General features: G+C 35.4%; 15 protein-coding genes, 2 non-coding genes and 1 pseudogene across 30 annotated transcripts; 8 read left to right on the top strand and 10 right to left on the bottom strand.

Moving 5' to 3' along the window:
- Positions 1 to 1036: 1036 nt before the first annotated feature.
- On the top strand, positions 1037 to 5808 carry LOC122279997 (beta-fructofuranosidase, insoluble isoenzyme 1-like). The gene is made up of 7 exons (XM_043090934.1): positions 1037 to 1391; positions 3319 to 3327; positions 3555 to 4408; positions 4521 to 4679; positions 4793 to 5031; positions 5161 to 5251; positions 5367 to 5808. The coding sequence occupies exons 1-7, from the start codon at positions 1208 to 1210 to the stop codon at positions 5544 to 5546; spliced, it is 1716 nt and encodes a 571-aa protein (XP_042946868.1). The 5' UTR covers positions 1037 to 1207; the 3' UTR covers positions 5547 to 5808.
- Positions 5809 to 14977: 9169 nt separating this feature from the next.
- Positions 14978 to 17930, top strand: LOC122278066 (1-aminocyclopropane-1-carboxylate oxidase homolog 4-like). Its single transcript, XM_043088148.1, has 2 exons — positions 14978 to 15906; positions 17386 to 17930. Exons 1-2 carry the CDS (start codon positions 15067 to 15069, stop codon positions 17644 to 17646), a joined length of 1101 nt encoding a protein of 366 aa, XP_042944082.1. The 5' UTR covers positions 14978 to 15066; the 3' UTR covers positions 17647 to 17930.
- A 4141-nt stretch (positions 17931 to 22071) lies between these two features.
- Positions 22072 to 22826, bottom strand: LOC122278042 (ubiquitin-like; the record flags this gene model as incomplete). Its single annotated transcript, XM_043088109.1, has 3 exons — positions 22072 to 22458; positions 22534 to 22620; positions 22721 to 22826. Coding segments are annotated over 3 exons (240 nt in total), but the record flags the coding sequence as incomplete, so codon positions are not given.
- Positions 22827 to 23527: 701 nt separating this feature from the next.
- Positions 23528 to 23607, bottom strand: TRNAL-UAG. The gene has a single exon. It is a non-coding gene; the product is annotated as a tRNA-Leu (tRNA).
- Positions 23608 to 24908: 1301 nt separating this feature from the next.
- LOC122280097 (protein ORANGE-LIKE, chloroplastic-like) lies at positions 24909 to 28200 on the bottom strand. 2 transcript variants are annotated; one of them, XM_043091065.1, is made up of 8 exons: positions 27862 to 28200; positions 27389 to 27506; positions 27086 to 27205; positions 26603 to 26689; positions 26262 to 26338; positions 25992 to 26119; positions 25610 to 25746; positions 24909 to 25182 (listed from the first exon to the last, which is right to left on the bottom strand). In XM_043091065.1, exons 1-8 carry the CDS (start codon positions 28062 to 28064, stop codon positions 25105 to 25107), a joined length of 948 nt encoding a protein of 315 aa, XP_042946999.1. In that variant the 5' UTR covers positions 28065 to 28200; the 3' UTR covers positions 24909 to 25104. The 2 variants fall into 2 exon arrangements, with proteins under 2 accessions (XP_042946999.1, XP_042947000.1); XM_043091066.1 differs by lacking the exon at positions 27862 to 28200 and adding an exon at positions 27607 to 27817.
- Positions 28201 to 34272: 6072 nt separating this feature from the next.
- On the bottom strand, positions 34273 to 41757 carry LOC122278803. 2 transcript variants are annotated; one of them, XM_043089005.1, is made up of 11 exons: positions 40972 to 41757; positions 40773 to 40894; positions 39673 to 39976; positions 38931 to 39353; positions 38654 to 38810; positions 38319 to 38560; positions 36857 to 37794; positions 36438 to 36778; positions 35852 to 36112; positions 35554 to 35759; positions 34273 to 35175 (listed from the first exon to the last, which is right to left on the bottom strand). In XM_043089005.1, the coding sequence occupies exons 3-11, from the start codon at positions 39934 to 39936 to the stop codon at positions 34471 to 34473; spliced, it is 3537 nt and encodes a 1178-aa protein (XP_042944939.1). In that variant the 5' UTR covers positions 39937 to 39976; positions 40773 to 40894; positions 40972 to 41757; the 3' UTR covers positions 34273 to 34470. The 2 variants fall into 2 exon arrangements, with proteins under 2 accessions (XP_042944939.1, XP_042944940.1); XM_043089006.1 differs by lacking the exons at positions 40773 to 40894; positions 40972 to 41757 and having other exon boundaries at positions 39673 to 40760.
- Positions 41758 to 57565: 15808 nt separating this feature from the next.
- Positions 57566 to 58485, top strand: LOC122278139. Its single transcript, XM_043088240.1, has one exon. The coding sequence runs from the start codon at positions 57682 to 57684 to the stop codon at positions 58336 to 58338; it is 657 nt and encodes a 218-aa protein (XP_042944174.1). The 5' UTR covers positions 57566 to 57681; the 3' UTR covers positions 58339 to 58485.
- A 3734-nt stretch (positions 58486 to 62219) lies between these two features.
- Positions 62220 to 62312, bottom strand: LOC122280252. Its single transcript, XR_006229834.1, has one exon. It is a non-coding gene; the product is annotated as a small nucleolar RNA Z266 (small nucleolar RNA).
- Positions 62313 to 74990: 12678 nt separating this feature from the next.
- Positions 74991 to 77468, bottom strand: LOC122278741 (NAC domain-containing protein 90-like). The gene is made up of 3 exons (XM_043088929.1): positions 77121 to 77468; positions 76091 to 76392; positions 74991 to 75632 (listed from the first exon to the last, which is right to left on the bottom strand). Exons 1-3 carry the CDS (start codon positions 77284 to 77286, stop codon positions 75288 to 75290), a joined length of 813 nt encoding a protein of 270 aa, XP_042944863.1. The 5' UTR covers positions 77287 to 77468; the 3' UTR covers positions 74991 to 75287.
- Positions 77469 to 85158: 7690 nt separating this feature from the next.
- LOC122279648 (vacuolar protein sorting-associated protein 55 homolog) lies at positions 85159 to 90087 on the bottom strand. Of its 2 annotated transcripts, XM_043090401.1 has the most exons (6): positions 89890 to 90087; positions 89549 to 89643; positions 89410 to 89461; positions 86007 to 86046; positions 85755 to 85839; positions 85159 to 85592 (listed from the first exon to the last, which is right to left on the bottom strand). In XM_043090401.1, the coding sequence occupies exons 3-6, from the start codon at positions 89440 to 89442 to the stop codon at positions 85409 to 85411; spliced, it is 342 nt and encodes a 113-aa protein (XP_042946335.1). In that variant the 5' UTR covers positions 89443 to 89461; positions 89549 to 89643; positions 89890 to 90087; the 3' UTR covers positions 85159 to 85408. The 2 variants fall into 2 exon arrangements, with proteins under 2 accessions (XP_042946335.1, XP_042946334.1); XM_043090400.1 differs by lacking the exon at positions 89549 to 89643 and having other exon boundaries at positions 89890 to 90083.
- Positions 90088 to 91615: 1528 nt separating this feature from the next.
- LOC122279067 (probable UDP-N-acetylglucosamine--peptide N-acetylglucosaminyltransferase SPINDLY) lies at positions 91616 to 105408 on the top strand. Of its 6 annotated transcripts, none has more exons than XR_006229441.1 (19): positions 91616 to 91857; positions 92381 to 92818; positions 94230 to 94391; positions 94493 to 94668; positions 94964 to 95039; positions 96039 to 96167; positions 96398 to 96517; positions 96651 to 96719; positions 96804 to 96885; positions 97981 to 98075; positions 98392 to 98456; positions 99886 to 100084; positions 100747 to 100941; positions 101442 to 101536; positions 101644 to 101779; positions 101898 to 102115; positions 102828 to 103095; positions 103176 to 103437; positions 104017 to 104148. XR_006229441.1 is itself a non-coding variant. In XM_043089386.1 (19 exons), exons 2-19 carry the CDS (start codon positions 92408 to 92410, stop codon positions 105096 to 105098), a joined length of 2796 nt encoding a protein of 931 aa, XP_042945320.1. In that variant the 5' UTR covers positions 91616 to 91857; positions 92381 to 92407; the 3' UTR covers positions 105099 to 105408. The 6 variants fall into 6 exon arrangements, 2 of the variants coding, with proteins under 2 accessions (XP_042945320.1, XP_042945321.1); XM_043089386.1 differs by lacking the exons at positions 102828 to 103095; positions 103176 to 103437 and adding exons at positions 104579 to 104995; positions 105076 to 105408 and having other exon boundaries at positions 104017 to 104144; XR_006229440.1 differs by having other exon boundaries at positions 102828 to 103437.
- A 1437-nt stretch (positions 105409 to 106845) lies between these two features.
- Positions 106846 to 107999, top strand: LOC122279944 (casparian strip membrane protein 1-like). Its single transcript, XM_043090860.1, has 3 exons — positions 106846 to 107234; positions 107357 to 107480; positions 107605 to 107999. The coding sequence occupies exons 1-3, from the start codon at positions 106972 to 106974 to the stop codon at positions 107818 to 107820; spliced, it is 603 nt and encodes a 200-aa protein (XP_042946794.1). The 5' UTR covers positions 106846 to 106971; the 3' UTR covers positions 107821 to 107999.
- A 1492-nt stretch (positions 108000 to 109491) lies between these two features.
- On the top strand, positions 109492 to 113896 carry LOC122279906 (mRNA-decapping enzyme-like protein). The gene is made up of 8 exons (XM_043090809.1): positions 109492 to 109765; positions 110018 to 110058; positions 110196 to 110245; positions 110850 to 110994; positions 111405 to 111461; positions 111818 to 111932; positions 112658 to 113143; positions 113507 to 113896. Exons 1-8 carry the CDS (start codon positions 109607 to 109609, stop codon positions 113561 to 113563), a joined length of 1110 nt encoding a protein of 369 aa, XP_042946743.1. The 5' UTR covers positions 109492 to 109606; the 3' UTR covers positions 113564 to 113896.
- Positions 113897 to 114851: 955 nt separating this feature from the next.
- Positions 114852 to 116082, bottom strand: LOC122278183 (probable F-box protein At2g36090). Its single transcript, XM_043088296.1, has one exon. The coding sequence runs from the start codon at positions 116080 to 116082 to the stop codon at positions 115033 to 115035; it is 1050 nt and encodes a 349-aa protein (XP_042944230.1). The 3' UTR covers positions 114852 to 115032.
- A 211-nt stretch (positions 116083 to 116293) lies between these two features.
- LOC122278182 lies at positions 116294 to 120149 on the top strand. Of its 2 annotated transcripts, XM_043088295.1 has the most exons (3): positions 116294 to 116634; positions 118829 to 119268; positions 119357 to 120149. In XM_043088295.1, exons 2-3 carry the CDS (start codon positions 118831 to 118833, stop codon positions 120041 to 120043), a joined length of 1125 nt encoding a protein of 374 aa, XP_042944229.1. In that variant the 5' UTR covers positions 116294 to 116634; positions 118829 to 118830; the 3' UTR covers positions 120044 to 120149. The 2 variants fall into 2 exon arrangements, with proteins under 2 accessions (XP_042944229.1, XP_042944228.1); XM_043088294.1 differs by having other exon boundaries at positions 116294 to 119268.
- A 49-nt stretch (positions 120150 to 120198) lies between these two features.
- LOC122278181 lies at positions 120199 to 121859 on the bottom strand. The gene has a single exon (XM_043088293.1). The coding sequence runs from the start codon at positions 121627 to 121629 to the stop codon at positions 120367 to 120369; it is 1263 nt and encodes a 420-aa protein (XP_042944227.1). The 5' UTR covers positions 121630 to 121859; the 3' UTR covers positions 120199 to 120366.
- Positions 121860 to 125996: 4137 nt separating this feature from the next.
- Positions 125997 to 138042, top strand: LOC122278937. Of its 5 annotated transcripts, none has more exons than XM_043089158.1 (18): positions 126005 to 126300; positions 127330 to 127813; positions 128407 to 128498; positions 129182 to 129337; positions 129432 to 129825; positions 130611 to 130729; positions 130826 to 130898; positions 130981 to 131201; positions 131289 to 131333; positions 131614 to 131710; positions 132801 to 132992; positions 133554 to 133657; positions 133817 to 133907; positions 134481 to 134630; positions 136259 to 136384; positions 136725 to 136895; positions 137444 to 137503; positions 137599 to 138042. In XM_043089158.1, the coding sequence occupies exons 2-18, from the start codon at positions 127541 to 127543 to the stop codon at positions 137710 to 137712; spliced, it is 2478 nt and encodes an 825-aa protein (XP_042945092.1). In that variant the 5' UTR covers positions 126005 to 126300; positions 127330 to 127540; the 3' UTR covers positions 137713 to 138042. The 5 variants fall into 5 exon arrangements, 4 of the variants coding, with proteins under 4 accessions (XP_042945093.1, XP_042945094.1, XP_042945092.1 ...); XM_043089156.1 differs by having other exon boundaries at positions 126005 to 126216; XR_006229389.1 differs by lacking the exons at positions 136725 to 136895; positions 137444 to 137503; positions 137599 to 138042 and adding an exon at positions 134841 to 134982 and having other exon boundaries at positions 125997 to 126216; positions 134481 to 134747; positions 136259 to 136329.
- Positions 138043 to 138475: 433 nt separating this feature from the next.
- On the bottom strand, positions 138476 to 140459 carry LOC122278938 (annotated as a pseudogene).
- Positions 140460 to 140791: the final 332 nt, after the last annotated feature.

Consider the following 140791-nt stretch of genomic DNA (forward strand, 5'->3'; position numbering starts at 1 on the left):
TTAATATTATATTAAAATTAAAAAAAATAAATTATTTATTATATTTTATATGAAAATTTTAAAAAATTATAATAATAAATTGAGATAAAATTTTTGATTTTATGTAACGAATCCGGCCCTCATTGTATCATTAATCATTCTCCTCATGGTTGGTTGAAGCGGAATATATAATATAATAAGATGCTCGTTCCTAAGATCTTGGGTTAATTCAAATGTGAAGAATTATGTGTCATTCGTCTAGTATCGATCTTCATATGGTACTTCATGCAGATCAAGAGTCGGACTGCAGTGTAGGATGATGATCTGAGCAGCAAAACCAATACTTTTCATTGATAATTAATTGTACATGCACGGGGAATTAAACTCCATGGCTGATGATGGCTACCCCCACCGACCAAAAAAAAAAAAAAAAAAGAAAAAAAGAAAAAGAAAATCCGATATAACTGGTGGTTGGAGAAATATTGGGGATAAAATCTTATCCAGACAATGGTTGGGAGTAAAATCTTTATCCGAACTGTAAATCTACTATCAATCCCTAAAAACGGGGTGGCCTGCAGGTTACTGAATCGATTAGGATATTTATGAAAATAGCCTCCATTAATATCCCACAATAACCCAAAAAAAGAAAAACACTTATTAAAAGGAAAACGCAATTCAGTCTAAAATAGAGAGAAAAAGAAAACTGAAAACCATTAATTAATTAATGAAAGTAGCATTCTCCTCATTTAAGACTCCATAATTACTTGTATATCTGGAATTTTCCTTTATATATTTATTTTTTGAAATCTGTAATTGTTTTGTTTTGTTGGTAGTATCAAAATGAAATATTTTGGTTGCATTTGTTATTATAATTCCTATTATTAATAGTAATGGATAAACCTCGGTGGCCGCCAGCCTTTTAATTTTTAGGGTATGCTAGAAACCAGATCAACACCCCAGAAAAGAAGGAGAGAAGTTAAGGAACTGCCTCCTGGTTAATTTTAATGTTTATCCTTTGTAATTCTAATTATTTTTTTAGACGATTCTCTCTCTCTCTCTCTCTCTCTCTCTCTCTCTCTCTCTGTGAGAGGTGTTTGTGTATTCATATGCTCACTTCCACTATATATATGCACCCTGCATCTCTATTCTCTCGTACAAATTATATTCTATCCCAAGGCTTCTCAAATTATAAGCTTTCCTTTGTGCTTCTTCTTTTTGGCGTTTGTTAATGGACGCCTCAAAGTTTCTTTCGTGTTTTTTATTAGTTTGCTTTCTTTGTATGGTTTGCAACAATGGTTTTGTCAAAGCGTCCCACAAGGTTCACCCAGAGTTGCAGTCTATGAATGCCGTTGAGGTTAAACAACTTCATAGAACTGGGTTCCATTTTCAGCCTCCTAAGCATTGGATCAACGGTATGTTTTTTCCCAGTAGTACCCTAGAAAGAAACTACTACGCACGCACGCACAAACTTCTCTATTTTTTATTTACTTCTTCAATTCCTTTCCTGATCTGCATGTTGCGATATTGCCTAAACTTCTTGCTGTTCCTTTCTTTCTCACGGTTTTTTCCCCATGCATGCATTTGGATTATCGTAACTTCACAAATTAATAAGCTTTTGAATTTGCTCATGAATTGAATTTCAGTGATTTTTTCAAATTAAGTTAGCTTATGGGATGGCGAGATTTTCGTATTTGATCTCTATCTGCATAAACGTACGTTTGAATTTTCCGGACTCTTTATTAGGGACAGCGTATATATAGAAGATATACCCTGCATCACATATATCGAATATCTCTTGATGTAAATGTATATCATGTTCTTAAATATGATACCAAGGTTATGCAGAAATTTTTACGATATTTTTAATTTTAATAAGATATATATTGAAATACTTTTATATTTAACATAAATTATTTTAAAATTTAATAAAAACTATGCGATCGATCGACATGATGATCAGCCTATATAATATATGTAGGGGTGACTCAGTTTTTATAAATTAATATTAGTTTTGCAAAGAAAATGCATAATTGTCATACATTATTCTAGCTCTTTAATTTCTCCATTTTTTTAAAGAAATATATATATATATATATATATATATATATATATATATATATAATCAAAATTAATATATAGCTAGCGTGAGTGGTAGTACCTAAACATATTTCCATTTCTTGCAAAATAATTCATTGTTGAGTCAATTTAATTACTATATTTCATTGTATATAAAAATATTAATTTTTCATGCGTCTTAGCAACGTCCATCGATCTCAAATATTGTTTACAGATTATCAGACGGCTCTTTTAAATTAGAATGAAACATATTCGAGATTATGCTGTATTTTAACAAAGCTACATTCGTGTATCAAAAAAATTAACTATGCTGTATTTGGTCGTTTTGTGGTATGTTTTTTTGTTTTAATTTAGTGTTGGTTTTATTATAGGGAAAATTATATATGCTTGCATGGTTGCCCTCCAAATGTGCCCTTAATTAGTACATTTTGTTTTTTTAAATGTTTACAAAAATTACCATTAAGTGAATTTGTGTGTGTGGTTTTAATATTTTAAAAAAGAGTAATAATACATATAGTAGTAGAGTGTGCAAGCGTCTTGTAGTTGTTTTGAAAAAGAGGTTAATTTTTTTATCTAGATCTCCTATTTATTCATTTTTTTAAAAATGATTGTTTAGCACTTGCGCACTCACGACTACAATCATTTTTCTTTATACTAAAAAACACTTTTGAAGAGCACAATTAGAGGATCAGATGAACCTAGCATGATCACCAAGCTTCACTGTATTTCTCAACGTCTTGGGTCGTGCATGCGGGGATATAGTTCAAGTCTTTAATCAAAATCAAACCCACCTAAAGGGAGGTGGGAAACCCATATGGTATTGTTGGTGCTTTGTGGGGTTTGGTCGAAAGGCATCCCTTATGCTGAAAACACGTTTATAGCCTACTGGGGAAATATTGGTACAACATCTTCACATGCTAATAATGGTTATGCTGCTGTGAAGTAATTGCTGATACACACAAATTAAAAAATAAAAATAAAAGAATTGATAGGCCATTCGTTATCTGATTAAAGGAAAATTATTATTATTTTAAGATCATGGAAGTGCTGATCAATGACAAACACAAACCAATGCTTACTTAAATGGGTTTGGTTCCAAATGTGCATTAAAGGAAAATTACTAATTAATGTGCATTACCTTCTAATTTTGTATTGTTTACTTTAGCATTGAAAGCTACATTTACCTTTCACTTACTGGCCTAATTTGCTATTTTTTCTTTCACTCATGGTGTTGAAATCGGCAAAACAACAAACCAACAACAGATCCAAATGGTGAGTCCTTGGAACCCTAAACTGCTTACTTGTGGTCTCGGATGAAAAAATAAAATATTAGATTCTATAAAATTAAATTAAAAAATTGATGTGATTTAATAAAAAGTTTATATAAAATTATTTTGATTAATAACTTAAAATTAAATTAATTATAAATTTATTTTTATATAATTCATTCGTACTTGGTGAATCTGAACAAAAATTCTCTTTTGAATAAATGCAAACAGGGCCCATGTACTACAAAGGAATCTACCATCTTTTCTACCAGTACAACCCAAAAGGTGCAGTGTGGGGCAACATTGTGTGGGCCCATTCAGTATCAAAGGATATGATCAACTGGGAACCCTTAGATCCAGCCATCTACCCCACCAAGCCGTTCGATATAAATGGGTGTTGGTCTGGGTCTGCCACAATTCTCCCAGGAGAGAAGCCCATTATTCTCTACACTGGAATTGACCCTCAGAGCCGTCAGGTCCAAAATCAAGCTGTTCCAGCAGACTACTCCGACCCATATCTCCGTGAATGGGTAAAGCCCGATAACAACCCCATTATTGTTCCCGTTGAGGGAATGAATGCGAGCGCTTTCCGTGACCCAACGACAGCATGGTGGAGCAATGGCCATTGGAAGCTTGTCGTAGGCAGCAAGAGGAAGCATAGAGGGATGGCATATTTGTATAGGAGTAGGGACTTTGTGCATTGGGTTAAGGCTCAGCACCCTCTGCATTCATCAGCCAATACGGGCATGTGGGAATGCCCGGATTTTTATCCGGTCTCCTCGTCTGGGAAAAGTGGGTTGGAAACATCAGTTCTAGGGCAGAACGTAAAGCATGTGTTGAAGGTGAGTCTTGATCTTACCAGGTACGAGTACTATACACTTGGAACATACGATCATCGATCTGATAGGTATGTACCTGATAACACATCTGCCGATGGATGGAGTGGTCTAAGATATGACTACGGAAACTTTTATGCCTCAAAGACCTTCTTTGATGCCGGGAAGAACCGAAGGATTTTGTGGGGTTGGGCTAATGAATCGGATACGCCTAAAAACGATACTGCTAAAGGGTGGGCTGGAATTCAGGTAACAACAATAATAATGCTGGGTTCTATCAATATATATATGTTACTGCTTATCTCCCAATTGCTGATAAATAGTACTAGAAAATGTGATATTTCAACTGGACTTGTTTCAGCTTATTCCGAGGACGGTGTGGCTTGACACTTCTGGGAAGCAATTGTTACAATGGCCTATTGCAGAATTGGAAACTCTTAGAGGGGATAAAGTTCAGATAAGCAATCAACAGATCAAACAGGGAGATCACTTTGAGATCAAAGGAATTACTGCTGCTCAGGTTTGCTTATTACGGAAGATACAATTTTTTTTATTTTTTTTTACATGGTGAATGATATATATTAAAATATTTCCGACTAACGGATTTGTTTTTAAAATAATTTACCAACACAGGCCGATGTTGATGTAACCTTCCGGCTGTCAAGCTTGGATACGGCCGAACAATTTGATCCTAGCTGGGTTGACGCACAAGCACTATGTGGCCAAAAGGGCTCAACAGTTCAAGGCGGGATTGGTCCATTTGGGTTGTTGACACTAGCTTCAGAAAATCTAGAAGAATATACTCCTGTCTTCTTTAGAGTTTTCAAAGCTACAGAGGGGCATGTAGTTCTCATGTGCTCTGATGCAAGAAGGTTTGTCATGATTAATTAGTTTAATAATTACCTAATTTTCTAGATTGATATAAGTTTCTATACTGTTTTCCCCTGATCTCGTCACCCTTTTGACTTGGTTTTGATTTGCCTTGTCATATATATATGCAGCTCCTCTTTGAGACGTGAGGTATATAAACCATCATTTGCAGGATTCGTAAACGTGGATTTAGCAGACGGGAAGCTCTCTCTTAGGAGTTTGGTGAGCTCCCTAAACACGCATGACACGCGCACACACGCATGTATATTATAATATGTATCGTATATATCCCCCCTCTCTCTCTAAATGTCTAAATTGTTGATGTTTTATTGCACAGATTGATCATTCCGTCGTGGAAAGTTTTGGAGCAGGAGGGAAAACGTGCATCACATCAAGGGTTTATCCCACACTGGCAGTCTTCCAAGACGCTCACTTGTACGCATTTAACAACGGGTTGGAGACTGTCACAGTAGAGAATCTAAATGCATGGAGCATGAAAAGCGCTCAAATAGGCTAAAGGGAGAGAATGATAAAGAGGTGACAAAGAATAGTGTGAGCGGGTTAGAAGCGCATGGGAAAAGAATAAATATTCAATTATCAGGTCCTTGATTAGGTTTTAGGTGGGTTATATATAGATCCATGCCAATTTTGTGGATCATGTCGTTAGTTTTATGTAGCGACAATGCAATTGGTGTGTAATTTGCTGAGAAACTACTCTTGAACGACTGGGTGCATGATGCAGATCATTAGATCGGTATATATCATATTTGGTTCTCCAATTTCTTTTTGGCTCTGGTCAAATTTTATCAATTTCAGGCCCTCCTCTCCCGACCGATATATGAAAATGAGTCTTTTATTTATAAATTGATTAGGTATGAAAAAACCGACACTACCGGTATTATTTCGGTTAAAATTGAAACTTAACCGACATGTTTTTTAGAGGATGATGCCGACAAAAACCGGCCGAATAAGAGGTACAAAATTAGCCGGCGTAGTTTCGATAGATTACGATTGGTTCATCAGTGTTCCCATCGAATTTCCCTTTAGAATCCCATCGAAACATTTCACAACAACATCATCTACTTTCCCAAACACCAGAAAAATCATTACAAAAATGAGAAAAATTAAAATTGAAATCATACCCAAGAGCGAGAGGGACAACAATAGGGCTGAATCGCTAACCCAAAGTGTCAAAACATCGTAGTTTCGTATATAAAACCAAACATCATCGTTTCATATTAAGGTTTTTTCATCAAAAAACAAAATTATAAAATGATGCCGTTTAATTCACTTAAGTGAAACGAACGTTGGTTTACATAATATATATATATATATATACAAGATCTTGGGCCATACATGAACATATACTATAAAAAAATAAAAAAAAAATAAATAGATTTTTGTGACTAATTTATTATAATAAAAAAATTATTCACAATTAAAATTAATTATAAGTAATCTTTTTGTTATAATAAATTAATTTTAAAAATCTATTTTTCTTATAGTGATATGGGTACTATTCCAAGCTTAATTTTCTTCTTATAAGGTCTTTGTAGCTTGCAAACAGTCCCCTTCGAATGCAATCTTTGATAATCTCAGATCCAATGTTAGTTGGACAGCACAAGTGCTCCATATGAATGCGCTGGAAGGGGTCCAGGAAACATCTTTTCTTACCTACGTGATAGATAGAAAGAAGGGTAGAGGTGGCATTATAATATAGAAAATAATAGAATTATTACTTCACTACAATCTATTTATTACTTTTTTAATATTTAATTTTTTTTTAATTTTTATTTTATTTAATAATTAAAGAAGCGAGTATAAATAAAATTATGTACTAATTTATATATTAATATTAATTTTTTTATATTTAAATTTTAAATTAATATTATTTTTAATAAAATTTATTTTTTAACTAATCATATTAAATTAATATACATGTTAATACATACTTACGTTTACAATTAAATTTTTTCTATATTATAAACTCCAGTTAATGTGGTGTGGAATATGAGATATGTCAGTGTCAGGTTGTTGATCCCAATACTGTTTTAATTAAAATGTGTATGGTAGGGATCATTGGATTTCTCCCGTCCACACTGCCCCCTGGCCGTCTTCCCATCAGACATCAATCAATGGAACAGGTGGCGCTATCAAATGGAGACTTTAAATGTGGAAAGTCTAAATATGGTGGGCCTATTAGTTGAAATTGGGAATTACATTGCACCCACCTCTTTCGCTCTCATCTATCGTCTTCTTATGTATGTGTTTATAATATTTGATAATTATCATCGGTGCCAAATAATATCATTTGACTGATGTGTTTTTATTAAATTCGATCACCTTACAATCTTGATTAATTTTATAAGATTCTTTCTTTCGATTATTTTTCATCAAATAGAATTAATTAATGGATTCTCTTTTTATAAGTTATTCGTTTCGATCAATAACCATGTATTATCTTTGCAATCCACCAAAGATAATCTCTACATTAAATAAAGTTATCAAAAGATCTCCCGACAAAATATAAAGCATGAAACTAATCCTGCCGCCAACCTTATCTTCAGAAGAAAAAGTTAAAGAGGTGCATTATTTTTCAGTTTTTTAAAATAATGCATGTTGACGTTCTATTATCTCTTCTATTTTTTTTTTAAAAAATTATTTATTTATAAAAAGATTTAAAAATAATAGAACGTCAACATGCATTATTTTAAAAAACTTAAGCTCTCACAACCACTGTTTACTCCTAATCATCTCGATAATCTTTTGTTAAAATCACAAACAACTTCACCACTACATCTAAATCTTAATCATTCTTCGGATCTTATTAAAAAAAAATGATACACATAATTTTTTTCAAAATGTTTTTTTATGTAATTCTATTTTAAATAAGATATGATTTTATAAAATAACCAATAAAAATAGCATCGCTTTCTATAAAAATACTTTCAATTTAAAATAATATATAAAGAATTATAAAAAAATTTATACTTGCATCATTGCTCATAAAAATAATCCCTAACTGTACTTGCTTAGCCTAAAAAATCATGTCAGTCTTCTACCTCAAATATCTTAAAATAAAGATCAGCCTTATTTGAGAGAATAAAATATAATTTACATCTTTTAGAAAATGAGAAAAGAAAATTAGGAGAACCTAACTAACTATATATAAATATACAAGGAGGAGGAATTGCATATAAAGTTCTAATACTGTTCAATACTAACCCCGGTAGTGGGTCTTCAAATCATTATTGTATTTCTATAGATCATCACAATAATATATAAGGATGAAGGTTGTAACAGCCCGCTAGAAATTCAATTGTGAAATTTCTATTAACTTTAGGAATCTCGTGAAAAATCCATAAGTTTTTACGAATCCATTAATCGTATAGGTTTTTGTCTAACTACATAGTTAGTGTTATTATTTACTATGGTATCAGAAGTGTATTTTTGATTATTGGAGATAGTTAGAAGTGTCAAAATGTATTATGGTTTGTGCCATTAGACTCGGAGGGTTATTTAAAGTCTTATGGCGCAATAACATTTTTTCATATTTTCGGACAAAACGTCTGTTCAAAACTGTAGATATTATTGGATAAAAAGAAATATCTTGAGGTAATTTTCGTGAATATTATTGGGTAAAAATATTTTGAGTTGATTTTTATAGATATTATTAGATAAAAATATCTTAAGTTGATTTTTGTAGATATTATTGGATAGAATATTATGAGATAATCTTTTATAGATATTTTGGGTAGGAGAAAATCACACTTAACTCTCAACTCCAGCCTTATCACCTCCCTTATCTCGTCCATAAATGTGTCCAGCCAGCACCCATGAACTTATCTTCAATTACTCCTTCTAATAAAAGATTATCAAACACTCTCTCTCGGACAGATTTTAGGAGATCTTTTGCATGCCCATTTCGAAGCTGTTGTAAGTGTTTTATCATAAAGTCTCCTTCATATAAGTTGTTCCCTTTTGAGTCTAGTTTACATGGATATCTTATTTGCCCCATTTGAAGATCATTTGGTTAGTCAAATATTATGTAAACTATAGAAAGGTCATTCTGGGAGATAAACTGGAGAATATGTTATAGTTTGGAGTTTTTGACCAAGCTAATGGATAGATATTGGTCCGAAATTTTTATGGAGTATTGTTAACATGTATATGTGACTATTGGTTGAGGATTTTTGCATGATTAAAGGTTTTGATGAAAGATGTTCTTAGATTTAGAAACTTAGAAACTGGAAGAGGAAAAACAGTTTCTGTTTTGAGAAAGTTTAACTCTTTGGTGGTCTAAACCTATTCTAATGACTTTGATAATTTTATTGGAGGATCCTAAACATCTTATATACATGTTATATTATTATTTGGAAGATATTTGATATTAGTTTCAAAGATATGAAATTTTATGCAAAGAGATATTCAAATAAGTCAAAGTGTGGATATTCTTGGCTAAATTTATGTTTTGGTTAATTTCTAACCATATGATCTTGAATTAGAAGCTTATATATGTTTTAGGACATCTTTTTAAACCATGTGATGGTTTGGTTTGAAGATCATATATTTATAAGTCATAGATCAAGAGATTTATCAAAACTAGTTGAGGGAAAAGTTTATATTTTTGGACTAAGTGTAAAACCAAAAACTCCAAATGTTATTTTGTGATTTTGGTGACTTTAGTTTGATGATTTAAAGCATGGTTGATGTTAGGATGATATTATGAATATGTTAGAAGTAAGATTTGATTTTTTTGAAATTCTTGGAGATGTTTTGATTTAAGGTCAAAACTTGTGATTCAAGTGCTTGGATCTTTTTACAAAAGAGTTTGGTGTTGATTATTAGCTTTTTCTAAATGGATGTTTTAAGTATGGTTTTGAACTTAGGATTGGAAGATGTTTGTTGCAAAATTTTGGTTTAAGCATGAGTTTTGAAGTTGGAAGGAATTGCAACAAAAATAAAGGGAAATGGCCTATGGATGTTTCGACCATAGTGTGTTCTTCATAGTTGTGTTTTGTTTTAAATTTTTCTGAGTTGATATTTAAGTTTAGGACAAGATTTACATGAGGAATGTAAATTTTGGAAACTTTTGGAGTTAGTATGCAAAATCCTTAAGTTATGCGTAAAACGGTCATTTTCCCACGTGTAGAGAGTAAAATAAAAATTTTACTCTTTAAGTTAGTATTTTCCATATTTTAAATTATTAGTGATTTAGTTCTAACTTTTAGAATCACTAATTACAGTTCCTCGTGATCGCACTTGAAGTTTTATAAGAAACGCGGAGATCGAGGTAAGTTAGCTTTTAACTTACTAGCAGTCTACTATGTATGTGTGCTAAGTAAAAGAATTACAGTGTATGTATGTATGTTATCATATATGTCATGCCATGCCAAGTTATCATGTAATTGTCTATTATACAGAATTTATTCTGTCATCAATTTTTATCTGTTACACAATATATTCTGTCATGTATTACTATACATTACAAATATGTCATGCTAAATATGTTGTTTGTTATATGTTATGCCATGTTACGAAATGTTACTATATCAAGTTGGTTATGTATTTCAAATTATGTTCAAGTCACGTTATGTTACGTCAGGGCTTCAGTCCTTTCATATTCCAGTCACGTTTCATCTTGAGTATATTCAGTTTATGTAGAATACATGGGGCCACAACAACTGTGGAGTATGTATTTAACTGCATAGTGATGTATAGAATACATGGGGCCACAACAACTGTGGAGTATGTATTTACACATAGAATACATGGGGCCACAACAACTGTGGAGTATGTATTTTTAATAATAAGTCAAGTTTGTGTAGAATACATGGGGCCACAACAACTGTGGAGTATGTATTTACACGTAGAATACATGGGGCCACAACAACTGTGGAGTATGTATTTTTCATGTTAATTCAAGTTTCAGAGCAAGTTCATGCTAAGTCAAGTTTCAGATCAAGTTCATGTCAAGTCAAGTTCAGTTCATGATTCAATTTAAGCTATGTCAATTATGCTATGTTGTACGCTAAGTTATGCTTTAATTACTTATAAATTTGATTATGCATTTATGCTTTTACTGTCATACATGCATCATTAGTCTGTATGGAAGTTTTTTGTTAACTTGCTGAGATTTGTAATCAAATCTCACTGTGGTAGTCCCAACTACCATTCCCCCCGAATGGTAGATCTTGTTACAGGACCTGAAGGAGGATCAGGAGCTGACCAACTAGACACAGTCGACTGAACGACGGTGCGTCGTTAATGTTAATATAGTAGTTAAATTACTACTTGTACGATGAAGTTGCATCTCCAGTACTTTTGGATCATAACTATTTTGGAATAGTGCTGTGATCTTAGTTATTCAATGGATCTTTATGTATGAAGTATGTTTTAAGTATTGGGATATTTTCAGTTTGGTGCATAGTATTGCTAAAGAAAAAAAAAAATTATCCGCTGCGAATATTGCATAATGTTAGATGCATGTTAGGATTATTGCATCTTATATGTCATGAACGGGGGCAGGTAACCTTGTGTTGCATGTCTCGACGCTTCAAATGTCCGTCCGATCCCAAACGGAATTTGGGGGCGTCACAAAGGTGAAAAACGTTCAAGGCTTTAATGCACATGATACGGGTTAAACACACATACACACAGCTCTCCTTTCCATTTCATCGTCGCCCCTTTGACCGCCCGGTACGCCGCCGTCCAGAGGCTGTGTTATACACCACCCTCACCATTCTCTTCCCCTCCTAGTAGAGATCATCCCCACCAATTTTCAGAGCCATCGGACCAGCCGTTAGCCGCCACGAGCCCCTGGAAGTCACGGCACCTGCCTGTTTTTTCTCCCCTGTCGCCAGTTGCTTTCGCAGCCCAGAACCGCCGCCGTCCGGAGGCTGTGTTATACACCACCCCCACCATTCTCTTCCCCTCCTACCATAGATCATCCCCACCAATTTTCAGAGCCATCGGACCAGCCGTTAGCCGCCACGAGCCCCTGGAAGTCACGGCACCTGCCTGTTTTTTCTCCTTTCCATTTCATCGTCGCCCCTTTGACCGCCCGGTACGCCGCCGTCCGGAGGCTGTGTTATACACCACCCCCACCATTCTCTTCCCCTCCTACCAAAGATCATCCCCACCAATTTTCAGAGCCATCGGACCAGCCGTTAGCCGCCACGAGCCCCTGGAAGTCACGGCACCTGCCTGTTTTTTCTCCCCTGTCGCCGGTTGCTTTCGCAGCCCAGAACCGCCGCTGTCCGGAGGCTGTGTTATACACCACCCCCACCATTCTCTTCCCATCCTACCAGAGATCATCTCCACCAATTTTCAAAGCCATCGGACCAGCCGTTAGCCGCCACGAGCCCCTGGAAGTCAAGACACCTGCCTGTTTTTTCTCCCCTGTCGCCGGTTGCTTTCGCAGCCCAGAACCGCCGCCGTCCAGAGGCTATGTTATACACCACCCCCACCATTCTCTTCCCCTCCTACCAGAGATCATCCCCACCAATTTTTAGAGCCATCGGACCAGCCGTTAGCCGCCACGAGCCCCTGGAAGTCACGGCACCTGCCTGTTTTTTCTCCCCTGTCGCCGGTTGCTTTCGCAGCCCAGAACCGCCGCTCTCCGGCGGCGTGGTCTACACCACCCACCCAGTTTTCTTCCCCTCTCACCGGTGAAGATCCCCACCAAGTTTCACCTCCATCCGAGCCACCGTTAGCCACCACGAGCTCCTCCAAGCCATACGGTTTTTCATCGATTTCGGCGCCGTCGCACCACCTCCGGCCACCATCTCTTCACAGCTTCTTCCCCTATCTCTTGCCGACCAAAACCGGTGGGGTGGAGTGGATCTTGAAGCTTTGACAGAGAGCTGGGTTCGTGAGCTTCAGAGAGAGAGAGAGAGAGATATGAGAGAAGAGAGAGACAAAGAGAAGAAGAATCGAGAAAAATAGAAAAGTAGGAAGAAAAATATAAAGCAGCCAACCTTCTGACACAGTTACTAAAGACCAAAAAATCTTTATATAAACGGACACAAAGGAAGAAAATAAAAGGTTAAAAAAGTAACTATGCAATAAAAATGGAAGGAAAAAATGGAACGCAACAATTCACTGCTCATTCCTGTAGAAGCGCGATAGACGCTTATTATTATAGATAGATATATATATTATATCCATTGTTCTGGAATTGAATCGGCTGATGTCGATTTTATCAAATTTATACTATCGGTCGACCAGTTTTCTATTAGTTTGGCCGATTTAAGACTTTAGCGGTTGGTTCTTATCAGCAACAGTTCATCTTGTCGATTTCTGTACAACTCTAAAATTGATACAAAAAGATAAATCTTTTGAATTTTGCTATACATAAGTAGGTATCTTAGCATACCATTTATAATAAAACTAATTATAATTTTAATAAAATTACCACACCAATTATATTTTAACATAATTAATGTAAAAACTTTCTATATATCATTATCCCCACACACTATATTTTTTTAAAATTAATTAAAATTTTCTATTCATTATTTATATACCAAATCTTTAATAAAAGAAAAAAATTAAAAAATATAACGCGAGTACGTAAAGATGACTAATCGAATTTTTCGTTTTGGTTACTTCAAAAGGGTCGAATTACAGTTTACACTTTCTTTTTAGGGAAAGCAAACTTTCTATTTAGGGAAATGCTTGAGCGTTCCGAAACATTTTTTCCATACTGTTTTTAATTTTTTCACTTTAATAATTAAGAAAATATTTTTAAATATTAAAAAATATTCAAAAAGTACATAAAAACAAAAGAAAAAAAAAACAAAAAAAAGATGTTTGTCGGGAACCTGATTTGAGTATGACTCGATGGCTAGTCACTCTTTTTTTTAGGAGTGCTAGCCACACCATACGGTGCGGAGTAGTCCCCTCTCCGCACCCCGCCTAGCATGGTGTCAGGGGTGGGACTTTCTCATCCGTCCCCTGCCCTGCTAAGCGGGGTGCGGAGCGGATACCTACTCCGCTTCATTTTCACTTTAATTATGAACTATATTTAATTATATTTAAAAATTATTTCTAGATCTAAAAGTGATAAAAAATATATTTTTAGATCTAAATTGTAAATTTAAATTTTGTAAATATGACTATAATTTAAAAATTATGTAGTTTTTAAATTTGCTAGTACATATTTTATGTAAGTTGTACTGTAGTAATTTTAAACTATATAATTTTTAAATTTACTAATGTATAATTTGTAAATAAGTCTAGTAAATTGTAATATATATTTATATATATATATAATTTGTAAAATATAAAGATATATTTATATTTATATATAAACATATATTTATGTTTTATGTATATATAATATATATATGTAGGGGGCGGGCCAGGGGAAATGCGGGGTAGGGTTGGCCCTTCCCGCCGCCCGGCCCCGCTAGGGGAACTAGATGCGGAACGGGAGCCCTCTCCTCTGCCTATGCGGGATGGTATTGCCCGCCCCACCATGTGAGATCAGGATAAACGGAAATAAAGTAGCGGGATGCAGGGCCATGTTGCCCACCCTACTTCTTTTTAAGAGAAGTGATGCACTGATGGCCGCCCAAAACATAAAATTAATGGGACAAATATCAAGTACTTATCCCCTAAAAAGGTTAGAAACAAGAATGGTAATAGTCTGCCGCCAGCTTTGACTTCTGCCGCCAGCTTTGACTTAAGGAAAATGATAAATTTACTTTTTATTAACATCTTGTGTATAATTATGTAATAAAATAATATTATTTTAAATTTTATTTTAATTTTTTTATTATTATTGGATGTGTTTAAATATAATAAAAAAATATTATTATATTTAAAATTATTTAAAAATTATGAATGGGTTGTTGGCCCATCATTAGCTTGTCTTAATAGTTCATAAGTCTCTCAATAAATATATATAATTATTATTATTATTATTTTCCTGAATATTTTGTCTCTCTACAAATAGTGTATCCCGGCCCAAACCAAAGCCGAGTGCCAATTAAGTTACACAAACCTAAATTTCTCATTTCTGAAACCCAACTATGGCAACCATGGCTACTGCAACCTCCAGCTACAACCGTATGAAGGAAGTGAAGGAATTTGATGAGTCCAAGATTGGGGTGAAGGGCCTTTCCGATTCAGGCATCACTTCCATTCCTCGGTTCTTCATACAACCTCCCGAAACCCTCTACGACCTCAAATCTTCCTCCACGTTGACCAACATCCCCATCATCGACCTTGCCGACGTGAGCTCCAGCGCTCTCCGACCGAAAATCGTCGAACAAGTCAAAGACGCCGCCAGAACCTGGGGTTTCTTCCAGGTGATCAACCATGGAGTGCCTGTGTCGGTGCTGGAGGAGACCATCAACGCCATAAAAGCGTTCCACGACCAACCCCACGAGGTCAAGGCCAAGTTCTACAAACGAGAAGAAGGCCAGGGGGTGATGTACGCGAGCAACAACGACTTGTACAGGGCCAAGGCAGCTGCCTGGCACGATTCGTTGCAAGCGTGGATGGGGGTGAGGAAGGCTAAGGTGGAGGATATACCAGAGATCTGTAGAAAGGAGGTAGTAGCATGGGATAAGAGTGCAACTGAGGTGGCGGAGACTGTGATGGAGTTACTGTCTGAAGGGTTGGGGTTGGAGGCTGGGAAGTTCAAGGAGTTGACGTTTTCAGATCAGAGGGCCTTTGTGGGACATTGTTATCCGTACTGCCCACAGCCGGAGCTGACGGTGGGGATAACGCCGCATTCGGATCCGGGGGTGGTGACGGTTCTGTCGCAGAACCATGTGCCTGGGTTGCAAGTGAAGCATGGTGAGGAGTGGGTGGACGTCAAGCCTGTGCCTGGAGGTTTGATTGTTAACGTTGGAGACTTTCTTCAGGTATACAGTAATAACTCCCACGTTCCTTCTTCTTCTTTTTCCAAATTCAATTCACATCATGATATTTTGAATATGAGAGACACTCGAGGAGAGAGAGGCCCTAGGAGGGAGAGAGCTTGATGATAGAGAGACCGAGGACGTGGCGGACCTACTTATGTCTAAGGGGGCCATGGCGCCCCCCCCCCCCCAAAAAAGTTTTTAAAAAATATATATATATATATATATATATATATATATATTTTTATAGGTAAAAGTTTTTAAAATATTTCAAGTATACTTTATATTTTATTTATAACTTTATAAATATAGCAAATAACCCCTCCAAAAAAATTTATCCCCATAAGTTCTTTAAAATGTTATAAAATCTCAATATATTTAGAAATATCTTTTTTCAATTTTTTTCTTATAGTTTTGAAATTTTATATAATTTCTATGTCTTATTTATTTTTAAGGATGTGATCTCACTAAAATTAAATTAAAATTAAGTTTAAGAAAAATAATAAAGTTATTATTATGGATTTTCAAGTTTTTTTGTTATACAATATTAAACTTCTTAATATGAAATTTAAAGTAAAAATATAAGAAAAATTATTTAATGTTGATAAATTACATGAAAAATTATTGAGAGATTTTATTATCTAGAATTTATAGAGTAAAAAAAAATAAATTATTTAATGTCTTAATTATAACATTATATGCTTAATATGATACGAAAATATCTAGATTTTGCACGAAACTTAATAAACTATCTTATAAACTAAAATTGAAGATGACCTTTTAAAAGATCATTTTAATTTTTGTGAAAAAAATAAATTTTAAATATTTTATTATAAAAATAATAATGAATTAATAGTATTTCATGAAATATTATCGTCAGAAATTGAAATATATATTAAATTGTATTTTTTATAATTTTATTTCTACGTATATGTTATAAATTATTGAAATCTAATTTTATATATAGTTATATATTATTATTTTTTAGTTTTTTTTTATTTTATATAAATGTCACACAGTAAAATTGACCCCTCCTCGTAAAAGTTCCAGTTCCACCACTGCCGAGGAGTGAGAGAGAGAGCTGATGAGTGAGAGAACTTTATGAGAGAGAGAGCTAATGAGAGAGAGGGAGGGAGATGAGGCATCTGACATTTAAATGAAATAAAAAATAAAATGTGTGTAGAGTGCAACGGAACAATTGCAGATGCCTAGCAAATCTTTCGTCAATATTGACCTCTTCACACTCATAAAAATATTATTAAAAAATAAATTATTTTTTAATAATAAATCTTTTCTTTTATAATTTTTTAAACACTGTAACTTGTATTCTTAAAACTTGGATTTAAATTATGTAATAATCATCTTCTCTCTCTTTTATTTATTAAATGGAAAATCACGTCAGTCGATCTAGCACTTTCTATATATATATATATGGACTAGAATTAATTCGATTTTGTGTTTTTTTTTTTTTTTTTTCCCAAGATAATCTCTAATGGAGAGTACCAAAGTGTACAGCATAGAGTGCTGGCTAATTCGTGTAAGGAAGCAAGAATCTCAATCGTCATTTTCTACAACCTGAATAAATGGAAGGGAGATGGCTATTATGGACCTCTACCGGAGCTGCTCTCACCGGAAAAGCCAGCTATATATCGGAACTTCACGATGCAGGAATTCCACGACAACTTTTATAGCAAGGCCATTGATAACAAGTCTCTGATACAGAAACTTGAAATTCAGAACTAGCATCGACTCCATCTGTACGTACGTACGTACTCTGCCATCATAAAAGTTGCTTTGTGTAGAATAATAGGGATTCTAAATAAAGGAATTATTAGTATATATCGTGTTTAATATTCTGTTGAACTTTAGCATTCTTAATGGTGCTACTCATGATGTACAATATAGCCGTTAATTTCGTAATTGTGTATACGATCGGAATTTAGAGTGGGTTCTTCGAAAGGCCCTGCCTTGTAGAGGTAACCGACATAAAAAAAAATTAAAAAATAAAAAATATAGTGGTTTCCTAATTGTGAGCTGTTTGTGTTCAAGCTTGGCGGTGGCGTTTTTTATTGACAAACAGAATTTCTTATGGCCGCTTAAAAAAAAGTTGCTTGGGCGACCCGGAAAACCTGATGGACATTCTAGTCAAAAGGTGATGGCTTTATCTTCTAGAATTGTTACCATTTTTATGCAAGTTTAGTTGAGAAGTTTACAGAATCATCCTATATTCCAATGGTTTTGCTGTACCTTTCTCTCTCTGTTTGGGTGCAAGCTAGCTTAAAAATCACATCAAGACTAGAACGCATATATATATATATATATATATATATATATATCTGGTAAAGACAATTGGGGAAAGATCATCACGATCATGTAATAAACAACATACTGCATGGATATCTTGGTTGGGATATCACAATCAGATGCGTTGGACATGATAGTCGTCCAGACTCCATAGTTTACTTCTTTGGCCTCAACTGCAAGAAATACAGTGTGTTACAATCCAGTTGACAACAATAGTTTTAACACGTCAAAGATTAAAATCCTAACCTGATTGCTATGACCACGCTTGGGTGCAGCCGAGCATAACTTCTGCCGTATTAAAAAATAAAAAAGATAATGCTTAGTTTAGGAAAATCATATAGCAATCCAAATGGTAAAAATATGGATAAATCAAACAAATGCTCTGTACAAACGTCACAACCGATACAAAACATAATAAGATCTAATTGATCTTCCTCAAACAGAGATTACAATTATTTTGTGGATTATTATTTTTATTTTTTTATTTTTATAGATAATCAAGAAATTTTATTTAAAACACAAATACACAGTTTGTATACATGAGAACATGAGAATAACCTTATTAGAGTTTACAACCAAAATAAGAAGACCATAGACATTATTTAGCTCATTCCAAACAATAACCCATGCCCATAAGAACAAAGTTTTAAAAAAGGAAGTTTTAAGAGCATTGGCATTAGATTAGCTAAATGTCTTTTCATCTTTAAAATATGAAGAATATCATCACATTTGCTCCACATTGAATTAGTTAAGCTGTTTTCATCCCAAATATGAGTTACAATAAATCTATTCTTCTTTTCAAATATGAAGTGTTCTGTAGTAAGTCTAAATCTATTTTTTATTATATTTTTGCCCCCATCCCACGGCTCTTTTTTTTCCTCTCTCCCGCATTCTCCTTTCGCACATAGGCCTTCTTTGCTGCAATGTCTTTACCCTACAGTTACTTGTTTCTTGAGCTTTTGCTTTGAGATTGGAAATCCTGCTAGAGCATGGCTCATTCCCTCTTTCTCTCTGTGTATTTTTTCATCTGGGTTCATTTTTTCTTTCCTCTTTTGCTCTTGATTTAATCACTCATCTCTTCCGCTGATGCCCTAAACTAGAGATTCATCCTTAACACTGGATAAGGTGTTGTGTTTTCTTTCTTTGATCGAAGTGGTTTGTGGTTTGACTTATGTTCATTTTCCTCATATCTACTGTTGTCCACTCCTTTTATTCCTATAACTGGGTGTTCCCTTGCACAGCCGACTACTTGTGTGAAAAACTTGTGTCTTGATAATACAAGGATGGGGGGTGGTGTGTGTCCTTTTCCATGGAAATACACATATAAAGGTTAAACGCACTCCGTATGTTTGATAAAAATCTCAACACACGTTGAATAAAATATTAACAATTCTCAGTATGAATTAAAAGACAAACAATATTATAGATTATTATATGTTATTTTGTTATATTTTGAGATTATTATATTATAGATATTAGGTTTTTATGGATTGTACATATGAGATTTTATTATCTATGTACATATGAGATTATGATATTATAGATTGTTGGATTGTGAAAATGAAAATAAATATGATTATTGTAGGCTATAGGAAAATAAAATAAAAAATTAATTAAAAAATAAAAATTAATTAAAGAAATATAAATAATAATATTTTATTATAAAAAATTCTATACATCATACTATTATCCCACTTGCATCCTACTAAATAAGATGTAGCACATTTACCACCATTTAATAATCATTTATTGTATGGTTCTTTATCATCAAACGGTAATAAATGCGTCACATCATATATAGTAAGATACAAGTGAGATTATAATATTGTGTATATTATTATTCTTTTATTATTATAGAGAATGTAATAGTTAATCCAATGTAGATTTTAAGTGTTAAGTGATTAACTAAAAGTTAAAAAATTACATATACTTAAAATTTTAAATATTGGGATTGTCAATCCAATGCCAATACTCTAAGCTCATCCATTGTTCTCTCATGATTTTCAAAACTTCTATCATTTCTCCTGTCATATGCACTAACACATGCATATAGGAACCATTTTCAAATCACTGCCACTTGTGAGTTGTCTCAAAGGCCTCTCCAACTTGCAAGAAAATCTACCAGTCTAAGAGGCATGACCCATAACAATCCAGTTCTCGCGAATAAATCATCCCACATGGTTCTGGCCATCTCGTAACGTAAAAACAAATGATCTACTTATTCACCATTTTTCTTACACACAACACCAGTTATACACTATTACCCGATGTTTCTTTAACCATGGTGAAGATCTTGCCTAGAGATGCTATCCATATGAAAAAAGCTATTTTCGAAGGAGAAGTCCAATTGACAACCTTAAAATGGAAATTAGTATTGGGACTAGGATGCCCTCCTTAGCACTTGAAAGGAGAAGCTAGGGGTGGGATCTGACTCCATCAGAGTTGGAAAACCCACCTCCGACTTCCAACCTCCGAGAATTAGAAGTAAAATCAGACTCCGACTCCAACTTTGATGGGAGGTTGGAGTTGCCGATCCAAGCTCTAATTGGAGTTGGAGTTGGTCCAAGGCCCAATCTCTATTTGGGGCCTTGGGCTCCCCATTTTCAAAAAAAATTTTGAAAAAAAGAAAAGACTAAAAACCACCAACAACCTAGCTAGTGGGCTTCTCATTTCCAAAAAATACTGTAAAATTTTTTTAAAAAAAAACATAAATACAATGAGTAAATTACATATATTTCAAAACCAAAAAGAAAAAAATTGCACAATCACAAACACAATGTAAATAAAAAATGCTCGAAACTACCAAACAATCACCTCAATCACAACCAAACAACCTCCACAATCACAAGTTCACAACCTGTCAACCACAACGATTACAATCACAATCACCACCAAACAACCACCCATCCACCACAATCACAGCCAAACCCTAACCAACTTCACCAAACTCGGACATCAATAGGCCAACAATAAAGTTAGCAATTCACAGCATTAGATTTTCCCACTTTTGAAGATAAATTCTTGTTCAAAGTGAAAGTGGCTTCAGACAAGATCAAGTAAACATCAAGAGAACTAAAACAAGATACTATTTTTTCATAATAAAACAGTAAGAGAAAAAATGTTCCAGTTATAAGTAAATCATAACAAAGTTAAACCAATACATCATATCTATTTTGGTTCTATTGGCTAGCATCCACAAAGATATACCATAAACATCTCCAGCACCATACAGCTATTCCCCTTCCTCAAACTGAATTAACTTTTTTTCCAGCTCAAGAAAGCGCGAGCATCACGAAGTATCATCTCTGTGGTATATTTTCAAGTAGTACTTTTTTTTGATAAGTTATTTTCAAGTAATACCTATGCCAAAGGCCCAAAACATTATGTACCACCCCTGAAAATCAACTGAAGTTATGAGTCCAGCTGACAAAGTTGAAGAATGGAAATCAATATTGGGAGCAAGAATAACCACTTTTACATTTAAACCGCAGAAGAGGCTAAGTTATTGTCCCGTCTAAAAAGAATAAAAAAGAAAAAAAAAAAATCATGTCTCAACACACAAAACCCATCACAGATGCCACCACCCAACATCTAATCCCCTATGCTTCAAGACCAGACATGGAGGTCTAAGTAACACACCTATATTGGAGAGAAAAATTCTATTCAATATTTCCATACAACATACACCACATTTTATTTTATTTATTTTTCTTACCAAATGTATGGTATATGGATGATGAGTAGAAGAATTTAATTAGTTTAAAAAGAATAAAACCAATTTTTTTAAAAATAAAATAAAAAATATATAGTATGTAGTAAGGTGAGATGATGAGTAGCAAACTCATCCTTTTAAAGACCTACAAGTAGAATCCTGCAATCAAATCAATGCTACATGAGCAGTGTTTGCAAAGTACAAGAGTAAATCATTCTTTGATTTAAAATTTCCGCTACATTGAGGAATTAACACCATACATCCAAGCAAAATACAACTGTTTGGATTGCTATTCCCATATTTCGCCATCAACCTTGCCAGAATGGTACAAGAGAACCGGCAAAGGAATTAAAATATCTACAAGTATGGAAGTATGGAAAATTCAACTTGAGGGCAAACGATAATACAACCACAAAAGCAGAACGTATTTTTTTACTTGCGGCAAATCATCTTGTCTTGATTGTATTCGCGGGCCAAAGCCAACAAGGAAGGCTATATGATCCCACCACGAAGTCTCAATACAAGATACAGCGTCGACTCTGAACAGCACCAACAAACAATCAAAGGAAAAAAAAATATCAAGTTCCAAACATCTTAGAAATACGGAGAGATACCTTTCTGAATGTTATAGTCAGCTAGGGTACGGCCATATTCCAGCTGCTTTCCCGCGACTATCAAACGCTGCTGATCCGGAGGAATTCCTGTGAAGTCAAACAGACACACCCACAAGCTACCATCACAACTGGACCTCTGGTAAGCTCAAGGAATATAAAGGGGGTGTAATGTAAATGATAAAAGTACCTTCCTTGTCTTGGATCTTAGCCTTAACATTATCAATTGTGTCGCTGCTTTCGACCTCGAGGGTGATGGTCTTCCCAGTTAAGGTTTTCACGAATGCATCTTTATCTTAGACGGAGGTGGAAACTAGAATGGAGGAAGTAGGAACGGCAAATCCTTTTTTTTATAGACTCTGTTTCTAGGGTTTCTTGATTCATCCCAACCCATGAGCGACGGCTACGAATTCGATTTTCTCAGTTGTTGATAAGATCCGACCTGACTCAAGCATCTTGGGCCAGGGGAGGGGGCCGGGCCTTTTGTGGGCTTATATAGCAAGATGAATTGGGCCTAGAGCTCCCAGACACAAGGCTTGAAACATGGAAGGTTACCGCACTTTTCCATCTTCGCTAAAGGGAAAGGCCCATGTAAACTTAACACACATAATTGAACCTCTTCCAAGTGTATAATTTAATTTTCTCCTTTCCCCCAACTGCCGTGCGGAAAACGACAACTCCGATGACAACCATAATTTTAAGATTATAACTAATTTCCTAATTTTTTTTAATACGTATTTGCCATGCCATAATATACGCTCATGATGTTCCGAATAGCATTACTTATCACTGCCTTGTCCCAACATCAACCATTTTTCTTTTCTTTTTAAATGATTCTAATTATTCAATAGCCAAAGTGTAGGCATAACCTTTTTTAAAATTCTTGTATTAAAAGAAATCAACTACTGGGTCTAATATAGATGCAAAAGCTATCCGAGGTTTCTGAGAAAAACGTGAGGCACACCAAGCGAACGAAAGAAAAATATCATACTTTCCTTGACAGCTGTGGGATTTGAACCCACGCCCTTTCGGACCAGAGCCTAAATCTGGCGCCTTAGACCACTCGGCCAAACTGTCTATTATGTCAACAGATTAGTCAAATTTATTTATAACATAATATTACTTATTCCTTATATGTGATTACGTACGCCCCCGTAAAAACTACCTCTCAGAGTTGCCCTGCAGACCTTGACACAAGGTTAAATTCTAGATTTCTGAAGTCGTGAATATTCATGATTATACACACATTTCCTTTTCCTTTTATCTTCTGAAATAGTACTGAGTTGCATCTGTAGAGTAAAAATATTCTAAATAGAAGCCTGTTTATATTTTTTACACCACACACAGGTTGAATTTTATCACATCACGGCTCGTTTCAAACAAAAAACACAACCACATTTTGATAAAGTCAAAGACTCGTAAGCAAATGAGTAATGTTACGCATTATTATAATTCTAATTATTTCATGATATGGTATTAAATTATTTGAGATTATTTACTATATTTTACTTATGAACTTATAAGTTAATGTTACATTATAGGATACTAAGAATCTGAGAGGGTAATAACAATTAGGATGATGAATAGATATTTTTTAAGTAAATAACCCATCCCCCACGTAGCGCTCACACTAAGAAGCTTCACCCAGCTTCGACTTGGGGACAATAACAAAAGCAAACGAGGAGGAGAAAGAGAAAGCCTTAACGTTGGTGGAGTTCTTGAATTGAAATGGAGAGGTATAGAAGGCATGACCCATTAATCGATGAACTTGAACTTAAATGAAAGAACTTCTAACACTGAAAGATTATTAAAAAAAAAAAAAAAAACAGTGAAAGATTATTAGATTTTAGAAAGCAAATTAAGCACATGAATATGCAAACAGTTAATTCAAGATATCGATTTTGTAGTTAAACGTTTGCATCACTCAATACAGGATCAAGACAAACCGGCTCACGAACTCTGGACTCACAAATCACAACTAGAGGAAACATTTTTATGTTGGTGAGCTGAACAAGACGACGGACTTCTCGCCACTTGTTCTTCTGTATTCCCTGTTTAACCTCCCAGAGGAGTTTTGCATTTTGCGTTTGCGTTTAACATAATGATAAGTGAAGTGAGAAGAAATACTGGCAATCCGTACTCGTGTTTTACTCTTCCATGCGTCTCTACTTAGGTGTGTGATGTAAGACGGTTGTATGGCAAAGCCGCAAAACTCCTTTTTATAAGATCATTTTTACAAGTTTACACACGAACACACCCTCAACGTCATATGAAAATTCTCACGCGTCCATAGAATATTTTATTTTATTTTTTCACTCCTTTATTCAGTTGTGTTCATATCTGTCCATCAAACAGTGTCAAACCGAAGTCGGCATAACTTCCGAAGCAAAATGCTGTTTAGCTAAGGACTGATCACTCTGGCAAATTGGCAATGGCATGCCAATTTGCATCGTTTATACTCATACAAGAAAGAGAATATTGGAGTAGGAAAATATGTTGCCTTTTTTTGCTGTCAACTTTATTTTGTGTTTTCAGGGTTACATTTGGGGGGAGGGGGAAGGCCTGCAATCCTCTTCAGTCAAATGGATCTATTCGTGGGTCATGCTCACTGGCCATCAACATTCCAGTGCACAGGCATGTCGGGCACATCACCTACATATGGAAGATAATACAGAGAGAGATTAATAGTAGGACTGCAACATATCAAGTGGAGTTTTTTTTTTTTTTAAAATGAGAGAACAACCCCACGGCAGAGCCCTTAGGACTCAGACATGGAATCTAAACCTCTGGGGAGACTATCATAGCAACCTACCGCCATGGCCTCCCACTTAAATCGCAATTTGATCCCAAGGAGAATTGAACCTGTGACATGAGGTACATGCATACAAGTTCGTCCTTACCACTTGGGATACCGACGGGTGGGTACATATCAAGTGAACAGTTTGCAAGTAGAGAAAGTCGACACGCATGCCAAAACTAGCAGCAAACACTAAGGGCATGTAGATCAAGCATTAAGTTAATTTAAAAATTCCAAATTATTTTCCCCAATAACTTATCTTTGATAGGAATATATGCATACCTTTCCTGCACCGGAGCAGTTTGGACACCTCTCAGTTGTGGGAACCTGCAAAGGGCTATCAGATACAGAGGATACTGATAGGGGATTAATGCTTAAGCATACACCGCTGGAAGAACATCGCGCACATGCCAAATAACCTGGCAGCAGTATGACAGAAAATATGTTACATTGTTAAAGCAAATAAGTAAAAATAATGATGAGAACTTTTCTTTTTCTCCCCAATCCCTCACTTTTCCACACCAAAAAGGAAGACTGATAAACTCAAATCAATGCAAGACAATGCAAGAAAGAACCACAAACTAAGCTTACGAACACAAGCGGGAAATTTGATCTTCTATCTACCTTGAAAAAAAAAAAAGTACTCGGTTTAAATGTTACATACCAGTTCCATGGCAGTATTTGCACCTTTTCTTCTCTTGCTGCTCTACATTGTTAGCTTCAAGCAACATCAAAGCTGAAATGACACCAACAGCCCCACCTGAAAAAGATGCCACAATGGGATCTACCTGGCTGATTTGAGAAATTAAAAAAAAAAAAAAAAAAGTGTGATTCAGAACACTAATTCGGAATGTGTTGTTTAACAATGCCAAAAAGTTTTGGTTGCTTCAAAATTTAGGTCATAATTATGGAGAAAAGCAACTCCTGTAAATACCTTAATTGCAAAGGCAGATGCATGTTGCGTATGAAATCTTCATATGAGGTGCCACCCAAACCTAATTTTAGCTCCAGCTGCCATGGAAACAGTTTTCAACATTTAACACGATCATGGTTAAACACTGAAATAACTTTAAAATAGTTGTGATAGGAAAATATTAATCCCCAATTTTCACAAAGCATAAACAAATATATATAACCACCATCAGCTGGATGAAATGCTTAATGAAATGCTTACAACCCAATTTATTAGGGTTTTCAAAGGATGTGGAGCTGAACATTAGGGCTCCATAAAACCCAAACAAACATGCACACAGAAGGAAAAGAAGAAAAACTTACTGTGGGTGCAATAAGGCCCCCGAATATGATTATCCCAGATATAAATGATAAGCTAGTCAAGTACAGCTGCTTCAATGTCTTTGGTGTCTATTTCAAAAGACAAATGCACAACGTAAGCCTAAAATTAGAAATATAAATGATCTAATAATACAGGCCACACAGGAGAATAAAAATTCAAAAAGACTTAAAACAAATAGAGCAGGGGATACCTGTTCCAACGCAGGCTTAGAGTATTCTAACCATATTTTCTATCAACGTTTTTATTAGCAATTTCCTCTCCGTATAGGGCATGATGGATTGCACTATCCAATAATAGTATCTTTTAGGCCTTTCTTTTTACAGCCGAGGTGTCTATTGCAGTGACCCTACCATATCCTTCGTTAATTTCCCTACGTGCATATGCTTCTATGGTCTGGTAACTAAAAACGAATCAGCTTTATTAGGTGAATGACGCAATCTTTGCAAAATCATTTTCAAACTCACCACATGAGGCAGAAAAGGAATAGAAGAAGGAATGTCAGGCATCTCATTTGCTTCTTCCTCGTCGTTCTCATTGATGACTTTCACTCCCTTGATGCGCTCTTGTACCCTTAATCTCCTTACCTATACAAGTTCAATTTCAGAAAGTTCATAAAGCAATAAGAAAAGAAACACTAATTAACCACTGAACGTGAAATGTGCAGAAAAAATCCCAAGGAATTAGGCTCTAGCAGAAAGCTTGGCTCGTGTGAGTGTGGTTCATTATTTACAGTCCGGACCGAAGCAAAGAATTTTAACAAACTTCACCTCTTCCATGAGAAGAAATATCTTATTGCGTCTACTCCTTATGTTATTTTGGATTTCCAGCAGCTGCATCTGTACAAAATCCTGAACGGTTTCCGGTCCTTCTATGATGCAGAAGTTGCTAAAATTTGAAAAGAAAAAACAAAATATACCTCATAAGATTCATAAAATCTCATGTAAAAGAAAGTAAGTATATGCTCTCATACATAATCGATGCAGACCTAAAGCAAAATCCATACAGAAAGTACTTATAGAGGCGGACAATTCTTCTTTCATGCAGAGTCAATAGGAAAACTGAACTGATACGTGTCACTCGATCCAATTAGCTGGATTTATCGTGTTGTTTTTCTTAATAGAAGCTCTCACGCATTTATTCCCAAAAACTGACATTTTCCGCACATTTTCTCGGCAACCAATCCAAAATGGCTTAAAGAAAAATTTAAAAATACAATTACACTTAAATCAAACAAGGAAACCTAGGGATGTTTTCTCCGGAGGCGTCTTTTGAAGATGAAGAAGAAGAACAGGCGATTCGAGGCCGTGAGAAGGTGCCTTTGAATGAAACCAGACGTGTCGCATTTCCGATGGAAGAGGCAGAGAAAATTGGGGTTTTGGAGGAATCAAACTTTGGCCGAGAGGATGTTGAAACAAGACGAGAGTGGAAAGAGAAAGTAGCCATCGTTGCTATCCCTCGCTCATACGAAAATTGCAGAGAGAGAGAGAGAGAGCAGAGTTCTGTTGGCAAGTGGTCGATGGGTTAGTGGGAATCCACAAACAAAGACACTAGGGATGTTGTCTCCGGAGGCGTCCTAATCCGACGATAAATATGACTTCACAACCATTTTTTATTACAAAAATTTTCATATGCGGCAGGTATCAACCTAGTTTTGTCGATTTATTAAAAGAAGATTAATTCTATACATCAGCCATTATTTATGATGTACATCATATATTTATAAATTTTTATAAAATGTAAAGATATTTTTTATAGAATATATAAATATTTTTTATAAAATATGTGGTGTGCAGGGATAAATAGTAGCTGTTCTTAATATTTTCTCTTAAAAATATAATTTTATTTAAAAGATTATTAATATAATTTAATTTAAAAAATAAATTTTAAAATTTAAAATATATTAAAATGTAATATAATTTAATATATAAAAAGGAAGGTGAGCTGTTTTTTTACCTTTAAGATTATTTTAAATTTATGATCATTTAAGATTATTTTAAATTTATGATCATTTATTTTGAACAGTAGAAAGGGAATGATCTTTGAAGAAACTGAATAATTTTTTGTACAACAAAGGGTAATTTAAGTTAAGTTAAATTAAATTAGAAACAAAGATAATAAAAACACTATATTTGGGATTTTCTAATTAAGCTTGATTTAGATATAACAATCTTTAAATTTATTTCAATTCATCTCATCTAATCATTATAACTTTTAAAAAAATATACAAGAATATGGGATAATGAAGATCCAAATGACTGATTTGAAAAAATACACCCATAACTTTTCAAAGGAAAATAATAAAAACACAAAATTTTACAAACATTTACATACTCATGAACGGTAATTTCATAAGTATGTGAGTCAACACAAAATATTGAAGTATGTAAATAATAGTTGCTTATAAATAGTTAGTTTGTAAATAGTTTTTTTTTTTTTTTAAACAAGTCAAAACATTCATTCATATCAAAGAGTCCTTACAAATAGAGTTTTTATTAAGCCAAATGGCTTGACTTACAAAAGGACATGAATCTCACCACATAACAATGTCTTCAACTTCCCTTGCATATCTTGCCAATTGATGGGCAGCACCATTACCCAATCGATGGACATGCTCAAGTCTTATTTCTTCAAAACCATGCATAAGCCTTCGAATATCTTGTAAAATGAAATCAAATTCCGTTAGACACTCAGAATCTTCATTCAAATAGTTGACAAGAATCAAAGAATCAGATTCTAATATGATTTTAGGTACCCCCCATTGAGCACACAGTTGTAGGCCTCTCAACAAAGCAATGGTTTCAATAAATTCAGCTGAAGAAACCTCCATTTCTACCTTACTAGTAGCTACCACAACATCCTCATTATGATCTCTCAAAATAACCCCAACCCCAGCAGAAAAAGAGTCACTAAATGTAGCACCATCAACATTTAATTTCAGACAACCTATTGGAGGGTGAAGCCAATACACAACAGGATTGATCCTTTTATCAAACCTAGGAAAAACATGCACCTTAGTATACTCTTGTTTTAATGACAAGGTATTATTAACAACAGTATTAATATTCAGAAATGCATCCTCATAAATAAACTTGTTTCTCCTATTCCACAGTCCCCAAGCAACTACCCAAAAAGTAGCTAACACATCATAAGAACCTCTATCACGAGCCAAGTTTGCCAAATCCCAAAAAGAGAGATCAGAAACAATCTCACCTAATTCAGGACAATAATCCATCCACACTTGTCTCACATCATTGCAATAAAATAAGGCATGAGCAGCATCTTCAACACAACTAGAACAGATAGCACAAATATCATTCTCAAGCACATGTTTAAGTTTTAAATTCTGGAAAGTTGGTAGTTTTTCATGGCACGCCCTCCATGCAAAGATCTTAATTTTTTGAGGGAGTTTCAGATGCCACAAACATTTCCAAAAAGCTGAAGCCATGCTCTCCCTTAAGTGCTGCCCCATATCATTTGAGATACCCTGCTGTAACATTCGGTAAGCACTTCTAATTGAATAAATTCCATTTTTCTCATGCACCAAAAACAAAGAATCTTCAGCATGAACAGAAATATTAAGCTGCAGAATTTTCTGAACCACATTTGGATTGAATAGAGCTCTTAAAGCTTGTATATTCCACCATCCCGTACTGATATCAATCAAAGAATGAACTTTTAAATCTTTATCAAACTCAGAATTATTGAGGGGCAAATTATAATTAGGAATCCATGGGTCTTTAAAGACATTAACAGATTTACCTTTTCCCACTCTCCACCTACACCCTCTCTTCAAATCTTTTATAGCTACCAAAATACCCTTCCACACATATGATGAATTACATCTGAGCTTGACTTCAAACAAACTTGTATTGGAGAAATATTTGGCTTTAAAAACACGATGCACGAGGGAGCCCTCATTCCTTAAGAGTCGCCAACCTTATTTAGCTAAAAGAGCTAGATTAAAAAGATGTAGATCTTTAAAACCCATCCCTCCTCTAAATTTAGAGTTACTGAGCTTCTCCCAACTTACCCAGTGAATTTTATTTCCTTGTCCCTGATTTCTCCACCAAAACTTTGCCATCATCATCTCTAATTCTTTACAAAGAGACTTTGGGAGCAAAAAACAGCTCATAGCATACGTAGGGATAGACATTGCTACTGCCTTAATGAGTACCTCCCTACCCACTTGTGATAATAATTTACTTTTCCACAACTGTAATTTCTACCAAACTCTACTTTTGATACTAGAGAAGACTTGTTTTTTTGATCTCCCAACTAAAGGTGGTAGTCCCAAATATTTTTCATATTGCTGTGTATGACTCCCTCCCCAAAGTTGCATAATATCAGCTTTTAATTCATCACAAACATTCTTACTAAAAACCATAGAAGTCTTTTCTTTGTTAATACACTACCCCGAAACTCTCTCATATTTGTTTAATAAGATCTGAATCTTTTCATTAGTGGCAACATCAGCTTGACAAAAAATAAGACTATCATCCGCAAATAGCAAGCGATTCACTCTAGGTGCACCTCTACAAATCTGAACCCCCTTAACACCTTCTCTACCAGCAGAATTTTTTAACAAAGAGATTAGGCCTTCAATACATAAGAGGAACAGATAAGGAGATAAAGGATCTCTTTGTCTAATCCCCCTACTTGGAATCATAAGGACTTTGGGGCTGCCATTAACTAATACTGAAAATGAAACTGTTTTCACACACTTCATAATCAAACTTATAAAGTTACGAGCAAAACCAAGGGATTCCATAATTTTTTTTAAAAATGTCCACTCCACCCTATCATATGCTTTACTCATATCCAGTTTAAGAGACATAAAGCCTTTATTTCCATATCTCTTCATTCTCAAGAAATGCACAATCTCATAAGCAAGGAGCACATTATCAGAAATTTGTCTACCCGGAACAAAGGCACATTGAGTATCAAAAATAATATCCGGTAAGATCTTCTTAAGTCTATTTGCAATGACTTTAGACAGAATTTTATAGAGCACATTACAAAAACTAATGGGTTTGAAATCTGCCACTTTTGAAGCTGATGCCTTTTTAGGAATAAGAGTAAGGAAAGTATGATTCAAATCACTAGGAAAATCCCCGGAATTCAGAGCTAACAACAAAGCATCAGTAACAGATTTACCAATCACATGCCAATACTTCTAGAAAAAAATAGGAGACATACCATTGGGTCCGGGTGCTTCTGAGGGGTGCATTTGTTTGAGAGCATCCTCCACTTCCTTGGCCACAAAGGGTTTTAAGAGCTCTACATTCATATCAGTTGTGACCTTCCTATCAATACTCGATAAAACCTCCGTCATCTCCACTTGGTCCACTGCTGAAAAAAGATTCTAAAAATAATCAGTGATTAAAGCATCCATCTGAACCCCATTCTTCCAGTTTCCAGAGTCATCCTTCAGCTGAACAATGGTATTCTTCCTTCTTCGAGCCGAAGCCTTTGAATGAAAATACTTAGAGTTACAATCCCCCTCCCTAAGCCACTGAACACGAGACCTCTGGTTCCACATTAACTCATCCATTTCCAGCCACTTCTGAACTTCATCACGGGCCTTATTAATCTCAGCCAGGAATAAACAATTAGGATTAGTAGCTTGTAGATTCAGAAGCTTCATCTTGGCCTTGGCTAACTCTTGTTGAACATGCCCAAAAGATGACTTATTCCAAACTCCCAAATCCTCTGCACATGTAGAAATACAGCTCATAATACGGCTCAAAGAAACAGAACCCTCAACACGCCTCTACACATTTTCAATAATAGAGGAGCATGCTGTCTCTCCCACCCACATGGCTTCAAAACGAAACAATTTCTTCCCCATTCTCTGAATTAAAGCACTATCAGTATCTAACCACAAAGGAGAGCAGTCAGAATGTGTCGCTACACCATGATAAACTCTAAGATTTGGATATAGATCACACCATAAAGTATTAGCAAGAAATCTATCCAATCTCTTTATAATTAAACCAGCCCCCTCTCTCTGATTGCTCCAAGTAAAGCGAGTCCCAACAAACCCCAAGTCTCTTAACTCACATACTTCCAACACCTTCCTAAACTCACTTAGTTGAGTATTACTCCGTAAACTTCCTTCATTTTTCTCAGAATTGTCAAGGATTTCATTGAAATTCCCAAACACTAACCAAGGTATATTAACCCCACGGCCCAAAGTTTTTAAAACCCTCCACACTTCCATTCTAATAGTCCTATCCGGATGGCCATAAATCCTTGTTATCAAACACTTTTCCCCATTACAATCAATAACAATTGCATGAATATGATGATGAGTATAATTAATTATAGCTAAATTCAACTCATCCCTCCAAAACAGAGCCAGCCCACTGCTCCTCCCCACACAATCCACACCAAAACAATTACTGAAACCCAACTTGAATTTACACAACTCCACTTGTCTAGCATGCATTTTCGTTTCTTGCAAAAAAACAAAATCAGGAACTTCCTTCGTAATTAAATCATGAAGCGTACGAACACTCCGTGGGTTCCCAAGCCCATGGAGATTTCAACTTAAGCCTTTCATTGTGACCGGAGGGGCTGGTCAACAGCCACCACCGATAAAATAGGTTTCGGATCCACAACATTAGATTCACAAGAAATTTTACCTTTCTTTGTAACAGCTTCCAACGGCAAAGGGCCTTTTCGTTTCCTGCCGAGAGAAGCCTCGGTTTGAACTCCATCAGCACACCCAGAAACTGCCGACCTGCCTCTCCCATGCTACCGCTTGAGATTCGCAGCCCTAGCCGCTGCTAAAGAGATAGTCGGGTTTACTTTAGATTGGGAAGGGGCTGAATGAAAACCCGATTGAAGAATAGAAGACTTGGACTTGTAGCCGTATGGGCTTAAGCCCAAACCCAAACCCAAATCCGAAGCCTGTAGGACTAGGACATCAGTAAGCCCATGCACATTTTCATCCCCGTTTCCTTCGGTAAGCCCTGTACACCCACTGTCTTCTGCTTGCAGACTCTGCTTTATTTCTGTGATTTCAGCAACCACATCGTTCCGAGATTCCTCCTTAGCCGTTATTGCAGAACTAGCCACCTGGACACCCGGAAACGAAATATTTACCTCCGTAATTAACTCCTCCACGACAGTATCTTTATTTCCACAAATTATGCTCTCAACTGGTACGGTATCTAAAGCTGTAACCGACGGAACTGGTTCCGTAACAGACAGAACATTTGAAAATTCAGATTGCGTCATCGTCCCCTTTGGTTCCCTTCCCTCCGCCGTCGACAACGGTGCTGCCATTGTTGTTTCCCCTGAGTAATTGCCCTCACGCCGCCCTACCCCCCTTCGAGTACTCAAAACACCGGCTCTCAACCATTGTCCATACGGAAGACGATTCGTCTGTGTGACGAAAGAATTGGTATTTACTATTTGCTACATAATAAAGCATTAATATCTGATTCAATTGATTCTAGTAAATTCAATGTTGTATCTTCTACTTGTACTTCTGTCAATTTGGACCTATGGCATTATTGCCTAGGCCATCCTTCCTTTCTTAAACAAAGTTTCATACATAGATTTTTTCCTGTTGTAGCTCCTTCAAGACATACAAACTGTGATATGTCATTATGCAAATAAGCTAAGTTTATAACTAAACTAACTATTTACAAACTAACTGCTAACTATCTATTTACAAGCAACTATTATTTACATACTTCAATACAAAATTTCGTGTCCCTAACATAAATCTTTTTTAAATGACATGTAAAAATGGGATCAAATCAACAAATGGGCTACATGACACAAAAGGGAACAATGCAAAAAGAGTTACAAGTATGACTGACGCAAGCTAGAAACAAGATCAAGATGAGAAAAAGAAGAATAGAAACAGCAAAATGACAGCTAAAGGAGGAAACCAACTCCTAAATCCACCATATTCTTCGTATAGATCATTTTCCCACTCCAAGGACTCTTTAGTGTACCTCCTTCCCTCGGCAATGGTATCGCCATTTTTTCCTCCTTCAGCTGATGATCTGATATGAGACAAAATGTGAGGAAAAACCTTCTTATACGACTCCTCTCCGATCAATAGGTCCGAATGCCCAAAACCCTCCACAACGATTCTTTCATGTCTAAATGCTGGCTGGTGTAACTTCATGTACTTGTGAGCAAGAAATGAAGTCTCTGGAGTCACGAGGAGACTCCGTCCTCCAGAAATATAAAGGGTAGGAAGGGCCATTCTCTCAGGATGGATCAAATACGAGTTGTTGCCATTGTTATCAACAATAAAACCAGCCTTGCATATTTTTCTGAGATGGGGAAATGCTGCCATGGGAAGCCTTGTCAAACTTTCTTTGTGTAACCAGTAGTGCATGCTGGGGCTTACGTTTTCATGCCAGAATGGGTTTCCAAATATGCCAGAAAATACCTCACATTCGTTGCATGTGCATCTTTCACACCGGGGTATCCAGCGGGCAATATATTGCAGGAGCCGATGACGCCTACTGGCCTTTGATGTTTCCAACAAAGGCAGGATTTTGTTCTTTCCTAGTATAACCATTGATAGCTGCATGTTGAATTCAGAGATCTTAAGCTCAAGGATCAAGGAAAGAGATTTTCATGATATTGAGCTAAACCAAATTAAACCTACAGATTTAAATATTTATCATCCATTTTGATTGATTGTTATTACTTGGCTGACTGTCATTCTTTATTGTTGTTGTTGTTGTTGTTATTATTATTTATCAGTGTCATTCTTGGTATTGTATTGTTATTATCATTTGATGAACATAGTACACACTAAGGGAAAGAAGAAAGACTAAAACACCGAAGCAAGACATCTGAAAAAAGAAAGCAAAACAAGGGCAAAGCCACCGCATTCCTGGAGAGAGAGAGAGAGAGAGAGAGAGAGAGAGAGAGAGAGAGAGAGAGAGAGAGAGATTACTGGGATAAGAGGAAGCCACATTTTGAACATTGATGAAGCATTAAGCTTGAAGAACATTGAAGAGCTGGTGCATGACAGCGTGGCTATATGGGCTGAAGATACATGCCCCCCCATTAAAGCTATATGTACAGCTAAGCCTCCAACACAATGTGCAACGACATGTATAGTTGCGTGCTGCCCATGTAGTTCAAGGATCTTATTTATCGCTGCAAAAGAAACAAAGTGAGAACTGAACACGGACACCAGAATAAATAAGAATTGATTTGAAATGAGGCATGTATGATTTATATTCTTTTACCAGCTGGAACGTCAAATCTTCCAATATCTTCAATCGTGAAGTAGTTTGAAGGATTCAGAGGATGCAACCTCGGTTGCAGTAGCCATGTTTCATGCCCCTCTTCCAGTAAAGTTCTGACTAAATCATTTGGTTCTGTAGGCAATGAATAACTCTCAGCATGCCCATTAAGAAGGAGAACTGGTTTTGGTTGTTTTGGTCCTTCTAGAGTCAATGGGATTTGGGTGCACTTCCATTGCCGGCAACTGATAAAAAAACCATCTTCTGCATGATACACAATGGACACGAGATTAGAAATTAAAGTAGTAAGCACTTTCATCGTGAGGTCAAGTCACAAGTTGAGCGTATAACTTGATGGTGTTGGGTATTCCTTTTAGTTCTTCCAGTCATCTTATTCATTTTATACCTTAAAGTGCATTTAATTCTTTTTATTTCACATACTAGTAAAATTTGAATGAATATCCCATAGCTCAATGTAACTTTTGTTTCCAAGGTTTAGTCTACCGCCAGGACTGGAAAATTAATTATACTAATTCTAATTGAATTTCAGTTTTCATGCTTGTAAAGAATATATTTAGATTCCTGCTACCTGTTTTTATTTCGTGCAAGGTGCTGCTTGGATAACGTTTAAGGCATGAATCTGATATGGTGAAGTCCTTGTGACTCCCTCTTGGTATCTGTACGATATAGGTTCTTAGAAAAGTACGTAATAAAAGGCGTACGAGCATCCCTCGATTGTTCCCTTCGAGGCTTAACAAGCTCTTCAAAAGTTCTGCCATGGAGATATGAAACTCGCCTTTGAGATTCATCTCGTCTTCCCCTGAATTGTTCACAACTTTCCTGAATGTCACATGCAATGTTGTCGTCTCCCTCCAAGCATATAAAGCAAAGAGATAAGGATTCAGTATCTTTTTCCCCTCAAGAACATATCTGCATGAACTCAAATTTCATTAGTTCTGCAGTAGCAGAAAAGAAAAGGAAGAGAATTTTACAAACAACCTCTCGTACCTTGAACCAGAAGAAGCTGCTAGGAGAAGATGATAATGCATATACTGAGTGTAAGGATTTCTGCAATCTACTTTACACAGATTTATTTTCCCGTCTAAGACATGTAACTTGTCCTTCTCAATGGCTTTAAATTCCACGTATCCGCCAACTTTCCCTCTTAGAAGAGGATGACATTCTCTTATACCCCATTTCCACTCAGCCGAGCCCTTCTTATCTCCAGAGTTCATTTTTATTTTCAAATAAGCTGTGGATGGCATACCCCCAATATAACCTCTCATGGTCTCTTTAAAGATGACCATTGATCGCCAATCACCCCTTGTATTCTTCTCGGGAGTAGAATGAGGACTTTGATGATCAAATTTAACAGGAAGTTCAACGTTATTATTGTTCTTGTACATGAGAACATCCCTCACAAGGTGCTTGCTTACGTACTCAGCCGCAGTTGCGATTGTAAGAGATGGATTTATGCCAACAGAACATGGGATTAAAGAAGCATCGCATACATAGAGACCCGCATGTACTGTGGCAGGACCTTCTGGGTCAAAAACCTGACCACTGGGGTTACAAACACCACATACATGATCTGATGATGCATTGCACCCACCTAAATGATGAACTGATGTGCTTCGGTACCTTGACATGAAGAGGATTCCTCCTAATTTCTTAGTGAGCTTTTGAAAGGCATTGAGTTTTCTTGGGAGTAAAGGATCATTGGGTGGACTAAAGCAAATTCTATTCATGTCCTTGTGAAACGTAATTTTCCCATCGTTGTCATCATATCCCATTGCATTAAGTACCATTGCCTGGCTTGCTTTAAAATTTGTAACATGTTTTATCTTGTCAATTACCCCATGAAAGAACCAGAAGCCAGTTGGCCATCCGTAAGTTGTGATCCCTTTAAACAGCAGGTAAGGATATGCTGTTGGTAGTACAGCACCCTGAAACAATAGAAAAACGTTAAATGTTATATGAATCCTTGGTGACAGAATTTCGATAATTATGCATGTCTATATATGCAGCATGTTTGCATACTTTAAGCATGTGTTTTTAGAGAATTTCATGTTGAAAGACCTTGACTGGGTGGGCCCTAAATAAACCATCTTCACCATACCAGCTACCCCAGCTTTTAAGATCATGAAACGATCAAGTATGGACTGTGATACATCAATATCTCCTTGACTGTGCTCTTATTTGAGAATGGGATTACTGCCAGCATATTGGATAAGAATCCGAGTCTAAACATAACACATGCATGGTCACATACAGTTAAGGTCAGCACCAAGGAAATGGGCACGTCGAAGGCATCTTGTGAGCCCAAAAGCAATTTTATGGATTCATTATATCTCATAATCTTGTTTCCCAAAAATTTAAGACGTGTTTCTTGTAAATAAAAACCAAATAATTACATCAACGAAAAAAGTAGTTAGAAGTTAAAATTTTGAGCCTAGAGAAGTTTCAAGACCTGGATTGTGAAGCCCGATGAATATGTGTAAGATGAAGAGATGGATGGCCCTGGCCGTTCTTGAAAAGTTATCTTCGAAAGTTGCTTTCTGTTTAATCCATATGAACTCAACGGTGCAGGGCTTCCAGCAAGATAGGCCACAGTATTTCCATTACAGCTGAATCCAGACCCAAGTGAATCTGATAGTTTCAATCCTCTCATTTGTGACTGGAAAAGTATCTCGGTTGTGCCGAAAACTCCCGCTGTGGGAAAAAAATACCAATTTTGGAATTTTTTAGGTATTTGTTTAGGAACAAAAAAAAATCTAAAAAAGAGTTGCCGCCACTGCCTTTTACCTGAGAGGACAACAAAATCAGCAGTTATATAGTCAATCTCATTCAAGTAAACATGCCATCTTCTTCTCTTTTTGCTAATTATGCATTCTTGAAAATTTTGATATGGGTTTTTAACCACGTAGTGAACCTGACATTCTGTTTTCACATCACATCCTGCCTACATCACGAAGAAACTTTGATTTTACATAAAAGGAAAGATCAAGAAATTATTTGGACGGCCCAAATAACAGGACTTTTTGTCAGTTACGAAAAATATATAAAGTGAAAGAGGATATGCCTGGATTGCTGAAAGTAGATAATTTTTGTCAGTAGAACTTTTGGCATTATAAGGACACCCAGCAAGACAGTTTCCACAGGCTAAGCAGGGATCCATTTTTTGAGACTTCATTGAATTGGACACTGGTTCTTCAAGAGCAAAATTCACGCTTAGCTTCATTGAAGTCTCAAAACTTTTTTCAATATCTCCATCAGTTAATTCTCCCAAGACTTTCGCAGCTGGGAACTTGACAGGAACTCTTTGTATTCCCAGCATGGCTGTAGCAGAAGCTTCACAAATATCCCAATCCCTTTCCCATTCGTTTGGCCACTTTGTATTTCTTCTAGCACGAACTGGGGTTGGCACCATAACTCCTGCATTCACAAGTGAACCTCCCCCAATCCCACAGGCCACCACTGCTACAGAATCATTTTGTTCATGTACCTATGTTTTCAACAAACGGATTCATAGAAATTAAACATATTTTAAACTGGTTTTCTACTCCTTGCGTATTATCATTCAAGCTTGTACGTATAGGTTTTATGCAATTTTGGTGATCGGACAAATAGATTTATGATAGAATTGTAAAAATGTTGCATAAGATGTACAGGTGTTTTGCGTATTAATACAAGATTAATTAGCCATGATATTTTTCTGCACTGGTGCTAAATCATTTTAACGAGTCTAGTAATGTGCAGTCACCTTGTCTCATGGTTATACATGTTTGATTCCAAAGAAAAGAGGATGGCAAAGAGAAACTAACCTGGAATAGAGCATCTTTTGGGCCAAAGCTGACACCTAAGTTATGGTTCTCCATCCTTACAGCAGCCATGATCTTCAAGCTGTCTGTTGGAAAGTCACGAGCTTCCCATCTCCTCCCTTTTTCAATTAAACACACCTTTATGCCGGCCATTGACATGCGACAAGCAGCAACAGAACCACCATATCCAGACCCCACAACAACAGCATCATAACCATCTTCTTCTCCATCACCAAGCCTTCTTGCAAACTCTGCTTGTTCCTTCATTTTCTTTGAAATCTAGATCAAAGATTCTTGAACCGAAGTCCTTTATGTATGGTCAAGTATATATGAAGTATCATATCAGTTCACGAAGAGTGAAATGAACGAGATAAGAGAATAGTATATAAGAGAATTTCAGTTTGGATTCTATAAAATTTACAGCCGCAAAGACAGCCATCGTGGAAGTTACGTGATAATACCATTTTGCCTCTGTCAAAGTGTGTCCATAACTTCATTTATTTTTCAATAAACTGGCCGTATCAATTTTTTTTTAATATCAAATAATTAGATGAGACAAATGCACAAAATGCAGTCACCTAGTTATATCATGCTCCTCAAGAACTTACCTATGGCATTCTTCTAAACTACACAAAGCAGCAGATATGTATTTTCCTGCTGTATGGAATCAGACAAACTTTTAGAATCTAAAAACTAAACATGTAGATTCCATTTTTCTTGTCCCACAAATTTTTTATTTGCTCTAAGACAACGTCGTTCCTCCAGTCTTCTGTTATTGACTTGCATAAAACTCCACAAAGCAGCACAGTATTTTTTTCCCAACCGTATAGAATCACACAAACTATTACAATCTAAAAATAAACATGTTGGTTCCATTGTTCTTGTCCCAATGTATAAATCGCATTGGTCTATGCTCCATGACTATGGATACCTACAATGTCTCCATCAACCATATTTTTCGTAAATCCAAAAGGCAACAGATGCACTTTAGCCAAAAAGTAAGCAAATTAATCAAACAGAATCACATATTTTTGAAGTTCTCGTTCCAACATGCAGGAAGCATAGGCTTTGTCGTGATTGATACTGTTTATAGCCAATATTACCTGCACGTTGTTTTCACTAGACTTGCAAAAAGATAGGCTATGGTAATAGGCTTGGACGTTAAACGCAGGTTCATTCATCGGTCAGCGACCATATACCCAAGGCAAGAACCGGGATCATCTCTCTGCAAAAATTAACCAAGCTTCATTGGAGTACAAAATCTGCATGGACGCAATAAAAGAACTCGAACAGAATCTGTACCTGTATGGACAGTGATCCATTCATGGCCAGATAGAAGAGAATTGGACCGGTACTATCATGAATGGTTAGACAGAGACATACGCATGCTATTCTGGTCATAACGACCTTAGTAATTACCAAATGCTTGATGGGAGTTCCACGCCCTTAGTCAAGAGTTGCAATACTTGACCAGTAGCTTGGTCAAGAATGGAAACTCCCACCATCCCCAACATCGATCGAAAATGGAGGCAACTCTTGTAACAGAGTTGAAAACGTACGTAGAAGTTCTTGTATTAAAAAATACCGAAAATGGCCAAATGTTTGAAGTGAATAAAATAAAGGGCAATTACAAGTATTTATATGAAGGCTAAATATATAACTCAATCTAAAATACAAAACAAGTCATATAAGTACATCAGCAACTGACACGTCTAAAAAAACTTTTTTACAACTCAATACTTCGTCAAGAGATGCAACTCCTTATTTCATGGTGACTATGACTTTTTCAAAAATGGCGGTTCCTTTGTCAAAGGATGGAGACTGCGTGCCTCTCAAATCTCTCCTATGAAAGGAGAGGCCATCTGATGAAGGAAGGCACAACAACACAAGAGAGCTCCGTCGACGTGGAGAGCTGATCGAAGAGAAAGAGAGAGAGTCAGGGGTGAGCTTGAGAGAAAATAAGCGAGTTGAATTGAGTGGATTATGATATTCTTCCTCTATAATATTTTTTGTGACTTTATGTATAGTGAATGAATAATGATCGTCTTTGAAAAAACCATTACAAGTATCTTGCTTTCGGCTGCTCTTTCTACCCATTCCCAACTCGCACACAGAGCCTCTGAAATTATATACGGTTTTCATTCAGATATTTTGTTGACCCAGAGGTAAGGGGATAGGAAGGGACCAAAAAAAAAAAAAAAAAAAAACCAATTGCGAAATAATTATTTGAGTTTTTACGATTTTTATAATTAGAGATCTCAGTTTTTATTTTTAATCAAATTAATATTTAAATTTTAATAAACTCGCAATTAGATATCTTTATTAATTTACTGGTATGATTTACATATAACATCAATATCACGTATCTTGAGAAATGCTTCGTATAAATTCTAAATAGATAAATTTTATATAAATTTTTATAAAAAAGTAGACTCTCCGTTAAAAAAGTAAAAATAAAAACTATTATTTATTAATAAATTTTTTTTTTTAACAAAAAACTGGTGTTTGCCCCCGCACCCTTGTACCAAGATAGGGTACTCCGCCCCGCATGATCCCTCCCCCCCCCCCTCCTCCAACAAAAGGCCCAAAACTTAACAAAAAATATATAAAAAAAGAATTTACAATAATAAAAATAATATAAATTATATAAATTTAGAACAAATGAACTAATTAAGTACTACTCTAGACTATTACCTAATAAATTAATAATAATAACTAAACTATTATAAAATTAAAAGAACACAATTTCAAAATTATAAATATAAAATAGTCCAAGGGACATTATATCAACATTACAAATAACTAACTGAATCACTATCACTAAATACAACTAAACGAGCCGCTTGACATTTGGGGCCACTCGGACTGGTGGCTAAGGGTGGAAAGACATGTAATTAGTACTGATTGTTGTGAGTGTGATATCATAAAATCTGAAACAATATTAATAATTTAATAGAAAAATAAATTAGAATTATAAACAAGAAACAAGACTTAAAATTACAAACATATATTAGAAATGAAAAAATTAAAAACTAAAATTTGACTAATCAAGATGAGATGGAGTCAAGATGAGACATTGAGAATAGATAATTTGAAATATGGTCCTTGGGTTTTGGATTAGGATTAGCTTATTATAAAAGCTAAAAAAATACAAGAAAAATAATTAGATACCAAAAATTATATAAATATAAAAAATAATTAAGGGACAATACAAATTGGACAAACCTATGACAAATTGGCAATGGTGGGTCCAATACCATGAAGTCATACTGCAATGGAGGTAGACGTCGTCTCATATATTGCTACAACAATTAAATTGGAATTTAATACTGATGAAATGAATATAAAAAAATTAAAAAAATAAAATGAAATCAACAATTACAGATCCAGGTTGAACACCACCATTCTCGTCAGTTTCCTTAAAGTCAAGAATATCCATAATTTGAATTTCCTTTCCCATCATCCAATTCTCCAATGTCTTCCCAAACGTCTCACACCTATGATTGGAAATTTGACAAGACTTCACAATTTTTTTGTGTAGTGTCCAATCACAATTAATGAAATCATGTATAGTCAAAGATGTGTGATTATCATTTTGAATGAATGTCCAAGTCCATGTATCAGTAGTGAGACAAACTACTTGACCCGCCAATTGGTCCCTCAACAAATCTTTCTCTTTCTTGTAATGTTTTCTAACATCATTTGCCACAGTGTGGCAAGAAAGAATATAAAATCTAGGTTCCAAGCAATTAGAATATTCTTGGAACCATTTCCTCTCCACAAACTGAAAATGCAACTCGTTTATGATAACCATACGAGTTAACTTTCTTCTACACTTATCATGATTGTACTTAGTATACCCCTTCAACATTGACCCACACTACTCCTGTCCAACATTTTTTTTAGTCCAATCTCTAGTCTAAATTGACTCTTCGCCTGTAAGGATTTTAATATTAGACTCTTCTTGCATTATTATTCTAAGTGGACCTTCAATTGTGAGGTACTATATTTCCTATAGTGATATCCATAGAGTTTACCACAGTGGTTACGCTTTGCTTGGGATTATTGGGGTCACTAGTCTCTAGTTTGATAAAGTGAAATCAAACTATGGAAATGAGTTTTTTGCTTTGTGTGGGCTTGGGGCAGGACAATGTTTTGTCTTTGTAAGGTCAGGATTAGGGTCCGTAAAGTTAGTGCCAGGTGTAGGGTTAGAAGTTTAGGTGTAGGAGAGCATAACTTAAATCTGTAGGACTAAACATTCTTGATTCTCCAAAACAATCAAAAATAAAAAGTGAAAAATGAAAACAATCAACATGCCACTAACATCAACAGTCAAGGTGTAGTCAACACCACATATTCATAGCAACACCAAGGATTGATTTGTATCGATGTTAAAAAGTTAACTATGTATAATAACAAAGCAGATCAAAACGAATGTTGTTACAAAATAATACAAACTAAGAAACCATATTTTATTTCTCCAAAAACATTATATAATAAAACAGTTGCAATATTATTCCAAAAAGGAATTGCTTGTAAGAATCTAGTTTAGAGAGCTTCCAGCCATAAAAAGCCAGCATAATGATTTATAAAACCAAAAAAATAAAAAATAAAACGACTAAAACTCTGACAATATGTATTCAAACGCAAACATCAAATTCAAAATGCCTAAATTTAGCCATATTTTCTCTTTTGAAAAGTAACCGAAAGAAATGGGAGGAAGTCAATAAACTTAAACATGGTGGGACTTAAAATGAACCCTTGCCAACAGACTCAAGTATTTCTTATTCAGACTTGAGACTACCTTGGAAAAAGTTTAATGTTGTGTTCATATTATCTTTATTCGTAGTTTTAGGCATTATACTGAGAATGACAACTGTTGCAATAGAGAAGGACTCACTTACAACAACATCAAAGTTGATTTTGATGCCGCCAGAGGCTTGCTTCCATGGTTTATTTTTTATTTTTTGGTTGGAATGCAAGAAAAATAAACATAACACAAGGATCTTATGATATCTAATAAATATGCAATATTATTCAAATTTCAAAAATTCATACAAATAACAATAAATCATATGATGCATAGTCTCCATCTCTCTTAAAATTCAAACAAAAGATGACAAGTATCAATCCAACAAAATTGTTGGCAGTTGCAATAGAGATTTCGATTTTGTTATGTTTTGGTTTGGTTTTTTATATATGTTTTCTTTTACATTTCGGCATGAATGCATTTGATTTAGATCTCTGAAAAGAAATGGGACAGATTGAAACCCCTAAATTAATTTAGGATTTCGAATTGGACCTAAATTAAACTAATTTAGGGTTCCAATCCGAAATTAGTTTAGGCACCAAATCACACACAAACAATTAATACACATAAAAACACATGCACAATTGAATCTCCAAAGCACACAATTCACAAAGACTCACATCCTCCAACTCCTCCATTTAACAATTTTAACCCCATCCTTCCTCCAATCTCCATAACTAAAAAAAAAAAAAAAAACATAATCGGATTAGATTCTTACCTTTGGCGATGGAGATGCAAATGGACGACGAAGGCAAGTGCATATGATGGATGGATGGCGAAGTAGAGAGAGAGAGAGAGAGAGAGAGAGAGAGAGAGATTTCAATGAATTTAAGGACTGGCAATCGAGTTAGAAGGGGGCAAGTCACCTCGGGAGGAGGGGGCCTTTACCCCCATACCAGAACGACGTCGTCATTTTATGGGGGTTTTTATAAAAACTCCTAAGCATAAAACAACTACGTTTTGTAATATACAAAAGGACGTTGTTTTATGCCTAGGGTTATATATATATATATACATAACCTGGGGTGGGGTTGGGCTCCCTTTGTCGCCTGCCTCCACAGGAGCCCCTAGATGTGAGTGGGGCCACCCGCTTCCCTAATCTGCATTATGGATCCCCCACCTCGGCCCATTCGCTCGGGGTGAATGGGGCGAAGCAGCAGGGTGCTGAACCCCGCTGCCCACCCCAATAGTAATTCTGCAGATATGTAGGTAGATGCTTAACTCTTTCAGATCTTCTAAGAGTATTAGTCTCAATATTAGCAGAAGTATTGGAAGAAGTATTTGAGGGAATTGATATAGAAGAAGTATTTGGGGCTGTTGAGTCATAGATTTGAGGAAAATCAAGAAAAACAAAAGATGTATGGATGGTGTTTCGAATAGAAGGAAAAATTGACTCATGGAAGACCACATTTATAGATACAAAGGTTTTGATGGTGAGTAGATCAAGAACTTTGTATCCTTTTATGTGAGGTGGGTAGCCAAGGAATATACATTTGGAAGCTCTTGGTTGAAACTTGTCTCGATTGCTTGTAATTGTGCTTGCAAAACACAAGCATCCAAAGACTTTGAGATGCTTATAATCTGGTAGTTTTTGAAATAAGAGGTAATATGGGGTCTGGTTTTTTAGTATGGAGGAAGGAGTACGATTAATAAGATGTGTGGCAGTTAAGACACAATCTGTCCAGTAAGGCAAAGGTAGTTTTGACTGAAACAAAAGAGCTCTAGCTACATTCAATAGATGTTGGTGTTTTCTTTCAACCCTACCATTTTGCTGAGGTGTTTCAACACATGATAATTGATGTATAATGCTATGCTCTTGATAAAAAATAGGCATATTAAACTCTTGACCATTATCTGTTCTAAGAGTTTGAATGTTTGTGTTGAATTGAGTATGAACATAAGTAATATAGCTATTGAGTAGAAACCGAGTGTCTGTTTTTGCTTTCATAAGAAACAACCAAGTAAACCTTGTGTAATCATCTATGATGGTTAGAAAGTATTTATAACCAGAATATGATGTAGTGGAGAAAGGATCCCAAATATCACAATGAATTAATTGAAAAGTTTTATTGGAATAACTGTTTGATACAGGAAATGATAGCTTCTTTTGTCTAGCTAAGGGGCAAATCTCATAGACATGATTGTGAGCAACTTTTATAGAAGAATCAAATGAACTAATGATTTGCATTCTTGCAGATGGAACGTGTCCTAATCGAAAATGCCATACATCAGAATTGGTGTTACAAGTTTCAGCTAAAGAAGTAGAAGAAATAACAGAATCAGGCATTGTATTATTTGTTTCAGCAGAGAAGTTTTATAGATGGTATAGACCAGATTTCTCTTCAGCAAGCCCAATCATCTTCCATTTGCTGAGATCCTGCAGAGTACATTTGAATTGAAGAAAGAACAATCCAATTGAATTATTTTTAATCAATCTTGAAGCTGAAATAAGATTGATATTGAAAGCAGGAACATAAAGGGCATTATACAGAATTATGTTGGGTGAAAATTTCACATTTCCAGTAAAGATAATAGGAACAGATTGACCATTAGGTAAATGAACTGTGGAAGGTGTACTGGGAATAGTAATGGAATCAAAAAGATGATGGGAGCAAATAATATGATCTGTTGCCCCAGTATCAAGAATCCAAGTGGAATGATTCTTTGATGATGAAACTGTGTTGCAAGAGAAAAAATTACCTGAGGTAGAGGCAACATGAGCTGTTGCAGTAGGATTAATATTTGAGTTTGATAGGCTATTGGCAAGTGTAAGTAAATTTTGAATTTGCTCTTGAGAAAAAATCATGTTGGAAATACTTGGATTCTACTCCAAACAATAAACATTGTTAGCAATGGGCAATCTTGGAACAGCACCTCCAGATGATGTAGGGAAAGATCTTTTGCCTCGTGGACCCTTCCATCCAGGTGGATAACCAATTAGCTGAAAACATTTGTCTGCAAGGTGGCCAGAATAGCCACAATGAGAGCATATCACATTTGTTTTTCTGTTTGGCTTTGTGAATCTAACTCCATTTGTTGATGCTTGTCTTGATGGTTGTGCAGCAATCATAGTATGGGAGTCAAGATTGATGCCAACTGCATTAGTCAATGATCTTTGGCTTTCTTCTTGAAGCAACAAAGAAAAAACCTTGCTCATGGAAGGTAATGGGGATTGAAGCAATAATTGACTTCTCATGGCTGAGTAAGAATCATGTAAGCCAATTAAGAACTTCATTACATAATCAGATTGTTGACGGTCAGTGAGATTCTTTAAAATGTTATATGAACATCTAACCAGATTTCCACACTTACAGGATGGAATAGGACGAAAGCTAATATACTCATCCCATAAAGTCTTGAATTCACTGAAATATTCACTAACAGATTTTGAGCCTTGAGAAATGGAACTAAGAGACTTTTCTAAAGTGAAAACTCTTGGACCATCACTTCTAAGATATCGGGTTTTGAGTTCTTCCTAGATATCAAATGCACTTGTGAAGTAGAGGAGACTGCCACGAAGCTCTTTGGCAATTGAATTCATCAACCAGGATAACACCAGATTATTAGCTCTCAGCCAAGCCACTTGAAGGCTAGGATTATCAAGATTAGGTTGAGCCAAGCTTCCATCAATGAAGGCTATCTTGTTCTTCATAATGAGAGCAATGGAAATAGATCTACTCCATGTAATGTAGTTCTCACCCGTGAAGATTTCAGAGACAAGAAGAGCGCCAGGATTGTCAGATGGATGCAGATAATAGTGACTCGATGAATCATCAAAAGGATTTGTCACAGTAGGAGAAGAATTTGCTATAGAAGCAGAGGAATTTTCCATAGAAGAAAGCAAGAAAAGATCAAGAAGAGCAGCGGAAGAATCTTTATTTTCTCGATGATACCATGTAAAATTTGTAAATGAAAATAGAGGGTTTGATCAAAATAAAACTGAACTCATTCTCATTATCAAAATGCTTAATGGATGTATCTGTACAAAGGACTATTTATAGACTTGTGATGGACTATTATGACTATACAATTCTTGATATCTGGCCAACTTTACTTAGCTACCCTTGTAACTAACTTAAATAACTATCTTTAGATGAAGCCTTTTGTTTGGCTTCTCGAGACTTCAATTCTAATTCCTCTATATAACTCTGTCCATTCCAACACCGTTCTTGAAAAGGTATCTTCGAGAGTTGCTTTCTGTTTAATCCATATGAACTCAACGGTGCAGGGCTTCCAGCAAGATAGGCCACAGTATTTCCATTATAGCTGAATCTAGACCCAAGTGAATCTGACAGTTTCAATCCTCTCATTTGTGACTGGAAAAGTATCTTGGTTGTGCCGAAAACTCCTGCTGTGGAAAAAAAAAATACCAATTTTGGAATTTTTTAAAGTATTTGTTTAAGAACAAAGCTGACACCTAAGTTATGGTTCTCCATCCTTACAGCAGACATGATCTTCAAGCTGTCTGTCGGAAAATCATGAGCTTCCCATCTCCGCCCTTTTTCCATTAAACACACCTTTATGCCAGCCATTGACATGCGACAAGCAGCAACAGAACCACCATATCCAGACCCCACAACAACAGCATCATAACCATCTTCTTCTCCATCACCTAACCTTCTTGCAAACTCTGATTGTTCCTTCATTTTCTTTGAAATCCCAATCAAAGATTCTCGAACCAAAGTTCTTTATGTATGGTCAAGTATATATGAAGTATCATATCACTTCAGAAGAGTGAAAGGAACGAGATAAGAGAATAGTATATAAGAGAATTTCAGTTTTAGATTCTATAAAACTTATAGCCGAAAAGACTGCCATTGTGGAAGTTATGAGATAATATTATTTTGTCTCTATCAAGGAGTGTCCATAACTGCATTTATTTTTTCAATAAACTGGCTATATCATTTTTTTAAAATACGAAATAATTAGATGAGATAAATGCACAAAAGGCATTCACCTAGTTATATGCTCCTCAAGAACTTATCTCCGGCATGCATCTAAACTACACAAAGCAGCAGATATGTTTTTCCCATCTGTATAGAATCAGACAAACTTTTAGAATCTAAAAACCAAACATGTAGTCTTGTAGATTCAATTTTTCTTGTCCCACAAATTTTTTATTTGCTCTAAGACAAAGTACCTCCAGTCTTCTGTAACTGACTTGCGTAAAACTCCACAAAGCAACATATGTATTTTTTCCCAGCCGTATAGAATCACAAAAACTATTATAATATAAAAATAAACATGCCGATTCCATTGTTCTTGTCCCAATCGTATAAATCACATTGGTATATGCTCCACAACTATGGATACTTATAATGTCTCCATTAACCATATACATAGCCGCACTAACTTTCCTTACGTGAAAAACTTTCCATATACGTGGTAAGGCTCTGCTAGGGTTCCTTCGGTTTGGTTTGCTAGGTTTCGTCCGTTTGGCTACATGGCGGCCCCTGATGGCCCGCCGCCCATGGTAGTACCGGCTCGGTCCTTCGCCGACCTAGTTTCTGCAGTGCCTCAACCATTGCCGGAGATGGAGGTCTCTTTCTGTCAGCCAAAAACCATTGATGGAGAGCTGGTGTTTACGTTTTCAATGGAGGAGATTGAAAAGCTTGCCCAATCGTTTCGTTATTCCGTTGTTCTGAAATTCCTTAAGCAAAGGCCCTCATTAGATGCGGTGAGATCTTTCATTCGCAGCCGTTGGGGGTTGTCAAGGATGCCCGTGGTGTCGACGATGCAGCGTCCATGCCATGTTTTTGTGAGAATGGCTAACGAGATGGACTTTAACAAGGCCCTATCCAAAAAATCATGTGAGGTTAATGGCACGTTTTACAGGCCTTTTGCATGGACACTAGACTTTGATGAAAATTATGAACCACCGTGTGCACTTGTTTGGGTGTTTCTCCCTAGACTTCCACCAAGTTTTTACCAGCCTTCAGTGTTAAAGATGCTCACAGCCCTGATCGGCAGGTTCATACGATGTGATAACTCCACTAGGTGTGCAACGCGTACACATGGTGCTCGGGTTTGTCTTGAAGTTAATTCCTCAAAAGCTTCGATTAATTATTTCTGGATAGGTAAGCCATGGGTCCCGAGAAGTAGAAGGCAGGAGATAATATTTGAAACACTTCCGGCATACTGTTCTACATGCAAGTGTCAGGGACATAATGCCCAAACATGCCGCAGGGTAATGGACCAAAAGAAACCGATGAGAGAAGCAAAGAGATGGGTAAAAGTGGATGTGAAGCCAACGGAAGAAAGGGTGGTAGTAGCCGACTCAAAGACTTCGGGTAATCCCAAGACCGACGTGCAACAGAAGTGTTTGGCTCCTCATGTGGCTGATGTAGTCTTAAACATCTTGATATTGATGGGAAGGGAACTCTGGAGGATGAAAATGGAACTGGGCAAGTAGCTAGCCCGGAGGTGCAGAGGGAATTTTTTGGTACGTCTCCTAAGCTCCCACGACATTCACTAAATCAAGTTTGTGCAGGGGATCCAAGTTCTTCTAATGGAATCTTGGGTCAAGAGAATGAGGGTGGTGTGCATTTGATTAGTGAGATGTGTGTGGAGAAGGGTGCAGTTTCGACTTTGGGTCTGACAGATAGGGAAGGGCCGAATAATGATTTTCCTGCTTTTCAAGTCACAGAACTACTAGAGGATGGGTCTAGCTGGAATGATGAGATGATGATACCGGATACCGATGGAGAGCAAGTAGAACGCCTGACTTCTGCAGGAGAAGATGAGGGAGGTAACAAAGAGTTGGTTGACAAAACACAATCAGATCATGAAGTTGAAAAAAATTAGTATGAAAGAGGATATGCAAAAGGATTATTGTACTGACTCAGAAGGCATGACCAAAAAAGTCAGTAAGTTTCCGAAAAGAAATTCCACACGGGCTGTTATTCGTCCTAATAAACTTAATTTATGATTAGTCTAATCCTCTTTTGGAACATACGGGGAGTTCACTCTTCCAAGTTAAGGTTGCAGAAAATTCTTAAACAATTCAAGCCTAATATTATAGCTTTGGCTGAGCCTTTTTTGAGGGAAGATAAAATTTCAGCCCTTTTGGGGAAGTATAATTGTACTAGTTTTGTGTGGAAAAATTTGGTTGTTATGGAATTCTGAGATTTCTATACAGTGGGTGAGGGGGTCGAACCAATTTGTTTCTTTGAAAGTTGAGGAGAATTGGTTCATCTTTATTCTTACTATAGTTTATGCTAAATGTAATCTTGTCGAAAGGAAGCATCTCTGGGATGATCTGGTTGAGATGAGTAATGGAGATCTTCCGTGGATTCTTTGCGGTGACTTTAACATTATCAGAGAGAACTCGGAACGACGGGGGGGACACACTCGGCCTTTCACTACTATGGGAGATTTTAATATTTGCATTCAAAATTGCGGTGTGATGGACATGAGATCAAAAGGCGCGTCGATGACTTGGTGCAATGGTCAAAGAGGCCTGTCTCGTAGTTGGGCAAGGTTAGATCATTGTTTCCTTAATTCTAATTTTCTGAATTGTTTTCCTAACGTTTTCTCTCAGGTTTTGCCCCGCACTACGTCTGATCATGCTCCCTTAGTGATTCAAATGGGTGAAGATCTTTTTAGGTATGGGCCTAGCCCTTTTTGTTTCCAATTTATGTGGACAGACCATGCATATTTCCTTAGCTTCGTGGAGGGGATTTGGAATCAAACTGGTTTTGGTGCTGGTCTTTTTAAGTTATCCTTTAAGCTTAAAAGACTCAAAGTGGCACTTAGGGATTGGAACCAGTGTGTTTTTGGGAGGACGGATGTGATTATCAAAGAGCTTGAGCAGCGTATAGATCGCATTGATAATAGCCTTCAGAATTCTTACTCTATTGAGGATGATAATGATCTCTTGGCTGCTAATTTGGAACTCCTAACTTGGAAGGGTCGGGAAGATATTCGCCTTTCTCATATGGTTAAGAATAGATGGCTTAAAGATGGGGATAATAATTCTAAGTTTTTCCATGCGTATCTTAATGCTAAGAAGCAAAAGTGGGTTACTGATATGTTTCTTGCAGATGGTACTCATTTAAATAACCCTCTTGAGATTTATAAGGCGGCAGTTGAGCATTTCAACCAGTTTTTGAGTGAGAATAGTATTCGTGATTTCCCTAGTTTACGAGATTTATTTTTCCCGGTGAACTACGAATGAGAATGTGATGCTTTGCAATACCCCGTCAATTGATGATATTAAGGATGCCTTGTTCCGTATTCCTATTGATAGTAGCCCGGGGCCAGATGGTTTTGGTTCTAGTTTCTTCAGGTTCTACTGGGATATTGTTAAAGCGGACCTTTTGGATGCGGTTTCTGAGTTTTTTCAACACCAGTTGCTTCCCAGGTATTATTCTACGTCTTTTATTGTTTTGATTCCTAAGATTGATTCTCGTACGAGTTTTGATAAGTTTAGACCTATCAGTTTGTGCTCAGTGGTTTATAAGATCTGTGCTAAGATTTTGGTGAGTCGTCTTACGAATTTGCTTCCTAAGATGATTTCCCAGGAGCAATAGGCCTTTATCCCTGGTCGCAGCATTTTTGAAAATATTAGTCTTACTCAAGAAATGGTCCATTCTATTAATAAAACTACCTATGGGGGAAATGTTTTGGTTAAGCTTGATACGTCCAAAACTTATGATAGAGTGAATTAGAGTTTTCTTATTCACGTTCTGGGTGCTTTTGGTTTTTCTTCTCAGTTTTGTGACCTGATTAACCTTTGTATCTCCTCTCCTTGGTATTCTATTATGTTGAATGGTACCTCTTTAGGTTTCTTTAAAGGTGAGCATGGTCTGAGGCAGGGTGACCCGCTCTCTCCTTACTTATTTGTCATTATGCAATAGGTGTTATCTCAGTTGCTTAAGAAAGCTTTTGATAATGGTAAAATTGGTAGGTTTTCTCAAGCCAGAGGTACTCCCCTTATTTCCCACCTTATGTATGCGGATGATATTGTTATTTTTGCTAATGGTAGGAACAAGTCTATGAGAGGGCTAATGGAGGTTCTTAATCTTTATGAGAATTGGATAGGTCAAGTCCTTAATAAAAATAAAAGTGCAATTTTGTTTTCTAACCAAATCTCTAATACTAGAAAGTCCTCAATTCTCCGTATGACTGGTTTTTCATAAGGTTTTTTTCCCTTTAAATATTTGGGTATTCCTATTGTGGTGGGTTTGAAGGTTTGTGACTTTGGTGATCTGATTGGGAATTTTAATAAGAAAATTGCAGGGTGGAAAATGAAAATGTTATCTACTGGGGGTCGTGTGATTCTATTACGTCATGTTTTATCGAGCATGGCAATTCATCTTAAGGCAGTTCTACATGTTCCTAATGGTGTTTACAGGTGCTGAATAGGATTATGAGTTCCTTTTTTTGGGGTGATGTTGAAGGGAAAGGTAAGAGGAAGTGGGTGGATTGGAAACATATTTGTCATCCTACTGAAGAATGCGGTTTGGGTATCCGGGACTTTGAAGATGTTCAGAGGGCCTTACATATGAAATTTGCTTGGCGTCTTCTTCAGGGTAATTCTTTATGGGCAGATTTCTTTAGAGGCAAGTATGTGCAAGATAATCATTTATCCCTCTTGAACCCTACTAAGGGAACTAGATTCTGGAAAGCTATTGTGCATTGTATCCCGGAGGTTTTAAATAATTCTAAGTGGCTTGTGAATGAGGAAATGTTTCTTTCTGGTATGATAATTGGGTGGATGGTGGTCCTATTGGGGATCAGTTTCCCGTTATTGAGAGACCTTTGCTTAGATTCAAAGAGTGTCGGATTGATAATGGGTGGGATATTCCTCTTTTGGAAAGATTAGTGGGTCAACATAAAGGCTTTGAGTTGTTTCAGTTCTTGGCTGTGAGGAAGGATGGTCAGGATATCCTAATTTGGATGAAGGATAATAATGGAAATTTTAATACAAAAAGTGCTTGGGACTGTATTCGTGTGAAAGCTCCTTTGTTACCTTGGGCCCATTGGATTTGGCATATTCATGTTCCCAACAAAATTTCTGTCATGATGTGGAAGGCTTACCATAATTGTTTGAGTTTGGATGAGAAGATCAAGAAGATTAGAATTCCTGTTGTATCTAAATGTAATTGTTGTGCTAGAGGACATTTGGAGGATTTAAATCACGTTCTTTGCACTGGAGATTTTGCCAGGCGTATTTGGTGGTTGGCAGCGACCCATTTAGGTGTCCATATGGGTGTTTTCCATACTTGGAAGGAGCAAATAAATTTTTGGTTTCGTCGTGCTAGTAAGTCTTCTCAGTTAAGGATTATCTTTGGTATTCTCCCTTCTATTATTTATTGGCAGCTTTGGAATAGGCGTTGTAAAGCTTGGGTTGAGGATAAAGTGGAATCAGTTCAATCAGTTTGGCATGTTGTGAAGTTGTGGATCCGTAGGATTATGCTTTTATTTATGAAAGTTTCTAGGATTTCTAGTCATGATGTTGATATTCTGAAAAGGTTGGATATCCCGGTTTTATATCCTAAGCCTCGGCAACCTCGTGTGATCAGATGGAAGCGGCCACCTCAAGATTGGATGAAGCTTAATTCTGATGGTAGTAGCTTAGGGAATCCAGGGTCGACTGGTGCTGGGGGGGTTATTCGTGACAGTCCTGGTAGGATTTACTCGGCTTATTCGATCTTCTTGGATCATGGGTTTAATAATTTCACTGAGTTGAGAAGTTTGTTGAAAGGGGTTAGGAGGTGCCACTAGTTTAGTTTCCATCGGGTTGAGATTGAGATTGATTCTCAAATGATTGTCCGTTGGTGTACTAAGGGTAAGTGTAATATTTGGTATCTAGAGGATTTTTGGGAGGAATTGAGGGGTCTTTTGGGTTGTATGGAGTATCGCTTGAACCATGTGTTTCATGAAGGTAATGCGGTGGCCGATTTTTTAGCCAAAATGGGAGTTGGGGGTTTAAATATGGATTGGTCTTTTAACGATACTTTACCCGAGCAGCTCTGTGGTCTACTTCGTTTGGACAGAATTGGTCTCCCTTATTTGCGCAATGGGTAGTACCTGGTACGTTTCTCTCTTTTTTTGTTTTCTTGACTCTTTTATGTTGACTGTTCCTTTTGCAGGTGCTTTGGTTTTTGGTTTTGGTTTCTATTTTTTGTTGAGTCTAGGCCTGTTAGATTTTTTTTTTGTTCTTTTGTCTTTTGGGTTGTTTGTTTGGATACTTGGTTTTGGGTTAGTTTTTTAGCACTTATCTTATACTACGGTATTCCTCCATTATAAGTGAGGACTTTTTAATAAAATTAGGACGGGACCACTATGTGGGTGGCTACCGACTCTTCTTAAAATATATATATATAATATAAAAAAACTATTATTTATTAATAGAATCTACATTTTTACAAATAATTAATATAAGACTTTATCTATTTAAAACTTGTATTTAATATTATTCACTTACCTTCAATTGAGAAACCTGGATATTGATATCAGTGGCAGCCAAATAATAGCTTACACATAAGCTCCTGTTAGATTTTGATTGGAAAAATCAATAGATGTATTTACTTTTAAGTCTCCTAAAATCTGGATATCAACTTTATAAACGTTGAGATCATGAATTTCAAATTGCAAAAACATAAAATTTCAAATACTGGATTTACAATTAATAAAAAAGAAAAAAAAAAGGCATGAGGATAGGGCGGAAATATTCTGTAAGAATAAGTTTTAGTATAGATAGTGAGTTGAGATGAAATAAATTGAGATAATTTGTAAAAAATAGTGAAATATTTAAATTGAGATTAGATAAAATAGAAATGATTTGATTTAAAATATTTTATGGAATTTTAAAAAACGAGAAAGAAATATTTGAATAAAAATATTATAAAATTAAAATATTGTTATAATATAATTTTTTAATATTATTTTTATTTTGATATTTGAAAAAATTGATTTTTTTTTTTTGAAAATTTGAAAAGATAAAAAAATAAAAAATAAAAAAAGAAAGATAAATGAGTAGAGGAAACCAATTGAATCAGTGAGGGTGTGCGCGTACCCGGGAGTGCATGGGAATCACCGAAGATCGATCGGTATCCGAAGGCAACTTTAAAGTCCTTAAAGAGATTCCCGTTTTAGGCATCGTCGCCCGGCACAATGATGTCACTTCCCGGCAATGACCTGGACACTGACATCGTCAGACTCCGTGTGATGGCTGGCTGAGATCACAGGGCAAGCGGCTGTTGTTATCCTTGAACTGACGACCGGTGAGTAATGGTGACGGGGAAACCGCCAGTGGGGAAGGTGACGGAGTTGCTCGTGCAAATTGACAGGTAGGGATAGAGCAGATGTTGCTTCGCAGTGTAGACCCTGTCGCCATGGCTTCTGACAAGAGAGAGAGAGAGAGAGAGAGATGACATAGAGTCGGTGTATAGGATTGGATAAGAAGCTGAGCAAAGTGAAAGAAACTCGGAAAGAAAGAAAGAAGGGCGACGGTTTATTTAAGAAGATTCTCAGTTAATGCAGAGTACATTAATGGAAACTCCAAAACCTCAGGACCAATATGGACGGTTTTCAGCTTGTTGGTAAATTGGTAGTCTTGACTGAGCCCACTCCACTCCATTCAAAGCTTACGGGCAGATGTGGGCAGATGGGAGCTCCATCCCAGCCTAACAGGGGCCAGCCGGGGTGGGCAGGACAGGGTGCCGGATCCCGCGACCCACCCCTTGTTTAGCATGGTAGTTGATAACTTGATTGACTTTTTTGTTTTAAACAATAACTTGATTGACTTGATTCAACAACCCTGGACGGTACTAATTTTTTTCTTTTTAAGTCAGAATTACTAAAATAGGTCAGAATGCAAAAGAGTCTTGCGAAAAACCTACACGGTAGCATAGATAAAGCTTCCCACTGCCAGATTAAGGTATGACGCGACTTACCCTCTACCTTTTTATTTGCATGTGGGACCCATTCACGAAAAAACGAGGTCACATTTACATCGGCCACGTCAGAACCCGAGTGCAACCCCTTCGCGGGTCCCACGTTACAGTATTTTCTACCTGAATTCTATTTTTTCCTACTCTCATTCCCGTCCCGGTCCAACCCCTACCTCCCCTGCTGCATTCTGCGACTCTCCGCCACATCAGTTCCCCACTCCCTCTGTCCCTCTCTCTTTTTGTTACTTTTCTGTTTTTGCACTCTCTTTCTGTTACTTGGCGACTCTGTCGGACCCAATCAAAATGGAGTTCACCGGGAACCGTCACCGCCGTTCACCCTCCTCCGACCACTTCCTTGGCGTTTTCTCCCTTCCGGCACCATCATCCACTAAATCTCCCGGAGAACACGAGCTCAACGAAGCAGAAGTCTTCTGGACCGCTGATTTTACCGAACCTAACCACTCCGATACCCACCATGATCACCATCGCCGCTTGAATTTCGGGCAATCGATGGAATCGGAACTCTCCGTGCTACCCCAAGCCGATCGATTGCGCTACCAGACCCTCCGTGAGGGACCACTCCTGTGCCGCAAGCCTTTAATATCATCCACGTCTTCGTCATCAACGAAAGCGATTCCATCAATCCCGAGACCGCCGGAGAGGGAGTACTCGCAGTCGCTGCAGGGCAGGAACTTGCACCACCATCAGTCTGCGCCGATGAAGGTGCCGGTGCTCACGAATGCCATGGCGAAGAGGAGTAACGTACTGCTTCTCGATGTGGACGACGATGATGGAGAAGAAGCCGATATGTTACCACCTCACGAGATCGTTGCCAGGGGCTCCGGGGTGTCGCCTAAGACGACGTTTTCGGTTCTGGAAGGTGTTGGTAGGACTCTGAAGGGAAGGGATCTGCGCCAGGTTAGAAATGCTATCTGGCGCAAAACCGGCTTTCTCGATTGATTTTCCCTCCTCTTTCTCGGTATAAGTTATATAACATAACTGACTATATGGTTTGGCCACTTTTTATTTCTTGTTTTCTCATGAATGTGAAAAATAGAGGGGTTTTGTTCTGAGAGTTTGTTGATTGATGTGAGACTTTTAAGTGGACGAGTCGGTGTTATCTTTAATATACATATTACATATATTATGGTATTTACAGATTGTGGACGAGGAAAGGTAGAAGAAGATGAAACTGAAGTAAAACTATTCTTTGAGTGAGTGTGCTTGGTGCTTACTGTTTTGCCATTCCATCGTTGTCATTAATTTTATAGTCAAATACTCCATAGAAGTGCTGGGACTAATTAGCAGCTTGCTGGATGTGATGAACTTGAAAATTAGAGAAACTAAGGGGAGGTTTGGATGGATTAACAAAAAGCATTTAACAACTTTCATTTAATTATTATAATTTTTTTAATTTCAATAAATAAATAATTCAATTTTTTTAGATATCAAAATAATAATAATAATATTAAAATTTCTTTTTGATTTTTGCTTTGCCTTGCATCTTGGCTGGCTCATAAAAGACTTCAGCATTCGGGCATGCATATTCTCGGCGCATACATCCGGATGTGCTCAAATGAATTGAAGGCATTGTTTTTTTGTCAGAAGCATGAACTATGAAGCTTTGTTGATTCGTCTTTTAACCGTTTGTTTGAAAATTCTGCTCATCATCCTATATCATGAGGGATTTTTTAATTTTTTAATTTTTATTCTTATAAAATATATGATGAATTTAATGAATTTAAAAATAAATAAAATTAAAAAATATAATGTATAATATGCGAAATGATTTTTTCAAATGGCTCACAATTAATCTCTTTTAAGATTTCAATTCATATCTTTATCCTTCCGTGTTTCACAAGCAAGTTCAACCAAGCTTAATGGCTTAAAATTTGATCCATGTGTTACGAACTTTAATCACACTCTTTCTTTTGAACCAACGTAAAGTGAAATACAGACTCGAAACCCACATCCTACAAAAAATCTGCATTTTCCATTCTGGAAATGAAAGAAGCCGATATTGTAGATGTTAAGTTGAATTATCATTACGGCTCAGATTGGATTGAAAATCATTCCTAACCCATTTCATTTCATAATTAAAATTTTCATACATTTTCACATAATAATAATAATAATAATAATAATAATAAAATAATATTTAATTACTAATCATTTGAAAAAGAGATTAATATGAAACACACATTCATGTAATTGTGAGTCATTTAAAAAAGAGATTAAAGTTGAAAGACAAATTTAGATGATATCCTTATCTCACTTTTATCTTAACTCATCTTATCTCATCATCCAATCATAACCTAAAAATAAAGCAAGAGAAAGATGATATTAATTTCTCACCCATTTGTATTTTTATTAAGAAATTTACACCCACTTGTTAAAGAACTTGAGTTTATTAAGGTACACGTCCTTCAGCTCTCGTGTAGTCTTAGAGCATTGGCACCAAGTTTAACATTTAGCTAGAATCTTAACTTTTGACCATAATATCAAGTTTTAGTTAGATGAGCCAACGTTGGATTAACCATCTTAACGTCTAAATAATAATATAATATCATATATTTTAATAATATTTAGTATTTTTTTAATATTTTACAAATACACATCATATATCAATTATTAACTTTATTAAAAAATAAAATTATTATTTTTTAACTATTTTTTCCCTTACCTATTTATTCAATAAATATATTTCGCCAATCATTCATTCAACAATCACATATACAAATATACCAACATTTATTATATCCAATATTTACATTTAGAATTATGGTTGCCAACAAACATCTAGTTTTGTTGGTGTAGATATTTTACATAGTCGCCATCTAGTTTTGTTTAGAAAATTGTAAAAAATGCCCTGCATTTCACCAATGAATACAAGCAAGAAAATAACATGCATAAATTATGTACATTATCCACAGCACAAACATGATGTTTGGTGTTAGGCCCAATATTTACCCAGACCCATATCAATATATCTCCCATAAAATGTAGCTTCCAAGTATTTGAGGTTTGTTTTTTATTTTTTATCCCTGGCATTCCACCGTGCCCCTGCTCTCGAGTCCCCTCCCCCCCAGATTGAGCTAAGTGAGCTCTCTCCAGCATCGTCACCAGTTGCCGTCGACGACGTCTACAATGACGTTGCTGCCAACCCACATCTGCAATGACAGGTATTTTATTGAGCATTCGCATCTCTTTTCCCTTTCATCTCTCTCTCTGATTTTCTTTCTTTCCTAGTCTTTTTCTTTTCCAGATTTTTGTTTTTTCTTTTTTTTTTTTTAATGAAAAATAATGTGAGTTTTGGAGGGAGGGTGAATTTACTTCGGATATATGGTTGCAGGTAGATATAACAACACGACGGAGAAGATAAAGAGAAGGAGGCTTATGGGTTGAAGAAGAGACATGCTTTCAGGAGAAGAAGGAAACTAAAAAAAAATGGATGATTTCAGGATGAAAGAAGAGAAAAAATAAAGAAAGTGGAGTATGGAAATTGATAAAATAATAAAATATAGATTTAATCTCTGCACTGTTGTAACTCACCAAGTATGGTGAGGGGCATAAATTTACTATAGACGGAAGTCTCAAAACTTTTCGTGTATAGCTAGACTGAGAAAAATAACCACAACATTCTAAATTTTGAACTTGCATCATCAAGGCTAATTGCCAATGCTCTTAGATGTTACATGAAAGTTACTGTTCTGACTTTTTTGGCTAAATGACAACGGTGGAATTTGTCCTGCTTGATTATTACATTATTTAATTTATCCCTTCATAAATGGATGGAGTAAGGGTAAATTTGGAAGATGAAAAATTTTAATTTTAGATAAAAATATAAAATATTATTTTTAAAATTTATTATTTTAAAATTTAAAAAAATCATATCAAACTTTCAAAACATTAAAATTATTTATTATATTTTATATTAAAATTTTAAAAAACTATAATGATAAAATAAAAAATTGTGTCTCATCCCACTAGCTGCCAAACCTGCCTGAGCCAATCCATCCCAAGGCCAAAGTATATAAGCCGTCGGCATACTTTCAAAACAGTAGCCAACTTGAAAAATTGAACAAAAAAGGGTCAAAAGCAATAATAACTTAGCAAAATGCAATCAAGAAAAATAATTAGGCCAAAAGAGTAAAAAATAAATTAACATTCACGGGTACGTGCAGGAAAAATTCTACACAAATCACATTTTTTTTTCTTTTTTTTTTCTTTCAAATTTTTTTAATTTTTCTTAAATTAATTGAATTCTTTGAATCATTATCTGTATATACTTCACAATTGGTAAGATAAAAAATAAATTATGATGTTTGATCAATGAAACGATGAGTAGCAATCTCTAAAAATAGGGTCATATCGTGCAAATTGTCAAGGTTTTAAGGAGCTTTTCCACGACGCACAAGATTTTGGACTCTCTAACCTCGCAATCCAAGTCAACCCATTACCAAAAAGTTTATCCACCGAGATCGCAGCACAATCATTACCAGTATCAAGATCCTATGTACATCATCTACGTTTAAGGTTCTTTGCAATCAAAAGTAATCGATGGAAGATTTCTATCTTTCTCGAAAATAATTTTCGATTGGTTCATTCAAATGAACCAATTCACAGAATACAGCATACTTCAAACGCCCACGACGATATGACGGAATCGCAAAACCCCAGAATAAAAAACTGTATTATGAATCAAAATACAGAATCAACACATTCAAATTCCAAAGCTGGACCGGCTAATTCGAAATGCAGACAGAGAAACGCTTCAAAAAATGCAGACCGAGAAACAAACATATCGAAACACAAAAAGGAGCCAAGTTTTAAGATGCGACTGGCAATAAGTCAGACAATTACATATGCCTCAATAAGTGAGTTCATAAAGGAATTCTCCTTTAACACATCTAATTGAATCATCATTCGTGCCAACGCATTGCTTCTCTCTTTCTCTTAATTAAAAGGAAGTTGATGTTGATTACTCAAAAATAAATCTTAATCGGGAGGAAGAAACATTAAAATAGCTGACAATCTTTAGTAGAGCTGATAATATTGAACTAATGGTAGTAACTGTTCCCCGCCTTAGAGTGGGACACTCAAAACATACCAATGGATCTGAAATCTTCCAATTAATCTCCAAAGAAAAATATGGAAGTGACAGATCCAATGGCAAAGGGAAATGCCTCACGGATAATATCGCTCAGGCGGCTCAGCTGGGAAAAGTGGACTCAAAAGGAAAACCCTAGAGAGAACCGTACGTGATGATTTCGCGCAGCTATGACTCGACACGCTTCCATGACTGTTTCACTGAGGAAGGCCATCTTAAGGGCCGCGCTACATATGGTTAAACCAAATACAAAACTAAAAAATGAAAAAATTTAAATTAAATTACCAGTGTGAGAAACCCTAGAGACTGCTGGGTCGGCAGCTGCCAGACGGTGAAGGCAACACAGGGGAATAGGGCAAATATATAGCTGTAGTATTTTACCTGCATGACATAAATGCCCTTGCACTTTTTCATGAATAACGTTTATGGATTTTCTGAGTTGGGATTTCTTAGGTGGGCTGGGCCAGGTGAGTTATGGTTGAGAACGGGCCTAATTCTAGTTGTAAATGCCGCAAAATAAAGCCTCGTGCTAAAATAATATAAGCTGAACTAAAAATAGGCCCAAAAAAAATGCTAAGCAGACTGATAATCGTAAGCGTTTGAACTTCAATCATCATTTTCTGATATAAAATGTATCCCATTAACATAAAATAAAATGATGACGATTGAAAGATTCATAAATAAAATTTATTTTACAATAATTTTGTGAAACATTTCAAAAATATGAAATATTTTAAAAATAAAAATCAGGAACTATGCACGTGTTCGGACACTAATAGTGAAATGATAAAATAGTTTGAAAGAAGATATTTTATTAAATTTTGATAAACGAGATATAAAATATTGAATAAAATTATTATAAATTAAAAATATTGTATAAATATTATTTTTATTTAAAATTTATAAAATTTGTCTTGATTCTTATATTTGAATAATCATGATTCGATGAAAATTTTAAAAATTTAAATTTAATAAGTATTTTAAGTTTGAGTAATGTTTAAAAATAAAATTATTATAAATATTGAAAATGATAAAAAAATTCTTATAATATCTAAACATATGCTAAGTGCAGTTGGGATAGTAAGTTGAGATAAAAAATGTTGAGTGGAAAGTTTAATAAAAATATTATTAGAATATTATTTTTTAATATTATTATTATTTTAAAAATTAAAAAATTTAAATTATTTATTATATTTTATATAAAAATTTTAAAAAAATTATAATAATAAAATAAAATAAAATGATACATATTCATAATCAAAACGGACGAAGTTTAACTTTTAGTACGCGTAAGATATGGTTAAAATTTTATCCTCATGTAACCAATAATGTTTTCACTTCACATTTATAATTTTTTATTTTTATATATTTTTTATTTAGACCATAAAAACCTTATTCTTCACATTAAAAGGGACCGGTGGAGGGATGGGATAAGACACAGAAGAATTTATTTATTTTTTTAGTGATAAGACATTAGCAGCTATGAGTCTTGCTTTGGGGGTGAATAGTCAAATATTGTGGTCCTGTAGATTAAAATTTTCAATGGCAGCTTGTTGCCCAGATGACTAACACAAGAGGGATGGTGAATTGAGTTGTATTAAAAAAAATAACAATTATAAATCAAATATATAATATAAAATATAAACAAAATATGAAATAACAATAAATATAAAGAGTAAGGGTAAGAGAGAAGCAAACTCAGTATGTTAACGAGGTTCGGCCCCACTGCCTATGTCCTCGCTTCAAGCTACCCCTTGAGGATTCTCAAATTCACTATTCAACCTCCTTCAGGTGGAGATAGAAACCTATTACACCTTTGAACAACACCGCTACAAAGGATCCGTGTAGAACACCCTCTACACTTGCAATCACCTTAGACGTGGTGATTCAACTATTCCCCGTGTAGAATACTTTCTACACACACAAGGGTTATACACACCCTTTTTCTGATACAAAAGCTGATAGTGGGTAGGTTATCAGAAAACACTCCTCAACGAGTGAAATAAGAACAATACAGCGCAAACTATATCTCTTAAAATGAACAAGGATTAAGGCTCAATGTTTAGAGAAGAGAGAATGAAAGTTTTGAATGAATGTTGTATGCTCTTGGAGTTGTAAATGTGAAGCTCTCAAATGATCTATTTATAGGCATATGAGACTTCATATTCAAATTTAAAAAGATTCACATGTCAAAGACAACATCATTCATTTTTTCAAAAAATTCAAATAAAAGGTTATTTTTTTTCAATTGTCAAAGACAACATCATTCACTTTTTCAAAGAATTCAAATAAAAGGTTCTTCTTTTTCAATTGTCAAAGACAACATCATTCACTTTTTCAAAAAAATCAAACCTAATCTTTTACTTTTGGCATATGACAAAATTAGCACACTTTCATTTTCAAAAAATTCAAACCTAATCTTTTACTTTTTGTATAAGTCTAAAAAAAGCATCAATCACTTTTGAAAAAATTCAAATAAAACATGCACATGTGAAAGATGATAATCAATCATCTTTCATATTTTCAAAGTTCAACCCTTTAATCAAGGCATGCACATGCAAAAGATGACAATCAATCATCTTTAATATTTTCAAAGTTCAACCCTTTAATCAAGGCATGCACATGCAAAAGATGACAATCAATCATCTTTCAAAATTTTCAAATTTAATTTTCAAAAATATTCATGCACATGTGGAAAATGTATTTTAATGCTTTATGATAAAATATTAATTTTGAGCATTAATCCTAATTTCGAATTTTGAAGAGATTTACAACATTACTCTATAATTTTAATGTGAACTTGTTCCCTTCTTGCTCATGCTTGTTTCCTTGATGTGCTTGACTCCATTGTGTAGACAACTTGAGCTTGAGACTTCTTTATTCTTTGAATTCATTTGTTATCATCAAAATCCATGTGTAAATATATAATTACACAAAACTTAAAATCTTGGGTTCAACAATCTCCCCATTTTTTATGATGACAAATACTTGATAGAACCTGAAACCTGAATTAATACTTAAGCTCCCCCTGAGAATGTGCGTTAGTTTTTCAAGCAAAAGTATAAATATAATTCCAAATATATATAATAAGTTTAGCAATTCAAACGATGTTAATGTTCTAGTCTAACACTTCTCCCCCTTTTGGCATCATTAAAAAGGATCCGCAACAAGTAAATGGACTGAAGAAAATGATGCGTTTAATAGTCACTGTAGATAGTTGAAAAATGGAGCCGTCCGTGATCCGACAAGTGCTGCAAAGCCTTGAGGCCTAACTCTATGAATTTAATACGGCTGAAGATTTAAACAATCGCCTGATGTTGTTGACAAACGGGATTGAAGGCTCCGAGTTTCAATAAAAAAATGATCATTTTCATCTATCGGATGCCAAAAAAATAATCACTTCTTGACCTGAGTTCTGTTTTTTCACAACGATAGAATGGCTGAGCAATTCTCTTCCACTAATGTTCCAGACTTGAATCAGGAACCCTTGACCCATCAATCATCAATCTTCTCTCCTGAGGCCATCAATACCATGATAGGAGCAGTGAACCGTTTTTCTAGTAAGGCTGATTCTGAGATTATTGCAGAATCAAGAATGCTCAGTAATCAATATACTGCCTCTGTTACGATCATGTCTCGAAAGTTAATGGCGAGGGTGAGTGAGATTGATCATCTTAATATGCAAATATCTGAGTTACGACAGAAGCTTGCTAATAAGGATAGTGAGAATAAAAGGCTAAAGCAAGAAAATCAAGAGTTGAAAAAATTTGCAGATTGGTATGCTCATGATCTGCAACCACGAATAGAGGAGCTGGAACGAGAAAGGGTTCAGATACAAGGTCAACATCGGCAGATAACAGCAGAGGTTCATCGTTTACTAGAAAAATAGGGACAATCTACTGTTAATCTCGCTGGCTTAGTAAGAAAACTTTTGACAATGTGTGTCCAGCATATCTTGTATTTCTTTTGACTAAATAAGATTTGAAGAGAAAATAGTTTGTCTTATTCTTTATGCTATCTCTATAAAATCAGTCCTGAAGTTCATCCAATCCGCATCAAGTTTTCATCTCATCTCTATAACTCATCTGCATTCCTTCAGCATTCTCGTTTTGAGCCTTCTATTCTTTTCTCAATGGCTCATTCTTCTAACATTTCTCTAGATCCATCCATGAGGCATTCTGCATCTCAACCTCCTGTTCTTTCTGCAGCTACCATTGGTGCCATGTTGCAGCAAGAAAATAATAATCTGACTAATAAGTCAGATTCTGATGCTATTTATGACTTGGTGAGTCTTGAGACTCGCTACTCTTCCTCTATTGTGGCTTTTTCTCAGCGGCTACAAGCCAAAAATCACGAAGTTGAAAAGCTCAAAGAACAAATTGTTGTACTTCAACAAATTGTTCAAGAGTCTCACACAAGGGAAGGAATCATTCGGCAGAAGAATAAACAGTTGAAATCTTTATTAGATTCTTCATTCCGCTTGCCGGTTCCCATGAATAAGAATGACATGATATTGTATGAAGAGAATGAGCGTCTCAAACATGAGGCTAAGAATCTCAAATTTATGTAAAAGTATTAAAAAAAATCTATCTCTATTTTTATTGATTCTGGTCTATCTTTTAAGAGATATTCATAGCATGCATCATACCTATTTCTCTTCTGATCATACATAATCTATCTTCTGGTAAAAGTTTTGTGAAAATATCTACTAACTGATCGTGTGTGTTTGTGAACTCTAACATTATATCACCTTTTTGCACATGATCTCGAAGAAAATGATACCTTATTTCAATATGCTTAGTTCTAGAATGTTGTATTGGGTTCTTTGAAAGATTTATAGCACTTGTATTATCACATTTGATTGGAATGTGATTATACATGAGTTTAAAATCTTCAAGTTGTTGCTTCATGTAGAGAACTTGAGCACAACAACTACCCGCAGCAACATATTCTGCCCCAGCAGTAGATAGTGCAACAGAATTTTGTTTTTTACTAAACCAGGAAACTAATGCATGATCTAAGAAATGGCATGCTCCACTAGTGTTTTTCGATCTATTTTACAGCCAGCATAATCTGCATCTGTGTAGCTGATTAGATCGAAAGATGTGTGCTTAGGGTACCATAACCCTAAGTTAATTGTACCACTAAGATATCTAAGAATGCGCTTAACTGTAATTAAATGTGATTCTTTTGGAGATGATTGAAAACGTGCACATAAGTACACACTAAACATAATATCTGGTCTACTGGCTGTTAAATATAATAAGCTACCAATCATACCTCGATATATCTTCGAGTCAACTGGCTTACCGGATTCATCTTTATCAAGTTTAGTTGATGGGCTCATTGGTGTTCCAATTTCCTTAGCATTTTCCATCCCAAACTTCTTCAGTAATTCCTTAATATATTTTGATTGATTGATGAATGTCCCACTTTTTGCTTGCTTAATTTGCAATCCGAGAAAGAATGTAAGTTCACCCATCATGCTCATCTCAAATTCTTCCTGCATAGTCTTAGCAAAAACTTGACACATATTTTCATTAGTAGTACCGAATATTATATCATCAACATAAATCTGAATCAAAAGAATATCATCATTTTCATATTTAATGAAAAGAGTTGTGTCGATTTTTCCTCTTGAAAAACCTTTTTCAATCAAGAAACCAGTGAGTCTCTCGTACCAAGCTCTAGGAGCTTGTTTAAGTCCATATAGTGCTTTTGTGAGTTTGAAAACATGATTTGGGGAAATATGATTTTCAAAACCTGGAGGTTGCTCAACATATACCTCTTCATTTATAAAACCATTTAAGAAAGCACTTTTAACATCCATTTGAAAAAGTTTGAAATCTTTATAACAAGCATATGCAAGTAGCATTCGAATAGCTTCTAATCTTGCGACAGGTGCATATGTCTCATCATAATCGATTCCTTCTTCTTGATTAAAACCTTGGGCTACAAGTCGAGCCTTATTTCTAGTAATGACTCCAGACTCATCTTTCTTGTTTCTAAAAACCCATTTTGTTCCAATAATAGTATAATTTTTGGGTCTAGGAACAAGTGTCCAAACATCATTTCTTTCAAATTGATTCAACTCTTCTTGCATAGCTAGAATTCAAGATTCATCAAGAAGTGCGTCATCAATATTTTTGGGTTCAATTTGAGATAGAAAAGCAGTATGATTACAAATATTTCTAAGAGATGATCGAGTACTTACACCTTGTGAAGGTTCTCCCAAAATTTGTTCCACTGGATGATCTTTTACAAATTTCCACTGTTTGGTTGCATCTTGTATTAAATTTTGATGATATTTCCTGATGGCTCCATGTTGAACTTCCTCTATTGCTTTCTCTTTGTTGAGATTGAGACTTTCTGTGTTATTTATACCTTCTGTTTCTTCATCAATAGATTTCTTGGAGAGTGGAGAATTAGATTCATCAAATACTACATGCATAGATTCTTGTACAGTCAAAATCTTTTTGTTGAATACTCTATAAGCTTTACTATTAGTAGAATACCCAAGAAAAATACCTTCATCAGATTTTGCATCAAACTTGCCTAAATTATCTCTGTAATTCAAAATAAAACATTTGCATCCAAATACATGAAAGTAACCAATGTTGGGCTTTTTCTCATTCCAAAGCTCATAGGGGGTTTTATCTAATTTAGACCTTAACATAACTCTATTTATAACATAACATGCAGTACTTACCGCTTCGGCCCAAAAATAACTAGGCAAGTTGTTCTCATTGAGCATTGTTCTTACCATCTCTTGAAGAGATCTATTTTTCCTCTTTACTACCCCATTTTGTTGAGGAGTTCGAGGAGCAGAAAAATTATGAATAAAACCGTTTTCATCACAAAATGTTTCAATATTTTTATTAACAAACTCTTTTCCCTTATCACTTCGGATACTTGAAATAGTATAGCCCTTTTCATTTTGAATTCTCTTGCATAACTTGGTAAAGGCATTATGTGCCTCATCTTTATGAGCAAGAAAGATGACCCAAGTATATCTAGAGAAATCATCAACAATAACAAATGCATAATATTTTCTTCCTAGACTTGCAACTCTATTTGGTCCAAAAAGATCCATGTGTATCAGTTGCAATGGTCTAGTAGTGGAAATATGTTTCTTAGTTTTAAAAGAAGTTTTTGTTTGTTTACCAAATTGACATGCATCACAAATTTTGTCTTTAAGAAAATATGTTTTTGGTAAACCTCTCACAAGATCTTTTTTTGAAAGTTTGGAAATAAGTTCCATGTTGGCATGACCTAATCTTCTATGCCATAACCAACTAGTTTCATTTTGAGCTGACAAGCAAATAGCATCTTGTGAGGTAATTTCTTCAAAATCAATTGTATAAACATTATTGTTTCTAAAAGCAATAAAACAAATATTACAATCATGATCATTCAAAATAATGCATTTATTCATTTTAAAAGTAACTGTAAATCCTTTATCACATAATTGACTTATGCTTAAAAGATTATGTTTTAAACCTTCAACAAGTAGAACATCTTCAATTATGAGAGAAGATTCATTTCCAATTTTACCTATTCCCACGATCTTCCCTTTCGAGTTGTCTCCAAATGTCACGTGTCCTTCTTCTTTAGATCTAAGATCAAAGAACTTAGTCTTGTCTCCCGTCATGTGTCTTGAACATCCACTATCTAAAAATCACTTATTTTTGCTTGTGGATGACTTCATGCATACCTATAAAAACAATTAAAATGATTTTTCTTGGTACCCAAGTTCTTTGGGTCCTTTATTTATTAGTATTAGAAGAAACAAGATTTTTAGGTACCCATATGGCCCTAATAGTCATTGTATGATTTCTTCTAATAGGACAAGTATGATAATTATGACCATTTCTATTACAAAAATTACAAATAGCATGTGACATATATGAAAAACTTGAATGATTATAATAATATCCTTTTTTGACAAAATTATTTTTATGAAAAGAATTTTGAATATTAGTCTTTGAGGTAGAATGATTATCAAAGAAATTTTTATAAGGTTTGTATTTTTGTTTTGGCATATATCCCAAACCTGCCTTGTCAAAAACACATCTTTGACTACCAAGAAGTTTTTCAAAATTTCTTTTTCCATTCGTAAAGTTTTCAACAATATTTTCTAAATCGGTTTTCTTCTTATTCAATTCAAGATTTTCATCTTTCAAAATGATACTTTCTTTTCTTAAAATTTCAATTTCGTTTGTTAAAGAAGAATTTTTCTTTTTCAAAGCAGTATACTTGATACCCAATTTTTCAAATTCCTCATAAATCTCTTCTAAAACATTTTGCAATTCTTCATATGAAGGATTTTCAATATTATCAAGATTTGTTACCTCAATGTCATCTTTAGCCATAAGACAAAGATTTGCTGATTCTTCATTACTTGCTTCACTATCTGAGCTACTTGAATCATCATCCCATATAGTTTTCATTGCTTTCTTGCCCTTGTTTCGATCTTTCTTTAGCAGAGGACAATCTGGTTTGATATGACCAGGTTTATTGCATTTATAACAAATTAAAGTGTCGTTTTTACCTGAATCTTTCTTGGAAAACTTTTTGAAAGATTTCCTCGGAGGAGTTCTATTTTTCTTCAAGAACCTCTGAATTCTTCTTGTTATCATCGCAACTTCTTCATTTTTATCGTCATTTTCCTCATCTTCATCACTTTCACTTTCATGAGGAACAGCTTTAAGTGCTAAGCTCTTCTTTGGCTTTCCTTCTTCTTCTCCTCTTTTCAATGTGTACTCATGGGTGATAAGTGACCCGATGAGTTCATTGACTTCGAGCTTCTTGAGGTCTCTAGCTTCAAGAATCGCTGTAACTTTTGATTCCCAACATTTTGGTAAAGAGTTGAGAATTTTTCTTACTATCTCCACCTTGGAATAAACTTTGCCAAGAGCTGTCAAGCTGTTTATGATGTTAGTAAAATGAGTGTGCATACTAGAAATAGATTCATCATCATTCATCTTAAACATTTCATATTCATGAGTAAGAATATAAATTTTTGATTCCTTAACTTGCGAAGTTCCTTCATAAGTTACTTCCAAGTTATCCCAAATTTCCTTTGCCGTAGCGCAATTCATTATTCTATTAAACTCATTTCCATTAAGAGCATTATATAATAAATTCATAGCAGTTAAATTTAAAGTATAAAGTCTATCGTCTTCACGATCAAACTCTTCTTCTTCCTTTTTGACCTTTACTCCACCAACCACTTTTGTTGGAATATAAGGTCCATTTACAATACATTTCCATATTTCTCTACCGTGAGCTTGAAGAAATATTTCCATTCTAACTTTCCAGAATGAGTAATTATCTCCACAAAAGAGTGGAGGCCGACTACTAGATTGACCTTCACCAAATGAAGCTGCAATGTTAGCCATAAGATCTTAACTCAAAAGATAGTTAATCTTATAATAGAGCTCTTAGCTCTGATACCAATTGTTACCCAGATGACTAACACAAGAGGGGGGGTGAATTGAGTTGTATTAAAAAAAATAACAATTATAAATCAAATATATAATATAAAATATAAACAAAATATGAAATAACAATAAATATAAAGAGTAAGGGTAAGAGAGAAGCAAACTCAGTATGTTAACGAGGTTCGGCCCTACTGCCTACGTTCTCGCCTCAAGCTACCCCTTGAGGATTCCCAAATTCACTATTCAACCTCCTTTAGGTGGAGATAGAAACCTATTACACCTTTGAACAACACCGCTACAAAGGATCCGTGTAGAACACCCTCTACACTTGCAATCACCTTACACGTGGTGATTCAACTATTCCCCGTGTAGAATACTTTCTACACACACAAGGGTTATACACACCATTTTTCTGATACAAAAGCTGATAGTGGGTAGGTTATCAGAAAACACTCCTCAACGAGTGAAATAAGAACAATACAGCGCAAACTATATCTTTCAAAATGAACAAGGATTAAGGCTCAATGTTTAGAGAAGAGAGAATAAAAGCTTTGAATGAATGTTGTATGCTCTTGGAGTTGTAAATGTGAAGCTCTCAAATGATCTATTTATAGGCATATGAGACTTTATATTCAAATTTAAAAAGATTCACATGTCAAAGACAACATCATTCACTTTTTCAAAAAATTCAAATAAAAGGTTATTTTTTTTCAATTGTCAAAGACAACATCATTCACTTTTTCAAAGAATTCAAATAAAAGGTTCTTCTTTTTCAATTGTCAAAGACAACATCATTCACTTTTTCAAAAAAATCAAACTTAATCTTTTACTTTTGGCATATGACAAAATTAGCACACTTTCATTTTCAAAAAATTCAAACCTAATCTTTTACTTTTTGTATAAGTCTAAAAAAAGCATCAATCACTTTTGAAAAAATTCAAATAAAACATGCACATGTGAAAGATGATAATCAATCATCTTTAATATTTTCAAAGTTCAACCCTTTAATCAAGGCATGCACATGCAAAAGATGACAATCAATCATCTTTAATATTTTCAAAGTTCAACCCTTTAATCAAGGCATGCACATGCAAAAGATGACAATTAATCATCTTTCAAAATTTTCAAATTTAATTTTCAAAAATATTCATGCACATGTGGAAAATGTATTTTAATGCTTTATGATAAAATATTAATTTTGAGCATTAATCCTAATTTCGAATTTTGAAGAGATTTACAACATTACTCTATAATTTTAATGTGAACTTGTTCCCTTCTTGCTCATGCTTGTTTCCTTGATGTGCTTGACTCCATTGTGTAGACAACTTGAGCTTGAGACTTCTTTATTCTTTGAATTCATTTGTTATCATCAAAATCCATGTGTAAATATATAATTACACAAAACTTAAAATCTTGGGTTCAACACAGCTTTAGCCAAAACTTCAACTTTTAACGAAATTTTAAACTTTGTAATGACTAATATCACCAATGCTCTAAGTCCCATAAGTCCCGCACAGACTTTTATGAAAAAGTAAATTTTATATTAAAAAATTTATTTTTTCAGTGGAAACCATTTTTTTATAAGATGAATGTTAGATGCAGTCGGTAAATGAAAGCGAGATATAAACGGTTGTACGGAATGAATAAAAAAAATTATAAAAATAATTTTTTTTTATGTGAGTCTCATATTAATTCACTTTTTTCAAAACGACTACACGCCGCTTATACAACCACGACTGCAAATATCATTTCTCTTTTTACAATGAACACAAGTGCTGCTGTACGTTGCGCAAGGGTCGGATTGAGTGCCACACTAATGGCAGGGTGATCACCTGCCACACAAGTCGTTGTCCCGCGGTTTCATGTGTGGGCCTATCTTACTCATACGTCTGTCCTTTATAGAAAAAATATAATTATGTATTAATCTGTATATTAAAATAATATAATTGATTAAAAATAAATTTTATTAAAAAAAATATTAATTTAAATTTTAAATATAAATAAATTAATATTAATATATAAATTAATACGTAATTATATTTACGTATAACAAAACTCTTCTTTATAACAGGTGTGAGGATGTTGCGCCCACCATCGTGGTTTTAGGGACAGGCGAGAGGTTAGCTCCAGACACGGCCTGTTGTCCCCTATGACCACTTAGCGTGGTGTGTCCCTCATTTGGTTGCGTGGGTAATGGTGTGTGCAGATGGTGTGACTGTTTCTTTCTCCTCCTCGGTATGCACCCCACGGGTAGACCCTTCTATTCGGGCAAGCCACCTGTCCGTCAAGTGGGCTCTCTTCGAGATGGGCCAAGTTGACCCAGCACAGGAGGGCGGAAAACATCCTCCCCAGAGAAGTTTGGGATCAGATCAATTAGCTAGGTATTATATATCTTACAACTTATTGAGTTTCCTTTTGTTTTCTTTTTTTTGTTGAACACTCGTTGAGTTTTGTTCAATCCAAATTAAGACTTCTTTCTTTGGTCGTCGAGGACTCATGGAGACCCCCCCGAAAGTTAATCTGTTCGATCTACTTTTTTGGAGCTTAGTACATACAGTAGATAGACATGATCTTAAACTTGATCTGGACACTTCAAGCTCATGATATCTTCGGATCTTGCCTGCTTTATGCTTTATTGATGCTCAGACTTGACTAGGGGTGGAATATTGTAGAATTCGTTTAATTAGCTAGATAATTAGCTAGGCTGTTTTGGCCTGATCCTAGCCTTATAAGTAGTAGTCATTATTTATTAGTTTTCATAAAAGAAGCATATATATATGTATGCATGACTACCGCATGTGTGACAATTCATGCCGGCCAGTACATTAATGATGTGCATGATTTGATGGTACCGATCGTTATAAGTCGATCGATCGATCGTCGATTATTCAGGCACATTGATTAGTTTAATTATTATTAATTTGGTGCATGCGCTCAGATGGCCGCCACGTGATGTAGTACGTACTGAACAAATGGATATATACTACAATAAGCAAATATTAATAATGTATCATTAATCATGAACCAGTGATGATCAATTAATAGCTAGGAAACAATAATTAGATAATTATTAATTACCACCCTCAAATGTTTTTTTGCATTAATATTCCCTTATTATACATAAAACTCAACTTTATTCTGTCTCTGGAAATCATCAGAATTACAACATCCAACAAACTAAGACTATTTTGACTTGTCAAACCTGGCAAACTCAATTTCCTAAAGGCCAAAGGGCCAGTGGTTAAGCACTTAGACCATGACATTCCTTAAAGAGAATTGTGACGGATATTTGGACAAGAATTACGTACGTACATGCACCTGATTCAGCAGATGAAAATGGTACTGTTTTCCATCTATTAATCCATCCCCTGGAACCAATTCAACTGCTCAGAATCCAACAAGTAATTAGTACTATCATTAATATCAACTGCCATTCCCATGTTCTGATCATCATGATCATGACTTTGCCCAGCTGGCTGCAGAGAGCTGGGATCATGGCCGTCATGGTCTCCAGAAGATGAACTCTCGGGGGAGCTTCTAATTCTGTCCGTGTTTGAACGGTTCAGACCCCGATGATCATGATGAACTTGTTGTGCCGTTGCTGGCCGCTCACCTATTACTACTCCGGACGGCCGTCTGTCAAATGCCCTTAGGCATTTTGATTTCTGGTAGACTCGACACAAACTAAATTCCTGCTGTAACTGCATAATATAAAAGCATACAAAAAGGAAAATTTAGTTGCAGAATAGAAAATTCTTATAATTAGCTAGTAATATTGCACTATGATCATGTTATCATTGATTAACTGCGCCGTGATCTTGTTAAACATTCTCCTGTAAATTGAAACCTAGTCCGGTCCCGACTGATTCATAGCAGAAATTAATATTGCATGCATGCATGAGAGACAATATTATATATCAATTGAATGCATACTCTTCCGGATCATTAATTATCCATGCTATCTAGGGTTTCATGACGAATCACAACAGGACGCAAACGGAGTAGTGTTGATATCAGTATCCGTGCAATCAAAATAATTACAACATACCGATCCGCCATGGAGATCCAAATTAAGAACATGCACATGCAGGAGGTGTGTTTAAAACTAATTAGGATATGCAAGAGATTCTAACTGGCTAGCCCTAATATATAATTATACCGAAGGGATTGCAGTAGCACTGCTGGACGAGGACGCGTCTCCTTCACTGATTTTATATTCATTCATCTTCCACTCAGTTTTTTTTCCGTAAGGAGCTCTTCCATTGTAGAAAACCATGGTCCTTTTCTCTCCAATAATGCGACTGGTGTTGGAAGAGTAGACATAATTAGGAGACCCCGTAGCTTTCCAGTATCCAGTTGTCGTGAGTCGCCTTGGCCTTCCCCCGCGGGCTTCACTCTCTTGTCTGGGAACGAAGAAAAACCACTGCTCAGGGTCTCCATAGCAAAGCACTCCAGAATACTCTGATAATTCCAACAAAGAAAATTTGAGAAATAATGGACATAAAAAAGACTTTTAATATACATTCACCCGACATAAAAGAAAACAAAAAACAACGTACAGGTTATGAGCTCGATCACGGTATCAAACTAGCAAAAGGAGGAAGGAAAATATGAAGAAACTAATTAAGAAAAAATCTAAGTAATTGCAAGAAATGTTAACCCGCTAGCATAATTTGTTTTCCTGAGCAAAATCTTAAAACGAGGAATAAGAATTTTGCTACTTTTTGGGCAAATTCATCTATATATATGATTCGGAGATTTTCTATATTTGCATCCTCGCTCTGAGTGGCTCTTAAATAATGCTTCTCAATGGAAAAAGAAAACAAAATGTAGAGATGTTTTATCCATGTCAATGGAGAGAGAGAGAGAGAGAGAGAGAGAGAGAGAGAGAGAGAGAGAGAGATCTTAATTATCGGCGAATTTAAATTCAGTTGCAAGATGCATAGAACACTGAAAGCTGTTAAAAAAAGAATACTGGGAAGGAACGAATGAATTCAGTAGTACTGTAAGCCTGTAACTTTTAGAGGCTGAAAGCATCGAAAAAAGTGACATAAAACAGGGAATTAATTTCAAACAGCTTTGATCAACTTCAACCATTTGTACGATTAGCGATATGATAATTATTACGAAAACGAAGGATCAAAGAGACATGCATATATAAATTACAGAGAATGAAGAAGAGTTTTTACGTGGGAGATCCCATGGATTGGACTCATATATATCCACTACCGGTATAACCCGGTCCATAACTCGGTTCAAATCCTCTCTCTTCCCTTCGAGCTTGTTATGCAGATAAAATGAAACCAGCTCTTCCTCCGTCGGGTAGAACCGAAACCCAGGCGGCAAATCGTCCATAATTTACTCCTCTCTCCTTGATCTTCTCAAAACTAGAAAACTTATATGTTTAAGAAATACCAAATGACCGGGAACTTACTCCGTTATATATTGTGGTCCGCATATATATATAATTGCTCGTGCATGTATATATATATATGGGAAAAAAGCGTGCGTCGTCGAAGAAGAAGGAAAGTTAGGCAAGAATACTACTGTAGAATGGAGAAAGAGCAAACCGAGTAAAATAAATAATAAAGGAGGCAGGGAGGGTTACGGATCAGATACGACAGTACTCCGGTGCTGCTTGGAAACTTCAACGCGCTTGGGGCGAAAAGATTCTCCTGCTGAATAATGTTGCTTTCCGTACTACAGGATGTCCAATGATCTTTTTGAAGTCAGTCAAACATCGTATTAATTCCTTTGGAAAATGATACAATAACTATCCATTTATAATTTCTCTACAACCTTCTAAAAAATTAATATTTTTTTAAATATTTATTTTAATTTAATGTGTTTGAAATTTTAAATAAATTCTTTTATTAATAAATTATGAATGAATTGTAAGGTTATTATCTCCCTTGTTCAAGGGCATGTTATCCCAAGCACCTTTCATTTTCCGCGTCCGCCCAATTATAATTTATAACTAACACACACACACACATATATATATATATATAAATGATATTTACAGTTATGGTTGTGCAAGCGACGTGCAGTCGCTTTGAAAAAAATGAATTAATATGAGACCCACATGAAAAAAAAATAACTTTTTAATCGTGGACCCCACTCTTTTTCAAAGAGATTGCGCGGCGTTTGCAATTTCACGACTATATGTAGTATTGCTCATATATATATATCCAGCTTTCTTCCATTACAACCGTGTCGTCGTTGATTTGAGACCCTTTACATCCAATATTTACGACCCCAATTCATATGAATAAGACTATAATTCTAATTTGTAGTCAACCACCCAAAATTAGGGGTGGGTAGCGGGGTGCGGTTGCTACCCCACCCCCGCACGGCAGGGCTGGGTACACCGCCCCGCATGGGCGGGGGCGGGGGCGTCTAGTCCCCCTAGCGGGGGCAGGGGGCGAGGAGGGCCCAACCCCGTCCCTCATTTCCCCTGCCCCGCCCTCACCTATATATATATTATATATATAAACATAAATATTTATATATACAAAAATATAAATATATGTTTATATATATAAATATATATTTATATTTTACAAATTGTGTATATATAAATATATACATTATAATTTGTTAGATTTGTTTACAAATTATGCATTAGCAAATTTAAAAATTATATAGTTTAAAAATTACTACACTACAACTTACATAAAATATACATTAGCAAATTTAAAAATTACATAATTTTTAAATTATAGTCATATTTACAAAATTTAAATTTACAATTTAGATCTAAAAATATATTTTTTATTACTTTTAGATCTAGAAATAATTTTTTAAAATAATAAAATATAATTAATATTTGAAGTGAAAATAAGGCAGGGCGGATTGGAAATTCACCCCATACCCCGCCTAGCGGGGCGGGATACCCCTCCCCGGGGATGCGGGGGGGGAGGAAAACCCCACCCCCGCACCATGTGGGGCGGGGTGCAGGGAGGGGGCTACTCCGTACCGTATGGTGCAGGTAGCACCCGTACCCAAAATTAAACGGATCGCTAATCAAGCAGGTCATGTTTATATTATGAAAAAAATTTATTCTTTATCCTCACACATTACACTTTTTTTTGTTAATTTTTTTAAAATTTATTCTTCTTAAACTAATTGAATTTTTTTATTTATTATTCATATATCAAATATTTGATAACATAAAAAAATAAAAAAGTATAATGTGGGATGATGAATATAATTTTTCTATATATATGACCACAAAAGTATGATTTCTCATGACTTATTGCATTCTTTCAAGATAATGAAATAATGTTGATTGCAAGCGTTATTTTTATGAATCAATAAGGACAAACTTGATTGATGAACGGTGATAATATGTAAAACGACTCATTAATTTAATACGAATATAATACAAAATTAATGAGTTTATATTTGATGTTAATAGGTTTGGGTTAAAATGGGTTATTCTGTTAAAACATAATTCATTAATGGATAACTAACGAGTCAATCAGCTTAATCTATTAGTGACCTGTCTAGACCCATTAATTTTTTTTACTCAAAATTACAATTATATCATTTATAACGTAAAAACAAAATTACCCTAACCCTAGTTATTTCGTATTTCCTAACTTTTTTTCAGACCCTCACTTTCTCCCAGTTTTTACAAGTCATGATTGCTTCCTACACTTCCTCTATATTTTAATTTTGATGTTTTTATTATTTAGATTGTAATTTTTTGACATATCTAGTTAGTTTTATATTTTTGTAAGATATTGTGATTTTAAGTTTTAGGTAACATTATTTTGATCAAGTCAAATAAATTATTTCGGAAAATTCAACCTATATAAATAAACGAGTTGAAGCAGGTTGTCTTGTGTATATATATTTTTAACTAATTCGTAACGGATCAAAATAAGTTGTGTCGTATCAACCCATTATTTTAATAGATCGTGTTAAGGTTTAGAAAATATCTAACATGTTAAGCTTAATGAGTCTTGTTCGGATTGACCTATATAGTATAAAATATACAACCTAAAATAACACAAACACACTTAATTAACATAATTTACCACCCCTACCTATATATATATATATGTGTGTGCGCGCGCGCGCATGTGCACATATACATATATATGTACATATAGACACACACATATATAATATACGTTCCTTAGTGTTTGTTCCTATATATGTGTGTTGAGGTTCTTATAAGCTCTTACGAAAAATGCCGAATTCTTTGGTCCTCTCAACTCTAAACCGGCCGTTCGAAAAACAAGGCATGCAATTACCATATAAAATATATAAGGCAATATATATAGTACCCCAACTCATTTATAAAAAAGCAAAAAGAAAACCAAGAGCTAAAACTAGCTAATTTATAATATTTTGATAAATGTTTAGTTCTGATCCGATCTATATAAGTGTGCGTGTGTTATTAACACAAAGCGATGCTAGATTTGCCTTCTTGTTATATATATTGATCTTCAATGATCAAGTAAATAAGTACTAGTACTGAATTTCTAGGTCAAATTAGAAATTCAAATGACTAAATAATAGTCATATGTGGATTCCAAATTCTAGGTCAAGTACTCGGAAATTTCTCATGAACAGCTAATAAATTCACGAGCTAGCTGCAGGCCTCTAAATTAATAACAAAATTAATTAACCGTTCCCACTGATCATTGGCGCCTATATATAATATTTCACCTTGTTTATGTCTTTTACGTCCTGGAAATTTCCGAGTAAAAGCTTATTATAAATTATAGCTTTTATAAATTATGATAAATGATATTTACAGTCGTGAGTATATAAATGCCATATAATTATTTTAAAAAAAGTGAATAATTAATACAATAGTCATATTAAAAGAAATTATTATTTTAATAATAAATCTTATTATTTTTAAAATAACTGTATAACGCTTATGCATTTTATAACTATGCGTAGTATTACTTCAAATCAATTACTTTGATAGAGAGAAATTAGTTGCATTTCAAATTATGACTCATGGCGCCGTGCGACGCCACCCGTTTGGTTACCAAACACATTTCAACTCACTTCATCTCATCATTACATATTTTTTAAATTTTCATACACTTTTTCAAATTTCTATATAAAATATAATAAAAAATTTAACTTTTTCAAATCTCAACACACTCATAATATTTAAAACTAATATTCTAACAATATTTTATTCAACTTAACTCAGCTTAACTTAACTCAATCCAACATCCAAATCCAACTGCTTCGAAAATTCCACTCTCCCAACAAGGCAGTTTTACTTTTACCATCCTTTTTTCCATATATATATAATATATATATATGTGTGTGTATGTGTATATGTATGTATATCCTTTCCATTTTTAAATATTTTTTAAAATATTAATAAAAATACACTTACTTAATCACTAAATAAAATTTAAAAAAAATAACTATGGAAAGAATTGCTCAGGACATGACATTATCGAAATCTCCAACATTTTTTTATCGATATCTAGACCGAATAATACTTAAATTCGGTCATTGAGTTTGATAGAGCTAGCTAGCTTTTTTTGGTTTAGTACTACGTAGATAGCTAGGTTGTGTGCCATGCGTGACTTCCTTAAATTTCCTAGAATTTCAGCATGGGAGAAATGATGTTTGTGTAATCATAGAGTAGGCACGAGTAAAAATGAAATTAATATGAAAGTATTACTTTTTTTAATAATAAATTTTATTATTTTTCAAAATGAGTATGCGGTATTTACACAATTGATAAATCTATCTAATATTACTCTTTCAATAATACTGTATGAAATTGACTTTTTTGAGTTTTCAAGATTAATTTAAGGGGTTGTTTGAAAGATGAGATGGTTTCACTTCATCCTATTTTATTTCATATCATTTTATTTTCTTCTTTAGTATTACCCAAATTTTTAATTTTTAATTTTAACTTTTTTTTATTTAATCACTATAACTTTTTCCCACTTCTAAACAAAATAAAAATATCCGTAATCAAACATTTCAAATCTCAAAACAAAAATTATATTAAAAAATTATAATAGCAATATTTTATTCAACTTTTTTTCTCTCATTTTCTAAAATTCCATAAAACATTATATATAACTCAAATAATTTCATTCCTATTTATAAATTTTTCATCTCATTTCATTCTTTAAGCAATTTTTTCTTAATTATACCGTATATATGATTATATACATGTATTATCCCTGATTATATACATGTATTACTCTGCACCCCAATTTTTAATTTTCTTCTCTTGCAAATGATAGTCAAGTTCCGATGTATAAGAACGTGGAAAAAATACTAGTGTTTATACATGATCGTGTTCTGGAAATAAAGAGCTCGATCTGATGTAAATTAATTTGACCTTGAAAATGTGGCCTGTATGATTTATATAGTAATAATGGCTCCCTAACTAATTCGAGTTGAATATATATGGAAAACAGATCAGGGATAGAGGGAGTCTCTTGGAGGCAATCGATCATCGATTTGGAAGAAGTGAAGAACTTTTGTTTTTTCTTTTTTGGGTCCACGTACGTACTACAACGCAAACAAAAAGCTTCGTCACTAGCTAGGCCATCAGAATCAAATTGCTGCACGTCCATGATCAATCATTAACAATATTGAGTAAACTATGCCCAGTTTTCTTTATAATTTTGTGAAGAGTCAAGATCATTACGCGTTAAGGGTTAGAAACCTCGGAGATCAGATCGGAGACGTACGTAGTACTTCAACTATTATATACTGCTCATCTGCTGGCCGGTAGAAGTTTTCTATTCATATTATATGAAATGATGCATGATGGAATTGGAAAGCAGCGGGGCCGTTCATGATGATCGCGTATTCAGTCGAATTCGTACGTAACAAAAGGTTAGAAGAAATAATGGAGTCAAGATAAAGTCAACAAGCACTTGACCCACCTTAACAATACAATATTAATGAAGTCATTGTCGCCTCGCAGAGCTTCACGCGCAGTTTGACAGGAACGGGCTTGAATCCATGAGCCTACGCGCAGACCACGCTGGATTGACTTCAACGTAAAATATCATCATCATGAGCTTAATTGGAAAGATCACGATCACCAATATTTAATGATATGTAAATTGATACCCAGCAATGCTAGCTGGATATCATCGCAAGTGCTTACGTAATATTCCCCTTGAACTTTCTGGGACGTGTTTCCACCTTTTATGCAATAAGCTAGCTTTTTTTAGTCCAAACTTCGTAAAAAGCTAGCAAACAAGGTCACTTTTAGTTAAGAGTTTTCCATGTTTCTCGCCGAGCCATGGAAGAATTAATATATAGTTATTCCAACCAAAGACTAGCTATATGTTAATCACGCGCGTACAATATTAAAAAAACCTTATAAGGCAAGGTCGTAGGAAAGCGAATGTAATGTGTCGTACGTCGTGATGCATGATCGTGCATGTGGGATTTGTCCTCTGTGTGTGTTCTAGGTCATTGTCATGTCTTGGAAATAACATAAGCGTGGGATAGACTAGTATCTCTGGCCAGTCAGGTCTTAAATTCTAATTTAGATATACATACTCCGTGTCAATGGAACTTACATGGCATTATCCTCGATCGATCTCATTCACGAGTCATTAATCCCGGAGAAATTCTCGTCCTTTTGGCCTTTTCACATTCTATTCAGTGCGCATTTTCCTCGCAATGGACAAGAATTTGTCACGAAGCCGATCCAACATCTTGGAATTGATTAGGAGACTTCTAATTTCAGGTTTTTCTTGGCCGGATCGATCGAACATCATCACCGGTGCGTTTTCTTGTTGGCTTAAAAATTAGGAGATCGTTTTAGGAATTAGCTAGGCGCGGTAAGTACTAGTCTGGCCATGACTCGTGATGCATGTCCTGATCCAAGAAGCAGCATGCAGGGTCAACGGTAATTCGCGAGTTATTGCGTCGGGTTAATTATTTGTGTCATGTTGTCACGTTAAGTACGTGTAAATAAGATTAATATGGTTCAAGCCCTAAATCTCTGACGAACAATTTTTGAGGGAAAAGATTTTTTGCGACAAAAATACACTTTTTGCTGCAACAAAAACTTGCCGAAAGATATATATCTCAGTGCACATTTGTTAATTATAATGATATTAAAATCTAATAAAATCCTAGTTAGCAAGCAAAAAAAGACATAAGTAGAAGGATTTTTAAGTTGTACAGATAATGTAATTACTAATTTTATGAGTTAACTCATAATTGACAATTATTTATCAATCGTTTTCAGTTCTTTGAATTTTTTTTAAAAAAAATATATTTCCCGGCCCACAGCAAAGAGGAAAAGAAAGCTGTGAGTAACGTTAAAAGCGATGTAGGAGCACTTAGCGCCTAATTCATTTCAGGATTCAATGATCAATTAGTATTTTGTCAAGGAGGGGGGAATAAAAAAGAGTTATAAAGATGACAACTTGATTATAGAATAGGTCTATTAATTATTAGTGAGAAATTGTATTTATAATCATAAATTGTTTAAATGTTATGTACTTCTTTTAAAAAAATTGAATAAATATAAATTTTTAAGAAATTATATAAATATAAAATTTATATAAAATTGTGCAATCTTAATGACGAACTCTTACCATTTTTTAAAATGAGTGAGAGGTACTTGTATAATTCATGATTGTATATTGTATTATTCATTATTTAATAATGCTAATATACTTCCTCATTTTGACCGTTCATGTATTTATTTATTTATTTTTAAAAAAAATTGATTTACTGTTTAAAGAAATGATTGTTAATGTATTGATAAATTTTTTATTTTTTTAAAAATATTTAAACATGCTTAAAAAATGTTTGACATAAAAAGTTAAAAAATAGAAAAGTACAATTTACACTAAGGGACACACTAAGTGGGCATATTGATGAGCATAATAGTATTTCTTTAAATGCGTTCGTCAATAGAGAAATGATATTTACAATTTTAAAAAACGTAATCACCGCTCACTTACTTTGAAAAAAACAATCTAAAATAAAAAAAAATTATTTTTTTTAATAATGACCTGACTTTTTCTTAGAGGAACTCCGTGAAGACAGCATATTACAAAACTGTATATAGCATTAATCTTGCCAATATACTATAAGTCTAGCAGAGGGACAGAAAATTTATGACTCTCCTGTTGACTTTGAAAAATAAATCTCATGATATGTAGTTTACGCCTAAAATGGAAGACTTGGGCGATTAGTTTACTTGAATTCTTCTACCGATATTCTGTTGTCGACTTCCAAATATTCAAGTAAAACAATAATTAGTTCTGGTGGTATATCACATACAAAAACTCGCTTTACACAGAGAATCCGAAGTTGGGATCGGGAATAGAGCAAAAGACAGAGTTGATTAAACAGCCCTGTGAAGATATACATCCAACATATTTTTACACGGTGAAAAATTTTAGTATCTCTGCAGATTTAAGCGCACCGTAACTTTGATACTTGTTATAACATAAATGATCACGCGAGTTCCCAGCCAGTTTGATGGTTATTACCATTCATCTTCTAAGCTAGCACGGTGGAAACACATGACAGTGCAAACAAATATGAAGAAGGAGGTGAACTCGATAAGCATAGCTCCTGTCTGAATCATTTGTGCATGCCTAAGGATAATCGGGATGGCCATGCTACCCACAGCTGATGCTCCAGTCAAAAACTTGGCAGCATCAATCCAACTGCGATATCAAATAGACAAACAAACAGAGAATAGAGTATTAAAAATGACAACACGAGTGTCTGCGTGTATATTAATGTTTCACACAATTCAAATCAATATATAGTTAACATGAAGAAAACAAATCCATATGTTAAATGAGTTTAGATTAAGGAATACTAACCCCCCACCATCTCGGCTAGTCAGAAATTGAGTGGAACCACCTCCAAAAAATAAGCAAGGCATAGGTACCAATACATACATGAGAGCTGCAGGTAAAATAAGTTTGTAAGAAGTTAATAATATTAGTAACCAAAAGCTATTAGGATCCCACCAGGTAGGATACAGGAAAATAAATTCACATCATCGATCTTTAAAATGTGATCTAAACATATTTGATGACCAACTAATTGCGATACCGTTAGCAGTAACTAACCTGATAACATTGGCCACCAATTGTTGTATATCGCACAAGCCTATCAACAGGGGAAAAAACCAATAAATGAACAAATTATTAGAGGGAATTCATTTGGCATAAAATGCTCAAGGCATTTCTCTGATTGTAGGATTCACTCTCCAGTTTGGTGATACATCATTGAGGAATCCCAGAGACTGCCAATGCACCAAAATCATTCTGGCGACTTTGAATATGAGATGATATGTAACTTCAATTAAACATTTTGAATGGATCATAGGTAATGTACTCAACATTTACATCAAACTGTACATATTAAATAGTTTGAAAGAAAAACAAGGTTGAAGAACCAACAATATTCATATCCTTCAAATCTTTTCTAGTAATGGAATCCAGGCTAAAAAGGACATGGGTCTTTCACCAAACACCCAAAACAGAGAACAAAAGAAAAAGGAAATACCAAATCTATCTCAATGCCAAATCCATAGTTCCCTCAAGCCATGAATAGAAATTAACATAGATAAAAACGCCTTATATATAATTGCCATATAGAAACGCTCTATAACAAGGATAGAGTTTTAATATCACTAAACTTGTTGTCTTTTAACTGAATTTATATATTTTTCATATTGTACATCTAACAGAATTCAAGGATACCATTTTGCACGAACATGCATCAATTAATATCAGAATTCAACCCTGATGAAGCTCAAGAGAATAGACAAGGAAGTTAATAAGTACCTCCTACATTGTTTATATTACTCTAATCCTTTGATTTTTTTTACTTTTACAATTCACAAAATCAAAATTTTATTATTACATACAGTTACATGTATTATTTCCACCATACTGGAATAAGGGCTGCCCTTTCTATTAGCTGGATGTGCCCGTATCCTATCTTCTATTAGTAAGTACTCAAGGATTTTATTGAAAAATGCAACAGGCGTAGCCCAATTAGCGGGAAGTATGCAAGAGGAACACATAACTAGAAATAGAATATAAAATAAGAGAAGAGTTCCTCTTTGGAACGGAAGTTCCTACGTTGTGGGTTTAACACTAATAATATTTTGACATATCAGACTCCCTCATGCAAAAGTCTTGCACTGCACCAACCTCATATTAAACTCCTGCACTGTGCCTAGGAATACAGCCAGAGTTAATATTTCTTTATTCTGCATTTGGATTCAGCAGCCTTCCAGGTCAAGAAGACCAGTTCCTTCTCGTAATCTGTTTTGCTAAGATACCAGAAAAAACCATAGTTTGGTCTGCAAACAGAGATCACCCGACGGACCGAGATTCAATCATGAAGCTAACCACCGCCAGACAGCTTTTGTGCTCACAAAATCAGATGGGTTGTACTTGTGGGGTTCCGACAACACTGGAAATGTTCCGATATCGCACGGACCATGCTTGACACTGGAAACTTGATGATAACGAGCACAAACTCAAGCATCATATGGGAGAGCTTCAAGAATCCGACCAACACCATTTTACCAGCCCAAGTATTCAGTGTTGGGAACAACATTTTGTCTAGTCGATCCAAAAGCAATTACCAGCAGGGTAAATTTCAGCTTTGTTTAACTGATAATTATGATCTGATGCTTAATGAAATCGATGTATGTACAAAAAACCCTTACAACGCTTACTATAGAGATCAGAACATTTTAGAGCTGATATTGGACAAGTCAGGCTATCTACAACCTTCACATTTGCCTGAACCCACCCTGCCAAAACACCCAAACAAATTTCCCCCTCATGCAACCTTCACCAAACATTAGCATTCATCAAGATTACAGAAGATTAAAGAAAGAAAACAGCCCAAAAAAAACATATTTTTTTGTTAAAAATCATTTTCCAAATATTTCTCAACAGGAAAAGCCAACTTTATTTTTTACTCGTGGGAAAGCATTGACGGAAGCATGAGAAACTTAAGGAAGCAAAATCAAACCAGTAGCAACTATCTTGCATCTGAGAGATAAAAAAGCGAGAAGAAATTGGCTGATTTAATCTGTTTTAAATGGCCAAGATTGTGGTAAGAAACTGTAGAGAGGAAAAGGGCATGAGATTGAGGGAGGGAGAAGAAAAGGTTAGGAGATTGAGGGAGGTCAGTGGACATTATACGAAGCTTGGAAGGAGAGAGAGAGGACAGAAGTGAGACAAAAACTTTTTTCTTCCTCTGCAGTGCAGTCTACCGTTGAGAGGATGTGGGGTTTACGTGGCATGCTTTCATTTGATGCCATTGTTTGGAGTAAATAGGATGTACCTGTGGGAAGATATTCTCATAAGAGAATCATGAAATCTTAGCCCATTAAAATCTATACCATATGATCAAAAGAACAAACTATTGAAAAAGGGAGTTTAAGGCTGCGTTTGGATACTGTGGTACTCTCAACACTTCTCACTACTATTCATTACTTTATTATTACTTTTCACCTACTTTTACTATTATTTCTTACTTTTCAGTTTTCACCTACTTTTTATTACTATTAATTACTTTATTATTACTTTTCACCTATTTTTTACTACTATTCACAACTCTTCTCAACACCCAAATCCACCCCAAAACTCCTCCACCGTTTGCTTGTGATCCTCTAAGGTCTCGTTTGGTTACACAATTTAGATGAGATAAGATGAGATGTTTTGTTGAAAGTTAAATAAAATATTGTTATAATATAGTTTTTTAATATTAATTTTGTTTTAGAATTTGAAAAAATTGAATTGTTTATTATATTTTGTACAAGAATTTGAAAAAGTTGTAATAATTAGATGAGATGAAATGAGATAGTTTAGTATTTGGTATCCAAACCAGGCCTAAATTTATATTTTTTCTCCTCTAAATACACCACAGTAGATAGATAAGGATTACATACTGCTTCAATTTGTGGGCAGCCATATATCCTCTTCAATTGGCAAAAAGGTCTACTATTGTAATGACTCAATGATAGTTCAAGCCACATATGAACTTACTCCAAAATTAGTAGTCAATATTACAACTGGAACTCCTTGAAAATCATTATGTAGCCCGATTCCTAATAAAGGAACCATGTGTAACTTCACACTCAATTAACTAGTATACTCATTCACCTCTATCATGCTTCTCTCACTCAAGATGAGGCTTAGTGAGTGCAGCATCACAACTATTTTTTTGAACATAACCTATGCCCATCCAACTCAACCGAGAAAGTTATTCCACAAGGCACTGATCATAACCTCACATAGGAATATCATACATACAAAACAGACAGGAGAAAAATATAGAGGTAATACGCTTCGCATGTCAAACAACTGTAAGGGTTATCAAACCCCATTTTAGTTTATGTGATTAACAAATAAGCTATAACCTATAACAATTCACCCCAAAAAAAAACACACAAAAAAAAAAAAAAAAGGATATTGTTACAAACGGCGAGTTATGAAAACATACCAGGATCTGAAGCAAGATGCTAGCGGAAAACATAAAAGCAAGCCCAGCAAGTCTGCAAAGAAACAAGTGGAAAAGAATAAGTTTAATTTACTTAACTGCGTACGGGGCCAAAATCACAGAATTAAGATTTCCAACTCACACTGCATAGAAAAAGAACCATTAAGCAATCCAAGCGCATCCACGCACCGCAACGAGAAATGATTAGTGTCGTGATAATAAATGCATATCAGCAAACTATTAGTAGCTTCAAAACAATTAATATCCATTGCGTTAACTACCAGTATCGAAAATCAAATCAATTAAATTTTCTCTATCTCCATTAATTCACACAGTTTCGCTCGTCCAGATCCTAGATATAATAGAAATAATTTACTAGAAATAACCAGTGCTTTGAAACCCTAGTCCAATCCTTTGTGGCTAAGCCCGTCCAGACCCGCAATAATCATCCTAAACAAAAATTCTATGAAGTGGGAATCGTACCTTCGATTGTCATCGCCATTGTCTGAAGAGGAAAGCGCTCAAATTCGCCCAGGGAAGAGATGCGATAACGGAAACGGGTTCTGCGACCTTCCTTGGATGGTTACTTTTACTGCCGGTTAGTCGAAATTCCAGTACCGTTCAGAACAATTATACACTTTCCTCTATCTCATTTACAATTTATTTTCCGGTCAATCAATAAAAATTGATCTCTCTCTTTTAAAAAAAATAAAATTGATGTCATTCGAAATATACTGATAAAAAAACAAATTAATATATCATATAAATAATTTTAATTTTATATAACTATCTTCTATTTAAATAAAATAAAAAATTATAAATTTATCATTTTTCTTGCATAAAATTATCTCATGGTTGTCTTTGAATATAATATTGGACAATAGATTTTATCCCACCCATATTTCGGAGCGGTTTGATTTCAAAACCATTTTAACTTGTATGAAAAGATATTCTTTTATCTAAATATTTATTTGAAAATTATTTTTTAATTTAAAATCATCTCATCTCATCTTACTTTTCAATTCAAATATCTAATTTTAAATAATATATCATTTCAACTCAACATTCTCATTACAATTATCAAACAATTTCAACTTATCTCATCTCATTATCCAAACGAATATTATTTACATATTTTTCCTATTATCTCATTCCTCAAACATCTCCTTAAATTCTATAAGATATTTATATGAATTATAAGTTCTAATGTAGAAACAAAAAACATACACATAAAGTAGACCGAGTAATATTTATAACTATCAAAATGAATTTATTGAAAAAAAAAATCTAGTTGCAAACACACTTGTGTACTAATATGTGCACCAATTTATTGTGATTGGTCAAAAAGTAGATTTTATTGAAAACAATATTAATTTAACTTTTAAGTAAGAAAGAATCAGTATTAGTACGCAGATTAGTACGCGACTTTGTTTATATGTAACAAAACTTTTTATTAAATAACTATAAATTTGTCCATATTTTCAAATAACAAATCAAATGGTATAAATATTCTTATCATGCAAGTTCAAGTCCAAGCTTTAATTTTTTCAAACAATTAAAAAAGGTCCAAGCTTTAATATGATGGCATCATCATTTGGAGAGGCTGAAAGTTTTATTAACCCAAAAATTTGTAAAGAGAAGGTTTTCAATTCCAAGAATTTTTAAAAAACAAATTATTTTATTAAGTAAGTGTGTAATATAAGACTACAAATAAAATAAAAAATATATATAGTTTTTTGGAATATAGATGAATGATGTGGCAGTACAAACTCCATTAATAATATGTTATTTATACTTATATTTTTATTTTGTTTAAAATTTAAATTTATACTTTTTAAGTATATCAATAACTAATCTGTAAAAAATAAAATTTTTATAAATAAAAGATTAAATTTTTTATAAATTTTCCTTAAATACATTTACATTTTCAAGTGATTATGAATTTTAAGCTATAAATAATATTTACAATCGTGATTTTATAAGTGTCGCGCAGTCATTTTAAAAAAATGATACGAGACTTATATGGAAAAAAAGTTAATTTTTTAATTATGAATTCTATTCTTTTTAAAGCGATTACACGACGTTTGTATACTTCACAACTGTATGTAGTATTACCCATTTTAAACACTAAGAGTAGAAATTAACGGAAAATAAAAATTTTAAAAATAAAAATAAAAACTAGTATTAAAATCAACGAACCAAACATGACCGTAGCTTTCCTTTGTGCCTGACGTTGTAAATAACGGACGGAACGGCAGGGTCCCGGACCTTCTGGGCCTCTCGGGTTTTCGGGACACATCGAAGCACTTCGTCGGAGGAAGGGTGAGGACGTCTCCACTCTCAGAGACAAACTTTCACTCTCTCCGAGCCGACAAAGATAAACTTGAACCCTGCTCCGACTCTAATCACGTGCCTCCATGACCCGAAGAAGCTAGCTCATCGACCTTGACTGTAAGCGCCGAATCCCTAATCTTTCGCTCAATTCTCGCCCTCCCTTTGCTCTAACTGAATCCCATTTCTTATATGTTCCTAATATTTAACCCGCTATACTAATGTGCTATCGTGCTTTTAGTGCCAGTTCGTTACTTTTATTTGTTCACTTGTGTTTTTTTAAAATTAATTTTGTTTATTTACCTTGACCAGTCTGTGTTGGAGAATTTAGCTAGCTAATAGATTGAAGCCACTGATCCTGCTGTAGTTTAGTATTTATACGCGTTCTAGCAATGTTACGAATGTCGATGTAGTATTTTGATCGAACTGAATTACTTATCGAAACAGAAAAAAAGTTTGATCGAACTGAAGTGAGTGTATTGTTTTTTACTTTAAAAGTTCCAAATGTTGGGTTGTAACTTACCTATCAAAAAATGCTGGGTTGTAACTTGGTTTATTTTATGAAAGATAAAACTTTCGCATTTATGGTTTGAACTAAATTGTGGAGAATAAATGTTGCTTGTGTATGATGCTTTAACTTCAGGTAAAGTGAGTTTGTTGCTGTGCTTGAATGGCGTGGCCCGAAAAAGCTGTTGGTAATGGGGGAGAGAGGGACACAATACGAGATAATGATTTCTTGAACGGATCACAACTGTCTCCCAGTAATAGTGACTCTCCTGTAGATGCTGCTTCGGTGCACAAGAGGTTTGAAGGGAAAGATGCCATTTCTTATGCTAACATTCTTCGATCAAGGAACAAGTTCGTTGAGGCTCTTGCTCTTTACGATGGTGTGTTAGAGAAAGACAGCAGCAATGTGGAAGCACACATTGGCAAAGGGATATGCCTCCAAATGCAGAACATGCCAAAGCTTGCGTTTATCAGTTTTACTGAGGCAATCAAATTGGACCCACAGAATGCTTGCGCCCTCACATACTGTGGTATTGTGTACAAAGATGAGGGTTGCCTGGCAGAGGCTGCTGAGGTATGGTCACTTCTTTTATGGTAACGAAATAGACCCTTTCTTTTCTGGGTCCAGGGGAGTAAATAGCAGAGATTCTTTTTCAATGAGTGAAAGCAAAACTTTATTGATAGGAAAATATTTTCCCAAGTACACATGAAGTATACACTAATAATGGAGACTATTTTGCAGTATTACTATCTGTGTGCAACAAAGTTTCATTTTATGGGTGTGATGTGGTTGAATGAAGTGCAACATTTTGCTTGTAGCAGATACACAAGGATCCATATTTCTATCATCTCCCCCACTGTATTTTTCAACAAAGAAAAAGTTAGTTTTGCTTGAATACTATTGTAATGATCATTTGTAAATTGTTGGCTATGCATTCCTTGTGCTGCATTGATGATTCTTCCATGATCTCTGCTTTGTGACCCTAAATAGTGTCCTATGTTATTGATGCTTGCACTAGTCGCCTCCCTAGATGTTTCAATTTTCCCAGTGTGGATCACAAACCCCCTATTTTCCTTCGATGGTCATTGTTGTTCTTTACCACATCAATGGGCCCTGAGTTTCTCTTGACTGCATCTTTCTCTGTTCATCTGCTGTTGTATGATTTATTATTAAGATCATTATCCACAGGCCATTGACATGAACTGTTGTCTATGTACATAGTAGGGGTAGACCATTGTGCATCAAACTTGCGCTGAACAGGGTAGGGCTTTTAGAGCATCCACATATGTTCTCTAACTCTTAGCTAAAAATCATCTTTCTCTATTTTAACTACTCATAGTTTCAAAACTTCCTACATCTCACTCCCTATTCTTTCTCTATTCTATTAAAATAATCTTTCTTTATTCTTGATTTATTATTTTTAATTTTACTTTTCCTTACAATCAACTACTAATAATAAAATATTAATATAATTAAGTTTGGGGTGCTACAGTTGTTGAACAAATTTAGGGAACAACTGTTGAAAGTTTAAACTTATTTCTTATTTTAGGCAGCCAGATGTGGGACGATTTTTGACAAAAGTTACTCACTTTTCCTCATATTTTGGTGACTTGACGCTTATACAGATCTGGATGCTACTGCTATTAGGTGTCATGATTCTAGATGAGCTCAAGCCATCATCAGCTTGACCTTTTTGATGCACATATCAGTTTAATGTAATTTCTTGTGCATACAAGTTTTAGTGGTCATACTGAGGGCCTCATAAGTAAATGGGTTGAGGGTTTAATTTTTTATGGTCAGTAATCCTTTGTTTAGGTCCGGTTAAATAGTTGAGTTTACCTATTATAAGTAGAAAAAAAGGATTAGTGGTTACTTTATTTTGAACTAGACCCACATTGCACTTTTGAGTAATCCATTGAAAAAGTACACTAGTAGCCATTTACTGAATTTTGTTTCTAGACTCAGTCAATTTGATTTTGTGCAGTCATATCAGAAGGCTTTGAGAGCGGACCCCTCATACAAACTCGCTGCAGAATGCCTAGCCATTGTATTAACAGATCTTGGAACCAGCTTAAAGCTTGTTGGAAGTGTTCAAGAGGGGATTCAGAAGTACTATGAAGCTCTCAAAATAGATCCGCACTATGCGGTAATTTCATTTTATTATTTCTTCCCACTTTATGATGCTGTCTGCTTCTCATTTCAACATATAACCCAAGAATATATTCTTATCCAATTTGATACATACAGCCTGCATATTATAATCTTGGAGTTGTCTATTCTGAGATGATGCAATTTGATGTGGCCCTTAATTGCTATGAGAAGGCTGCATTAGAGAGGCCCATGTATGCTGAAGCATATTGTAACATGGGTGTCATCTACAAAAATCGTGGTGAATTAGAGTCGGCTATTGCTTGTTATGAGAGGTAATTTTCCAGTAACTTAAAAAAAAAAAAAAAAAAAGGTGTTATCATGTATGCCACGTATTCTTCTTGTGTACTTGGTTTCTGCCTATTACTTGATCAATACAATCTTATTTTACCTATAAAAAAAAATGAGGTTATTTGCCAGTAAGCTTTCTGGCTTGCTGGTTGCTGGGACAAATTTTATTTTTTCAGTCTTTTCGGATCCGAGTTGAACATAGCATGTGATTTCTTTATTTTCTTTCCACAGGTTTTTCTGTGCTGATGTTATGTGTCATTACTTGCTCTCCTGTTTCAGGTGTCTAGCTGTTTCACCAAACTTTGAGATTGCAAAGAACAATATGGCAATAGCCCTGACAGATTTAGGAACGAAGGTGGTTTCTCATCCCGATTTAACTTATTGACTTGTCTTTTCATGACTCGTGCTGTGTTAGTAACCATCAGCTCTAAAAGCTTAAGCTGTCACACAAAGTGCGTTGCCAATGTATATTAAATTGACAGATACACCTTTCTTTTTTTATAAGAAGAAAACTTTATTGATAGAAAATGGCATAGCCCAAGTACACAGGAAGTATAAATGGAGTACAACTTGCAACCACCAAGCACTAGTGATGGATACAAGCAAATTAGGCCTGCCTAGTCATACCAAAAACTCAAGGACCTTTTAGGTACAGGGCTTTGATAAGTAGTTGAAAAGGATCAATCCTTAAGATTAAATTGTCAACTTTACATTGGCTGGGGTACTATTCCTAATAGCTCTTTATTGAGGCTTATCTCAAAAGTGTGCAACATTTTTTCTTCATGGCTTAGAATGTCTCAAGACTATTTTTTGGGCTTCTGCCAGTGTTTTTAATGGAGCCAGCTTTCATGACTTTTTTTGTATCGCTTTCTAGTTCCTAACTTGTAACTAGCCGTTCTCTGATGTATACTTCCTGTGTACTTGGGCTATGGCCTATTTACTTGTTTCAATAAAATTTTATTTTTCTCAAAAAAAGAATGTCTCGAGACAATGGGTACCATAAGATGTGGCTTAGTGCCACCAGCATATACTTGTCAATGTTGAGATCAACATCTTGCAAGACTCTAGAACCTCTTCCATCACAAGGTCATTTGAAATATCTTCACTTCAACATTGCATTTTGCATCACTTGCCTTTTCCTTTTTCCTGTTCAAATGGGATTTTTTTTTTTTTTATATATATATTTAGGCCATAATGGTAAAATTATTCAAAAAGAAAAGAGTCCGTAATGGTAAGCATGCTACCTCCAAGTAGATTATATGTCGGAAAATATTTGTTCATAGGTTTCTGTTTTCTTTTATTAGCAACTTTTAAGTTATTATCTGTATAATTTAGCTTTGGATTGTCTTTTTAGGTTAAATTGGAGGGAGACATTAATCAAGGTGTGGCATATTACAAGAAGGCCTTGTATTATAATTGGCACTATGCTGATGCTATGTATAATCTAGGGGTTGCTTATGGGGAAATGCTTAAGTTTGATATGGTAAGTGACTCTTGGGGGTAAACTATGTTCTCTTTATCTCTTGTATAACTTCTTGTTTACTTGGGCTATACCTATTCGTATTAATACTATCGTTTACCTATCCCAAAAAAAAAAAAAAAAAAAAAAAGTTCTCTTTATCTCTACACACAGCCTAATTGTCCATTTATTTTGTTATAATTATTGCAGTCATTGGAAAATTTGAATCCTATAATCAATTTCTACTTGTGTAGGCTATTGTCTTCTATGAACTTGCTTTCCATTTCAATCCTCAATGTGCGGAGGCATGCAACAATCTAGGAGTAATATACAAAGATCGAGACAACCTTGATAAAGCTGTGGAGTGCTATCAGGCATTTTTCAATACTTGTGCAAGATGCCTCTTTTTTTCTCCCCCTCACCCTTCTTCCCGTCTCCATGCATAAAGTGCTTGTCTTTATCATCAACATCCTTGGCATTATCCTCATTATTTGTGATCATTTGCAGTTGGCTCTATCGATCAAACCAAACTTTTCACAATCTTTGAACAATATTGGTGTGGTTTATACTGTCCAGGTTTGGTTTGAATGTTTCCTGATGAATGATGTGTGAACTGTGCATAGTCTGAGACAGTCACATATCTTCTTTTCTATTTGACAGGGTAAAATGGATATTGCAGCAAGCTTGATTGAGAAAGCCATCATCGCAAATCCCACATATGCAGAGGCATATAATAATTTAGGTCTCACTTTCTCTCTGTATGTCTGTCTTCTGTTTCATTACTAAAAACCTTTCACTTACATCTCTCGCTGGAAAATGTGCTTGATTTCATAAAGTTCATTTCCCTTTGCCGGAAAGTGTCAGTTAAATCATGTTAGAAATGTTGCCACTTTTAGGTTTTTGCGTGCTCTCTTGTATACTTTCTACATACTTGGGTTGCAACAACTTTGCAGTTACATTTTACTGGTGTAAAAGATGGTTTCTGCATGCTGAGAGAATGAATTTTTTTGGCCTAATGAGCTGAGTGGCATATTACTTCAAAAATTTAGCTTTGGGCACTGGAATTTCTTTTGGGCTTAGTTATAAGAATTACTCTACTCAATCAAATATACATACATACATATATATATATATATATATATCTATATATATATTTACAAGAATCATTCTCAACTAAGTAATAAGGTAGGATGCCGGTTTGGTTACCTTAACCCATCAACAAATTCACGTCGTCTTTATGATTTTGGAAGACAAAACTGGGTAATGGCCTTTCCCGTCAAGAATTAGTTTAAAATATCCCGATCCATCTATATGTAGATCGAGAAGATAAATATGAAAAGGGGGGTGCTTATTGAGAGCTGGAGAATCTGAGGGGCAGTAACTTGATTGTATGATGATGGACGTAAGTGCTGCTTACAGCTTCCTTATAGATTCAAAGGCCTCTCCTCTGAGTACAAGGATGGTAAGAATCAAGTTAAGCCAGGTTGATGCCATGCATAATGAACTTAAAAAATGATCAGTGTAGATTGAATTTCTTAAAAAATTGAAATGTAAAGTAGGATAGCAAGGTTTTTCATGGTGACTTTTAGCATGTTGGAGTTTCTAGACACATTCGTTATTTTGGTTAGGGTACCTTGTTACCTGCCTTTTATTGTACTTATCAAAAGAAGAAAACAGCTTGTTACCTGCCTTTTTTTCTGCTTCACTTTCTTTCAGATTTTCTTTCAAGGCACGTTTGTTTATATCTTTTTACTAAAATCTCATGGAAGCTTCTGTTATAGATTCCCTCCATTAGTACTTCTGTTGTAAGTTCATTTCTCTGCATCTTTCTATATAGGGGTTCTTTACAGAGATGCTGGCAATATATCTCTCGCTATTGATGCATATGAGCAATGCCTTAAGATAGATCCCGACTCTCGAAATGCAGGCCAGGTATGATTATTCTTGAGCTCCTGGGCATGTCAGGTGCTTGTTGAGTGTTGTCAGTAATTGGGATCGTTATTGCTTCAAAACTTTTCATCACATAAAAAGTATCATTTGGAGTGGTTTGATTACTAAGTTCTTTAGTTAATAATTAAAAAGTATTTAATGCCGGTGGAGCGGGGAGGGGGAAGTTGTGGGACCACTCCATGTGAATGCCTTTGTGTTGTTTCTTTGTTAGATTTGTCCTCTTTTTCCCCTAATAGTTTTTGGACCCCCTTTGTTGAACAATGTTGTTGATATATCTATGTTTGTCTTTTCCTGACAGAATCGATTGCTTGCTATGAATTACATAAATGAAGGACATGATGATAAACTTTTTGAGGCTCACAGGTTTCAGCCATCTCTAATCAACTATCATGCATTTGCTCTTCATTATTTGATATCCAAGTCAAACTTAGATTTATGCATTTTAAATTTATGGTATTAATGAGTTGTTTTCAGGAGCACGCTAAGATAATTTATTTCCTGCATTCACAGAAATGTTTTACCAATTTATATATCATCATTCTTTGCTACAATATTTTACTTAACTTCTGGTGTTTTGGGATTTTTTTTTTTTTTTCTATGTTGTTTTCTGGGGGCTGGAGTGGATGCTCAATAGGGTGGGAAGCATCCGTTTCATGTTTTACTAATCAAACAAGTTTTGTTGGTAGTATCCTGTTCAATAGTCAAGTTGTCCTATGATATGCAAAGAAGTCTTTATAGGGTATAAGCATTCATAAAATATGACGACCTTGTTTTAGAAGAGTGCAACTGTATATTTTTTATGGGTTGTTGCCAGGTGCATCTTGCGGATCTATACAACTTCTTCCTCCTTACTTTCTCTATTTAGATGGATACAAAACAAGTGTATGGTTGGTATAATGGATTTGTTAAGCTTGGTATGCTAATGCAGATGTCTGCTGGTTGTTAGAATACTTTTCTAGATCCCCTTTTGCCCCTACTTTTCTGACAACTTGTGTGATTTTGTATTCCTCTATTGTCTAGTTTTTCTCATTCCAATCTAGTTTTTCATTTAAAACTGAATCTAGAGATCCATCTCGCCTTACATATTTTAGAATTGAATTTATTTTTTTAAAAGTATTTTGTATTTTTGGAAAGTCAATTTATTTTGTTGTGTGCATGTGTCGGAGCAACTTATATTCATTTTGACTTGTGCTGTTTGGGTCAAGGTAAGTGTTTGCAAACCTAAACTTGATCTTTCCATATTTTCTTCTCACCAGTTTTAACTTTAACCAGAAGCCTGGTTTGAAATTACAAGGCAAATCTTGTATATGTTCAGTGTACTTGGTTACTCCTTTTGATATATATATAATATTTTTACTTATCAAAAAAAAAAAAATTACAAGGCAAAATATTTGTTAGTTTTCAATATTAAACCAATGAACTTTAAAAATCTTATGTTGAATTAATCTGTTTGGACTAATACGGATGCAATTTACTGTGCAAGATGGATCATTTAACCTATATGAAAATTTCAGTTGGAGGTTTTGGAGACTTATCAATGAATGGCATAAGGGTTCGCACCATCTGGTTTAGGATAGAGAACCTTACTTTAAGCTTGCAAGTGATAGTTCCTTATCTTGTTCAATTGCATATCTTTTATACTAGCTCATGGGCATTCCATACATGGCCCCTAATCTATGTTCTGTTTCACTATTTAAGGTTGCCTGAGCATTAATGTGTTCTCTAGCACAGAATGCATTCAGAAAGTTTTAGCTTTCCCCAGTTTCATCTAGATTGAAATGTCTACATGCAGGGACTGGGGTAAACGCTTTATGCGGTTATATTCACAGTACACATCGTGGGAGAATCTGAAGGATCCGGAAAGGCCGCTTGTGATTGGATATGTGTCTCCCGATTTTTTTACTCATTCTGTGTCATATTTTATAGAAGCCCCCCTTGTCCATCATGACAATGAAAATTTCAAGTTGGTTGTTTATTCAGCAGTTGTGAAGGTATTATATTTAGACATAAAAAGCCCAAACTATTTGTAGTGCTATGCCTGCTGTTGTGATGTTTTACCATCTTTTACATTTTTGTTTGCTTTGAATTCCCATATCCACTTGGAAGCCCAAAGAAGATTTCGACTGGGTATTCAGTTGCCAAATATTGCATGAAGAATTTGTTATTTCATTTTTATTCAGAAGGTTTGCTTGTTTTCAAGCTAAAAAAAGCTTATTTTGAAAACTAAAGGCGCCATCAGCAGCTGCTGCAATCTCTCCTGCAGTTTTCACCGCTGCAGCAGTGCTGCCTCCATCATCATAATGTTCGACACTTGACTAGCCATGAACTCCCCCCCTTAAAAAAAAAATACCCTTAATTTCCTTGGTATTTTATTTATTTATTTTAGAGTGGCTTTGGAATTGCTTGTAATTATACTTGCCCTTAAGTTTCTGAATCTTTTAGCTTTCCTGTAACTTAATGTTGGTTTGACCCTATGTAAGTGAGTATGCATTTGTATACATATACATTTTTTGAAATTGAGTGGATTCTTCAATGCGTATACCACATGCTTGTTTCCATGATTCATGATCAGATTTGCACATACTGGTTTCCATTATTCAAATATAAGATTTTCCTCGTTCAGTCTGGATTTGATTTTTAAATGATTTTACAGGCAGATGCAAAAACTATTAAGTTTAAGGAGAAAGTCATAAAAAAGGGTGGGATATGGAGAGATGTATATGGGATTGATGAAAAGAAGGTGGCAAGCATGGTTAGAGAAGATAAAGTTGACATCTTGGTAGAACTTACTGGTCATACGGCTAACAATAAATTGGGAATGATGGCTTGTCGACCTGCACCTGTTCAGGTATGTTAGAGGCTATTGTCTCTTTATTGTTGTCTAAATTACCTGTGTTTTTTGCTGAAAATATTTTCTTATCATATACTCCAATTTAAATTAAAACTATTTGTATATCATTATGATGTTAATTATATTTAAGGAGCTCAATTGATTGAATTTTTTAAAGAACTCCTCTGCAGAATTGATGCCAAGTATTGCTGTCGTATGGAAAGCCAGTACTTGATTTGTATTATGTTCTAAAATTCAGTATCATGGAACTCCAAACGTAGGGGCTTGCTTATTTTGACAATTGTTAAAAAGGGATTGCTTCATACTGTTTTCCGTCTGATTATTCATGCATTATTAGTATATTACTTTAGAGAATGGCAAGCATTGATGGCCCACGGTGTCATGGCCTTCAACTTATTCAAAAGTTTTGTATCTTTACTGAGTGGAAGGATGTATTATGCATATATGATCAGGTGGTATGATGTTCTTTATATATTCTGCTGTTGCTGAGATTGTAGGTGACTTGGATTGGCTACCCAAATACAACTGGTTTGCCTACAATCGATTACAGAATTACTGATTCATTGGTAGACCCTCCTGATACAGAGCAGAAGTACATCTCCTTTTTGACATTCCGTGCATTAAGTAATGTGCTAAGGTTGATCTTAGTGGTGTATTATATTCAAACTTTTTCTATTTACGGAACTGTTATTATGGTAGGCATGTTGAGGAGTTAGTTCGATTACCAGAATGCTTCCTTTGTTATACGCCTTCCCCCGAGGCTGGGCCGGTGCCCACAACTCCTGCTCTTTCCAGTGGATTTATTACATTTGGTAGCTTCAATAATCTAGCTAAGGTATTTGTTAATTGACATGAGATAATTGAATTACTTGGAACTGTGAATCAAATGAAGACCAACCTTATTTATTTCTTTTGTTTGATTTTATGCATGTCTTCCTTTTGTCCTTCATCAGATTACACCTAAGGTGTTGCAAGTTTGGGCAAGGATTCTATGTTCTGTTCCAAATTCTCGCCTTGTGGTAAAATGTAAGCCTTTTTGTTGTGATAGTGTAAGAAAGAGATTTCTTCTAACACTGGAGCAACTGGGATTAGAACCTCTACGTGTTGATCTTCTGCCACTGATTCTTCTTAACCATGATCACATGCAAGCATATTCTCTGATGGACATCAGGTAAAATTCAACTTGCATTCCTTGAACTTCTAAGTCTGTGGTGAAAAAAAGGCTCAATAAAATTTTGTTTATCGATAAAAAAAAAGTCTGGTGAAAAAAACTTAATTCTTATTTGTTCACATTTTGCTATCTGTAGAAACTAGATATTTTATCTTTCATCACTAATCATTATTGCTTTTTTCCCCCAACAGTAATAGTGTAACTCATGCACCTCAATAGGATTGAACTCGTGACCTCACCATATACCCCTTGTTTTGGCCTGCATTGGCTTTGATTTGTTTTATCTTAGTGACTGCATCCAATACCTGCTAAGATTTGACCAGAGTGCCTCTCCAGGATACCTTGAATGTGAAATTTTTTTGAAGTGTGAGACAAAGTGAGTGCAGAAGGGAGTGATTTGATAGTAACAAGTATTCTCGACTTTCAGTTGATTGTGCTTGGGGTGGATGGTGTTCTAATGAGATAAATGTTCATATGAGATGGGCTTATGGGAGAAATATCAAAAGAGAGTGGGGGTGTTGTATGGTCATAGTAGACTTGATGTTGTTGACAGCCCTAGGACTAGATTTAGACGTGATTTATGGTGTGGTAGCAATGCCCTTAAGAAAATTTCTCGGAGGTGTATAGTATTGCACGTTTGCATGAGCATTCTGTTGCTGATATTGGAGTTCTCTAGTGGCTTTCCTTAATGGAATCATAATTTATTTTTCAGACCAGTCCATGACTAAGAGGTTGATGCCTTCAAAGAGTTTTTCAACCTTTTGTATTCTACTAGATTGAATCTTGGAGGTGCAGACAAAATGCTTTGGGCTCCTACAAGAAAGGGAAGTTCATTGTCTGATCTTTTTATAAGGCCCTTATACTTAAAGTTGGTAACCCATTTCCTTAGAGAAAAGTTTGGTGGACCAAGGCACTCTAAGAGCAGTTTTTTTCCCCTGGACAGCCACTCTTGGAAAACCCCGACCATGGACAATAAATAGGTAGTGCATGTCTTGAATGGGAAAGCATTCAAATTGTATGAAATCTAATACATCTGTTTCTGCTTCTCTTTCTGATTTAGTGCACTCTTATGTCTGGGGTCCTGCTTGATGGCGGAAGTACACTACATATGATATTCATTCTGGCCCTCACAAACTCTTTGCTGGGTTGTACAAGGAGCATGCCCTTGATTCTATTCTTTCTCATTCACCCCGGTAGTGAAGGGTTTGGATCAAGAATTCCTGATGGATGGGGGCAGGGTATTAGCACATCTGCCACATGATTTAAATGTGGGAATTTGTTACTCTTATCTTCCTTATCAGTGAACTGGAAATAGTACATAGGTATGTTCTGTGTGGGCAGGAAGAGGAATCTCTTAACCATCTCTTCTTTTCCTGTTATTGTGACAGATTAAGTGCTGCATGTGCAAAAAAGAGTAGGTAATTTTTAAACGATCTTTTCCTTCATTGTGAGATTTCCATTACCTTGTGTAATGATGTTTTCGATCAAGTTGGGTTGGCTTGGCTTATGCTCAGAAGTATAGTAGATCTCTGTCAATTGGAGAGGGTTATATGGCAGTTCACAAATTGCAAGAGTTTTTTACTTTTTATTTTTTTATTTATTTTTTAAATATCAAGGAACCTCTCCAAGGCAGGGCCCTTCGGACCCACCACAAATTGCAATAGTGTGGAAGATGTTCCCCTTTGTCTAGTTGGTGTATTTGGAGGGAAACGGATATAGACATTTTGAGGATCATGAGTGAAATCTCCGCTTTCTTTTTTATGCTTTGCTTCTTGTATTAGGCTATGCATTTTGCATTTTTTTTTTTTTAATAAAATCTCCACTTATTTACAAGGAAATAAGTTCTTTTGGCTTCTCCTATGCATCCTGTTTATAGATTCTTACACATTCTCTGTATACAGTTTGGATACTTTTCCCTATGCTGGAACGACTACAACATGCGAATCTTTATACATGGGTGTCCCTTGTATCACTATGGCTGGTTCGGTGCATGCTCACAATGTTGGCGTGAGTCTTCTCGGCAAAGTTGGTGAGGAAGTTCCCTATCACACTTTTTGATTAATATGCATCTAGTGTCTTGTCTTTTGCGTGGTCTCAAACAGTATTGTGGTATACCTAAACATCTGTGGACAAGTTGTAAGGTTAGGAAGGAGAGTACAAAGAATAATTGTCAGTTTCATTCCCTTACAGTCATCCCTAAGATTTTAAATGTAGATATCGTCTAAAGATCTAATTCTTGGTAACCCAAAGCAGAAAAATGCCACGTGCCAACTATTCAACTCATTAGTGGGGGCATAAATATCAATATTGTAATTTAATGAAAAAGGAATAACAGTGCAAGCTTGCTAGTTCAGGTTTTCAGCCTTTTGGTATTGCACTAACAGTGGTGACTGTATTTGTTGTTTCTTTCAATTTTTGTTCTGACCTCCCAATTAAAATGAGCTTCTCCCTGATGTGATTTAGGTTTGGGACATCTCATTGCCAAAAATGAAGATGAATATGTCCAATTGGCACTGCAGTTGGCATCTGACATAACAGCACTCTCAAATTTGAGGATGTCTCTCCGTGGCCTTATGTCCAAGTCTCCTGTATGTGATGGAACAAACTTTACCCTTGGTCTTGAATCAGCATACCGAAACATGTGGCACAGGTACTGCAAAGGTGACGTGCCATCTTTAAGGCACATGAAAATGCTAGAACAGCCAGTGGCTACTGAAGAATCATCTATTAAAATTTCAGAACCAACAAAGAATACAAATTCAAGAGAAAGCCCTCCTGGACGTGTCAAGATCAATGGCTTTACTCATCCTCCACCATCCCCGCTGAATGTGCCCACTTCTGAAGAAAACGGTGGTCAGTCGATGCAAAACATCAAATCAGGCAAGCCACGATGAACTTTAGTTTAATAGATGTTGCATATCCGTGGTATCTACCATTTGAAATTGCATTACCCTTGTCAGGGTTGAACTCCTGTGGTGTATAATTTTAGTTGGCTGCTGCTGAAATTGAGGCTGGTGGTAACTGTTGCGGCAACCCAGGGGCAATCCTTGCATAGGATGACATTTTTTAGAGAAAGAATTCTGGCAATAGCCCTTATTTTTTACTTTTATTTTCTCCTGTGCAAGAAATAGATATAGAGAAAGGAAAGAGGTGAAGATGCTATTAGCTTCTACTCTTATCTAGCTTAATGACATTTTTTAACCTGAACTATAGGGAACTAATGTAGTGGCTTGTATACCGTGAAGAAAGTTTTTGTTTTTGTTTTATGCATGGCACGCTTATCTGATTCCGAATTCGATCTACCAATTGTTTTCAATGAAGGAAATCTAAAAACACTTTGGAAGAAAAGGGCATTGTTTCCTATTTCTTTTTCTTTTTTCCCCTTTTCTTCCTTTCTCCATTTTTCACCAGAGATGTCGATCATCAAATTCCTTACAATTTATCTTATTTCTTCGCAACACTTCTCAACTAATCTCATCGTAGCTTTTTATTATGTGAGTAGTGTGTCTCGGATCAGTAACTTCAAGAAAAGAATAAACATTTGTACTTTCTTTCTTTTTGGGTCGTTTGATCTTTGAAGGAAATCTTCGGCTTACTCATAATGTCATGAAACGTACCGTGAAAAGGTGGTGCTACTCCCATGTACAGTTGGGAGCTGCCGCTGGGTGCTCTCATTGGTACAATTTGAAGTGTTTTTTTTTTTTTCTTTTTTATTACATGTATTTTTTTAACACTTTTAAATTTTTGTTTTTAATTACAACATTATTAAAAAATACATTTCCTTAATCAATAAATAAAAGAAAAAAATTCCCAACGGGAAGCCTAGCATTATTCATTGTGAAAACAATACCAATAAACTAAAACATAACAAAGAACTCGATTATTGGCCGGCCTTCAGTCGTAACCTTAAACCTTAAATCAGAACATGAACAAAATTAAATAGTGGACGGATATTAGTATTTGTTTTTCCCTCTTCCTTCAATAATGTAGCTTTACCTGAAACTAATAAGGAAAGCGGGTGAAGTGGGTTGGGAAAGATCATCCGGACATTCACTGTTGGATTAGGGAGAGGCTGCGTGGATTGGTTGGCTGATTGGGAGATCAGAATAAGAAACTTTCTTAGACTCAATAGATCATTGTCATTTTTATTTAAAAAACAAATATTAATGCTGCCATTTATAGTATATTTTTTCATCCCATATCATATCCGAAAATGTAACACATTAACTTTAGAGTAATGCTGTATGCAAACTTCAAATACACAAATTCCGTACAAGCATTTTGTAAAAGAAGTGAATCCCATATATACACTAATAAGAATAGTTTTTTTACATTTTTTTTAGGTGGGTTCATTTTTTTATATAAAGGCTTATATGAGACTTGTCTATTTAAAATTTGTACAAATCATTTCTATTAACTTTCTATCGAAAATAAAAGAATTTAACATAAAATATGGGACTTATTTAAATTATATAAAAGCCAGCTAGGAAACTGTAGTCAAAAACTTATTTTATGAAGGTGGAAATGGTTGACTTGATTATTGAAGTTGGAGCAACAACTAATTTTATGTTCATCTGCCTGTCATGTATGCTTCTCAAGTACTTGCTTTCTGATTAAAAATTCGATTAACTAATGAAAAAGGGTTAGCAACTCCCTTAACTAGTTTCCCAGCATCGATCCATGAATAAAATCAGTCTTCTTCATGCATGAGCCAATATCTTTGTGAGACTATATAATGTTCATTATTTCAGCCATTCTCATCATCAACAGTTTTTTGAGTCTTTCTCAATTCAACTATTCTCATCACCAGCTTGCTTTTACGTATTATTTTCTGTCAGTACTTTTTCATCACAAAAATGAGGAACGGTGATTCAACCACAATTGATGTTTCAGAGTCGAGCGCCATTGCCAAAGGAAAAGCGCCTCTTATCGCAGTTACCAAGCAAGAGACAGGCGGATGGAAAAGAGGAGTCGCCATTTTCGACTTCATTTTGAGGTTAGGAGCTATAGTGGCTGCTCTGGCAGCCGCATCCACCATGGGTACTAGTGGTGAGACTCTTCCCTTCTTCACACAGTTCTTCCAGTTCCAAGCCAATTATGATGATTTACCCACTTTTCAGTACGTGATTTTCCATCTCTCCCTCTCTCTATAGCTATCTCTCTCTTGCTATTGGTTTGTATAATCAAGTTTTGACGAACAATTGGGACCAAAATGCTCATCATGACATTCAAAACATGCAGGTTTTTCGTCATTGCAATGGCGATAGTTAGTGGCTACCTTGTACTTTCCCTTCCTTTTTCCATAGTATCCATTGTTCGTCCACATGCAGCCGCACCAAGACTGTTACTGCTCATTTTGGACACTGTAAGTTACCTCCTGATCAACCATTTAACTTGGCATCATAAACCTACAATTTTCATTTTTTTTTTTTTTTTTTTTTTTTAATTTGGAAGCACTGAAAATATATCTTTAATTCGATTTATATCAGGTGGCACTTACTCTAAACACTTCTGCTGGTGCTGCGGCTGCTTCCATAGTCTACTTGGCTCACAAAGGCAACCCCAACACGAATTGGCTCGCTATTTGCCAGCAGTTTGGTGGTTTCTGCCAGAAAATCAGCGGAGCTGTGGTGGCATCGTTTGTTTCGGTTGTTGTGTTCATTTTCCTTATTCTGCTGTCTGCTTTGGCCATCCGACAGGCTTAAGAAGATCATGGGAAAGTGATGAAATATATTTGAGTGTTGTATTGTCTGATGAAGTACTTATTTCGATGTTTCTTTTCAACTCTTTGGTAAGCGTTAATTAACTTGCTTCGCTGTGTACGTGCATGGCAAGTTCGCGTTGTAATGAAAATTATTGTATTTTACTTATGCACATTTGAATATTTGAGTGCAAGTTACTTTTCCTACCCATCCTTTGTTTTGTCGTTTGATGTCTGATCTATTTAGATTGTGAATCAATTTGGCGAGAATCCAACGCCGTTGGGGTACTGTCAATCTCACGAATTAGTGTTTGACAGAGGATTGAAGAAAGTAGTGCAATTATTGCACACTTGGTTCCTATTTATAGACCTATACGCAGTGGTTGGCAAGAGACAACTGTTGAATTATACCGAACATTTGTCTCTTACACTCCCTCGACTGACACTCTCCATGAAAAACCTTTCTCGTGACACTCCATGCAAAACCTTTCTCGTGGAGGGGGAGCGTACGGTGCATATTGTTTGTGTGGTCACCCCGTACTTCATCCTATCTTCAAATTCTCTACAAATTAGTGCATAAATCCTCCACAAATTAATGAATTTACTAGGCAGAAAATAAAGTTTTGAGATAGAGAGTGGGGGTGGGGGTTGGTGTATTTTTATTTATTTTACTCCAATGATTTCTGTAGATATGTCAGAATTAATAATAATTTTGGGAACGGAGGGATGACAAAAGAAAAAAAAAAATGGAGAATTTTCTTATTTATGATATGGTAGATTGGTAGGTTTGGCAAGTGGGATAAGATATAAAAATTTCATCTGATGTCATCTCATCATTAGAGCAAGAGATTGGATCAGATTCAACAACATTATTCGAGCCTTTAATACAAGGATCACGAGGTGAGAATGTTTTGTTTATGATTAATTTTGACGGCAGTCTAATTTAGAAATATAGAAAGAATTGGAGTGAAGTGTGAATACTTTCTATACATAAAAGAGGTAATCTTTCTAGCTAGAGTTAATCATTCAAATTAATTGTTAAGTAAGATCACGATTCACTTCTTTTATTCTATGTATCGACTTTAGACTAGAATAACTATTTTTCAATTGACCATTAACTGCATGTTTCTTCAAGTTTGATTGTGAATTTGTGATGATACCAATTGAGTCTCTTTCCAATACTAACTTATTAGCTCTGAAGGCACAACCGTTAAAATTAGTTTTGAGATATTTATTTTTTTAAAACATCGCAACTAATGAAAATGATTTGTAAGAATAATGTTACATATAATCATAAAATATATAAATATCGTGTAATCGTTTTTAAAATAAAATAAAATTTATTATAAAAAAATTAATTTTTTTAAAAATAATTATACTACACTTATATATTTACAATTATAATTATCATTTATCATATATAATAATAGACATTGGCTAGCTCCTAGCAACCAAATTATCAAGGCTAAATTGGCTAATCATCCCGTGAAATTGTTAAATAAGACTATAGTTAAATAATATTTTTTTAAATATAAATTATTTTATTATCAAGTCGAAAGTTCAGTCGCGGCTAAAGCAATTCTAAGGAAAAAAAAAAAAAAAAAAAAAACTGAAATCCAACGAGATCGGGGTTATTCCGGTAATTTAATAAGCATACTACAAGGTCTCAGATCTAATTTGCGAGTTCAGCAGGACTCACGTAGCTGTCTCAACTTTCCTGGGAAAGTAAATAGAAAGAAAACTCCGCAAGGAAACTAAGGATTTAGGGCTTTTCTCCGTGCAGTGAGAGTATGTCTCAGACCGGAAAATTGATGCCGAATCTCGACCAGCAGAGCACCAAAATGCTCAACCTCACCGTGCTCCAGAGAATGGATCCCTTCATCGAAGAGATTTTGATCACCGCGGCGCATGTTACGTTCTACGAGTTCAATATCGAGAGCAACCAATGGGTGGGCTTCTCAATTTTATTATTCCGCTCTTTCTTCTTGCTACGTAAATGTGGGAAAGTGGAAGAAAATTAAAAGTTTGGAATCTTAAGATTTTTTCATATCTTTTGATCGAAAAACCTCAACGTAACTATTCCTGCTACCGTTATTTGGGTTACTTAATGCCATTCCTTAGCTCTAATTAAAGCAATTCTGCGACATATTTTTCCATTTGTTTAATTATTATTTCTAAAAAAGTAAATTGGGCGGTTGCAGAGTCGCAAAGACGTTGAAGGATCTCTTTTTGTCGTTAAGAGGTGATATTTTTGTTATGTTCGGGGTGACGATTTAATATTTATGCCGTTCATATAGTTTCGTGTTAGAGTTTATGTGATCACGTGCACAAATTTGGCTGCCTTGCTAATGCTGTTGTTGCCATTGTTATTGTTTTTAGGAACACTCAACCGCGGTTCCAATTCATTGTAATGAATCGGCGAAACACAGGTTCGGATTTTATAGCTTTATAACGTTAAAGATGATAACGTTTATGCTGTTTAAATGGACATGAAGTATGTCAATTATTATTATTATTATTTTTTTTATGCAATGTCAATTAATATTAACCGCAGGTATCTGAATTTTTTTTTTTTTCCAATTCCGTGGTAAATCTTGGTAGTTTCTTTTAATATAATAGAAAAATCAAGGCCCATTTGATATGAAGGGAGCATGGCGGATTATTTGATGCTGTACAATATGGTGAATAGGGCTACACGCGTATTTCCATACCCATATAAAAGAAGTCTCTTTAGCCTCTTACCTTCTCTACTTCACTTGGGATCACACCATAGCGAACAAACCAATAAATTCACCACAAAGAAGTGCGTGATCACATGATTATCCAGAGTTTTCTTCCAAGCTGATAACTTGATTTAATTGTTAAAAGACCCCGATGGTTGGTTACCTGCTGGAAATGAAGCTACAGTAGTTTTCGTTTCTCAGTTTAATTTCTTCGAACTGCCCACATAGATCTCAACTGGGTCTTCACACATGTTCTGTCGCTTATTTTTATTTTCATTTTAACCTTTTTTTTTTTTTTTTGGGTTAACAGATAACCTAGTGGAGAATCTATTGGGAGATTTTGAGTATGAAGTTCAGGTTCCCTACCTGTTGTACCGGAATGCATCCCAAGAAGTTAATGGTATTTGGTTTTACAATCCACGGGAGTGTGAGGATGTTGCAAATCTATTTACTAGGTACATTTTTTCCCTAACCTGGCTCAGTTAGTTGTGTTGTTGCTTGTAAACTTCTTTTATAAACATCCCAGGTTGTACTGCATATTGATGGATAGAACAATGTAGATAACTTAGATGCAAGGTTGTTTTGAAAAATACCAGAGTGCCTTGGGATGCTTGTGTGTTTGGATTTGCATATACTCCCTATATCACTTTCTCATTTATGCTAATGTATTTTCGTATTTTAAAACCAAACTTGGATGCTATACATGTTTATGTTGTATAAAGGAATTGCGTTGCAATTCTGCGGTATTTTTTTTTATAAGTAAAAGATATTTTATTGATGAAAAGATAGGCATTGCAATTCTGCTGTTGAGATCAAGATGTTAAGTAGATGCTTTATGACTGACATTGTGATGTTTTTTCTACAGGATTCTCAATGCATATTCGAAAGTTCCTTCAAAGTCAAAAGTATCTCCAAGCAAAAGGTGACCATATGAGTCATAAAATTGTTATTATATATATTTCTTTTCAAAGTGATGCAGATGCTAAGATTAGGATGATTTTTGTGTTGGTCCTTGGGTACTCACAATGTGTTTGCGGATAATACTTCAGTAATAATCTTAGGTGCATTTCCTATACTCAATGTGTACTTGGGTAGCATCCTCATAACTTTTCATTGATAATTTTAGTTATTACTTATTAAAAGAAATTATTTAGCAATAATCGGTGCTAGTTGTATCCATAATTTGATCCTGTTGATTTTAAGCTGGCCATAATATCATGACTAATTTTCTTTCTTACATTCTTCTTTTTGGTCCCCTCAATCTTTTCCTACACTCAGTGAGTTTGAGGAACTTGAAGCAGTCCCAACCATGTCGGTGATGGAGGGTCCTCTGGAGCCATCATCAACTGCCACTGATGCTCCCGAAGATTCTTCCTTTCAGGGCATTTTTGGTGTACGTTCTAGTTTGCCATTGATTCTTAATATTTTCTCTTCAATTTTAACATTAGTTTGGAGCAGTGGTATTGTTCTTTTTGAGACAGTTAACTCCATTACTGAATATTGAACTTGTAGCAAGAGAGTTAATCTCTAATCATTAGTTTTTCTGTTAGGGCCTAATCCTAATTATTGTCAAGGATTTTTTTTCGTGTACATTATTATAGTATACTATAAAGACACTGAATTAGCCTGAGGTGGATGTAATGCATAAATTTTTGGGAGTGATTGATAGCTTGCTTTATTTTTTAATACCGTATTCCTCTGGACAGCCTCTTTAGACTTTAATGTGCCAACTCTTTTTATGGTTTTCTTTTATCGTTTCTTCTTCTAGATAGGTGATTTTCTTGTATACAATGTATACACACCGCATACCTAGTTGTGCCTTTTGCTTCTTCTTCTTTTAATTAAGTATTATTACTTATTAGAAGAAAAAGAAATTTACTGCTATAAAGATGTGTGGTTCCATAAATATATTTCTTCCTCCTGGTCTACATAAAAATCATGGCTTGGCTTGGATGTTCCATACTATATTCTGTAAGTTCATTCTTTTCAACCATGATACTGTTTGCTTGCATGCTAACATGAGATGCTCTTAATTTTCCCATTCTTGCCTTTTCCTTTGGAATGAATATCAGTTCGGTCTCATTTCTGACAAGCTTTTTTCACTCGGTACTATTGCAGGCAGCTACAAATATTGGAAGCGGTGGTTTAAACCTAGCTAACTCAAGACCTTCTTCACAGCCCATCTATCATTCTTCTGCAACTCTCCCTTTATCGTCTCACTCGCCTAGTGTTGCTTCCTCTCCTGCACCAACTCCACAAGTACCATCACTCTCTCTTCTGGCTTCATCCAATCCAACCCCCCTCCAAGACACACTTGATCCAATCAGAAGCAGCAATCAAGTCACTAATCTTCTGAAGCCCTCTTCATTTTTTTCACCTGCCACTTCCTCATCTGCATTGATGATCCCACCTATTTCTTCATCAGTGCCAACAGCTCCTCTGCATCCTCCCCTGAATTTGCAGCGCCCATATGGCACTCCTTTGCTTCAGCCCTTTCCACCACCCACTCCACCACTGTCTCTTACTCCTAGTTCTGCGCCTCAAATTGATGGACCATTTATTAGCAGAGATAAAGTTCGTGATGCCCTACTGATGGTTGTTCAGGTGTTTCCATTGATCTTCTTTATTCTTTGTTTCCCCCATTATCTAATTTGTTCGCATGTTTACTGTATAATATTGGTCCAATATTTACTGGATAATTTTGCTCATATGTCCAGTAAGTGAACCATTTTGGAACGCATTGTAGATGACCATGTTATATAGGATAATGCTAGGGCATTAATGTCCTCATATGGTGGGTTATTGGTTTATGATAAGTTGCCTAGTGCATAAACTGTAGCCTGCAACTTAGCAAGTGGTTAGATGCATGCTTCTTTATTCTTGAATGTCTTCAATCCCAACATGCCAAGCCTGTTAGCTTAGAATTTCGAAATTACCAGCTGACTCATGTAACGGTTCTTTTTCCAGGACGATCAATTTATTGATATGTTTTACAAAGCATTGGTGAAGGTGCACCATCCATGAGTACCTTCAGAGAACTAGTGAGCTTTCCTTCTGAAGATTTTGAAGGTGAACCCATCTATTAGTACCATTAGAGCAGTAGCGATTTTTCCTTCTGGATGTCGATGGGCCTAAAATATCTGAGGGTCGGTTCTGTATATAGCTTGTTTACTCGAGTTTCACAAATGAGGGAAGTATAATATCTATCTGGACTAACATCATTAGAGCTTCAGGCTTTTGGATGCTTGTCAACTTTGAGAAGTTTGTTTCCTTGCATATTGGAATGGTGGTACTCTATTGATTGGTTCAGTTCATGTCATTATCTTCCGTTAAATAGAATGTTTGTAACAGCTGAAATAGAGTTTGTTTTCATTTCGAAGTCGGTCCACTTTTTGGGTAAGCAAAGCGTTATTTGTTTGACCGTTGGCGCCAGTTCTTTTATTGGATCGTGTTAACGGTGCCCAAAGCCTCCGCTAACTCGCTAAGTTATAGGGGACGAGCATTGATGAGAGGGAGGGGTCGGATTCTAATGGTTTGTGCGTCGCATTCCAGTAGCTCCGTGACCAAGACAATGACACCCAATTTCTTGGAGGAAAACACTAGTTTTACATAGGATTTCTACAAATCCTCTACCGAAATTTGTTTTTTTTTTTTTTGTTTTTTTCAATGAATATGGGATTTGTTTTTAATTTTAAAAAATGTCTAAATAGTTTAAAAAAAAATGGTGAAAGAAAAAGTTTTTTTTTTTTAAAAAAAAAAAAGAGGATTTTAACTGCTCGGTAGAGGATTATGTGGACTTAGCAACGCCCTTTCTTGAAACAGATGATGAAGCACCAAACCCATCTTCAACTTCTAAACAACCACTTGATAAAGTAATCATTTTTTTACAAATTTCTCTTTACTTTTGTTGCAATTTGATATGAATAAATTTTTTAAACAAATATTATTATATTAAGAAAGCCTGATTTAGTTGTAGATATGAGTTGGTCTTATATAACTTCTCTAGAAGGAATTGACCAAATTATTTAGACCCAATCGGACAAAAGAAGGATTATTTTTTATCTGCAGGTGAAAAAGAAGTCATGCTTGCGTTAATTGGAAAAAAAGAAGGGGTCCTATTCTCTACAGTGTTCCCAAATATGATGTCCAATCTGGATTTCCACCTTATACGTAACCCATTGCTTACTCAAACGATCATCACGTCATACGCCTTTTCTAACAACAAAAAGAGAGAGAAACCAGCCGCCTCTCACCTTCCTTCGCTTTTACCACAGCCATCCCTGGAACATAGACTTCCGGAAGTACATCGGAATGTGATTTTTGTAGGTCGAACTTAACGTTAAATACTTAATGGTTGACAAAATAAAATTACAGCTCTTTGAACAAATAAATTAATTCATTTCTTTATAAACAAAATAACTCATTTTCGCATTCTACTCCTTCAAAGAATGACTTGAAAACCACATAATTAATATATACGAGGAATGTTTACTTTATCTGCACAAGAGGTACAACCAGAAGCCGGAAAATGCCAAGACCCCAAATGCTATACACAACATGTCTAATGCTCCTTCAGTCCTCAACCTTCTCTCTTTCCTCTCCTTCTTCCTCTCCAAATACTCTTGGTATCTTTTCCTTCCTTCGTCTTCCCTCCTTCCCCTTCTTACCTTTGCGCCATCTAAACTCCTCTTCAATATTACCAAACTGTCCTTCCCATTCAAATGCATCGCATCCATGTCCTCCACCTGCAAGCTCACCTCCCTCACCAGCAGTTCCCCTCCCTCGGACCCACCGCATGTTACCACAATCCCGCACTGCACGAACTCAGAGGCGGAGCCTCTTTTACCGGCCAGGATCGTCACGAACCGTACGTGCACGTCTCCGCTCAGCCAGTGCCGCTCCACCGAGACCGCCTTGTGGCTCGAGAGGTTCACCGCCCGCCGTCCGTTCGGGTCAATCAGAATCCAGCTAAGCGTAAGGTCATCCGTAAGCTCACGACAGATTTCCTCGCCGCCGTTGAACCGTATCGGAGTTGGGACGACGTCTTTCGGGTCCAGAAGATCGAGCCTAAAAGGCGAGTGCTTGAACCACTCTGTCTCGGTCTCGGTCTCTATGACCTTGCAGAAAACAACCTTTCCTTTGTAGTAAACATCGATGGCAGAGACGAGTTCGGTCGGATGGTCGGGATTAAGCGGGGAATAATCAGCCGCAGGGGTGGAGTCTGAATTGGTGAGGAGATGGAAGGAGTCGGAGAAGAAGGAGCGGGACCCGTTGGGGAACGTGGAGATAACGTGGAGGAGACGCGGCGTTTTGATTGAAGGCCAAGTGGAGTGGCAGATATTTGTCCAGAGGTTTTCTTCGGAAGAGAGGGCATAGAGCTGGGAGGATGTGCAGGCAGCTGAGGCTAGGGTAGGCCCGTCGAGGCGAGTTAAGATATTAGTCTGAATAATATCCGGATGGACAGCGGAGAGTGTGGTGGTGCCGCAGTAATCGACGGTGGTGGTGGATTTAATTGGTGGTGTAAAAGTGGACGAAGTAGCCATGCACAATACACCGTTTTCCAGACACAAGCTGGTTTGGTAGGTAATGGGAAAACGGGAGAATGGAACGAAAGATGGTTAATCGATCATAGACGTGAAGGGTTTATGTAGGAACTTGGAACGTACGTACGTAGGAGTGAGAGACTGAAAAGACTGGTATTTTGTTCTTAACTAAATCCCTCCTCAGTTTCTCATGAACCACGAGGCTGCCCCAATTCAGTGCAGACTGCACTGTGGTCAATATTGTACAAACTACAAACTGTTGACTTTTTTAAACAAAGCTACTAAGAGCATCCCCATCAGCATCCCCATACCGATACTTTCCCTATAATTTGGGGAAAATTATAGGGTTTTCTCCAATTTGGCTCCTCCATCCCATTCCCTAAAATGGGGTTTGGGTTTCCGGTTTGCACAGTAAATCCCCATATTTGTTGCTCGACTGTACATCCCCAAATTTGATTTTCTCTCTCTTGTCCCGCGGTTCTTGCTCTGGACAGTTGGGTGCTGTTGCGATTTCACCTCCTCCCTCGCCATCCGAGCAGTCTTCGAGCGATTGTAAGTGATTTTCTTCCCTTTCGGTTTCCTCCATGGCCGGATTCTCACATTCTCTCTTGCATACCTTGAGTTTCGGCATCTGAAAATTGTTGGGCTTTGTTTCAATCGGGATCCTCCATGGTTGGCCACCGAGGGACTGCATTATCATTTCTGAGAAATTCACTCGGTTCCCTCCATGGTTGCATGTATTTGGAGACCAATTATTGCGAAAAATATAGATTAAATTGCCATGTATACAGTCTGAAAACCCTAGCTATTCTTGATGTCCCCGATTGAGTTTGGATTTGGGTTACTCTGAAATTGTTGCTTCGATTTGGGTTGCTCTGATTTTGTTGTTTCGGTTATGGTTGCTCTGAATTTGTAAGTTATGATTACCATTGCTATGAGATTACATATGGGGATGGGGATCTGTTGAAGGACCGAAATGGTTGTTGGACTTTGGGGCTGAAATTTTTTCTGCAATAGCTAGGAATTTTCTGCTCAAAAACACTGCAATACGTATGAATTTTTTGGCAAAAAATGTTTCTGTAGTTGTATATTTCAGCTCTGGGTTTGGCAAGTTGATAAATCTTCAACTTGTATTGGCATTGTACTGAGTTTTGTGGTGGAACTGCACTGAGATTTTCTGTGATGAATAATATGACTTTATGCCGTGCAATATTAGCTGCTTTTTTAGTATTTGATATCTCATTTAGGTGTACCAAGTAGGGTGAGATTGTTAAAAAAATATCTATCTATTGGGGGCTGGATATCTAAATCTTATTCTTGCACATATGTACTTACACATTGCCATCTCTTTTCTGTATGTCTACTCAGTCCATATGTTTTGGTTGATTGTACTATTCTATATATACTTCTAATGGGTTGGTCTGTGCAGACCCATTGTAGTTGTGACAATATGGAGCTTTATGTTTTTGAACTTAGTTGTAATGGATGGTTGAAATGAGACTTGGTTGTTGATTGTTGGTTTTAAAGCTGTTGGTTTTGAATGCCATTTTTATGGGTTGGTCTGTGCAGACCCATATTGGTATGATATTTTGCCATTTTGAAGTTAAACTCTCTCTTGTCCGAATTGTCACATTTCTCCTTCAAAATAGATTGCAACTTTAACGTGCTCTAAATATTAAAGAATATTTATTGTGCTAAACTATTAGAATCTGAGTTATTTGTCCCCCCTTTCATGCAATCTTCGTTTCCTTTATTATGTCATAACTTGGACTATTTAATTGGATGCATGGTTTACTCTTGTGATTAGTTTAAGCATGTGATATGCTGGATGCACATGCAGTGATATTCATGGATTAATATCAACATACTATATTCGGATTCAACATTCTATTTGTGGAAATGGTAAACCATATTTTATTGTGGGGTCCACTAGCATCTAGCATATATTCTCTTTTTATTGCCAATCTAATGATCATGTAGGAAATTTTTACATGCAGTGGGGTCCTTGCTTAATATCAAATATACCTAAGAGCTAACTGTTATATCATATTATACATTATTAAAAACATTATTTTTTCACAAAAGTTCATGCAAGTGTTAATTAGGCTGTGATTAACATCATTTTGGGTCCATTGCAGTGTCTCGGATCTGTGGGGGAAGGGGGAGTATTATTAGGCAATGATGATGGTGCTTAGTTGTTGTTGTTTCACAAGTGTTAATGGGGTCCCATCAATATGGCGGGGTAATCCCCACCCAGATGGACATATTGCAGTTTGTGGTACTTTCCACAAAAGGCAATCGGGGTTTGGGTGGGGTTTTGCAGCCATTTGATGTTTGGCAACTTTGTTACGCATGCTGTCAATATTTACACCATACTGAGCCACATTTATAAATATATATCCACATATTATTTAGATCCGGATGGGGATGCTCTTATTTCTTGAATTCTTATGATTTGCATGTTGTTTGGTTGTTGTTTTCTTGTTATGTTGTAATACAATTGGCTTGTGGTAACTAATCGAACTCGGCTGTGATGATGTTTTCGACTTGGCACGCATTCCGGAAATTTGTTGGCACCTCAATGGCTAGGTAACCCGGACGGCCATCAAGTAGTGGCAACCGAACGTTGCAGCCATGAGTGGGTGGCCAAATTTCCATTATGTCACCAATCGGTTTCTGAGCCAATGACCCCGACCCCCACCCCGACCCCAAACTTGTTGGTTCTAACATTTAAACATTTTTGAAGAGATGGATTCACAAGACCATGGACATATGTACTTCACCAACCTCCTTAGCCAAGATCCTCAACTCGACCCCACTTCCGGTGGGCAAAGTGGATCCTCCCCTATGACTCTTGGTGACTCTCCACCCCTACCCCCTAATGAGCCTATCGGCATTAGGAAATCAGTCAGGGGTGCGAACTTCACCCCTGAAGAAGACAAGTTACTTGTCTCTGCATGGCTAAATTGTAGCCTTGATGCCGTCCAAGGAACGGATCAAAAACACTCCCAACTTTGGGAAAAAATCTTTGAGTACTTTCAGCAATATAAGGAAACCACAAATGAGCGGACAATAAAGTCTCTAATACATCGGTGGTCAGTTATTCAAAAGGCCACAAATAAATTTTGTGCGAAACTAGCTCAGATTGAAGGGTTAAATCAAAGTGGCATGACCGACCAAGACAAGGTAGAATTTTGTTACTCTTAGTATTTTATGTTCGCATTATTTTTTGTGAAAGTATTGTTAACATGAATTTTATTTGTTTACATGTAAGTTTGACAAGGCGAAGATTATGTACCAGTCGTTAGAAAAATGCACCTTTCAGTTCGAGCATTGTTGGCACCTATTGAAGGACCAACCTAAGTGGATTTGGCGCGCCACAAAGGAGGATCCAAAGCGAAGGAAGACGATGTCCCCATCCCCGACCCCGACCCCGACTCGATGTTCCGCGGCTACGGAGGATTCAGTTTTTGATCTCGAGACAGAGACAGTGATAGAGAATGAGGTTATCGAATTGGACCGGCCAATGGGAAGAAAAGCTGAAAAAGGAAAACGAAAGGCCCAAGGCAGGCAAGCTGAGGAAAATTTCCAACTCAGAAAGATGAAGTATACTATGTTAGAGGAGTCACGCGCTCAGGAGAAAGAGTTTTATCGCCTGAAGGCCGAGAAGATGGAGTATGACAAGGAGAAAGAGGAAAAAAAATTGCGGCTTGAAGATGAAAGACTGAGGTTGGAGGCAGAGAAGATTAAAATTGAAGCTGCAAAAGAGCAAAGTAAAATCCGTCAAGAGGACGAAAGGCTGAGGTTGGAGGCTGAGAAAGTGGAGCTTGCGAAGAAGGAATCAGATCAGCGCATTATGATGATGGATGTGAGTGTCATGCCAGAAATGCAGCGGCTATATTTCGAGCAACTCCAGAGGGAAATCATCATGAGACGAAGTCATGCCCAAGGACCGGATTGATTTTATATTTATGTATTTGATATTTATTTAGTTTCGGACAATGATATATGTGTAAAAAGTAAAATTGAACATTTTTTGTACTTATGATTAGTGAAAGCACCAATGATATTTTTGTGCAAGTCAAAATGGATAAGACAAATTCAGACATCTGAAAATTACCTCGAATAATCCCGGCTATTATACTCAAAGAAATACGACAACAAACTTGATTACAAATAATATAATCACTACTAATATTAAGGAATTACAAATGCAAAGCAGATTAACTCAAACATAGTTTAAAATAACATTGGTGGAAATAATAGAATATAACGCGATCGCGACTAATTTTGGGAATATAATAACCACTGGTGTTCAATTAGATCTTCTTGAAGCTGATTATGCGCCGAGCTGTCTCTAATTTGATGATGACGCTGGATGAAGTCCCCAAGCTCAGTAGTATGAGTACGCGACAATTCCGGGAGATCATCATCAAGTTGATCATACTCAATGTTCAAACTCTCATTATCATCACGCTCGTCCTCAATGATCATATTATGTAGAATAACACATGCTTTCATTATATTTGTTAGATCCTTCACTTTGAACATTCGGGAAGGTCCCCTAATGATAGCAAATCGTTGTTGAAGAACCCCGAATGCACGCTCGACATCTTTCCTTGCAGATTCTTGTGCTTTCACGAAATTTTTCTTCTTATTCCCTCTTGGTGATGGAATCGTCTTCACAAAAGTTCGCCACTTGGGATAAATACCGTCAGCAAGGTAATACCCCATGGTGTAGTCATTGCCATTGATTGTGTAATTGACTGGAGGAGCACGCCCTTGGGCAAGCTCCGTGAAAATAAAAGATCTCTCTAGAACATTAATGTCGTTATGTGAACCGGGCATACCAAAAAATGCATGCCATATCCAGAGATCATATGAAGCAACTGCTTCTAAAATAATAGTGGGTTCACGGATGTGGCCAGAATACATACCTTTCCAGGCTGCAGGACAATTTTTCCACTTCCAATGCATGCAGTCAATGCTGCCCAGCATTCCTGGGAATCCTCGTTGTTCAGCTACAGCAAGCAATCGGGTAATATCATTGGCATTTGGAGACCGTAGATATTCATCTGAAAAAACACTTACTATTGTCTCAGAGAATTTTTTCAGGCTCTCCATTGCGGTGCTTTCACCAATACGTATGTATTCATCCATAAAATCTCCAGTCACCCCATACGCCATCATTCTAAGTGCTGCAGTTATCTTTTGCATAGAAGATAAACCGAGTCTTCCGGCGGAATCTCTTCTCTGGACGAAGTACGGCTCGTAAGACTCTACCTCATTTAGAATACGAAGAAATAGGGGACGGCTCATCCGAAATCTCCTTCGAAATAGATTCGAGGGATATACTGGATTTTCTGCAAAATAATCGCGAAATAGCCGCTCGTGCCCCTCAATATGATCACGCCGAATAAACTTACGACGTTGGCGATTGTTACGATGCCTCGATGACTGTCCATCAGCCTCCTCATTAAAAACAACATTGCTATCATCTTCAGATGATACGTATGTCAACAATTTACGAAAGAAAGTACGAGCCATTTGATGAAAGAAGTGGGAGATCAGGGAAGACTATTGAAATTCGGTTCTATAGATCAAAATAAAGAAGAGTTTGTGAGAGTGAATGTTAGCAATATGCGTATTTATAGAGAAAAAAGTTACCGTTATACATAGGACGAAAAATGTTACCGTTTGAGAGAAGACAAAAAATGTTACCGTTTGAGAACAGACGAAAAATGTTACCGTTGGAGAAAAGACAAAAAATGTTACCGTTAAAAAATTGAGTTTAAATTTTATATTCAATACGTGGGTATAAATTTTAAAAAAACGAATAAAGAATACTAAATAATAAAATATGACCATCATGTTAGAAAATTTACGAAAATAATAAAAAATTATTATTTTTATAATACGAATTCCGGTTAAAAAATTACTGTATTTGATAGTCAAAACCGTAAAAAAATTTAATAGATATTGATATTTGAAAAAAAAGATAATAAGACAAAAGAGTTAGTAGTTAAGATTGTAAATGGAAGAGAGAGAAAAAAGTAATAAAAAAGTAATAGAGAAATATTATTTAATAAAATAGAGATAGGGATGGGGAATGGGATGTGGGAGGTTTTTAGAAGATGAATAGAATTTAGAGAAAAATTTAAAAAATTGTGATTTTAAGTTAAATTATAGAGATGAGGATGGGGATGCTGATGTGAGTGCTCTAATTAGGTCTAAGAATAATAGAAAGGTTTGAAATCTATATTAGTGTTTAACACGAAAGCTTTTGATTGGGATTATTATTGTTATAAGGGTAAAAAAATAATTTTATTTATTTTATTAAATGAAGTGTGTGAGATTTCTACGTCCTTAAATATTTTTTTTTTCTATTATTATTAAAGGATTGACGTGTAGGGAGGGTATTGGCGATCGTACTGAGCTGAAGGGTAGGGGACAAATACCACTAGATCAGAAGGTCATTGACCAGATTGTGATAGATTTAATACTTTATTATGGTAGTAATATCATGTTATTAATGAGTAAAGAACACGTTTTAGGAGGTAATTGGCAGTTCTTGAATAAATAAACTCGTGGATGAAGGCATTATATATATTATATAGTCAGAGGTCATTTTCAACGTGCTTCATCAGTTTTCACTTTTCAAAAGTTTATTTATATATATAGCAGGGGTTGGTTTGTCTTCTAAACTGGTTTTTTCCAGCTGTTATTTACTCCTTTTTTGTAATTTATTATTTTATTAAAAGTTATTATATTTTCAAGATAATTTGGGTAGAATATATTATTTATATTATTTAAATAGTAAAATTTAATTTATAATATAAGTAATGCTATATACTACACTAACATCTCACTTACATTTTATAATATATGATATGACGTATTTATTATTATTTAATAATAAAAAAATATGTCATAAATATATATTCAATAATGATAAATATATTATATCGTTTTTAATAGAATGTAAATGGGATGATAATATGGTGTATAGAATTTATTTTTTAATATTATTATTATTATTTTCCAGAAAAAGGTAAGGATTAAGGCGTAGATCATGATGATATATCCTGGATTAGTATAATCGAGTCAATCGACATTCGACCCAAGCAAAAGATCTGTATTCTCTATTAATATCTTTGTAGGTAAGGTTTGAGTTAATGGCTTACGCCCACGTGGTTGTAGCGTTTTCAGCTGTCATTACCTCTACTAATTAGGGTGACACGCAGCTTGTTCCTATATAAAAATAAAATTTGATAAAAAAATAAAAAAAGAATTAAAAATATTGTATTTTTTTCGAATACCTTTTATCAAAATATTTTATAATTTGTGAATTGTGGTAGTATTCGATGATTGTGTACACATGCAAAGTAAAATAAACATGCACGAATACTACATGACAGGTGTTTTAGTCATAAAAATAATTTTATAAATTAACATAATTTTATATAATATATTATATTATAAAATTATTTTTATTATAACATAAATATAATATATCGCCACATCATTTGAATTTATAGTAATTTATAAATTTATTTTTAAAGAAAGACTATTTTCTCTCCTGAGCAGATCATATCAAAGTTAGCTGGATCCCTTGCTTCTGTACTAAATCATATGAAGGTGACCGTACAACTGCCTCCAGTTTAATAAAAAAATATATTCTAATATTGATACATCCTGAAAATGATTTACGCTCACAAATGAAAGCGAAAGGATCAAGTAATTAAAAGCAAGCGATTAAGTTAATTAGGTCATGAGGACCGGTCGAAATGCTGTTCACGTGAGATTTTTGAGTAAATACGAAATTCGTATAAATATTTAATATTACGTGTAATATATTTATATTAGACTCTAATGCATATTTAAAATAAATAAATAAATAAAAAGTGTGGAATAAAAGCGTTGAATGTTATTAAAATAAGTGAATGACATGGGACGGTATTAGGATTAGGCAGTACTATAAGTAGTAGGTGAGGCGGCGAATTGTTCCAATAAAGTCAGTAGAGAGAAGAAACAATCAACTTTGACTAATATTTTGTGAAGTAGATTGAGGTTTTGTTTGGACCTTGAGTTAAATTAAATTGATATAATGAATTATGTGAAATTTATTTAAAATAAATTTAAATATTAAAATGAATTTAATATTATTTATAAAAAATTAAAAAAATTGTGAACTCCACTTATAAATATGTGTCGAGTTAAAAAATATTATAAATATTACGTGTGAATAAATTTTAAGTTGAGATGAATTTAATAATTTAAAAATTAAATATTTAAATTTTAGATTTAATTTAAAATTAGACTGTTAGTTGAATTCAACAACCAAACGGAATTAAAATTGATACTTTAATCAGATTTAATTTAGAGATGCAGATTTAAAAATGATGGTCCCATACTATTTATAGTTCTATAAAAGCATATATCGTAATACATTCCAACGTTCTTAGAAACTTCTGATGATAAATATCCTCAACTATTAGATTTGATATTAATTTTTTAAATAAATGCTACTAAGTTGTTTTAGTTAAATAGTTAATTTTGTTCTATTGATGTGGTACCATTATGTAGTGTAGCATTATTTATTAAATAAATTAAAAACTCAAAAATAAAGTAGAATAAACTTAAAGTTTCACTTTTCTATTTTTATTTTAAGGCTAATTTGGTACTTTAACTCTTCTCAACTTATCTCATCTAATTATTATAATTTTTTCAACTTTTAAGACAAAAAATATAATAAATAATTTAACTTTTTTAAATCTTAAAATAATAATATTTAAAAAGATATTTTAATAATATTTTATTTAATTTTTAACTTTAATTTCAATTCAATTCAACTCAACATCTAAATCAGTCCTAATTTTTTTTAAAAGTCAGTTTGTTTATCTTTTTCAACGGGAACAAAGTGGACGGTATAAATAAGGTGGTATAATAGCATTCCTCAATTTTTTAAATTATTGGTATCGCATTTTCTGTATAGCAAGAGATAAAATATATATATAAGTTTTAATTTTGAAAAATGTGAACATCGTGTTTCGTACGTTTTAAGTCTGGTTTTAGCAACTCAGGTCTTCGGGTTTGGATTTGCACACTTAGATAAAATACAAAGAATTTATGGGTTGGGTGCAAGCTAAAAAGTCTCTAATGCTTAATTTAGTATCGGCTTAATAGTTTGTGTGAGAAAATAGAGGGATCAAAGAGAGCTTTTTCATACATGAGGATTAGTTTTTATATTAAAATTTTAGAGGTTAATCGCTCATACCATGCGTCAGGAGTATATGTCTCCTTAACAATTTCATTGGTCAGAATCTTTTAATACGACATAGCTTCTTGAAGTGGCGCACTAAATACAACGTGACTTTCTATCCCTTTTGTCCAGTAAGTACACTTTATTAGACTCCTCTTTATTTATTGTCAGAAGATTAAGAGCTCACTGTATTTCTTGCCTGCCTGCTTACATAGGTTTTATGAGATTAGGTATCACAAAGAATATCGGTGTGACGTGTTCTCTCATTCTTTGCACATTAGAACTTCTCACACGGTTAGAGCCATGAGTCTACTTTAGCTTTGCAATGGAGGGTCCTTAATGGGCCGAGGTGATGTCTAACCAGTCTGGATTTTTTATATTTGGGCTTGATTTCTGAACCTTTAGCTCAAGGGAAAAAATCTTCTTACGAAAAGATTTTATAAAAATTAATTTACAAACCAAAAGGGCTCGAGGTTATAAATATCCAACCTAGAGCCTCCCAATATTGGGCTTTGGGTATTGGGCGGAGGTGCTATCTTTTAGAGATGAGGCCTGAAAAAAAGGTACTGGTAAAAAGTAACGGAGGAAGTGCATGCAAATTGCATGCCCCGAATTCGAACCCAATTTCCAACGCCGATTGTTTTTGTTATGTGATCTTTCGATTCTCCACGTGGTAGGATAAACCCCTTTTGCCACGTCGCCCCCTCCCCTCCTCCTTTCTTCTGGTCAGAACACCTTCATCCCCGTATTTTACCCAGACTTCCTCTTATTCTCGATTGTTTTTCTTTTGCTCCTTCGCAACGGAACAGATTTGCCTTCTTATTTTCAAATATGTCGATGAAATTGCAACATGACAGATTCTTCCGTTCAAGGTGCTCAATTTTCTTTCTCTTCCTGCAGGGGTGTGCGCGCGCGTCGTTTTTATGACTCACGGAATTACAATTCTTTTGGACTAAGTAATTTAAGGAGGCTCTGGTTTTTGGTCATGTGATTTAGAATTATTACCTCACTCTTTATTTGTTTTATAATATTTTCCCATTTGAAGTTTTATAGTTTGTTTGCTGAGAGTAATAGAGTAAAAAGGGGGGCATACAACTTCCTACTGTACGTTTGTGTCTAGGATCCCTTGAACGAGCTAGTTCGGCTGATTTCTTTCCCTCATTATTTGGCTTGGAAATTAATTGCGCATTATTTGGCTGAGTTTTTTCCTTGGTTATTTTTTTGTCCCTATTGACCACAGCGAAAATCGTGAATTCCAAGGTTTTTTCTCTTAATTTTTCGTGATTGAGTTGTCTTGAAATTAATCTGGGACTATATTCTGATCAAACGAGATAATGTGTATTCTTAAAGCTTGGTTTGTAATGTAAATTGTTAGCTGTTGTACTACACTTGGGATGCTTTGTGGACCTTTGCCGGTGTTATGGGCAAGCTCGAGTGACTAGATTGAAGGAGAGATTGTGCTGAAACAAACACAACGTTGCATTTGTAATGCTTCCCGCATTGGTATTAAGTAATGTATCACTGGACATTCCATTAGCTATTTTGATACTTTGGAAAAACCTATTAGAAGAAGGATATACCTGTTGTTTTCTACAAAAAACTACGAAATGCTATAATGGTTGGTTTAACTGTGGGTCTAAATGCATGAGATTTGGTTGTATTGGACTCAGACCCTGTTTTGTGGGGCTTTTTGCGGCTTCTTTAGAGTGCTTTACCCCGGAGCCTGCTGGTAACCAAGTTCTGCTTTAATTTTTTTAAATCAATTTCTTGAAGTGGTATTGGTTTATTTGTTTGCCTTTGATAAGCACCCCAAGGATAACTTCTTGAAGCAGCTGCAAGTTCTAATATTTTGAAAGCTATGTGCCCACAGCCACAGGACTAGCCATTATCCCTTTAGTTTGCATCCCATTTTATCCCCTCAAAGGTCACCTGTTGTTAAATTATTTGTGTACATTGCATCTTATTGTTGTATTATGTATTTGCAGCTCTTCAGACCCATGGCTATCGGGGAAGCCAATTAGAACCCGCACTTCCTTTAAACAAGTGGCTAACTTGGATCACCTCCTGGTAAATTGGGGTAGTTTGAGGAAGAGATACGCTATAAGGCTTGCTTTGTTGGAGAGGAATAATTACACTTTTAACCACCGGTCAGTGGGATATAGGAACAACTATTTAACATCTCATAAATCAAGAAAAATGGGACACCTCTGTCCTCTTGCATCTGCTGATGATGGTGTAACTGTCAATGGAAGCCCCCAAGCAACTACGAGTGGTGAGATGGATGGAATGAGGGCCAAACTAAGTCAATCACTTCAAGGTGAAGATGGACTTGTCCAGTCTTTGCATGAGGCTGCCAGGATTTTTGAGTTGGAAATCAAACAACAGGATTCATTGTTAAAAATATCATGGTTTTCAACTGCCTGGCTTGGTGTAGACAGGAATGCATGGATGAAAACACTGTCTTATCAGGTATTGCTGTGAAAATTTCTTTGGAAGTTATGCCTAGATAAATGTTTCATTTTATATGTGTACTCTTGCAGTGGCTTGATATATATTTCTGCTTCATATATTGTTATCCATATCTATGAGAACTAGTGTTTTTCCCTTTAAAATGCAATTTTAGTTTCCCATTTCCTTTGGTAGAGTTGTTACTTCTTACATTATACAACTGGTTTGAAATTCCTTGTTGATATGTCATGAAAGTAACCCAGTGAAATTTCTAGATTTTCGTATGTGATCAACTATAAGAGATCCCTGAACTTAGAACCCTTTGATGCCTCGTTTGTTTTCGCATATGGGATGAGATGAGTTGAGATGAAAGTTGAAAATTGAATAAAATATTGTTAAAATAATTTTTTTAATATTATTTTTGTTTTGGGATTTGAAAAAGTTGAATTGTTTATTTTATTTGGATGGGAATTTGAGAAAGTTGTAATTATTAGATGAGATGAGATGAGTTGAGAAGTTTTGTGAAAACAAATGAGGGGTTTGGTTTATCAGTTGCTACTTAATTTGAACTGATATAATATATAAACTATCTGAAGATTCAAGAAAATTTTCAGGCTTCTGTATATTCCTTATTGCAAGCTGCAAGTGAGATTTCGTCCCGAGGTGATGGCAAAGACAGAGATATAAATCGTATTGTTCAAAAGAGGTAGCAAGTTGCTTCTGTTTTATATCATCAGTTCTTATGTTGCACGGTAGCTATCGATTTTCAGACGAACTTGGGAGTTTTTGTTGTCAGTTTAAAGCCATCATGCCTTTCACTGGCAAACTATTGATGGATATCAGTGCCTACTTTGTTGATGAAAATAGTGTTTCTTGTCACATGTTAAGGATCTGAAATTTCTTCCCCTCCTCGGATTGTAATGGCATTTACTTTATTACATCTCAACTAATCAGTGGCAAGGTTTGATTGTTGGTCTTCCACAGCCTGAGCCAATTTTGAAATCAAATGCGAAGTCTTAAAATTTCAGAGATAAGCTTAGTCTACTTTCCTTTGTTTTTTCTACTCATTAAACAAAACACCTTTCCCTTGTCAAGTAACTGGCAAGTTTGACATAAGTTAATTCGGAAAACTTGTATTTTGTATCCTGTTGTAGGCGGGGATCTCTAAAGGTACGCTTTATAATGTGCGTGAGTGTTATTCTTTTAATTTTGTTGGATTTATCTTTTCTTTGAAAATATCTGATTTAAAGAGTTCATTGACTCCCATCAGCATTGTAGTCTATGGCATTAACCTACCTATATTGTCTTTTCTCCCTTTTCTTGATCTATATGTCGCTTTTCAGTTTTTGTTTAGCCTTTTTTTATTGTCTATTTTTTTTGTCAATGCAGTTTGTTACGGCTATCAGCTCCACTGGAGAGCTTAATCAGGGATAAATTATCAGCCAAGCAACCTGAAGCTTTTGAATGGTTTTGGTCCAAGCAAGTTCCAGTGTCAATGACGTCCTTTGCCAATTATTTTGAAGGGAATGTGCGCTTTACTGCTGTGTATGTTGTCATCTCCAAGTTACTGCATATTGAGGTTTTGCATGATGAATTTGAAGTTACTTTAGAAATGATATTCATTCTATTTTGCTTCCAGGTGTGGTAAAGTTATGTCATTGGGATCAGGGAATGCAACTGATGTATCACTCCTCATGCTTGCCCTTACTTGCATTGCTGCCATTACAAAACTTGGACCGGCAAAAGTTTCTTGTCCACAATTATTTTCCATGATTCCAGAAATAACTGGTAGATTGATGGACTCGCTGGTTGATTTTATTCCTATACGCCAGGCTTACGATTCTATGAAGGATATTGGACTATGCAGAGAATTTCTTGCCCATTTTGGTCCTCGAGCTGCAGCATGTAGGGTAAATAATGATTGGAATTCAGAAGAGGTCATTTTTTGGGTAAATCTTGTACAGAAGCAACTGCAACGAGCTATAGATAGGGAGAAAATATGGTCAAGACTGACTACGTCTGAAAGTATTGAGGTTAGTGCCAGGTTATAGCTTTAGAGACAACATACTGCCTTTCGCCCGTCTAACAGGTTTGCTTATTGATTGATTAGTTTGAACTTGAAATGCATTTGAAGGTAATGAACTTATTGACTAAACACATATTTTGAAGTAAGACACAGGTATAACTATTAATCTTTTTCGGAAGGTAATAATATTATTCAAGGGGCAGGGAGGTGCAACCTAAGTATATATATTAATCTGAAAGTCCTCATATGAAGGGACATGTGGCTCAAAAAGTACGACCCCATATTTGAGGGTCATTTTCTTCTTATTTTACTTTCAATAAATATGAAATTCATATGTTCTAGTATGTAAGACCAATTTGTTTTTTAGCATGCCACATCGACATTGCAAATTCTCGTTTGCAAAATAATCTCTCACATCAACTTCCTTTTGCATAATAATAGTGAGATAAAGTAAGGGTATATCAAGCATTTACAAAATTTCAGGACTACATAAGAACAATTGGTGGTTCAAGGATGGAATTTGAATCTAAAGCATAGTTCAGGACCATAATCATATTTTGACATAATTAATAATAGCATTGATTGGCTAAGAATCAAAGTAATAATAAACAACCTGCATTTAGTTTCGTAGAAATATAATGGTATAGGATGTGTAGAGGAAGGAGAATAGAGAAGAAGAATAACACAGAAATGGGAGTTCTCAATTCCCACTTGCCTATTTTTGAGTAAATCTTAATGCATTTTTCGAATAATGTAGAAGCTGTTATTGATATTCAATATTAATTACAACAGGTTTTGGAGAGGGATTTGGCTATATTTGGATTCTTTATTGCCTTGGGCAGAAGTACAAAGTCCTTCCTATCTACCAGTGGTTATGATGTTATAGATGATCCTATTGAAGGCTTCATTAGGTATATCTTCTAATCTTTGAAATATATTTTTTTTCCCAGTTTAATATTGCTTCTATGGTTTGGTTATCTATTTAATTGTCCCATTCTTTCTTGTAGGTACCTTATCGGTGGCAGTGTGTTATACTATCCTCAACTTTCATCAATAAGTTCTTATCAATTGTATGTTGAGGTTAGGATGTACGGTTATTATGATCTTAAAAATATCTTTCATGGTTCAGTTATGGAATTTGATCACACTTTGAATTCCATAGGTAGTCTGCGAAGAGTTGGATTGGTTGCCTTTTTATCCAGGAAACATTGGCACCCAAGGACAGTTGCATGGCCATAAAAGTAAAAGAGAAGGTCCTCCCAATGCTGAAGCTATCTCCCTAATAATTGATGTTTGCTCTCACTGGATGCAAAGCTTTATCAAACACAGTAAATGGCTGGAGAAACCTTCTAACGTCAAGGCAGCAAAATTCCTGTCTAGAGGGTAATTGAACTCATGTTTATGCAGTATTTGAACTATGAAGTGCTGCATGTGGTTTATGCAAATATGACATGTTTTCTATTTCTCTAGGCACAACAAGTTGACGGAGTGCATGGAAGATTTGGGAATGTTGAAGTAAGCAAATGGAGGCAGATCTCTCTCTCCCTCTCTCTCTCTCTCTCTCTCTCACACACACACACACACACACACACACACACACATGCGCGCGCTCGCGCTTGTGCATGCGCACATGCAGGCACACAGAGACACACAGGTTCACATGTACACCCATCTGTGTCAAAAATTACAAAGAAAACCTGTAAAACAAGGTATGGTGAGCACATATGGACCAAGGGATTTTGTTTAAAAATCAACAAGTAGTTGTAGATCACATTTTCTCAAATATGTGATGCAGGAATGACTTGGTGGAAAGCAACAATAAGAGTTCTTTTGAGAGGAGAGGATCTAAGACTTATTTGCCAACTGAGAAAGAGTCGGATTCTTTTGACAAGGTTGGCTTCTTCCATTCAATTCAAGTGCATTCCAACGGTCTCTGTATTTAATGGCTTCATGCTAATGTTGAAGTCACAACTGCCCCTTATGAATTGATGCATTACCCAGGAACACCTTAGTTTCAAGGATCTATATTTGTTTTGTGTGCTTTAGCTACATTCTTAATAGTCACCATCTCGCTCTTGGGCTAAACAATAATCAGGATTTCCAACTCTTGCAGAGGAATGAGACATGAAATGGAATGTTGATACTGTAGTATGTAACTGATTTTGCAGTTCTGAACAAATCATGGCATTGAGAAAATTGAGAACTTCTCAGTTTCTAATTAAAAGAGCTATTAAGAGGAGATCGACTATTCCTGAGCAGTGAGTTATGTGTGGAAAGTCATTGCAGAAGTTTTCATTCCATTTAGGATTCTTTTAACTGAAAACGTGAGTTAATTGTGTCATAAGGAGCAGAAACACTAGATTTTTAAGAGGAGAAAGAGAAGGGGTGGGGGGTACTTTGTCTTATCTGGGACTTCATCACTTAACCTGCATTTATTGTCTTGCTTTTCCATTTTTCCATTGTTGCTTTCAATTGAATTGTTTCAACGGTAATATTTGCTGTAAACGTGAACTTTATTTCACTCTGGAATCCACACTTTTGCTTATGGGTCTTAGTTACGGTATCAATTGACCTAGGTTAACTTAGTGTTGGCATTTTGACTTATTCTTGGTATCCTATTACACCATTCAGGTATATGAAAAGGCAATTAAATCATGAAAAAATGTATAGCATAGAAAAAGGATTTAACGCAACAAAAAAGTGAACACTTTATGAATTTAATTGTTTAACATGATATACAGAAAGTTCACTATATGTGCCACTGCATTGTTTTTTAGTGGACCTCAATCTTTGCATTGTGGTAAATTTCAAAATACATTTAGTTAATCTCAACCTTGGTGTTTCACCTTTCTATTGATGGGCCCAATAAATGGATTTGTAAATTCCATTACTGTCCCAGTTTGAAAAGTTCTTTGCTATGTCCTTGTATTTGGATTTGGTCAAAGCCTTTTTTAATATGGTGAAATTGACTTCTTGTTTCAGGCATTGGAGAGTGTGGAAGGAGCTCTTATAAGACTAGAAAAGTTGCTTCAAGAGTTGCATGTATCAAGTTCCAGTTCTGGAAAAGAGCATCTAAAAGCTGCTTGTTCTGACCTTGAGAAAATAAGGAAGCTAAAAAAAGAGGCTGAATTTTTTGAGGCATCCTTCAGAGCGAAAGCAGCTTCCCTTCAGCAGGTTTTCTTCTGGTTTTATCTGATATTTGTTCAAGAATGACTGAAACCAGTGACTGCACTCCACTTGACTTTCTCAATGTCTTGAAGATTCGTTTGAGAGCAAAATGATGCAATTTTTGGATGGCTAGTGATATTAATTTTGTATTTTATCAAACATAAAATAAACTCTTAAATGTAGCAAATGATCACAAAGATTTATCAAACATAAAATAAACTCTTAAATGTAGCAAATGATCACATGTCGTTCACTAAATTTCAATGAAGTCTGAAAAAAGAGAATAATGTTTTACTTGAAAATGGAAACCACCAATTCAGCATGTGTCGTTCTTTGCATGTTCAGATTGCGATCCTTGGTTTCTACCAAGCTTACACGGGTCTTTCTTTTTTTAAAACGTTTTTTTATGTCTTTTTTAAAACAATCGGTATAAATCCTTTCTGTTTGATCTTGTCAGTCATATTCTTCATCAGTTAGGATCATTTATGTACAGCTGTTGTATGATATCACTCATCCTTGTTGAAATTTGTATATTTTCTCAGTTTCTTTGCTGTACTTATTATCCAGGGAGATGGAGACCGTAATTCCCAGACAAGTTTGGGTGGGAAGCAACCGTACTTGAAAGGAAAAAAAAGGAATAGTACTAATGTAGTGCTGGGCAAGAGCAACAGGTATGGAACTACTACTCTAGGTTTGGCTCTTTCACATGCTCCAAGCTTGGAATTTAATCCCCCACAGTCCCCCACCTTTGATTTTTCCCAGGTGACCTGATATACTGTATTTTCTTCTTCAATTGGGTTAAACTTATACAATAAGATATTTCATTCCAGACTTGTCAATAAATCTGATGGATCGTGGAGCTCATTTTTTATGCGCCCTCCAGCCATGAAGCCTGGTCCAGAGTCAACTATGGATGGATCCGTATGTCCCACTTTTAACACGTGTATATGATGTGAATTACTTGTGCATTTATCACATAACATTGTGGGGGAATCATAGCCAAATGCATTATTTACATTTTAGGAATTCTTGTATACGGAAGCACCATGGTTGCTGTTCAGTAGATATTTTTTGCATATTCTAAAATTCTATTCTTTCTGGTCAGGGCCAGGTTGTACGTCATTAGCTCAATTAAATTGTAATGACTGCCATTCCTATAATGTGTTTGGGTGCGTGATTCCATTGTATTTATTTATTTATGTGTAGATTATTGACTGGCTTATCAAAGTAAAAGGATAGCTAACAGGGTTCTTTTCACACTCAGTAGTCTCAGCTGAGCAATGAAACATACTAAGAGGGCTATGGCATGAATTCAGCTTTCAAGTTATTTTAACCCATCATCCCAACAATTTGTTCACTTGGTTTTTGACATAACATTGCCTTAGGTAGTTAATATATTACACTTAATATGGTACCTAGAAAAAGTATTATGTTTAAGATGGTGTGCTTTATCGAAGTTGAAATTATCTGATTTTATGTTTCTTCTGAATGCAGGAAAATGGATGTGTGGGGCAGACTTCTTCCAATATTGATGTTCCGGACTCAGAATCTAATGAAATGTGGCGTTTTGAACTTTTAAGGAATGAGCTAATAGAACTGGAAAAACGTGTCCAAAGAAGTACTGATCAATCAGATAATGAGGAGGTATATCTCAAACTCTTAAATAAGATACTCAGATGCACAGAACAAATAGAGCCAAATCTGCCATTACGAGGTAGAGTTCCTTGGCTTGGCGAATGTTGGATGGGGCCTAGGTTAAAGGTGACTACAGTCCCAGTAAATTCTGTTAACTGTTTGAGCTTCTGATGGCAATTGGGCCATGCGTTGGTGTCGATGTCTTTAATTTCAATGCAGGATTTTACATTTGATAGCAAAATGGACAGCTCTTCTTCCTATAAATTCCAAAAGGCTGACTCCTGAAAAACTTTGCCTTGCCTCCCAAAAAATCTCAGAATAATATGAAGGTTGGTGCGACCATGTGTCATGGTAGTTTAAGGTTGGTCAGCTATTTGTCCATGACCTTGCCAAAAGTCCTTGGCTTTGCTTACATGTGATGAAGATGAATAATTATCTTGGACTCTTGAGAAATTGTTGCTTTGCAGTAAATATATGGTTGTTTTGAGTCATGATGCAGAGGCACTGCTAGTTTCGATGAAGACACAAGTGCATCTAAAGTGCACACCTAATCTAACCCTTATTTTATAATGTACTTGTGTTGGTGAGTGCAAGAGAGTAAGAGGTAGATGCTTTGGTGTTAATTTTAGTTCTTTGCTAGCCATTGGTGTTGTTTGAGGCTATAGTTTCCTAATTAGATATGTTTGCTGCTGTTAGACATTTGGTGTGGTGAGCAGGTTCTCAACAGTATGTTTCCAGTTATTTTTAGATTGGCTTCAGATAAGTTTGCTGGTGTTTCAGATCTGTTTTCTTGTTCTAGTGGTGTGATTCAGTGGGATATTTGTTTAACTTGAGCAGTTCAAGATTGGGAAATTGATGAAGTTTCAACTTTTTTTAGCTTTTTATACTCACTGAGGATTAATGGTAATGCCATGGATAGGATGTTGTGGACTTCAAAGGGGAGTAAAAAATTCACTGTTTGTTCGTGTTATAAGCTATTGTCTTTTCAGGACAGTCCTTCCTTTCCTTGGAAGAGTATTTGGAGGTCACATGTGCCATCTAAGGTGGCTTTTTTAATTTGGACAGCTTCTCTTGGGAAAATCTTGACGTTAGACAATTTAAGGAAGCAAGGTATTATTGTTATGGAGTGGTGCTGCATGTGCAAAAAGAATGGGGAAACAGTTGATTATCTCCTTTGGCATTGTGAGGTGGCAAGGGCTTTGTGGAACGGTGTTTTTCGCAAAATTAGCTTGGATTTGGTGATGCCGTCAAGAGTGGTCGAACTACTTGCTTGCTGGAATGGGATCCATGGCTGTTCTAAAGTAGGCGCAGCGTGGAAGATGATCCCATTGTCTTATGTGGTGTATTTGGATGGAAAGGAATGAGTGGTGTTTTAACGATAGAGAGTGTTCTTTAGAACAAATCTGGAATTTCTTTGTTCATTCCTTACTGTCTTGGTTTTCAGTTTTAGGGAACAATGGTCTTTCCGTTCATGGTTTTCTGATGTCACTTTCTGTTTTCTAGAATGTATTTAGGTGGTTTCTTTTGTATACTTCCTATATACTTGGGCTTCTCCTATACATTCGTTTCAATAAAATCTTTTATTACTTGTTAAAAAAAAAAAAAAAGGTTTCCTAATTAGATATGTTTTTTTTCAGGAGTATAACGTTACAGATGACGGTGCTAAGTATCATGCTGATGCAAGAGATTCTCAATTGATCCAGGTCCAGAAGAAAAAAAGTATTATCGAAAAATCATTTGTCAAGTTGAAAGAAACCAGCACGGTATGGATATCTTATGGCTTTTCATCAGTTGAAATATCGTTCATGGTCTAACTAGTATACATCACTACCACTATTTTTAGTCATTTGCATTATGTGTTCTTGCAGTTTCAAGTGCCCCCCCTTAAAAGAATGTGGATTTTAAAATTTTGATGTTACTTTTACTTTGATAGCCTAGACCTGCACTACCTCTCGATTCGCTGTTGCTACCAAGGCCACTGAATTTTGATTATTGGAATTAGTAGTATTACTTGTAATTTAAGAACTAAACTGTCTTCTCCTTGCCTGTTTGTATGAGAATGTCTCAGCTTTAACGCATCATAATCAAACTATTACTGAGCAGGATGTCTGGCAAGGAACCCAGCTTCTAGCCATCGATGTTGCTGCTTCTATGGGGTTGCTCAGACGCGTCCTAGTAGGAGATGAATTGACTGAAAAGGAAAAGAAAGCTTTCAGAAGAACGATGACTGACTTAGCATCAGTTGTTCCAATTGGCGTTTTGATGCTTCTTCCTGTGAGTTTAATATGAAATATTTGCCTCATTATTGCATTGGAAAAAAAAAAAAAAAAAACTGCGCATTCTTATTTTTCACTTTCCAGGTTTTTTTTTTTTTTTTTTAATTTAATATCTTATTCACCATATAGCTCAAAATACTTGTTGTAGGTTTTAACTTCTAGTCCTTTGGACTAGCATGCCTCTTTTTCTTTCATTTTGTGTAAGTGGGACCATTTTTTGGTCCCACAAACTTGAGTAGTTTTGTTGCCACACATCATTTGAGATGAGTTGGGATTCTACGATCATGAGAAAATAGTTCTTTGTTAATGTTTTTGCAAAGTTTATAGTCATGTTTTTTACAGTTTTTGTGCATGTGTACGTTCAGAATGAAGGAATACATGTGTAATTTCAGCTTTATTGGAAACAAAGAATATATTGGTGGTTTCATATGTACTATCAAAGCTTCTAGTGCCTTCTTTATGCACAATCACAATTTTAGGTTCCCCCCCACCTTTCTCTTGGCTATCGATTCATTTCTGACCTAATGTAGCGAACATGTTTTATAGGTTACTGCAGTTGGACATGCGGCCATGTTGGCTGCCATTCAAAGATACGTACCGGCACTGGTGTGTGGCTTGACCCTAAGTATTTTTTTTTTTTTAAATCTTCTTGAGATTCAAATCCTGTATTTGTCCCAGTCAACTGTTATGTTTTTTGGCAGATACCATCTACGTATGGACCTGAAAGATTGGATCTCTTGAGGCAACTTGAGAAAGTCAAAGAGATGGAAACCAGTGAAGAAAATCCAAATGAAAATTCGGAGGAACTAGCCTGACTAGAACCCAATGCAAAATATGTACAGCCAATGTTATAGATTATGCAGTCGCATGATTTTTTTAAATGTTAATCTCGGTGCTGAATTCTTTTGACAAGAGATGAGCATAGAGAAGTTCATTCCATGTGCCTGGCACTCCAGGCAGGCACCGATGGCTGCAGTCTTGTGAAGCTAGAGCTGGAGTCCCTGGCACGCGATTCTTTGAAGGATGACCATCTTTCCTAAAGTCTGTTATACAGGTGATGTTTAAGTAATGGATCTTCCTGTTACCATTGTCCATCTGTTTAATTACATTGAAGATGTATACATTATTCAATGGTTCAGCTTCCAGCATCGTGTAGTTTTTGTTTCCGGTTCCGTAATTTTATTGCATCAACCCCTGCCATCCCACGTGCCATTCCTGTAATTTTACACGCCAAAACATTTGAGTCGGAGCTCATGATTCATTGCGTAATCAAGGGCGCCTTGCTTTGAAACTGGTGATGAATTAGCATACACAGGTAGTCTGCTGCTTACAGATACCATGAATGAAGATGTGCCCTAGTTGGAATTATACATCTATTTGCTTTTCGAGACTTGCCTGTAATGCACGGGAATAGCTACGAAAGAATATGACTCCTTTCTAGATCAATATTTCGTAATGCCCAGCACTTCCATATTTGTCGAGACCTCCGGAATGCTTCCATCATATTCATTATCATATTTACTTTGCCTCCTTCCTGGAAATAGCAGCCCCTGAAACGCAGAAAAACAGTCGTAAACATTTACCATTAATTATCTCAGCTTTATGTATGACTGTTACTTATCAACAAAATGATTACAAGTGTGTTCTGGGTCATCAAAGGATTAAGCAAGAGCAAATTCGGCCTTGAATGTTGAATATTTGATCACGGGTAGCAGGAAATATTGGAAACTGATCTCAATCTTCGTTCCACCAATTCCCGGCATTAAAACCAGAACATCTGCTCCCATCCACCGTTTTGAGTACCAGTGCAACACGTCAACCCCAAATGGTGGTTTGGACTCGACTTGAGGAGTTCCGAGGTGGGCAACCGGTGATAACCAGAAAAAGGTGCCTGCATGGAGAAGGAAGTCCTTGTTTGGTTATGGGATTTCCATGAACTTCATATATTCTGGACTTGTTGGAGACTGATTGTGCAGGCATGCATAGCAAAGACTCCCACTGTTTTCTTCCAGTGGAATCACCGGCAAACACTATACGTCCATTTCGGCTTCTTTCCAAGAGCTCGCTTGCATCGAATCTGAGATGATTAGACACAACATTTTACCAAAATGGTCTTGTGCATGGCATTTTGCAATTAAAAGGGATAAGAAAAGGATTCCTCTCTCTCTCCCCTCAAATTTTATAGACTCAAATATTAACATATGCAGAGTCAGCTGGTCATAATTAGCCAGTTAACGGGAGGTACGCCCTTTACAAAACAAAATGATTTAAAAACACTTGATCTGTCAATAGTCCAAACATTTTAAGGATTGAGCTAACAAATATATTTTTGAATTTGAATATCTCCCAGACAATGGCATTCAAAATTTCTTGGAGTCTTGCTAGCTAGTCCTAGGTTTATAGAGTTTGAGTGTACAGAAAGGACCCGACCAACAGGGACAAGAAGAAGAAGGAGAAATGGGCAGCCATCCATGCAATATGCATGGCATGTATGAACAGGCATTCAGAAACTCCACTCTCAAACCATTACCTTGGAAGATCACAGCCCGCCGGTTGCCATCTCCATTTTCGGTATTCTTTATCTTTTAGTCCACTTTGACTGCACCGGAATCCGGGATCAAAAAAGGGGCAGTTCTCAGTGTAAGAATGAAGAGGGTGGCTTTCGTCCCGAACCCACCCGACCTTCGAATAATCACAAGCTTCTAGAGATGGATTTTGTCTGTTCTGAAGGAATTGCGATCAGAAACCGATACGATCGAAGATTGGACTGGGGTGATCAAGAGGGCTTACAAGACTGGAAATAACAACGGAAGAGATTAGGAGAAAGAGAAAAGAGTGCAAATTTTAGTTCTCTTTTGATTAAGATATTGGCCGGGAAGAGGAAAAGTTGGAGCTTTTGTGCAATGGGTAATTCCTGCTGAGAGCTGGAACGTTCAAGATCCATAAGAAGAGGAAGAAGGGGTTGAAGAGGTTACAGAGTGACGACGTGATGCGTTTTTTCTCGCTAATTATATTGAGGGTGACGATGATACCTAAGACGTGATGCGTTGTTTCTCGCTAATTATATTGAGGGTGACGATGATACCTAAAAATTCTTTTACATGATTATTTTATAATTTATTTTAAGTTAATCAATATAATTATGAGACTTTATTAAAAGATAATTTTAATTTTACTTAAAGGAAAAATTAGTTGTAGAGTTTATAATTTTTTCATAAAATAAAATTTAGAATAATGAGTATAAAAGTTGGTTCAATATAAGAAAAATGATAAACTTAAAAAAAAAAAAAAATCAAGCTGCAAACTTTTATACATATCTAAACCAAATACATGAATCCTGACTCCTTATTTACAGAAAATTATTGTTCTACGGTGGATCGTTACCACTATGAAAATCTAAAATGCATTGAGGAATAAAGTTAAAAGGGATATTTTCATTGGCCTGCATTGAAGCTACCCATTGTGCCAATTTATGCGCACATCGATTTTTATCTTGATGTATTTTTACAACTTTTCAATATTCAAAGTTGCCAAGAAAATGCTTGATACCTCTAATGATGTTTTCCATGGTCCAGTCTGTGACTTGCTTTTTTCTATTTATTGCTTGAATGACTAAATTTGAATCACCTTGCAATATTATTTTCTTCAAATGTAGTCTGACAGCTTCTTATATGATCATCAAAACAGCAGTTGCCTCCCCAATGTTAGGGTTAGTGCTTTGTCTGAAGTCAATTTTCACCATTATTATCCTTCTAGCTTTTGATTTGCGTATTGTTGTAATAGTGCTACCCTCTTTTCTCATAGCCACATCAAAAGCTAAAAGATGGAACCCTCTAGGCGGTAAGCTGTTGCAATTTTCTGAAGCTTTTGATTTTTCCAGTCTATACTTTCGTA

Source organism: Carya illinoinensis, chromosome 10, assembly GCF_018687715.1.
Source record: "Carya illinoinensis cultivar Pawnee chromosome 10, C.illinoinensisPawnee_v1, whole genome shotgun sequence".
In the NCBI taxonomy this organism is placed as follows: Eukaryota; Viridiplantae; Streptophyta; class Magnoliopsida; order Fagales; family Juglandaceae; genus Carya; species Carya illinoinensis.

What these genes read in the sequence shown, in the direction of transcription:
- LOC122279997 (XM_043090934.1), top strand. Translation starts at nt 1,208, where the DNA reads ATGGACGCCTCAAAGTTTCTTTCGTGTTTTTTATTAGTTTGCTTTCTT. An exon ending in AAGGGTGGGCTGGAATTCAG is followed by an intron (nt 4,409 to 4,520) that starts GTAACAACAATA and finishes GACTTGTTTCAG; the next exon opens with CTTATTCCGAGGACGGTGTG. An exon ending in AAGGAATTACTGCTGCTCAG is followed by an intron (nt 4,680 to 4,792) that starts GTTTGCTTATTA and finishes TTACCAACACAG; the next exon opens with GCCGATGTTGATGTAACCTT.
- LOC122278066 (XM_043088148.1), top strand. Translation starts at nt 15,067, where the DNA reads ATGGCAACCATGGCTACTGCAACCTCCAGCTACAACCGTATGAAGGAA. An exon ending in ACGTTGGAGACTTTCTTCAG is followed by an intron (nt 15,907 to 17,385) that starts GTATACAGTAAT and finishes TTTTTTCCCAAG; the next exon opens with ATAATCTCTAATGGAGAGTA.
- LOC122280097 (XM_043091065.1), bottom strand. Translation starts at nt 28,064, where the DNA reads ATGGCTACTTTCTCTTTCCACTCTCGTCTTGTTTCAACATCCTCTCGG. An exon ending in TCCGGAGAAAACATCCCTAG is followed by an intron (nt 27,507 to 27,861) that starts GTTTCCTTGTTT and finishes TTCAAATTTTAG; the next exon opens with CAACTTCTGCATCATAGAAG. An exon ending in GGGGCCTTATTGCACCCACA is followed by an intron (nt 26,339 to 26,602) that starts GTAAGTTTTTCT and finishes TTTCCATGGCAG; the next exon opens with CTGGAGCTAAAATTAGGTTT.
- LOC122278803 (XM_043089005.1), bottom strand. Translation starts at nt 39,936, where the DNA reads ATGAAGGAACAAGCAGAGTTTGCAAGAAGGCTTGGTGATGGAGAAGAA. An exon ending in CAAAAGATGCTCTATTCCAG is followed by an intron (nt 39,354 to 39,672) that starts GTTAGTTTCTCT and finishes TTGAAAACATAG; the next exon opens with GTACATGAACAAAATGATTC. An exon ending in TGTGGCTTCCTCTTATCCCA is followed by an intron (nt 35,176 to 35,553) that starts GTAATCTCTCTC and finishes TTCAACATGCAG; the next exon opens with CTATCAATGGTTATACTAGG.
- LOC122278139 (XM_043088240.1), top strand. Translation starts at nt 57,682, where the DNA reads ATGGAGTTCACCGGGAACCGTCACCGCCGTTCACCCTCCTCCGACCAC.
- LOC122278741 (XM_043088929.1), bottom strand. Translation starts at nt 77,286, where the DNA reads ATGGACGATTTGCCGCCTGGGTTTCGGTTCTACCCGACGGAGGAAGAG. An exon ending in CAATCCATGGGATCTCCCAC is followed by an intron (nt 76,393 to 77,120) that starts GTAAAAACTCTT and finishes TGGAATTATCAG; the next exon opens with AGTATTCTGGAGTGCTTTGC. An exon ending in GTGCTACTGCAATCCCTTCG is followed by an intron (nt 75,633 to 76,090) that starts GTATAATTATAT and finishes TATATTATGCAG; the next exon opens with TTACAGCAGGAATTTAGTTT.
- LOC122279648 (XM_043090401.1), bottom strand. Translation starts at nt 89,442, where the DNA reads ATGTTTTCCGCTAGCATCTTGCTTCAGATCCTG. An exon ending in GCATCTTGCTTCAGATCCTG is followed by an intron (nt 86,047 to 89,409) that starts GTATGTTTTCAT and finishes CCCTGTTGATAG; the next exon opens with GCTTGTGCGATATACAACAA. An exon ending in ACTAGCCGAGATGGTGGGGG is followed by an intron (nt 85,593 to 85,754) that starts GTTAGTATTCCT and finishes TTGATATCGCAG; the next exon opens with TTGGATTGATGCTGCCAAGT.
- LOC122279067 (XM_043089386.1), top strand. Translation starts at nt 92,408, where the DNA reads ATGGCGTGGCCCGAAAAAGCTGTTGGTAATGGGGGAGAGAGGGACACA. An exon ending in GCCTGGCAGAGGCTGCTGAG is followed by an intron (nt 92,819 to 94,229) that starts GTATGGTCACTT and finishes GATTTTGTGCAG; the next exon opens with TCATATCAGAAGGCTTTGAG. An exon ending in CCTCCTGATACAGAGCAGAA is followed by an intron (nt 101,537 to 101,643) that starts GTACATCTCCTT and finishes TTATTATGGTAG; the next exon opens with GCATGTTGAGGAGTTAGTTC.
- LOC122279944 (XM_043090860.1), top strand. Translation starts at nt 106,972, where the DNA reads ATGAGGAACGGTGATTCAACCACAATTGATGTTTCAGAGTCGAGCGCC. An exon ending in GATGATTTACCCACTTTTCA is followed by an intron (nt 107,235 to 107,356) that starts GTACGTGATTTT and finishes CAAAACATGCAG; the next exon opens with GTTTTTCGTCATTGCAATGG. An exon ending in TACTGCTCATTTTGGACACT is followed by an intron (nt 107,481 to 107,604) that starts GTAAGTTACCTC and finishes GATTTATATCAG; the next exon opens with GTGGCACTTACTCTAAACAC.
- LOC122279906 (XM_043090809.1), top strand. Translation starts at nt 109,607, where the DNA reads ATGTCTCAGACCGGAAAATTGATGCCGAATCTCGACCAGCAGAGCACC. An exon ending in ATATCGAGAGCAACCAATGG is followed by an intron (nt 109,766 to 110,017) that starts GTGGGCTTCTCA and finishes GGGCGGTTGCAG; the next exon opens with AGTCGCAAAGACGTTGAAGG. An exon ending in CCCTACTGATGGTTGTTCAG is followed by an intron (nt 113,144 to 113,506) that starts GTGTTTCCATTG and finishes TTCTTTTTCCAG; the next exon opens with GACGATCAATTTATTGATAT.
- LOC122278183 (XM_043088296.1), bottom strand. Translation starts at nt 116,082, where the DNA reads ATGGCTACTTCGTCCACTTTTACACCACCAATTAAATCCACCACCACC.
- LOC122278182 (XM_043088294.1), top strand. Translation starts at nt 118,831, where the DNA reads ATGGATTCACAAGACCATGGACATATGTACTTCACCAACCTCCTTAGC. An exon ending in GCATGACCGACCAAGACAAG is followed by an intron (nt 119,269 to 119,356) that starts GTAGAATTTTGT and finishes TTTACATGTAAG; the next exon opens with TTTGACAAGGCGAAGATTAT.
- LOC122278181 (XM_043088293.1), bottom strand. Translation starts at nt 121,629, where the DNA reads ATGGCTCGTACTTTCTTTCGTAAATTGTTGACATACGTATCATCTGAA.
- LOC122278937 (XM_043089156.1), top strand. Translation starts at nt 126,176, where the DNA reads ATGTCGATGAAATTGCAACATGACAGATTCTTCCGTTCAAG. An exon ending in AAGCAGCTTCCCTTCAGCAG is followed by an intron (nt 132,993 to 133,553) that starts GTTTTCTTCTGG and finishes CTTATTATCCAG; the next exon opens with GGAGATGGAGACCGTAATTC. An exon ending in ATCAATCAGATAATGAGGAG is followed by an intron (nt 134,631 to 136,258) that starts GTATATCTCAAA and finishes GTTTTTTTTCAG; the next exon opens with GAGTATAACGTTACAGATGA.